We start from the raw sequence: 144,179 nt of genomic DNA on the forward strand, positions 1-144,179 counted from the left end.
TTACCTCTAGGAGACTCCCTCTCTGTCTCTTGCTTGATTCTCCACTTCTTCCCAACTCCTAAATGTTGGAGTGCCCCAGGACTGGCTCCTCAGACCTCTTCTATCTTCATTTAACTCATACTTTAAGGTGTTCTCATCTGGTCCCATGGCTTTAAACACCACCTTTCATAAATATTCTCAAATTCGCATTTCCAATCTTGATCTCTTTCCTAAACTCCACCTGCCAGTTTGATATCAACACTTGGATGTACAAAGGTATCTCGAACTTTGGTCCAAAACCAAACTCTTAATTCTCTTCTCAGACTTGGTCTTCTGCTGGCATTCTCCATCTCTGTGAATGGTACCCTGTTAACCTGGATACTCAGGTCAAAAACTTTAGATTCAAACTTCAATCTTCTCATACACCTCAAATTCAACCAATAGTAAATTCCATTGGTTCCATCTTCAGAGTAAATCTGCAGTTCCTCTACTAGTATCACCTTGGTCCAAAGCAATGCCATGTTTCTTCTGAATTATCTCAAAAAGTCCTTTAACTGTCTGATTCTTTCCCTCTTGCCTCCCTACAATCTTGTCACCAAACCAAGGATCCTTTCTCTTGTTTCCTATCACACTGGAATAGAATCCAAAGACCTCCCCATGGGCTCCAGACCTTAGGTGTTCTGGTTCCTGGCCGCCTCTCCTCTCCACCTCCCACCATTTTCCTTGCATTTGTTTGACTCCAGCCACACTCACCTCCTTACTGTTTCTTGAGTTGTCCAAGGCCACCTTCTTTGTGCTTGGAGCACCTGGGGCAAGCATCCGCATGACAGCCTCTCTCATTGCATTTGGCTCTTTGCTCCGGTGTCTCCTCAAAGAGGCCCTCTCTGACCACCCCCATCTATAACAGCAGCTCCTCCCACTCACTCTGTCTTTACCCTACATTGTTTTTCTTCATAGAATATATGTTTGTTGATTTGGTGCTCACAAGTGTGCAGATGTGATAAGGATAGGTACTGTGTTTTATTTACCCCTGTATCCTCCGTGCCTAGAATAGTGGAATAGATGTTCTTCAGAGTAAAGAGATGGGTTAGGACACTGGCTATGTAGTCAGTCTCCTGGGTCCAAGTACCAACTCTTGGGTCCAAGTATACAACCCTGTTGGCTGTATAGCTTTGAATAGATTATTACCATGTCTCTTATTCTACATCCAAGTTGTGGGGATAATAGTTCATACCCATGGTGATATTGGGAAAATTAAATGAGGTTTTTTATGTAAAGTTGTTTAGAAAAGAACTTGAATTAGTGTAAACTTTCGATAAATGTCATTATTATTATTGGTCTTACATACTAAACTTTTCTTCTTGATGTCTTTATTCTGATTCTTCTTTATGATTTGTTTAGAGTATGTTCTTAAGCAATTTTCTCAGAAAGAATAGGGAATACGAATGCTCTATTTTTCTGCATTTCAATAGTTTCTTCCTTTGATGATCATGTCAGACCCACAGTTAGTGCTCCATAAATGTTACCTGTTTAGTATATAAAAATCTTCCCCTTCTTACCATCCTTATTCTGATCCATTTTGACTGGATTAGAAAATTTCTTCAAGTAACTTCTTCAGAAAGAATATGTAATTTGAATCTTTGTATGTTCAGACCTGTCTTCCTTTTATGATCACACATGAATCATAGTTTGGCTAGGAATAGAGTCCTAGAATTCCCTCACAATTCTGTCAACACTGGTTCACTATTCTACCAATTGAAAACTGCACATGGGAATTTCAGCGTTAGTCCTCAGTACATAATCTTTTGTTTTGTTTGGAAGTGTGTATGATTTTCTCTTCATCTTTGTGACAGCAGGGACATTTACTAAGTGAAATAAACCAGACACAGAAGACATATATGTGGAATAAAAAAAAAGTTGAATTCCAGAAACAGAGTAGAATGGTGGCTGACAGGAGCAGGAAAGTGGGGAAATGGGATATGTTGGTCAAAGGACATAAACTTCCAGTTAGAAGATGAGTGAGTTCTGGAGATCTAATGTATGGCATAGTGACTATACAGTTAATAACAGTTGATACAGGTAATAATACTGTATTAGATGCTTAAAATTTGCTAAAAGAATAAATCTTCAGTGTTCTAAAAAAAGCACACTTAAAAACTAGACAAACAAGAAAAGGTACTATGAGACATGATGGATGTATTAATTCACTTGATTATGGTAATCATTTCACAATGTATACATGTATCAAGCCATCACATTATGTTCCTTAAATATGTATAAGTTTCATTTGTTAATCTAACTTCAATAAATTTGGGGGAAACAGAACTTCCACCATGGCAGGTTGAGTTGACTGTCTTCTTCAATAGTCCTGCATACTGTTTGGTGGATCCTTTTGACATAAACATCCAAGTCCTTTTTAGCATAGGAAAATTGTTTTTTATTTTTTATTGGTTGTGGCTTCACTTCCAAGTCGACTATTGTCTATTGCAACTCATTTAAGTGGCTGACTCTCTTAGATGTCTTCCCATATTTCATACTTCTTAAAATGTCCATTTCTTTGGTTTTTATTTTTGGAGTTTTTTAAAGCTATCATACATTGAGTTTCAGAGTGTCCTTTTTGTTATTCAGCATCCCTATTGAAGTTATTTTGATATGCTTTTATTTTTAACTTCCAAGGTATCCTCTCCATTTTCATAGTAGCTTGGTTTATAGAAGTAAAATTTTCACAAATATCATTGAGGATAGCTATAGACTGAATGTTTGGGTTCCCCCCCAATTCAAATGTTGAAGCCTAATCCTCAATTTGATGGTATTTGGAGGTGAGGCCTTGGAGACAATTAGGTCATGAGAGTAGAGTCCTTATGAATGGGGTTAGTGTTCTTTGAAAAGAGACCTTAGTATATTAACTCAACAAGAATGATGTATGTCATCTTTATTTAGTTCATTTACCAAATGCTGTTATGTACCACACATTGTTGGACACAGGTGACAAAAATTACTCTTATTTTGAGGAGCTTATAAGTGTGTGTGTGTGTGTGTGTGTGTGTGTGCAGGGTATAGGTGGGAAAAAAGAATACAGGCAAGTAAACGATGTCACCACACTGTGTAGCAAATACAATTAGAGGTAAACACAGGTGCTGGTGACACAGAAGAAGGAGGGGCAGGTAAATCTGAAGGGAGTGGGGGCAGGGTGTTAGCGTTAGCGAAAGCTTTCAAGAGGAGCTGAGAGCACAGCTGAGTTAAGAAGAACATAATTATCTAAAGAAACAGGAAGCTTATCCAAGGCTGGAAACAACTTGTCAAAGGCATGGAAGTGTGGTGCGTTGGGGGAACTGCAAAGTCCTGGTATGACTGTATGGTACAGGCAGGGATTAAGCTGGATACGTAAGGAAGAGCCATTCACAAACAACACTGAATTTCACTGAACATTATCACCATGTCTGCTCTATTTCCCAGTACACACCCGCTGCTAGCACAGTGTGTGGGAGACGGCAGGACCTCAGTACACATTTGCTGAATAAGTGAATGGATGAATGGATTTGGAGTGTTACCCCACAACATCTCTTGTGCCAGAAGGCTGTTAGAGTTTTAAATAGGGAAGAGACCTGATCAGGTTGACATTGAGAAGCACCGCTTTGGAGCCACAGAATGGAAGAAGGATGACTCAGATTAGGGAGGGGTTATTGTTGGAGTGAATTTAAAGACCCGGAGTGAGGTGGGTCAGATGGGATAGTTTTGAGAGCTGCTTGGTACCTGACAGGAAGGGAGATAAGAAGTAAGGTTCAGTCTCGGAGGGCTGCAAATTTCAGGCGTAGGACCTTCTGTTTGGTGGTGCCACTCACAGGACCTTGGACCAGAGGAGTGTGAACCAAAGGGGAAATATTGTGTCAGTTGGACTCCTGAATCTGTGTTGCATTTGGAACAAACTGGTAGAGATGTCTAATAGTCAGCTGAAATTTGGGCCTGGAGCCCAGCAGAGAGGTCTGGGCTGGAAAAACATACGGATGCCAGCAGGGTCTAGGTAGTGGATGGAACCCAGCAGCATGAGAGAGGGCTCAGGGAGGGAGCCATTTAGGGTGGGGGCTGTGGTGGTCCTGTGGTGTTCCTTTCATGTGGAAGGAAAAAGCAGAGAGGTGGCCCAAAGCTGGCTAGCAGGTGGTGGATGAGAATTATGGTTTGAAGGAACCAGTCTCAGATACAAAAGGATATTGCTGTTGAGCATGACTGAAGCATGAAAGGATGTCCAATAAGCCTGAGTGCTAAAAGCATAAAATCTGGAATGGAAGGAATGGGCTGAGGCAGGCAGCCTGGGGCCAAGCGGGAGCAGGTGCTGGAAGTCCCTCTTTATGTCATGCCCTGGGTGAGGGGCAGGGTGGCTTCCAGGAACCACTGGGGCAGGGCAGGCTCTGTCTTTTAGTAACTTTCCACGCCACCTCCGAGGTGATTAGAGCTTCCCTTTTAATATTATGCCCCTGGGCTCCTGGCCTTCATCTGTACTTCTCCTGTAATTCTCCCCAGCCCAGCCTCTGCTGTTTAGCATGAGAGCAGTTAGCTGTTTGGGGTGTCCAGCTGGAAGAGGTCTGGGTATCCCCATCTGCACATGGGTAATGACACATCTATCTAGACTCATTGCTCACATTCTTTGGCAGATTTTCACATAAATCAGGCATTTCCAATCATCCCCAGTTACACTTCTTTGATCCTCTGACCTGTGACCGTAGCCCTGGGAAGTTTTGTTGCAGTTTCTTAAGTACTGAGAACATAGGATCCTCGCTGTTTGGGCCTTAGTTTCCCATTCTAATCTGAGGTCTGCTCCACACTACTGGTGTCCCCTTTGGAAAAACAGTGTGGCAATAGGTCAAAGGAGCCAGGAACTAGTCCAGAAAGTCTACTTCGGGCAGCCAACCAAAGGAAGCATTTACCAGTGCAGAAAAATCCCATGCACAAAGAAGTTCATCTTGGAATTAGTTATAAGAATGAAGAGTAAAAAGTGTGAGCTGAAATGTTCACAAGCAGGGGCATGATCAAGTCAACATGGCATTTCTTTGGGTGGAATATAAAGCAATCATCTTTTAAAATATACAAAAGTTAAGAATATGGAAATGCTCCTGATCATCAAGGGAAAAATAGAATACAAAATACTATGTATAGTATGATTAAAACTATGTAAATAAAAACACACATAGAAAGTCTAGACAAAAACCTCTGAAGTGTCAACAGCGGCTGTGTTTGGATTGTGGGATTATGGGCATTTTTTTCTGTTCCCCAAATGAGGTTATGTCGATCTTAAAATGGAATAATGTATACACGAAAAATAACCATTTAAAACCCTGAAACCTAATTTGACAGCTACCTTCTCTTCCCAGGCTTTTCAAGAACCAGTCTCTTCTGACCCTCCCTCTGCCTCCTTCTGGCCTCTGTGGCCTGGGATTTATCTGCTGGTCTGTGGAAGTTCACAGAAGCAGCTCAGAGCCTTCTGGCTTGGCTTCCTCTGGAAACCAGACCCCCTCCTTGGGGTGGGGCAGGCAGGGCTCTATCCTGCGGTGTTGACATTTAAAATGGGCAACAGCTATTAAAAACAGGTTTTAAAGCTTAGCACACAGTGAGCAGGAGAAGCTACCAGAATGTTCTTGAGGCCCACTCCCACAGCCTGCCCCTAAGACTGGTCACTAAGGCCTCAGGGTAGGCTCATGAGGGTGAGGCACTCAGCCTCGTGGGGCCACTTTAGCACAGCAAGCAGACTTCCAGGCCGTAGGGAAATAACACCGTCAAAGACAGGGATGCTGTACCCTTGGGGAGATGCAGGAGTGGAAGCCGCAGGCGGTTGGCCCAGGGAGGCACACCAGCGGCGGTGTGCTGACCTTCCTGGCAGTTCTGGGGCCCATCTCTGGTATCTAAGAGGTGTGCCAACAAGAGCAGAGGGAGGACAGGGAGGGGATGTTTATGCCTCAGGTCCCCTGAAAGGAATGATGCTGAAGGGACCCTTGTGGGAGGGGGTGTGACGGCTGAAGGGGCAAAGACCTAGGTCCCAAATGGAGCGATGGCCCCAACTTTGGGTTGTTTCAAGCCTCCAATGCCAGCCCCTTCTCCCTCTATTCTCCCTTCCTAGGGACACAACTGAACCAAAGGCTTGAGGGACCACCTGTACAGCGACTCATAGGTTGGTATCCCTGAGACAAAATCACTGCCTTTTCCTTCCAACAAATATTTCTCGAGCACCCTCCATGTGTCAGGCATTGTATCAGGTGCCAGAATCCAAAGTCACTTAGATCAAGCCCCTGCTCTGGAGAGTTTGCATTCCAATGCCTAAAAGACACCTCAAAGCTATCATGTGCTGAAGGCTGACACTTCTGAGACTGGTGCTGTTTTAGACATTTCACGTGAACAAATGTGTTTCATCTTCCCAGCAGCTCTGAGACTGAGCGCTGTTACTTTCCTCATTTTCACATGAGAACACTAATAATGAGGTTAAGGGACTGGTCTGACGTTGCACAGCTTTTGATCTCAGAGCTGGGCTGGACCCGGGCAGCCTGACTCTAAATGCCACACTCTCACTCAGGATGCTACCAAACATTCTGCTTATTGCCCCAACAAAACTTGTGAATTCCCTCTCACATTGTCTCCCTAAACGTCACCAGTGTCCATCCAAAGGCATTGAACAAGAACCCAGAAGTCACTACTGACACCTTCCTGTCCCTCACCCTCCATGCCCTTTCAATCACCAAGCCTTGCTGATTTTATCTTTACATTTGTTTCAAGAGGCAGAAAGGTATATGATTCTGGTCACTATTGCATCCCCAGTCCCCAGCACACATAGTGACCGCTTCACAGTGAGTGAGTCAGTGAGCTCCGTACTCACGCTCGGCCTGGAGGGACGGAATCCCTGCCTGGGGATGCATCAATGTGGTCTGGATGGAGAATGAGCACCCCAGGGGAAAATCATGATGACTGAGATGGCATCACTTGTTATGTGCAGTTGGTGGGAGCCAAACAGATGATCTGAGTTAGGTGAATACATTCATACACATAAATGCTATGATTCCAGCACCTGAGATGGGGAGCAAATTCATGCAACCTTCTTCTCCTTACTCATCTGTCTACAGCCTGAGTACGCAGCAGACAGCTGTGGAACGCTTTCCACATGGCAGGTTTCCTCATTCTTTCCATATACAATCCTGTAATCCTTGCCACAACCCCATGCCTCAGGTATGATTATGTGACAGATGGGGAAACCGAGGCCCTGAGCATTCAGTGGTCAAGGTCACAGTCATTAAGCAGCAGGACCTGGTTTTGGACCCAGGCAGTCTGGCTTGGGGTCCATGTTTGAAACCACTACTTTAGCTCTACTGCTCCCCAAAGCCATTTTTGTGAGACCTGCCCTGCCCGCAGCTGCCAGGACAGCCAAGCATTTATACTTCACAGCCACACTTTCTTGGGTTCAGGGTGGGTACTCTTCCCACAGTGGATCTCAAGTGAGATTCCTCCTCCTGACCAGAGATAATGGTCAGTACCAGTGGTAACTGATGTCCACCTTCCTCAGTGGACATGGAGAACCAGAGAGCGCTTGTCTCCAAAGAGACAAGATGGAGTGGGCATAAGGGGAGGCAGGCAGACATTTCACAAGCATAGCAAAGGCAGATACACACAGGCCCAGAAAAAAGCAAACGTGTCACACCTATTTCTTCAGCAGCTCCAGTTGCACATCCTGTTCCTGGGCTCTAGGATATGCTCTCGAATCCTTTGATCCCTGTTTTCACTTTTGCATTGTAATAATTACAAAATGATGGTCAGTAAGATAAGCAAAAAATGTAACTATATAGAGTGTTGCAGACGGCATTCACTTAACCTTAGTCTTACAGCAAAGAGATTAGTTGCAATCTGCTGTATGTAAGGATGTGAACCTATATGTACTTATAGGGTATGCCTACCCAAATCAGATAATAAAAAGTTGACAGAGGCTTCAATTAAAATAGGCTGAAGGAGAAACTTGAAAGCCACCCAGAAAACACGTGATAAGAGTGTTATGAGACCAAACTACAGGTGAAACTTGTGGGCACAGAGCTCCCCTTGACCCAGTATTATATAATATCCAATATCCCAATCCCAGTATTCACAGCTGCTAAAGCAGAGTCATTCTGGAAGTACCAAGCATCCAAGTCCAGGTCCAGTCTTTTCTACCAAGAACTTGAATCTTTTAACTACTCCAAGGTCCTGAATCTTTCCCCACTAGAGTCAGTTGGTCTAAGATAGCAAATCTCCTTTCCTTGCTTGGATACATGACTTGATAATCCCAGGAAAATGTACAGATCAGTATAGACAGTGAGCTGAATCAGAAGCAGAGTATTGCCATATTTTATCAATTTTAACATCTTTGAAATTGGAACGCATTCTACTCAATGGCATCATACATTTATAAATGGTGGTGATATTAAATAATGTTGAATCTTCTAGTTGAAGACCTTAGATCTCATGAAATGTAGCATTCCTTTTGTGGTAAGGTTAGGAATAAGTTTTTAATCATCATTACAATCTCTGTGTTATTTAAAGAACTTGAAATATGTATTGAATAAAATCTAACATGTTAAAGAACCCAGCATATTAGATTTATGATTTTATTTTGAAACATTTTAGAGGATATAATTGTGTTTGTAGATAGTCTTTCAAAGTTGTATGATTGGGGCATAGTCTAACTCCAAAATACAATAGCTCAAAGATTATAGAAGTTTATTTCACTATCATACAGAAGTCAAATGGTGAGCAGTTCAGAGCCGAGGCCAAGAAGCTATTCTAGGTGTGGTCTTCTTAGCCACTGGTTCATTCTCTCTTCTGGCTCTACCAAGGCTGCAAGCATTATCTTCTCCAGAATGCTTGATGTTGGCTCACCACCACATCCAAGAAAAGTGGGAAAGAAGTGAGTCCAGGGCTAGTGCCTTAAAGGTGAGATCTGGTTGTAGCACACATCATATGTATTCACACCGCATTGGCCCATACTCAGTCACATGGCCACAGCTAACTGCAAAATGTAGTCTACTGTTGAGTGGACATGTGTCCAGCTAAAAGTCAAGGGTTTTAGCTAATGGGAAAAAGGGGAGAATTATTGCTGGAAAACATTTGACAGTCATCTACCATGAATCTTAGGAACTTCATTCACTGGATTTATTAAATTTCAATAATTGCTAAAGGCTTAGAAAGATTTCACTTGTCAGTTTTTAAAAGTTTGCCATGTCAGGTGCTTGAATTGTTTTAGAGGAACAGATATGTTTTAATTTTAAATGCACTTAAAGTGTTTTAGGAAATTAAATAATAAGTTTATAAATAGGTTAATTATTTAGGAGGGCTTACTATGTTAAAATTAAGAGTCAATTCAACATTAATCAGAGAAAAACAAATGAATGTGATTAATATTAATTTTATCTAAAAATTACTAGACATAAATAAGAATAAGACTTGTGAGTTAAACATAAGGGCTTATAAAAAACCTAGGTTTCAAAATATAATAACTTTTCAGACTGGCTTCTTTCACTTAGTAATATGTATTTAAATTTCCTCCATGTCTTTTTATGGCTTCATAGCTCATTTCTTTTTATTGCTGAATAATATTCCATTGTTTGGACATACCATTGTTTATTTATTGATCTGCTGAAGGACATCTAAATTTTGACAATCATGAATAAAGCTGCTATAAAATAAATATCCACAGGCAGGCTTTTGTGTGGAGATAAGTTTTCAACTCTTTTGAGTAAATACCTAGGAAGAGTGTGTTTAGTTTAATAAGAAATTGCCAAACTGCCTTTCAAAGTGGCTGAACCATTTTGCATTCCCACCAGCAATGGATGAGGTTTCCTATTGCTCTACATCTTCGCCAGCATTTGGTGTTTTCAGTGTTCTGGATTTTGGCCATTTTAATAGAAGTATAGTGATATCTCTGTTGTTTTAATTTGCATTTCCCTGATGATATATGATGTGGAGCATCTTTTTCATATGCTTATTAGCCATGTGTATATCTTTTTTGGTGAAGTGTCTGTTAAATCTTTGGCCCATTTTAAATCAGGTTGTTTTTTTCTTTTATGGATTGTGTCTTTGTTGTTGTATCTAAAAAGGCTATATATTATTCCAATTATATGACAATGACATTTTGGAAAAAAGCACAGTTATAAAGACCATTAAAAGATCAGTGATCTCCAGGGGTTAGGGAGGAAAGGATGAATAAGTGGGAACACAGAGGATTTTTAGGGAAATGAAAATATTCTATATGATACTGTAACAGTGGACACATATTATACATTTGTCCAAACCCACAGAACATACAACACCAGATGCTAATGTAAACTGTGGACTTTGGATGATGATGTGTCAATGACAGGTTCATCAACTGAGATAAATGTGCCACTCTGCTGTGGGATGTTGATAGTGGGGGAGGGCATGCATGTGTGGGGGCAGGGATATATGGGAAATCTCTGTACCTTCTGTTCAGTTTTGCTGGGAACCTAAACCTGCTTTAAAGAATAAAGTCTTTAAAAATATTACAACTTTAACAGCTTGAGTATTAATTAAAACAGGTAACTGTAGGTGACCCTCTGTGCACAAAAGCCTTCTTCAGATATTAAAAGTTTCAAGTGACATGCTTAAGAGTCTTTGGATGGGTTTCTGTTACTTAGAACCAAAAAAAATCACAAGGAAGACACAGTTTCTGCCCCAAGCCCAGTACATCATATTTCTAGTCTGTCTCAGTGTCATAGACCTCACAGCTACACTTCTAAATTTCATTTTGCTTATGACAACCCTCTACACACACATGGGTGGAGGAGGAGAAGTCCTTTGGGTTGCCTATCTAGTCCCCCCTTTGCTACAAACTATTTCTCTGCACAAATAAACAGCCAAGTCTAGGAGGTAGCTGCTGGCTGTCCAAATGATATGGTCTGACCTATCCTTTAGACTTGGCTGATGGGCCCAAGGTAAGTCACTAACCCAAGCAAGGCTAATAGGAGCGCCAGATGAAGGAGACCGTCAGGCTATCTCTGGGTGGCTAGTGGGATTACAGGTAGACCAAGGAGCTGGCAATAGCCATTGTCCACTGTGAAAACTAGAGAGCCAAGAAAAGGATTCTTTCAGAGAGAGAAGAATTAAACTGATGGGCAGAGAAACAACAACAAAAGAGAGAGCATTTGGGTTCTAATCTGTTCCTGAGGCTCAGTCAGCTGCACATTGTCTTGAGTCTTGGACACATCTGGCACATTAATATAATAATTCATCCCTCCCTTCTAAACCAACTACAGTTTCTATTATTTGTAACCAAAAGAATACTATCTAATATGCATGCAAATATATTAAACTGATTGTGTTTAATATATTCAAGTGAATTTGTGGGTTTTGTTTTCAAAAGAAATAGCTGCTTGGTTGTCTCAATTAGAGGAACTTCCCAGTGTAGATTTGAGATTTGGGTTATAAGTACAGGGATTGGAGCAAGGTATGTGCCCTGGTAAGTCCATGAAATTAAATTTACCTAAAACTCAACTCTTAGAGTAACTCTGACATGATAATCACTCACGAAATACCGAACATGAGTATAAGAAAGTTATAGTCAGTTAACGATTTGTGACTTGTGTAGCATTTCATTATACTTAAAGCATTGATTCAAAAATATCCAAGTAGCATTATATGATCTATGGTAGAAAAGGCTAGCTCACCATCCTCTCACAGCTAAACTTATATTTCCCAGCCCCTCTTGAAGGCACAGCAAGGCCTTAGGACTAAGTTCTGACCTATGGAAATTGAGTGGAGGTGATGGGTGCAACTTCTGGAACACTTCTTAAAGGGAATGTCCCAGGACTCGTCTTCTCTTTTCCTCTCCTGCTCCTGGAATGTGAACAGCCATGCTAGACCAGAATATAGAAGCCATGTGTTGTACACAGAGAACTACACGCTGGGAAGAGCCTGGGTCCCCAACCCTACCTTGCATTTAGACCTTTCCATGTGAAAGGAATAAAAAATTTAATTTAAGTCACTGTTATTTGACTTTTGTTTCAGTAGCTGTACCAGTACCCTAACCATAACATGGTCTTTGCTTGGAAAAACAAAAATGAATCACTGTTACAACAGGTATTACAGCCTAAATCATATATTTAAATTGGAGAGATTCACTCATTCAACACTATTTAATAAGTCACAAAGGTTTGAATGTGAACAGCTGAGCACCCATGGAAAAAGCATCCAGGCTGGGGAGGCAATCCAGCCCTTGTGAGATGAGCAGTGCCCCAAGGAACATAGGGGGCATTTAGCCTAGGGAAAGAAAGGGTTAGGATAGGCTGGAGAACTGTCTTCAGACATAGGAAGAGCTCATGTGGAAGAGGGGATAGACTTGCTCCATATGGTCCCAGGGGGCTGAACTAAGGTCAAAAAGTTTATGCAGAGAACTGAAACACTGAGATCCAAAGAATTCTATGTCAGTCAGGGTTCTTGGCTTCAAGCAATACAAAGAGACTCTAAAATGTCTTAGGCAAAAGTGAAATTTATTGGAATGATATTTGGGGGAATCACAGAATTGACCAGAGACCAGAGTACTAGCTGAGAACCAAGAGCTGTCTGGAGGGTGGATTGGGAGGAAGTATAACCACAGCCATGGAGCCAGAAGGGTCTGGTGCATGATAAATGACCTCTAACTGTTACTCACGTCCCTGAGTCATTCACCCAGGATTCAAAATCATGGGAGAGAGTCTGATGGTTGCACCTAGATTGTCTTCTATTCCTTGGCTAAATGTGGGGTGGAGTAGGGGAAAATCTGTCCCAGTTGACTCTGGCATGGGAGTCAGGCACCATCTCCAAGAAGAACCAAGACACTACCAGACAAATATCCAGTGCTACCTCTAAAAGTTCTCTCAAAGCCCGTAGATCTGTGACCAGTGTCTCAGGATTGGGAAGGATTTGCCCATTTCTCCTTTCCACATTCCTCAAACATGCTTATACCCTCTTTGCTGAATGATTCAATGATAAAAGCCTCACTACCTCACAAATTCTTCTTCATGTTGAGATGAAATAAAGGCTGGAAATTTAGATTCTTTACCTGGTACTCAAGACCCTCCAACTGTGCTCCTACTTTTAAGTCCCATGATTCTTCTACAGAAACCTTCCTTCCTGTCCAACTTATTCACTCACTGTCACCATCCTCTGACCCCACCTAAACATCATGTTTATTTTTTCCCCCACCCATTTATCTAAATGTTATCCATTCTTCACATTCCAGTGCAAATCCCACATCATACACAAAACATTCCAAAACCATCCCAGCCCAGAGTAATCTCTCCTTGGAAATTTTTGCCTGTATTCTTTTTTAGGCAGTTAAGCACTCTCTTTTTATATGTTTTCTATTTTTTAGAATTGATACTTAAGCCTCGTTAGACAATTTAAACATACTTACATCTTTTCTCTACCTAGATTATAACTTCTTGAAGACAAGGACTATTTCTTATCCATCTTTGCATCTCCTCCTTAGAACTTAAGAAAATTTTTTCCACATGGACTTTAATTTTCTTAATTCATATAAATACCAGAGTTGGTTGTGGTCTTGATCTCTTATCCAGGAATTTGGGGAAGGGGAAATAGGGAAAAATGGGGAGAGAGGTATATCAGAACAATGACCTAAAATGACTTTCCTCAGAGCATAATAATGTGAATGATTTATATTTTTTACAGCTTTTTTGAGATATAATCAATACACAATAAATTGTACATATTTATGTGGTTTGATAAGTTTTGACACATATACATATCTATGAAACAATTGCCCTAATCAAGATAATAAATATACAATAAATGTATCTTGATTATCATTCCCCAAAAGTTTCCTCATGCTCTTTGTAGTCTCACTGCTTCACTTCCATCTCAAAAAACCACTGATTTGTTTTCTGTCTCTACAGTTTGAATTTTCTATAATTTTATATAAAAGTAATCATAATGTAATTCAGTATGTACTTTTTTTGGTCTGGCTTCTTTCACTCAGCATAATTGAGATTTGTCCATGTTGTTGAATATATTGGTAGTTCACTCCTTTTTATTTCTGAGTAGCATCCCAATTTATGGGCATATCACAATTCATTTATCTGTTGATGGTCATCTGAGCTATTCCCAGTTTTTGACTATTACAAATAAATTGCTATGAACACTTGTGTACAAGTCTTTGTATGAACACATGTTCTCATTTATCTTAGGTAAATACCTAGGAGTGGAATGACTGGGTTGTATGTTAGGTCTATCTATAACATTTTAAGAAATTGTCAAAATGATTGCATCATTTTACATTCCTATCAGCACTGTATGGGAGTTCCAGTTGCTCCATCTCCTTATCAACGTTTGGTCTTGTCTTTTTTATTTTAGCCATTCTGATTAGTATGTAATGGTATGTTAGGGGGGTTTTAATGTGCATTTTCCTAATAACTAGTGATGTTTAGCATCTTTTCATGTGCTCATTTGTCATTTTTGATGAAGCATCTGATCATACCTTTTCCCATTTAAAAAATTGGATTATTTTTTATTATTGAGTTATTGACTTTTGAGTTGCAAGTTTGTCTATACATTATGGATATAAATGATCCTTTATCAGATAGGTGATTTGTAAATATTTTCTCATGGTCTCTGACTTGTTTCTTAACTATGTGTTATCAAGCATAGAAGTTCTTAATTTTGAAGAAGTCCAATTTATTAATATTTTATTTTATGAATTGTGCTTTTGGTATTGCAACTAAGTAATCTTTGTATAACTTAGAGTCACAAAGATTTTATTCCTTTATGTTTTATAGCTTTGCATTTTACATTTAGGTCTATGATTGGTTTTGAGTTAATTTTTGCTTATAGTGTGAGATATTGATCAAAGTTCATTTTTTTGGCATATACATATTTATATCTTCCAGAATCATTTATTGAAAAGAGTATTTTTCTCCTCTACTGGATTGCCTTTGCAACTTTGTTGAAAATCAGTTGAGCATATGTGTATGGCTCTATTCTGTTCTAATGATTGTTGTGCCCATCTTTATACCAATACACCAATATATACCACAAGATTTATATTTCTGTAACATTTTAGAGAAAATGCTTTTAACCATAGTTATAGAGTTGTGTTCCTGATGTACTCTTTGGGACCAGATTGTTTGGTGCAAATCTTGGCTCCATCACTTATTAGTTGCATTACTTTGGGCAAGTTCTTTGATATCTCTCTGCCTCAGTTTACTTATCTATAAAACGAGGATGATAACAGTATTAACCCATTAGTTTGCTATGAGAATTAAATGGATTGATACAAAACTTAAAAGCTGGCTCTTATATAATTTCCTGCATAAAACAATCATGGGAATTAGGTGTTACCACTCCTGTTTAATGGATAAAGAACCTTAGACACAAAGAGATTAAATGACTTGAGCAGTGCCACAAAAAAAGGGGTTACACTTAGGTCTTCTTACTCTAAACCCGGTGTCTTCTCTACTCTTCCACTGAGACTATGAAATGGAAACCTCAGTCATTTTATAACTAATCTCAGAAGGTATAGCCTATCACTTTGGCTGTATTCAGTTCCTTAGAAGTCTTTAAATTTGGCTCACATCAAAGATGAGGAATTACATAAAGTATGATACTAGTAGGTGGGGATCATAGAAGACAAACTTAGAGGCTACTTGCCACAGGTCACTTCTCTTTGCCACCTGGCAGTGACTAGGATTCTCAGAAGTCTGGTAGGCAGGGCTGTGCTCAGAGGCTTCTGAACTATGTCATGTAGAACCAGTGAGGGTATTCCTAAGCCAGTGTCCCAATGGGACACTCTGCTTTCCCTCATGGAAAGAAAGTGAAATCTTAGCTTCTTTGTTTACCATTGCACACTGGCTTACCTTTCGATTAGGAAGTACAGCCTATGGCTAGGCCCATGGAAAGAAGGATGTTACTAGTTGGGCCATGCAGTTTTCTTCTACCTTTTAGGATGACACCAGAAACATGTTCCTACAGTGTGGGTATCTCACTTATTAATTCATTCACTCACTGTCCAATATTTACTCAGTACCTACCATGCACCAGTCTCTTTGTTTGGCACTCGGGGCACCAGAATTTCCTTTCTCAGAATTTATGTATTAATTGTGAAGGCCACAAAGTAAAGGGGAAATTACATTGTGTTAGTTCAGGTACTCTAAGAAGCAGAAACTAACATAGAATTAGACATGGAAGAGATTTCTTGGAGGAAATGCCTATGCAGGACAAAGGGAGGGAACCAGAGAAGGTGGGGAGAGCCTTCTGACTGCATTGCAGGTCTGATATCTGTGCAGGAGAAGGGGACGAAGGAGTGGTGGGTAGAGAGTCTCGCACTGTAGTTCAGTTCCAGGAAAGGTTTGGCCAGGTCACTGGGAAGCCCTGGGGCCCAAGTCATCTGTCAGAGAAGTCCTGTGTGTAATAGAAGTGAGCCTGGATCTGTACCTCCACTGTGCTCATTCCTTGATTGGCAGCAGCCTGAGGGACATGTGGCCTCAGCACTAATGGAGCAGTGGACCCAGAGGGACAGCAACTAGGGATCTGAGCAGTATCTTTTCACTTCTGTTATATACAGGTATGATTGGTGTGATGGTGGAGAAAGTGCAGGTGCGAAAGCAATACAAATGAGGGGCACCTGATCTAGACTTCTGCGGTTATAGTTGGTTTTCTGCAGGGTGGTGGTCAAAACAGACCTCAGCAGAGAAGAGGAATTAGCAAATTCACACATACTGGTTTTGGAAATGCCAACTGGTATACTACCACTTTGGAAAACTGGTATGATGTAGAAAAGTTGTAAGTATTGCACCAAAAAAGTTTAGGTTTTTTTCTTAGAGAAACTCTTTGAATATATACATATATGCACTGGTCTATGTGTACAGGAATGTTACTAGCAGTATTATATGTAATAGTCACCCAAAAAGGGAACAACCCATGTCCATCAGCAGAATAGACAAATAGTAGGTTAGTTGTACAGTGGAATAGTATTGGCAATGAAAATAAGTGAACTACAGCTCTTGGATGCAATGTTGAGGGAGAAAAAGTCAAGACACTCATACAACATTCAAAAAGCAGGCAGAAATAGGCTGTCACTCAGGAAACGCATACATAGATGGTAAAACCATGAAGTAAGCTAGGAAAATGTGGGGAGGGTCGTGTTTCTAGAGAGGCACAAAAGAAGGTTCTGGGATGTAGGTTTCTGTGACATTTGTTAAGAATTGTTCTTTATATTCTCCATATGTTTCATGCAATCTCTGTATATATCACAATTTTTTTAAAAGTGAGGGGGCATAGGAGTAGGCTACATGAAGGGAATGCAATGTGTTCCAGGCAGAGGCAAAGGGCAGGAAGGAAAGTACATGCAGAGCTCAGGGACCTGCAAACACAACCGATGACATGGTGAGGAGTGGCAAGAGGGATGGAGGCGGGAAGGTGACCCCTACAGAAGGAAGAGCCTCATAAACCCCTGTTGAGGAATTTGGATTTTTCCCTGAGGGCAATGGGGAGCTACTGAAGTACTTAAGCCATAGAGAAACTGAATCAGATTTGTGTTTCCAGAATGATCCATTGGCTATAGTGTAAGCATGTGTCTGACAGTACTCGGGTGTTCGTGGCAGTGAGGTGGGGAAAGAAAGGGTCCCTGGTCCTAGCGTATCACCTGTGGCACTTACCCAGGGCTGGCAGCTGGAGTCAAGTTTAACAATGCTGCTCTCAAGGCCTGAAGCTGGTCTTCCTCACCATCAAACCAAATGCCCTGTTGTGTTGCTTCTAGAGACTTGTCAATTCTTAATTACTGAATCATTAATAACAAGAGGAAATTCTCCTATCTGGTTGCTCTCTAATATCAACCAGGCATATTACTGATTGAGGAGAAAGTGTCATTCTTGGTCCCAAAGGCCATTTCATTTAGATTCTGAACATTTTGGAGCAGAGGAGAAAAGAAAAGGCAAAAGGATTTATAAACAACTGATCATTGTAAAAGTTAACCCTTTGTAGGAATCATTTAATAATAATACTGCAGGTAATGATGCTTTATCACTAAAACGACTTGTTCTATTTGCAATCATGTTATAGAGGAGCATTTGGTTAACATGGTTATTTAAAATTTTCTTAGTGACTATGTTTTTACTATTAAGACCAGTTTGTGGGCTTCTTTATTCAAGTTAGGAACTAAATTCCCAAGATATTTCCTGCATATTCTCCTAAGGTCTCAGTAAACCTAGGCTAAAAGTTAAAGATGATTTATTTTCAGCTATCACCTGAGAGCTGCCAATTATTTTGTAACTTTAATTTCAGGTAAGGAATTTTTTTTTCTTTTTGACAGCATAGATAGCTGCTGTTATTATTGCCACTATGGTTATTTTAAAAAAATATGGACAATTTGAAACAATATACTATCTAATGCTCAAATATTATATTCTGGCTTGATAAATTCTAAAGTGAAATATTTAACTCATAGCTGCTTTTGAGGGATTTGGCTTCCTACCAGATACTTTCCATTGCAAACATTTACTTCCTGAATATGTTCTCTGCTGTAATCCCCTCTGCCTCCTACATGCTTTTACCTACCTGTCATCTTCCTTAGTAAAAAGAAAGTCCAACAAAGTTCAGATCAAGAGTACAATTCTGTTTATCAAGGCAAACTTGGGGCTACATAACTATTGGGCATAATGTAGAGCCTATGGGCTTTGTTCCTTTTACTAAATCTCTAGTTGACCCTGTCTGATTATAATAAGGGCATTCTCCCTGAGATCAACAGAGTCCCAGCAACACAGGGAGCGACGGTCCTTACAGAGGGCTGGACTTTGAGTTGACACTTGTATTTTGACCTTCTTACCAGGAAGTGTTGACTTGTGGTGTCATGACACCCACCTTTCAACATTCCTTGCGCAGCCAGATCCTGTAGGTGGTAGATACTATGCAGGCTTCAGGACTACCACCTTCCTTCTTTTGGTTAAAGCCCTGAGAGGGAGACGATTCAGAACAATAAAGATATGGCTTCAGTTCTTCAGAAAATTATGACTTTGCTATGAAAATTTATGACCATATCCAGAGAAAAAAAATACTAATACACTGAATTGTAGTATAAGCTTTATGAATTAGGAGCTGAGGAAATACCACCAGTGTGCTTGACCAAAACAAAGTCAGTCCAGAATGTTTCTTGAAAAGAATCCCAGGAGCCATTGCTGTCATTTGCCTTACTAGCTGCTCCTCAAATATCCAGTCACCAAATACTACAGATTCTATCCCCTATTACTCTCTCCTTCAACCTCCACCAGCCCCACCCTCTCTTTGGCCTGCACAATGCCCTCCGAGCTTCTCCCTGCTGGTATACTTGCTCCCTGTGAACCCATGGGCCCTGAGCCCATTCTGCCCTTCCACCTGGAGCCTTAAAACTTCCTGTGTGCTGAGCAGGCCAGCCTCTCCCACCATTCAGGCCTTCCCTTGAGTGCCTGCCCACCTAATTTATTTTTCCTGGTGCTCCCACTCGCCTTTGTTTAGCAACTTGCCCTGGAAGCTTCACCCCCTGAGGGCCCCTGAAGATGCTGTTTCATCCATCTGCAACCCCCTCTAGCTGCTCATGGCCTTTGTTCTTGTTACTAAATCTAAAATCCTTCCACATGTGTTCTTCTGGATTTTGCACTTGCGTAGAAAGAACAAAAATGTTGAATGCCTCCAACGTTATTGACATTTACCATTAAGAACACTGTGGGCTTTTGGGGACACATTAAAATAATGTTAGAAGAAAAACTAGCTCTTTCATTGAATGGAGATGCAGGAAGTTGTTTTGTCTTTTTAAAGTCATAAAGTTAGAAAATACATTAATTATTTTTTTCCTGAAAAAGATGTTGCAGCAAGAACATCTCTCACAAACATTTCATAATTTTTCTCAGGGGAGGGTAGGCAGGGGTGAAAGTAAGAGAACATCCCATTTAGGCAGACTTTGCTTTACCTTTTTTTTCTCATAAGTGGAGCCCAAATTTTAGGCCCCTCGCCCCCCAAAAATCTTAATCAAAGTAGAAAAATAACTTGGAAGTTGGTGGATTGAAAGAGAGGAAAATGTTTAAAACACTCTCCAATGTTTTAATAATATGATATGTTGCACCTAGTATTTCAGTCTGCCAGGCACACAACCAATAGCACAGGCAAGCTGAGTGAGTGAGCTAGGTAAGAATGAGTTTAGGTATTTCCTAGAGGCTTACTGAGAAGACAGAAAGAATCAAAAGCATATCAGCACAGCCAAAGGGTCTTGAAGGGTGGGCAAGGGTGTGTGTAGGGGGTTTAGGAAATACTGGTGGGTTCACTGGTAAAATATTTAAAAAAGAAGTAAGTTTGAAATGTGACTTGGGTCTGGGCCATCAGCTAAGGAACAAAGATAGAAACTGAACAGCCAGGCAGAGAAACAGGATTTTACAGGCCCTGGTCCTGGGAGCAGTTAACTCTGAACAACCCCAGGTCTTAGTGAAGTTAAGAATCAGGAGGAAGAGTGTACACTTGTTGGAAATGGGGACTCACTTTCATCAGGGAGAGTATGTTAGGCTGATGAAAGTGATGATTGACAGCTTAAAATATGACTTGGCCCACTGTGGGATTATTTTCAATGTTAATTGAAAACATTCACATTTCTTCACTTTCTGAGGGTTGTATTAGGAGACACCAGGTATATTTTAGAGGTATCTTTGGAAATTTAACTATCTTGTGTGAGCTTAAGGTCAAGTCTCATTATACACTAATATAAAATAAGAAGGTAAAGGCAAACATTGAGGTGATTTTTTTAACATAGGACAAGATTTTGACTTATTTTTTTCTTTCCAATTCCCTCTCATAAAAACTTTTTTGAATATGAATCAAAATTTCTGGTTAATCAAATCTTAAATATGTATCATATTAAATGTTTCAGAGACCCTAAGTTATAGAATGATTTTTTTCTTCTGTAACTGAAACTTTGTATTCTTTGACATACCTCTCCCTTTCTCTCTTCTTCCAACTCCTGCCAGCTACCATTCTATTCTCTGCTTCTATGAGTCTGGCTATTTTAGCTGCCTCACCTAACTGGTATTATATTTGTCCTTCCATGTGTGGATATACGATCTTATAAAGGTTTCACATGAGCACATTGTAGTTACTGCATTCACCCATATCACCGAGTCCCTGCCCACACACCCTGCCACAGTCACTGTCCATCAGCATAGTAAGATGCCACAGAGTCACTACTTGTCTTCTCTGTGCTACACTGTCTTCCCCGTGACCCCCCACCCCATGTGCCAATCATAATGCCCCTTAATTCCCTTCTCCCTCCCTAACAGCTAGTCCCTTCTTGGAGTCTGTGAGTCTGCTGCTGTTTTGTTTCTTCAGTTTTGCTTTGTTGTTATACTCCACAAATGAGGGAAATAATTTGGCACTTGGCTTTCTCTGCCTGGTTTATTTCACTGAGCATAATACCCTCTAGCTCCATCCATGCTGTTGCAAATGGTAGGATTCCTTTTCTTCTTATGGCTGAATAATATCCCATTGGGTATACATACCACCTCTTCTTTATCCATTCATCTACTGATGGACACTTAAGTTGCTTCCATATCTTGGTTAGTGTAAATAGTGCTGTGATAAACACAGGAGTGCATGTGTTTTTTTGAATCTGAAATCTTGTTTTCTTTGGATAAATTCCTAGGAGTGGAATTCCTGGGTCAAGAGGTATTTCTATTTTTAGTGTTTTGAGGAACCTTCATATTGCTTTTCATAATGGTTGAACTAATTTACATTCCCACTAACAGTGCAGGAGGTATGCCCTTTCTCTGCATCCTTGCCAGCATTTCTTGTTTCTTGTCATTTGGATGTTGGCCATGCTAACTGGTGTGAGGTGATATCCCATTATTTGCATTTCCCTGATAATTAATGATGTGGAACATCTTTTCATGTGCCTGTTGGCCATCTGAATTTCTTCTTTGGAGAAGTATCTGTTCAGACACTCTGCCCATTTTTTAATTAGGTTATTTGTTTTTTTGGTGTTAAGGTGTGTGAGCTCTTTATATATTTTGGATGTTAAGCCCTTATCAGATAAGTAATTTATGAACATATTCTCCCATAGTGTAGGATGCCTTTTTGTTCTACTGATGGTGTCCTTTGCTGTACAGAAGCTTTTTAGTTGGATGTAGTCCCATTTGTTCATTTTTGCTTTTGTTTCCCTTGCCAGAGGAGATGTGTTCAGGAAAAAGTTGCTCATGTTTATATTCAAGAGATTTTTGCCTATGTTTTCTTCTAAGAGTTTTATGGTTTCATGACTTACATTCAAGTTTTTGACACATTTTGAGTCTTCTTTTGTGTATGGAGTTAAGACAAAAATCCAGTTTCAGTTTCTTATATGTAGCTGTCCAGTTTTGCCAATACCAGATGTTGAAGAGGCTGTCATTTCCCCATTGTACATACACGACTCTTTACCATATATTATTTGGCTATATATGTGTGGATTTATATCTGGGCTCTCTATTCTAATCCATTGATCTATGGGTCTGTTCTTGTGTCAGTACCAAATTGTCCTGATTACTGTGGCTTAGTAGTAGAGCTTGGAAGTCAGGGAGTGTAATCCTCCCAGCTTTATTCTTCCTTCTCAGGATTGCTTTGGCTATTCGGGGTCTTTTGTGGTTCCATATGAATTTTAGAACTATTTGTTCTTAGTTCATTGAAGAATGCTGTTTGTATTTTGATAGGGATTATAATTTCCTTCTTTTTTAAGGCTGAATAATATTCTTTTGTACCACATTTTCTTTATCTGCCCATGGACATTTAGATTGCTTTCATGTCTTGCTATTGTGAATAATGCTGCAATAAACATGGAGGTGCACATACCTCTTTGAGATCTTGATTTCGATTCCTTTATGAATCCAGAAGAAGGATTGCTGGATCATATGGTAGCTCTATTTCAAATTGTTTGAGGAGCCTCCATGCTGTTTTCCATAGTGACTGCATCAATTTACCTTCCCACCAACAGAGTACAGGGGTTCCCTTTTCTCCACATTGTCTCCAACACTTGTTATCTCTTGACTTTTTGATGATAACCATTGATAGACATTTGATGATAGGGGTGAAATGGTATCTCACTGTGGTTTTGATTTGCATTTTCCAGATGATTAGTCATGTTGAGCATCTTTTTGTATACCTGCTCGTCGTTTGTATGCCTTCTTTGGAGAAATGTCTATTCATTTCCTTTGCCCATTTTTTAATCAGGTTGGGTTTTTTTTTTGTTTTTTTTTCCTATTGAGTTCTATGAATTACTTATATTTTGAATATTAACCCCTTAACAGATACAAAGTTTGCAAATATTTGCTCCCAATCTGTAGGTTGCTTTTTCATTTTATTTCATTTGCCATGCAGAAATTTTTAGTTTGATACAATTCCACTTGTCTATTTTTGCCTTTGTTTCCTGTGCTCTTCATGTCATATCCAAGAAATCATTACCAAGGCCAATGTTAAGAAGATTGTTCCTTATATTTTCTTCTAGAAGTTTTATGGTTTCAGACCTTATGTTTAAGCCTTTAATCCATATTGAATTGATTTTTGTGTGTGGTGTAAGGGTCCAATTTTATTATTTTAATGTGTCTATTCAGTTTTCTCAACACCATATATTTAAGAGATTATCCTTTCCCCATTGTGCATTCTTGGACCCTTGTCAAAGATCAGTTGACTATTGGTTGACCACATATGAGTGGGTTTATTTCTGTGCTCTCTATTCTGTTCCATTGGTCTGTCTCTTTTTATGTCAGTACTATACTGTCTTGATTACTATAACTTTGAATTACAGTTTGACCTCAGGAAGTATGCCTCCAACTTTGTTCTTACTCAAAGTTGCTTTGGCTTTTCAGGATCTCTTGTCATTCCATAGGAATTTTAGGATTGTTTTCTCTATTTGCCTAAAAAATGTCATTGGGATTTTGATAGGGATTACACTGAATCTGTAGATTGCTTTGGGGGGTATAATAATTAGAAATATTAATTCTCCTGATCCATGAACCCAGATATCTTTCCATCTATTTGTGTCTTTATTTTCTTTCAGCAGTGTTTTATACTTTTCATTGTACAGATATTTCACCAACTTGGTTAAACTTATCCCTCAATATCAGAGTAAAGTTTTTTATTAACACATTATATAATGCAGTAATGTTTTATAATTCTAAACGTTGGCTATAAATAGTACAAAATTCAAAAAAAACTTCTTGGTAAATTTAAACTTGTTGTTATAGTAGGAAGACACTAAATTTCCAGCAGCATTCCTTGTGATTTTATTATTGGTTTTTAATGAATCCACCAGCATTCTGGTGTTGTGCTTAAAAAAAAAAGTTGAAGGTGGAAAATCAGGGTAGCTGCCCTTTCTGTCCCTTTGAGAAGAAGTGGAGTGAACCTGTGAGCAGCCACCAGATTGGGAGAGGTGGAGATGCTGTGCTGAGGAATTATGAATCAGGCTAATTTCCTTATAACACTTGCCAGGTTAGGGGCAGTAGAGGAAAAGCTAGATCCTCACTCATCCCTGGGCATTAAGGGAAAACTGTGGAGCTTCCAAGAGGAAGTATCGAAAGGAGAAGTCATCTCATGGTATTGCCCTGGTCTTTAGCTTGGCATATTACTTCAGGGTCCATATTTTTTCATTCCCAAAGGGGGACAATGTGGCTGCCAACAGGAGGGAAAGTTGAAGTAGCAAACATCCTTCAAAACCTGTAACTCACTTCTGAAAGTCCAGAAATTCCTTGCTTCTTTCTGTTATTTATTTGTAATATTCTACTCTTTTTAACCAAAGGGTAAATTAGTCTACACTAACCAGGTAATTTGCATTAATACCTGTGTGGTTTCTTTTTAGAAGAATTTGGGTTGTGGAAAAGCCCAAGAATGCAAAATGTTAAAACCCAGATTATCACAGAAAAGGTTGTGTTCAAACCATCCTTATCTTTGGTGGAGAATGGGAGGCGGTAGGAGATGAGAAATAGCAAGGTCTCTGGATAAGGTGACAAAGGGACTCTTTATTTTAGTTTATACGGAGTACATGGTAAATCTACTGAACAGTATAAGCGCCTTAATCTGTATGGTAGGAGGACCCGAGGCCATATGAAGAGTATGGACTCAGCCTTCATAGAGTTTGGGTCCAAACTTTGTCTAAGCTTGACCTGGGGTTAGTTACATAACCTTTGCGTACCTACATACCTACGTTTCTGAATCCCTGAAGGGGATAAGTACTTGCCCCATAGCGCTATTGTGAGAATTATACAGACACAAATAAAACCCTTAGCAAGGTGCCTGATAGAGAGTAAGTGCTCAATAACTCTAACCTATTATCATTAAAGCACTTTAAAGTTGACAAAACATTTCACCTTCAGGCCCTCTTAATGGGCAAGTGTGGGCAGAAGGGACAGTTGCTTGGGGGCTTGGTCTCTAAGGAGTGGAACTGGAGGAAAATGCGTTTAGTACCAGGGAGAGAACAGCCAATGGCTGGATAGTGTGTGTGTTTAGGAGATAAAGGGAATGCACAGCGAGGCCCCTTTCCCTTCGGGGCACGCTCTTGATCCCAGACGGTTAGTAAATGGATTTCCAAGTACTCGGCTGGTCCTCAAAATAAACGTCCAGCAAACACTTAAAAAGAATATTGGTTTGAGCCAAAGTATTAGCTTGCCCTTGGCAGCAACACATGGATCAGGCCAGGCTCACATAACACCAAATGGCCCTGTGGCGCCTCACTAGGTCTGTGCAGCATCGTTCTCAGCGGTTTACATGCATCAACTTACTTAAAGGCATCACAGCCCTGGGAAGTAGGTGCCCTTCACATCCACTTTCCGCAGAAGCCAGCCCAAGGTCAGGCAGCCGGCGACCGATGCGACCCGACCCGAACATGCGCGCAGCGGCCCACATCCTGCGCCTTGTGCCCACCCCGTCAAGGAAGGGGCCCCGGGAAGCCGCGCCGGCAGCTGCGCGAGGACAGGGGGCTCTGAGAAGGCGCGGAAAGCTCGGGGTATGCCCCCGCGCGGGAGCGCTCCGGAACCCCTGTGCGCAGCAGCAGGCTGGGGGAAGTCCCCGATCCGGCCGCGACCCCGCCTGGGAGCAGCAACAGCCACCGAGGTCCCCACCGCTAAGGAGCGGCGGCCGAGCGGCGCGCTCACGGACCAGACCGCACTGCAGCGCACGCGCACACGAGGGCGCACGCTCGCCCGCTGCCCAGGATGAAACGGAAGGCATGGAAAGTTCCAGCTGGTTCGAGAGCCGTAGGTAGTAGGCGCGGCCGCGGCCGCAGGGTAAGAGGGGGCCTGCAGCTCCGCTGCCCTTCTCAGCTGAGCACTCGGCGCCGCCCCGCGCAGCAGCTCCCAGGCCCGGGGCCCCAGCAGGGGCAGCTAGCCGCGGGGAGCAGGGCTGTGGAGGGGGCGCGGCGCGGCCGCCTTAAGGAGGGGGCGTGGCGTGCCGAGGGGCGTGGCGACCCGTCTGCGCAGCTGCCAGAGCCTTTAAGCCCGGGCTCGCGCCGCCGGAGTGTGCTTTCGCCGCCCGGGAGCTTTTCGGCCCAGGAACCCGTGAGGTCCTCGCGTTCCCCGCCCCTCCTGCGTCCCGGTGGCTGGCTCGGTCCGGAGTCGCGCGCTGTGCGTTCGGGCATGCCCCGCTACGAGCTGGCTTTGATCCTGAAAGCCATGCAGCGGGTAAGTGACCTTCCCCTCAGAGTCCGCCTTCCCGCGCGGGGCCCCACAGCCGTTAGGCCGTCGTGCCCCGCTCTCCCCGCGCGGCCGGGGCGGCGGGCGTCCGCGCTGAGGGGGCGCGTGTGGGTTGGCCGGCTCGGCGAGGCCGCGTGCGCGCGGGAGGCGGGGGTGTGCCCGCGCGGGAGCGCGGCCGCGGGAGGGTGTGCCTTGCACGCGGCCGGCCGGCCGGGGACGGGGGGCGGGGCAGCCCGCGGGAGTCAAGTGTAAGGTCTGCGGGAGGACACGCGCGAGCACCCGGCCCCGCGCCTACCGTCCCGAAGCCACCTCGTCGCCGGCCCCGCCGCCGCCGGTTGGCCCGGAACCGTCCTCGCTCCAGAAAACGTTCTCCCAAGCGTGTTTGCGCAGTTATCCGGACCACGGTCGCTTATAACCGCTCTCACGTTAAAAAATCTTTGACTTCTCTTTTTCTGACTTCAGCGAAAATCCTGCTCCGGGTGCTCTTAGCCCAGTTTCATTCATCCAAGTTGTGGCCTTTTAGCGCCTCCGGAAGAAACTTTTCTACCCCTGCTTTTGATTAATCTTAAGGTGGGGGATTTCAGGTGGAGGGATGATAAGCGAACCTGCAGCCCATTCACAGGGGCCGGCGGCCCGGACTTCGTCCGCTGTTCTGGGTCAGGTACTACTTCTCAAGCCGTCGCTGAAATCCCCATTCTTTCCAGAATTCGGTAACGTAGAGTGTGGTCTATGCTTTTTTTTTCCAGGTATAGTTAAAATAAGAACTGTGTCATATCTGAACTTTGGAAGCATAGCTTCCTACAGCTCTGGAGGCCTGAGCACATTTTTTTGAATCATGCATTGGGCCAATTTGAGGAGTAGTTATTAGGAAGTTGGGTTGAATTTAAGACTGGGATCATGTACCTGGGTTGAACTTAAGACTGGGATCATGTTCCAGGCTCTATAGAAAAATTAGCAATCACAGAGCGTTAGGAAGTTACATTCTTCACACATTATAAAGTGGGAAAGGACACCAGTGCCTCCTGCTCAGGCTTACAATTGTGTACCCAAGGTGGTTCTCCCAGAATTTGGGAGAAGGTAAGATTGTATTGTTTAGCCTCTGGAGTGTCTCCCCCAACCTCCCGCCCCCAAGTTCTTCCAAACTAAGATGGTAATTGCTTAAAGAACATAGGAACAGTGAAAAACAAAACACTTCATTAAAAAGGAAGCATTTTTAAGTACACGGAAAATTGTTTAATCCCTTTAACCTATGCTTTTTCAGGAGATAACCATAGAACCTAAGAAGTGTGATTACTGACATGTCTTTTGTTTTACTTTGTTTTAGGGAGGAAACAGGTGATCGCTTAAGAGTCAGTGCATAGGCATATTTGTTTAGTCCCTAATAAGCCTCTGAGATGAAAACTGAACTCTTTGTCTTTAGCATAGCTACCAAGTACATTGATTAACATGGCTGCAGAGTGTATTAAACGTATTTCCTTTGTCGTGTTACTTGTATTTTTTGTATCCCGTTTTTTTGTATGCTTCTGCATGTGGAACATTACATTTTTTACTCTAAGATAAGCCACATAGTGAAGTTTGTTTAAAAAAATATTTCAATACTTTCCTTGAAATCTTCGCAGGAGGGAGGGGGGAAGGTTAGTAGATAAGCAGAGTGAATATCTCCTTGAAGGGGGAGACCCCCATGGGTACAGATAAGGCATTGTAACAGTGGAGAAGTGTTGAAGAGTTCTTTGACCTAAATAAAATAAATATTCAACAAAACTTTTTTTTTTGTAAATAAAACCTCTTTGAGCAGGTTGTAAATGTGTAACACACTTGGTTTTGAACAATTTTCCTTGCTTTCAGTTTAGGAAAACTGAATCTAAAATAGGATCAATATTTGGGGGAAAATGAATGAAAAAGTTAACACTAGGTTTATTTAATGCAAAATGCCACTATGAGATGTATACTTTTTGACAGTTGGAGAAACCTCAGTTCCAATCTACAATAATTTGTGGTTCTGCTTCAGGAAGCCTATTTTAACTCGTCAATTCTAAGATGCATTTTTTTTCATATTTTTATATTCTGAACTGGAAGCCTCAAACATTGTGTACCTCATTAATGGGGTTTATGATCACTCCCCCTTCCCTAAATCATTTATGTGTCTTGGAATTGAGGAAATATGCTATGTTAGACAACTTCTATCGCAGACATGAAGTTGAGAGACTAGTTTTTTTCCACCCTTTTCTTGGATTCCCAGAGGTGTTTTCCTGTTTCTTTTCTGTGCTACTCTGTAAGCTTAAAGAGCATTTTCTAGTCTCTTTGGAGTCTCTTTTTTAAAAATATACTCCCTCATCTCCCATTGTTTTATTTCCTTTGACCCCCTAGCTGGATTCCATAAAACTGAGCATAGAAGAGTTTTTAAATTAAAAATGCAGGTACTGTGTTGAGGCTCTCATAGCCTCTTACATTGGAGACCCACTGCATTGTAGCAAAGTCACTTGGGAGTCCCCATGGAAAGATTTCAGGGTATAGTATATAGAGTTTATTGAACTACAGAGTTGTGTGTTTATCAGTCACTTATAAGTTTGCAATTGGGTTAATTATAGTGAGTCTCTGCTTTTGTTGCATTTGCAAGTTTGTGCACTTCCGAATGTAGATAGAGTCCTTCCAAGAAGAAATTTATTTCAGGTGCCCTTTAGCTTGAATTTTATTTTAATTGTGTAATATAAAAAAGTTGTCTTCTGTTTTCCCTCCAAGTTTTAGTTTAGCATGAAAAGTAGGTGAATGTGTGGTGACATTCTAAAATTGGACACAATAAAGTAATGGATGTTGTGAAACCAGGCCTTTAAATTAAGGTAATGACTAAAACCATTTGAAAAGGTGGTTGCATAGGCCAGTCTTGACCGTGTATATAGAAGAGTCTTCAAAAAAAAAAAAAATTGATTATCTTATCTGACCTGCATCAGATAGCATTGGAAGAGTTCTTTTCACTTCTGGAAACATAGTATTCAAGACCATAGTTTAGAAGGACATAGCTACAGAGGAAGGACCACAAGCTGCAGATTGCCAGGCAGTCTCAATTCAGCATGTGAAACTTTCTAACAACTGGAAAAGAAATTAATTGTGAGATGGTGAGTTCTCTTTCTCCACCTTCACCCTGTCCTCTTGCAATGGAAAGTTCAGGTAGATAGAGGAGGAGGGGTAATAACATTTGATGCATGGGGTCTGACACTGATTTCTGAGGCCCTTTCTTTTTAGAGTCTGAGGAAATGGCTGATGTCCTTTGATTTCAGTTTGAAATTAGGTTTTAAATATTGGTATGTATTTCAGTTAGATAAAAAATGAATTGCCAATACATGAATGATGAAGCCACATACTGTGTAGAGAAGCCTAGGAAAAGCTGTGTAAACTAGAAAATTTTTATGCTTGGGATGGGTTCAGGAAGAGGATTTTTGAGGTGAAAAAAAGATAAATGCAGAACATTTATATTCTTTGGTTACTTAGTTTAGGAACACTTTAATTATCATGTCTTAGTACATTTGCCCAGATTTGGCATATTTAGAGTTCTGAAAGCCTTGGGAAAATACTTTTTTCATGAAGTCTTTTCATTGCTACTCAGAAATTTTTACATGAAGAATTAAAGGTTAATGGTTTACTAACTAGCTTAATTAAATGTGTGTACAATAAAGTACCATTTATTGTCTCTTGTATATCTAATAGGAATAAAAGCAGATAGCTACTTTGGAAATCTTAAGTTCTTTTTCATTAAAACATTTCACAACTTATTTTATGTTTAATAGCCTTCATTTATTTTAAATTTCATTGAAAAGATTATATTTTAAAATTTAAGATAACTCCTTGATACAGTTCTTGAGAGTTGTTTTATGATGTAATCTGAGTTTAACTTATAACCTGAGTTTTTTTCTAAATTTAAAAATAGAAGTATAGTGGTATTCCATACAAAATATTTTCATTTTAGATAACTTTTGGAGGCATAGGGTGCTAATGAATTCAAGTATGGGACTGGCCACCCTCAGGTCATTGTAGTTTGGCTTGCTTGGCAACATTTGATAAGTAGGAAATAGTGACAGTTCTGCTCTCAGATTCTGGCAGACAAGTTCAAAAAGGAACATCTTTGTTCTAGCTGTCAGATGGCTAAGTTAGTCTTTTTTTTCTCATGGGCCTTCCCTGAACAGCTTAGCTTGTATCTTTAATAATCACCCTTTGTGTTTTGTCTGCCTGAAACCAGACAACTTAAAATACTTATCTAGTAATGAAAGACTTGAGCCTTAATGGGCAATGTTGTAATTTCATTTGGTATTAAAGTTTTCTTGGGTTACAGCTTATTGCCGCAGCATGTGATTGAAGAAGGAGTCCTGTTCCTGCCCCTGAGCTACAGCTAAGGTACAAGGAGTGGCTTGGGGGTACGGAGTCCTTCCTCACCAGATATGGTTTGTATTTATGAAGACTGCTTGTCAGAAGTTGACGTTCTGCATTAATTTTTTTCTTGTTATTCATGAATTACATTCAATACTTAATATGTTTTTAAATTTTTAAAATCTAGGAATTTATATGCAGACTGCTATTGAATCTTCTCACCTTAAGTTTATAAAATCAAAGAAAATTTAAGAGTTTGAAAGCAATGTGGGACAAAGTCTAAAGTACTATTTTTCATCTAGTGCCTTTGCTATATTTGTAGTGCAGGTATAATTTTTCTGTTCAAGCTAAGGAATACCTCTTTAGTAGAAAGCAACATTCTTAACACAAGTAGTTTTCTCTAAGGGGAATCAAATTTAAGGAATTAGTCAAATTTAAGAAAATCCTTCATATTTAATGAATATCTGGTAAGTCATTAATTTAGATAAAGGACAATCCAGTTCTCTTATCCTTGTTGCTCTAAGAGTAGGAGTTGGCAAACTGTGGCTAACAGGCCTAGTCTAACCTGCCACCTGTATGTGTTTGGCCTGTAAGCTAAGAAGGGATTTTTACATTTTTAAATAGTAGGGAGAAAAAATTGAGTAGTATTTTATGACATGAAAATTATATGAAATTCAAATTTCAGAGTCCATAAACCCAAGTGTATTGGAGCATAACCCTATTCATTTGCTTGTATTGACTGGTCCTTTACAGAACAAATTTGTTAGCCCCCTGATTTACAGTATACAGACATGTAATTTCCTAGGTTCAGCATTTCTCTTAGCTTCTTCTGGTGCTATTTTCTGACATTCCTGCTTTGATTGCCTCTTCTCCCTTCCCTTCATATATTATATCTTTGACCTTCATATGGATGATTTATTTACCTTTTATTGGTAACATGCTGAGAACTTTGGCATTTCGTACTCTTCTCTTGAATGTCCCCTTGGCACTGCAAACTTAAGTGGTTCAAACTTAATGAGTTGCCTACCCTAAAACTTGTCTAACTTATTTCTCTTATGGCTTCTCTGTTTTCTGTCACCTCATATTTCTATCTTGATTCTTTCAATTTCTTAGCTTGTCTCTCTAACATAATGCTGAGGGGAGGATAGTTAATTCCAGGCACTTACCTGCCAGGGAGTACAAAAATACATGTTCTTGAGATACTTTAAAAGAATTGATGCATTTTTAATAAGGAAGGAATACAAAGCATTGTATAGTGATGCTGTTCTGATTATTTCATTGCCGTCCCATATTAGTTGATTACATCAGCACTTGTCAAATTACAACACAACTCTGATTATTCAAAGACTTTCTAGAATGAAGTCTGGCCTCCCAGGCCATTTCTTATAGGACTCCAGTTTTTTTTTTTAACCTCATCTCTCATTTCTCTCATTCTCTATACTGAATAAACAAGGCTGCTGTAGATCCCCGTAAATATTATTCCTTTTATTTTCTTTGGTGCGTGTGTTACACTGCTTTTCTTGGAATGCCCTCCCTTTGTACGTTATCCCCTTATCTCCATGAAAAAGTGCCTCAAGTTCATTTTAACTCATTTGATACATTAAACAAGTATTGAGGACCTGCACTATTAGGAGTACAGACTATAATCTTCCCTTTGGACTTGTGTTTTTCTGTGTTTTATCAGATGGATCACTTTCTACTTCATATTATAATTAAGTGGTGAATGTTTCTTACCTCCTTTGCTAGATTACAAATTCTTGAGGGTCAAGTCTGTTTCATTGCTGTCCTCTGTTCTTCTTTGTACATAAGATTGTGCTCACTTAGTTGCCTTACAGTATTACTTCTTTCCTCTCACTCAAACAGTTCTAAGACATTAGATAGCATGCCTACCTCTTGTGCTAGTAAGTTGCTTTCAAGTCATTGCATTTTGCTTGCACTGGTGAATTGCATGCTTGCCAGAAGTTATGTTGGTTTTCAAGACTATTTCATGGCAGGTAATCTTGTTTTTATAGTAATAATTAAAAAAAAAACATGTAAACTGATAAAATACGTGCAAACTTTTTTTTTCCCTGAAAACCAAGTTGGATTCTTTGAAAAGACTTGATAAAGGTGAGTCACTGAAATAATGGCTGTAGAATCAGATGTGGTTGCAATAGCTGTAAGTTTGGAAGGAAGAGTAACATTATAGGAGTCTAGGAAGATTCTGTGTGTAGACTGCTTTACAGAGATTTCTTAAAACTTTCCGCTTTAAAGAAGCTGAAAATGGAAATTGTAGATGTTACATTTATAGATGTGGTTTAGATCAAGCAGAAGGAACTTCAGTCGTCAAGGAATTCCACATCATTGATCCCATTCTCCAAGTACTTTGTCCCTATATTAAGATTGGCAAATGAATATACATTTATGTGTTAAGTAAATGTTTAAGGTATGTATGTATGATTTTTTGATTTCCAGCTTTAGCTTTAATCTCCTTTTTTACCTATTTAGGATGTGATTTGGATACTAAAGCTTCTGCTTTCCTAGGTGCTCTGATTTTTGTTTTTTAAATGAAATAGAAGAACCTAAGATCCTGAATGAAGATATTTACTGTGTTATATTGGAATAAATGAAGAGCTGGCATTGGGAGACTAGAAAGCTTTAGAGACAGAGATCAACCTGGTTTTGTTTCCAGGCACTTACCTGCCAGGGATCTTAACATTTCTGGATCCTCATTTCTTCAGCTGTAAAATGGAAATGATAATCTAAGTTGAAGAGTCTTTGAAGATAAAGTGGTAATATGACCTTTGAAGTGGTAGGTGTTCAGTATGTCATTAAAGTACCTCTGTGACCTCATGCAAATTACTGAACCTCATGCTTAGTTGTCCTTAAGTCCTGCTTTAATTATGAAAAGCCTACAAAAGATAAATTTCTTACATGTAAATTATTTTATCAGAATCAGAGACTGAGTCAAACCTGGAGTGTAGTATTTGCTCAGTAAATATTGAATTAGTGAATACAAGCCATGCTACATAATATCTTAACATGCTAATTAAGGAGCAGCAAGCTTTTGCATCTAAGAGATGTGGAGTATATGCGGGAGGGATCCCATGAACTCCAATAGCCTACAGTACTGTCTTTGTCAGACAGATGTATATCATTGAACAGCGACTAGCTTTTGCCAGGCACTTTGTACACTAGGACTCCTCATTAAGAAATAAACTATTTGCATCTGGGCTTTGTGTTGATCTCTACCATCAGGGATGGTATTATATAACTAGTACTTAGTAAAAATGTGTTTTTTAGGTGAGAAGTTGACAAAAAGTGAAGAATAGGGGAGATCTAAAGAACTTCTTTAGCTAGGTTAAGTGTTAATGGTGATTTGAGGCAGGTGTGTATGGGGAACTCAGTATTTTGGTTCAGTAAATGTTTGATTGCTAATTGCCAAATCGCTAAAGCTATAAAGATGACCTCTTTTCAGTACAATAAACAGCAGATGATAACCCAATCGGTTCTTCTGCTACGAGGTATTTTCAGTTAGTATTATATTTCTCATTTTTGATGTGGCAAGGCATTATAAGACTACATTTTTCCTTTGGTGATTTTTAAGAGGTTTGTTCCATACCTATTGGTATAGATTTTGTTCTTATTAAGAAATTAAAATATTAAAAATATTATTTGACATTAATAACATGTTGCTGGAATGTATATATTTCATTAGCACACTTAACTGATTTTTTTAGTAATTGTCTTGTAAACCAGGAGTACCTGAATTCCAACAAGTCCAAAATAAGACCTTTAAGAAGAGAATATGCATTTTTTTTTTATGTGTACTTAACTCAGTCTTTTTTTAAAAAAAAAATCGGACTTTATTTCAGACTTAATTTGTGACTTTTTGTACCTGATTATGTTATTTTACTCTGAAGCTGCATAATGGGATATTTGATGGTATAGGGTATTGGGCACCATATGAAGCAGACTTGAAAAGTGTCTGTGTATGAGTGTGTAACAGATGAAGAAACCAGAATGTGACCAAGAATAATAATAATGGTGGTGACTTGTAAATCATTTTTACTCTCTTTGAGCGATGACAGTTTTAAGTGTGAATGTATTCATGAGTTAATAAAAGCTATTTAACAAAGTTGCCTAAAGAATACACATGATGTGTTTTGAATTCTCTAAACTATTGGGTCTTAAAACTGGTAAGTATGAATGGTTGTCCTCAGCCTTAGATTACTTTGTTATAGTTGGGACTGTTGGGTGGGCCTGTGGCAAAGTGAATGGGCTGTCATTGGGGAGGGAGGGAAGGAGGGAGAGAGGGAGGGAGTGTGTGTTTGTGTGTGTGTGTGTGTGTGCGCGTGCATGTGCATGCAGCTGCTGCTGCTTACTACTACAGTTTATCATTAACATGGGGCCTGGTTTTGCCAGCTTGTCCTTTTCTATTCTATTCTTAGCCAGAAATACAGATTTTACAGAAAATCTGATTTTTAGGATGTTAACAACTTAACTCAAAAATACTTAAGCACTGTGGACCAAGCACCATGGACCTTGTTGGTCAGATATGTCTTCCATCTTGTAATTTTTGTGATTAGCTTTAGACTTTTTTAGCATTTATGTTTCAGAAATTGCTCACATGTGGGCAAAACCCACCTTGTTAATTGGTCATTGGTTTACAACAGTAGGATTAATAATAAATGGCAAACATGTTCAGTTCTTAAAAGTATCAGTTTCTTAATTTTGGACTACTGGATTATGTATGCCCATTTAAGCTGAAGTGTAGGTACAGACCTCAGTGTGTTGCACAAGGACTGAAGTGTGACTTAGTGTAAACTGTCAGAAATTGGTATTCACAGTCCACCTTTATTAGATGTCTGGGTGATTGCTATTTTAAGCATGCATTAATACAGTTTGGTTTATAGCCATCATATTAACCTCTTAAGAGTTTGAAATACTGCTTCTGGGCAAAGACTGCTTCTTTAGAGAATGATTTTTTTTGCTTAGGGAATATCTGTGAAGTTAATACTATCTTATATGACCCATGATACTTGGAATATAGTATTACCATGAAAAAAACTTAGGTGTTCTAGTCAGAGTACAGAACAAGGGGCTGATAAATTTTTTTTTTTTTTATCACATTTCATGTTTACATAGAATGGAAGCCAGGTTATATACCTTGACTATTTATTCTGTCTTTTCTTACTAAGGCCACCCTCACTCCAGATACACAACAGCAAAACAAAACAAAACAAAAATATCAGGTCGTTTGTTTTTCCCTACCTTTCATGTCTACGGTACAAATGAATTTTTTCTGTCTCCTGGCCCTCCCCATCATTTTTACTATGATTATAATGCTCTGTTTAAGGAAATTCCCCCCATTTTGGAATACTTCAGTAGAGGTTGGTGTGGATGAGAGCTTAAAAATGGAATAGCAAGTGAAAGCATGTACTTAAAACCTCTACTGGGAACCCTCAGTGCTCATAGACTGGCATTTATTTGCCTGCTTCTGCCCCAGAATCAAGAATTCCTGGTTTTGTCTTTGTTTAGACTTAAGTTTTTAAAATGTTCTCTTGGATACCTGTTCTGGTTGTTAAAATGCTTTAATTTCATCAGGTGAAGAAACCCGAGTCAGCTATAATAGCCAGATGCTGTGGATGTAGTCCAGTGTGAGAAAATCTTACTTTCAGTCCTTTGCTGCACTTCAATTTCAGGTGCTGGGAAGAGCCTTGGGTAATATGGTACCAGTGTGCAGTCTTTGCTTCTGTTAGAAGGTTGAAGAACCAGTGTAAGTCCCAGATAGCTGGCCTATTTCCAGTTTGTGTTCACATGTCCTGTGGGAGATTTTTTAATATAAAACATTCAATACTGGTTTGGGTTCACATGTAAGGTGTTGCTGAATGAAAAGCTAAATTTGGGGGTAGGATCTTTGCCAGACATGTGTTAGAGGGCAGGTGTACCTAAATGTCTTTTTTGTTTTAATTGCTTGAACCATAAATATATGACCCAGTAGTAAGTTGTTTGGATGGTCATTGTTTTGCTGGTATACTCCTTACCTTCTGTTATGTTAGCAGTTCTTGAGAAATCAATTGTATGAAGTGTACTAGCTTGAAAAACTTTAGACACCAATTCTCCATCCAGGGGTGATGTTAAGTCTGGCAGACTGGTAGTACAGTTGGTCTCAGGAATGCCATTCTATGTGTGGACCTGAAGGCCAGGAGTTTTTGCAAATTCAGTTTAAGAAGATTAAAATGAAAAAAAATTCCTCCTAATATTTTCTTTATTAAATACTATATCTGATTAGGATGTATCTGACTGAGAGCTGCAATTTCAAGATCTCTCCTAACATCTAAGAAAAACATTTCTGATCCTACTTCTCCAGATTTATATACCAGTCTACTTGTCCTGTCTTGGAAATAACAGGAGAAGAGTTCATAATCTGTTACACCAGGCCTCAATTTTATGTTCACTTCATAGGTTTAGTTCAGACCATAATGTCTCTACCAGTACTTCCAAATACTGTTAAAGTTATCCTGGTTGTGGTCTTACTTTTTACCTCTTGAAAATTTCATATTTCCCAAATCTTGGGGAAAATTAGAAGGTTTAAAAATTTTCCAACCCAAAATATCTGCCTGAGGAAACATCCCAATTTCAAGGTCTTCTATTTATGAGTTGGCCTCCTGGAAGAATTAGAATCTGATCTACCAGGAAGACTCTTTGTGTTTACATTTTCTGGCCAATCACATAGAAAAATGAAAAACTTTTTGGAATACATTCTTCTAGGAATGGTTTTTCTAGGAACAAAATTGGAACCAAGTAGGATGAGAACAGAAAACATGGAGGTGAAGCACAAAGTTTGACCTGGTTGTATGTCTTATGTCTGTAGATCTTATTGTTTAAAATACCGGTATTTAGTGGCTATTTTAAGCAGGGTATGTATGTATGTGTGTGTGTATGCATACATGTAATTTTTTTCCCCTTGAAGGCTCAGCCACTTAGGGAGGGGTTAGACAGTGTGATCTTCATTTTACAAATGAAAAAACTGAAACAAAAAGGTGCCCAGGTCACACAAAGTAAGTGACTGAGGCAGCCTCAGACAAGAAGCTACACTTTTTTTTTTGACACCACGTCTGTAAAAAGAGTCTACACTGTAGCGGTAGTATAGCTGAAGGCCCTTTAGATTGAAGGAAATGTTTCACATCTATTTTGATTGCCTACTAAATGCCAGCATTACCATGTGCTTGGAGACTATAACAGTAAACTAAGAGTTCTAGCCATGGTAGAACTTACATTCGAGTAAGGGAGACAAACTAGCAAATGCCATGAAGAGAAACCAAGCAGGAATGGGGGACATGAATTGGCAGATTGCATTTTGTTCATTTTGTTAGAGCACTCAGGCAAGGCAAAGACTTAAATGAAGTGAGGTCATGACCGTTGACTAGCTGCAGGAGAGCAGGAACAAGTACAGAGTTCTTGGAGTAGTCACATCAGCTTGAATTCAACTCAGCAGGCTTTCATTTACTTTCTAGGTGGTCTTCATGCCTTTCCTGAAAGAACTGACAATTGTTTAATGCGTATTTTTTTCCCACAGGACTTTATTTAGTAGTCTATATTGGTGTTGCCCTCAGGTACATGTTTTCTGCATTTTATAGAAGTGAAGACACAGACTGAGGCATACATACATGAAAGTAAATAGTTTAATGAATCTCTATATTGTACCCATTACTCAGCTTCAAAAATTAATCAGTGCTTACCAATCTTGCTTCATCAAACCCCCTTTTTTTCTAAAGTGTTTTGCATTTCATTTATCTTAAAATTCTAAAGCTTTAGAAGAGCTTTAAGAACATTTCAATTAAAACCTGTATACTTTTAGTCTAACCAACTGTTAGAATTTGCCGTATTTGTTGTTTTTATTATTCATGCTATTTGAGGGTTGCAGGCATCTTGACGTGCTTTTCTTAGGAATAAAGGCCTTATTAACCATAACATAACCTTTACCCACAAATTTGACACTGATATTCACAGTGTTAAGGTAGGCCATGGGGAAGGCAATACTGCACAGAGAAGACAATTAATGACTATAACATCTTACTATGCTGATAGTGACCACAGTAGAGGGGGTGAGGTCTTGATAATGTGGGTGAATGTTGAAACCACTGTTGTTTATGTGAAACCATCATAAGATTGTATATCAATGATACTTTAATAAAAAAAATTTGACATTGATAAAACGCTATTGCAAAATGTTCGTTTCCTGTTCACATTTACCCTGTTGCTCCAGTAATAGTGTTTAGTTCTTTAATCTGATAGGGATTCATGCATTTAGTTGTTGTTAGTACCCTTGATTTAGAACAGTTCTCAATCATTTGTCATTGATGACAGTGGCACTGTGAAGAGTTCAAGCCTGCTGGACAGCAGAGTCCCTCAGTTTGGATTTGTCTAGTTGCTTCCTCATGATGAGAGAGGTTAGACTTTGTTGGCAGGCATGTTACTGAGGGATGTCAGCATAGCATATGAGGAGACACATCAGTTTGCTGCATAGTAAGTGTACCTTTTTCCTTTTGTTATTGGTAAGTGATTTGTGGAGTGACAAACTTGAGATTGAATATTCTTTTCTCTAAGTCTTCCACTGGTTTCAGCATCTATTGATGACTCCGAGTCAGTTATTGCTGGAGTACTTTATAGCAAATGCAGATATAAAATACCTCCTATAGATACTTAGTATTTATCTTGAAACATAAGGGTTTAAAAAACAAACACTATGGTTCCTTTATGACACTGCACTAAAATTCCTTAACATGTGATATCCATGTTCAGATTACCTGAATTGCCTCAAATGTTACTCCACAGTTAGTTTTGCTTGAATCTAAATCCAGACAAGGTTTGCAGGTTACATGTACTTGCTGGCCTCTTAAGTCTTTTACTCTAATAGCTTCCCCACGCATCCGCCCTTTCTTTGGTTGGTCTGTTTTCCTGGTGTTTTATGTGTTCTTCTAGTCTGGGTATTTTCTGTGAACTGGTAGGTAGAAACTTGACTAGGTTCAAGTTTTGGTTTGTGAGATTATATAGTGTCCTGGGTGTAGCATCACACCAGGAGGCACCTGTGTCTGCCTTTAGACATAAGATTACTTCTTAGTGGGTGTGGATATTGTCAGCCTCATCCATCCATTCTAAAGTCCCCATCAGCCTTTTACCTGAGGGTGCTAACATCCAGTGTAATCATTACCTAGAATTTGTCTAGTTGCCTTCTCATGATTAGAGGTAACGTTAAACATTGATGATGATTCATTAAGGATTACAAAAGGTGATTTTCTAATTGTAACATTCCTTCTGTATTGATTTAACTAGATTTTTTCTGATGTGTTTATTCCTATTTTTTTATGTACATCTTCCTAGGATGTGTTGTAAAGGTATATATTATTCATCTTTATTTCAGAGAGGATGTTTCTGTACTCCCTTAATGATTTTCTGATATGTCCTCAATTTTGTCATCTGTAAATCGGAGGTAATCATCATTCCTGTCTTGGAGTATTGTGAGGATTAAGATGAGCTGGTACATGTAGTATAAAAATGGTGCCTGGCACTAGTGTTGGTGCATGGTAGTTATTCAGGTAACTTTTTCAGTTTGGGGGTAACATTTAACTCTTCAAATGTAATGGAGAGGTGGAGAAGGAAGAGTTTCTTCCTAAGTTGACATCAGCAGGATGCTAGGACTTTGTGTAGAGTCAGGTGAAGGGAACTGCAGCTTGCCCACACTGACCTGTCTTGATTCTGTGGAACCAAACCATAATATTTGCATAGAGAAGATCTGTGCATATCACTGCACACTGTGAAGTAGATACAGGGGTAAAATCTGGAGCACATCCTGAAATGGAGTTAGTACAATGAAGGGAAGTGTGCCACTCTTATGGTGGGTAGGTAGAATCAGATGGTGGCTTCAGATACAGACTTGTACTGCGTCATGGCTTCATTGAGATTTTTATCTGAACAAAGGGCATTCTTGCCTAATGTAATTTGCCTTGTTATTCCACACTCCCTCAGTTAGAGCTGTTTGAGTTTGCTGACTTTGGTGGGGGAGGAAGTGCTCTACTGCTTCATGTTTTAATCTGCCATCTCTTGTTATAAAAAAAAACTTTATTTTTAATGTTTTTATTGATGATTGTGTAGGATATTTAAATTTAAACACTCAGGTACTAGTCTTTAATATTTGATTCTTTTATTTAACAAGCATTTGAGCATCTATAGTATGCAGGACAGTGTTGTAGACAGACCACATCATGAACAGAACAGACAAGAATCTCTGCCTTCACGGAGTTTATATTCTGGTAGTGAGAAGACAATAAACATAAGTAAGTTTAATAGTATGTCAGAAGGTAATTAGTACTTGGGAAAAAAAAAAAAAAGGAAAGATAAGGGACTGAGATGGCTAGGGAAGTTACTTTTGAGCAAAGATGTAAATGAAAGGAAAGCAAGTCGTGAAAATCTAGGAGTGCAGTGTACCCTGCATAAGGAACAGCCAATGTCAAGGCATGTTTGGTACATTGTGCATTGTCAATAAGTGGGTGACAGCTTGCTGTTTGTGGGCCAAGGGCCAGAGCCTGGAGACAGTGTAAGAGGCTAGGGCAGTTTGTTAAGTGAAATGGGATGGTGATTTGGACCATGGTGCTAGCAGTTGAGATGATAAGTGGTCTGATTTTGGATATATTTTTGATGCAGAGCCAACAGGCTAATGGATTGATTTTTGTGTGGGTTGAGAGGGAGTGACCAAGTCATCAAGGATGACTGATAATTTTGCTTGAACAGTATGAAGATGGAATTGCCATTCTCTGAAATGGGAAGACGGAGGGTAGGAAAGGTTTAAGGTGTATGGGCCAAATTATTATTACTCCCAAACTAAAGGATAGGTGGTCACAAACACTCAATAAGAAAACTGGTCCATAGATTTTACTATGAGAACTCTTTAGCTCTGTAAACCATATTTAGCTGATTCTTTTAACCTAATGTCTTAAAGATGGAGTTAGCAAATAAAGGGGATTGGCTTGGATAGATTGATATAACCCATGGTAACAGAGTCAGGTGTATGAAGAAAAGCTTGGGGACTTAATTTTTTGTTCTCTGGTGAAAGGGATTATTAACCTGAGACAGAGAATGAAGGCAAAAGCTTTGGGCTTGGATGATGAGAACTTGGATGAATCCTGGTCTTTCAGCGGACTTGTCAAGGTTTTTTTGCTCTTTGTGTTTAAACTAAGAAGCGCGTGCCTGGGACTTTTTGTTTTGTGGAGCTCTTCCTTTTCTCCTTTAAAATGTTGTCTTTAGTTCTACTAGTAGTTGTATTAGGAGCACTTGTTTTCAGATTTTTTTTAATTTTTAAAAATTGAAATGTTAGTTTCAGGTGTAAAACAGTTCTTTTGCTTTTAAGTGTCATTGATAAACAGCTTCTGTATCTATGCTCTACATTAAAATTTTTTTAATTGACATATAGTTGATATATAATAATACAGTGGTTTTAAGTGTACAAAAGGTGATTCAGTGGTTATCTACATTATTAAATGTTCACCTTAACTAGTGTAGTTAATATCTGTCAACACAGAAAAATACTGTAGTATTATTGAGTATGCTCTACATTTTTAAAGCATGCAAAGGTTGAGGAAGTATGTATGAGTATGTGTATACTCTAAGCACCATTAATCTATTCTACTGGTAGAATTTGCTTTACTTGAGATGATGAAAGTGAAAACGTATATGAAAAGTTCTAAGTAGAATTTTGTATATATTGAGGTTTTCTATTTTGTATTTTATTTGAATGAATAAGACCTAAAAGTTGGTGGGGTGGTTAGGAACCTCTTTTTAAAATATTTGTGAGAGAACTGATTATTTAATAATGTGATTTTATATAGTTCTCGTTATCTAATTTTGTGAGGAACCTAGTGTGCCTAGCATATAGTTGACAGTACAATTTGAAAGCCAATGTCATCACTTCCAGCCTCTGCAACTTGTAGAAGGTAAAATAAAATTTAGTAAGCACTGCTGTTGCACAGGGTATTATGAACTTTCTATATGTTACTTGTTCCTTATTAATACATTAGGAGCTAGATGACAGTTTCATTTTACAAATGAGACAGTTGAGGCTTATAGAGAGAGTGCTATTTGTGTAAGATCATGCAGTTAGGAAGTGACAACTTGGACCCTAGCCCTTCTAAGCTCGTCTTGCTTTCTTGAACAGACCACCTACACATGTAACTTTTTAGTGATGTCCCTGTGTTCTATTAATTAAATTACTAGCTGTTAAAGTATTTTTTACTGGATCAGAATATGAGCAAGACTTGGCAAGCCTGCTGTTGACAGTTGCTGGACTAGGCCTTTTCAGATTGTCCTTTGAGTGTGTTGTTTTTAAGTTGCTTCCAAAGCTAAAAAGAGTGTTATTTGGTTACTTTTTAGGGTCAGTGTAGTCTATCAGTGTATTCTATCCTTTGTTAGTCCACATGCCTCATTGAATTTATTATTACTTGGGGCCCTGAGGGATTATTTTTCTTGTTCTTTAGTTTTTATGACAGGTGACTTTGTTTTTGGAATGACCATATATCCTGGATTTTACAGATTGTCCAGAATAACTTTCTAGTTTAAAAGATGTGCTATATTAAATGATCACCCTAGATAGTAGAAGAGAGATAGAGATGTTGAATTTGGTCATTGTAACTAATTATATTTCAATTACATTACCTGAAGGAATTTAATAGCTAGCTGATTGAAATTTGGTCTTAACTTTTGTAATTCAAACACAGCAAGTATTTATGTATACTTCTCTATTTAGATTAATTCTTCAGTTGTGATTTAATTCATCAAGTCCATGAAACAGTACCAAAACTGTATTCTAGTTTGTGCAAACCTGTCAACAAAACATTACCTTTTGAGAAGGAAGCCCCCTCCCTCCTTTGGGGAGGGAGTGTGCTCTGTTTCACAACACTTGTGTTTTTAGATTTGGGTAAATTTATTATACTCCACTTCACCATGAGGAGACCATTTCTTTATACATACTTCGAATATTACTCTCATAGAAATAATTTACTTAAAAATGCACTACTAAGGAACCAACCCACATACTTATCCTAATTATACCTATTTTATTGTCCCACATTTCTTAAGGGGTTTACCCAAACTGTGAATCAGGTATAAAAACATAAAAAGCTTCATTTTATCTGAAGAAAATTTTTAAAAATTTATATTCTTTCTAGAAGGAACCCTGGATAGTAGTCAAATGTGTTTGTGTTGTAGAAATGTTTGCTTCTTTAAAAGAAAGAGAAAAAATACGCAAACCTTTATTGTATATTTTATTCAGAACCATTTTTAAGGAGTGCACAGTATATTTGCTAAAGGACTAAAGTTGAAGGTTTTAACAATACCTATTCATGACTAGAATGAAAAAATTAGGTACATTGTATTACCATATTTTATGTATTTCTACAAACTGAATTGTTCTATTCTTGTTTTTTTTCATCCTTTTCTAGTCTTTACTGGGTACTGGTCACTGGATGTATTTTTTTGTTGTTGTTTAAATTGGAAAAATCTTAAACCTGCTCACAGACAAGTAGGGTGTCCAGTGAGACTGAGACTGTTGGCAATGGCTTTTGAAGGGTCTGAGGAAGAAGCACAGGCAGAAGAGTTGAAAACTCAGCCTTGAGCGAGTGTTTGGCCACTCCCTGCTGCTGCTTGTGGGCAGAACATCTTTTCTAACTTACCTGCTGTTCTACAGAAGTCGGGTTGGATCAGTCTGAGCATTCATCAGAGAGCACAATATGGCTTAGATATTTGGCTTGCATATATCATATTTGACAGTGGAAAACAATGTTAATATTAGGAGTGCTTCTTAATCAACGAAGGAAGTGCCTGTTTTGTTTCTGAGCACTTTGTTTCCTGAACAAACAAGCCGCTGCAACATATACCCCATCCCAGCACCCCTCCAAACAAAACCAGAAACATTCTGTGTTCGTCCTTTCTTGGGGAAACACATGGTCAGCTTCTGCCATTGAGGAGAGTAGGTGAGCCAAGCATAGCTGTATAAGTTGAAACAGGTGGTAGGGGTATGGCTTAGATGTTGGATGACAGGGATAGATAGCTCTGTTGAAGGCAGGATTTCATAACTAGCAACAATTTTCTTTGTAATTAAGGACCTGACTCGTATACTTAAAACAGTAAAGTTACCCTTTGAAATAATGTTTATTAGTTATCTCATAAGGTTTTATTAAAAATTTGGATGATTTTTCCTAAATGTCCAATTATTTATAAACTTGAAAGTTTTTAGGGTGGGGAAAGTGGTCACAGAAATATGAATAGCTTTAGGGTTTGGCAAGTATGAAGTGTTATAAGCCCCAACTTTTAGTATATTTTATGTTTTTGCATATGGTAGTTTTATTTATGCCAGTCATTATTGACCCTGGCTTTTTAGAAGGAAGGATTTTAATCACTTTTCTTACTGTAATTATTGTAGTGCTTTATGCTTACAAAAGGCATAAGATGGGTCTAAGATATTTCTATACAGGCAGCATTATGAATTAGACCTAATAACCTAATTCAGTAGAGCATTTATCTTTAGGCATTTCCAGGTCCTTTCCTTACCAGTTAGAGGTACACTTTTGAGTTTTGTAATATGGTCTATTTACAGTTTTGAAAATAGGTGGCTTTAGTATCATTTATAGCACTTAAGCTTGCTACTGATACTTAAAGGAAAATGCCGAGATTCATCAGAAAGCATCTGTTCTGTCAAGCATAGAAAAACATTTCACTCTGAGGTTGCCTTTATCACAAAAAGAGAAATCACTTTAGAAATTAATGTGTGGAAGGCATTAGGCTGAATAACAATGTTTTTCACATTGATCTTTCAGCTACAATTACAATTGACTTCAAAGACTGAGAATTTGTCTCTTCCAGGAGAAAAACCATGAAATTCATAAATTCGATTTTAGTAAAATTTAAGTGTCTGTTGTGCAGTGATTTTCTTAATTCAGGACTGAAAAATATCTCATTGACTTATTGAAGATAATTTATTTAATGGTTGACAAATGACTGTTTTGATGAGGCTTAGAAGATAACAATAATAAATTATTTTTCAGTCTTCCAGAAAATTTTTCTCTTCCTCTCCTTGATTTCTATAACCTCAACAAGAAAGCATTAGTAAAAAATATTCAACAAAATCAAACCTGAGTCAGTGCCTTTATTCTCTCAGAAATACTGCCTGATGAAAAGGAAGAAAGAAATTACCTTTTTGAATCTTAAAAATCTTACAATGTCTGTCTTCTAGCTAACATAATAAAATTATAGGGTTTTATAAGTTGTGTGTTCCAAATATATTTTTGTGTGGACTCTTGTTTCCCTTTAGGGCGAGAGTCTTCTCAAAATTTTTGTGTTGCTGTATAATTCCCACAGATGGACATTTGTAGTAGAAAGTTAGGAAAATTTTATAATGATAGATTTGCACAGTCTAAGGGATACATGGTTTTTGTTTGGGGGTAGATGATAACACCTAGTAAATACCACCTGCTTCTTCCATCCAGGACCCAAACTGGCTATGAAGTGTGTTACTTTTAGGATTCATAGTATTTGAAGATTGAATTTGGTGCACTTATTATGAATAATTAGTGTTTTTTTCCCTCTCTTTTAAGGTGCTTTAGGATCTTGGTGCCTGTTCCAATCTGAGACTACCACAATAAGACAAGAAAGGGCAATGTCATGGTAGGCCGTTCTTAGTTGCTAGAGAAGTTAGGCCACTTAGTTATGAGGCTGATGAATTTTTGTTCTTAGTTCAAAACCATAAATACTCTCACTGACTTTAAGTATCAGCTGTGCTAGTATAGATTGCTCTTTCCTATGGAACTGAAGTATATTTTAAAAGATTTTTTTCTTTTTATAAAGAATGTCTTGTTGCGTCGTTTTGCTACACTGAAAGTTTCCTCATCGCTTGGTGAGACCCTCCTCTAATTCAATCTTTGTCTTTTGTCTTTGCTGCCTTGCAGGGTTGGTACAGTAGGCTTCACTAGACTTAGCTGCAACTCAGAATTTCTCCTCCAGCACCTGAGTAAATGCTGATGGTCTTGTGGAGAGTGGATTAAGAGTACGAGCTAAGTTCTCAATCCCAATTAAGAAGCGGAGGAAAATTTAAACTGTCTCCTTCAAAGTTTATCACAACCACCACCATCAAGACAGCAAACCAAAGGACAAAGACTTTGACCTGCTGTATTGCTCTGTGTAGTCCAGTTCACGTATGGTTTACAGACTTGACTGGGGTTACTAATGAGTAAATAAAAAGTCGGACACTTCTGTCATTGGACACTTTTATTCACAAAGTTACCAAAATGAGGGCTGTACTGGAGACAGCAGACATTGCCATAGTGGCCCTGTATTTTATCCTGGTCATGTGCATTGGTTTTTTTGCCATGTGGAAATCTAATAGAAGCACCGTGAGTGGATACTTCCTGGCGGGGCGCTCTATGACCTGGGTAGCGATTGGTGCCTCTCTGTTTGTGAGCAATATTGGGAGTGAGCACTTCATTGGGCTGGCAGGATCTGGAGCTGCAAGTGGATTTGCAGTGGGCGCATGGGAATTCAATGCCTTACTGCTTTTGCAACTTCTGGGATGGGTTTTCATCCCGATTTACATCCGGTCAGGGGTATATACCATGCCTGAATACTTGTCCAAGCGATTTGGTGGCCATAGGATTCAGGTCTATTTTGCAGCCCTGTCTCTGATTCTCTATATCTTCACCAAGCTCTCAGTGGATCTGTATTCGGGTGCCCTCTTTATCCAGGAGTCTTTGGGTTGGAACCTTTATGTGTCTGTCATCCTGCTCATTGGCATGACTGCTTTGCTGACTGTCACCGGAGGCCTTGTTGCAGTGATCTACACAGACACTCTACAGGCTCTGCTCATGATCGTTGGGGCACTCACACTTATGATTATTAGCATGATGGAGATTGGTGGGTTTGAGGAAGTTAAGAGAAGGTACATGTTGGCCTCACCCAATGTCACTTCCATCTTGTTGACATACAACCTTTCCAACACAAATTCTTGTAATGTCCACCCTAAGAAAGATGCACTGAAAATGTTGCGGAATCCAACAGATGAAGATGTTCCTTGGCCTGGATTCATTCTTGGGCAGACCCCAGCTTCAGTATGGTACTGGTGTGCTGACCAAGTCATCGTGCAGAGGGTCCTAGCGGCTAAAAACATTGCTCATGCCAGAGGCTCTACTCTTATGGCTGGCTTCTTGAAGCTTCTGCCAATGTTTATCATAGTTGTCCCAGGAATGATTTCCAGGATACTGTTCGCTGATGATATAGCTTGCATCAACCCAGAGCACTGCATGCAAGTATGTGGAAGCAGAGCTGGGTGCTCTAATATTGCTTACCCACGTCTGGTGATGAAGCTGGTTCCTGTGGGCCTCCGGGGATTAATGATGGCGGTGATGATTGCAGCTCTGATGAGTGACTTGGACTCTATCTTTAACAGCGCCAGTACCATATTCACCCTCGATGTGTACAAACTCATCCGTAAGAGTGCAAGCTCCCGGGAACTAATGATTGTGGGGAGGATATTTGTGGCTTTTATGGTGGTGATCAGCATTGCATGGGTGCCAATCATCGTGGAGATGCAAGGAGGCCAGATGTACCTTTACATTCAGGAGGTAGCAGATTACCTGACTCCCCCAGTTGCTGCCCTGTTCCTTCTGGCAATTTTCTGGAAGCGCTGCAATGAACAAGGGGCTTTCTATGGTGGAATGGCTGGCTTTGTTCTTGGAGCAGTCCGTTTGACACTGGCCTTTGCCTACCGTGCCCCAGAATGTGACCAACCTGATAACAGGCCAGGCTTCATCAAAGACATCCATTACATGTATGTGGCCACAGCATTGTTTTGGGTCACAGGACTCATTACTGTAATTGTTAGCCTTCTCACGCCACCTCCCACAAAGGAGCAGATTCGTACCACTACCTTTTGGTCTAAGAAGAGCCTGGTGGTGAAAGAGAGCTGCTCCCTGAAAGATGAACCATACAAAATGCAAGAAAAGAGCATTCTGAGATGCAATGAGAATAGTGAGGCCATCAACCACATCATTCCCAATGGGAAATCTGAAGATAGCATCAAGGGCCTTCAGCCTGAAGATGTTAATCTGTTGGTGACCTGCAGAGAGGAGGGTAACCCAGTGGCTTCTTTAGGTCATTCAGAGGCCGAAACACCAGTAGATGCTTATTCCAATGGGCAAGCGGCTCTCATGGGTGAGAAAGAGAGAAAGAAAGAAACAGAGGATGGAGGCCGGTACTGGAAGTTCATAGATTGGTTCTGTGGCTTTAAAAGTAAGAGCCTCAGCAAGAGAAGTCTCAGAGACCTGATGGAGGAGGAGGCTGTTTGTTTACAAATGTTGGAAGAACCTCCAAAAGTTAAACTAATACTAAATATTGGACTTTTTGCTGTGTGTTCACTTGGAATTTTCATGTTTGTTTATTTCTCCTTATGAACTTTTAAGGATATGATGAGACACTAACTTAAAAAAATACTGGTCTTTGAAAAAAAACTTAATGTAACTGTCGCATCTCTCAGGCATTGTTTACGCTGTAGGTTTTAGCTGAATTTTACTTAGCAGAAAATCATCTATTTGCAAGACTTTATTTTCCCAGAGATGGATGAAAGTAAAATTTTCAACCTAAATGAAGTAAAACTTGTTTGTCAGACTGAATTGTGCAAATGTGGTGTAAAAATTTCCATACCAAAGTAAGGAGAGACCAATTATTCTCATAGAATACCCAGAGCAGAATATATGCTGATATCATAAATAGGGTATACTGTCTGCACTGCCAAATCTTGGTAAACTTTCTTATTCTGAAGTAGAATCCTTGCTCATGTCAAAGTTTTTTCTCTGTCTCTGAAATCCCTCCAACTATTTTAAAAAACTGAATTTGTAGACATTGTAATCAGTTATGTACTGAAAATCTAATGTGCTTGTGGGGTACTTGCTTCAGGGCAAGTTAGTTTGCCAAGTTTGTTAGCATGAGCCTATGGATTCTGATTGTCAAAGAAAGGAAGAATGTTTATCTGTAGCTATTCTTGTACCACCAATATATGCAATGTTGGGAAAAAATTTCGGTTCCTTTTTTCTTCCTCTTTTGACTGAAGTTTAGATGAACCATAGTTAAATGACCACCAAGTCTGTCTTTTTAAAGTTATGTCATGATTGTATCGTTAAGTGATTATGGGGGAGAAAATGAAGTAAACATTGCTGATGATCCCCAAATGCATTGACCAAATTAAAGTGTTCATATAATTTGGGAATTAGCAGTCCTGAAACAGTGTTTGATTGACTTATGCCAAACAGGTGATTACTCATACTCCTCTAATTATCTAGCTTTGTTCTTGTCATTTGATAGTATTATTATCCAGATGCCTTCCCAAGTGGATCCAGTTGGAAGATAGGTCTAGAAATTTGAAGAAAAATTGACACTGCTTTTGTGCTGGGTTGCCCTACTTCATTTGGTCATATATTGAGGTCGACTTTTTAGAGGGAAATTTTAATTCTGAGATCATGTTCTATCCTTGATAAGTCTTTTTTCTGATTTACTATTTCAAAAAATTTGCCATCTGTACACAGCCTCTACATTTTTGTTTAAAGAGTTACAATAACTTAGAGCATGTGGATGTTTCAATGCACACTGGCCATCAGTAACAGAAGACTTGGTGTATGCTTTGCCATTGGAATAATCTTGCTGAGAATGGATAGCATGTTCAGGAGGTGCTATGAACAAGAACTTTCAGGTTTAGTAGTGTGTCTTGTGGAGGATATTATATGATTTGTGTAATTATAGGACCCTTTATCTTGACAGGGCTTGGCACCCAGTTGCAGCCTTAATAGATGGGAATCTATTTTTCACATTCTGATCACCCTTCATGAGGACAGGGTACAAAAGATGTTAGAGAAAACGTCTACAAATTATGTAGTTCTGTGTCTATACACTCAACACTGTCCTTTATCCTCCATGATAGATGAAGGAGACTAGTTGTGTATCTACTTTCTTTGATTTTTCTGTAGTATCTGATACTTTTTAAATTGCATGATTTTATTAAGCTTGTATTCGTTAGGGAAAAGTATTACTTTTTTAGATACTTTTGTAGATTTTGAATCAAAACTCAGTCCTGATGACTTTAAATTTTTTTGTAGTCTGTAAACTAGTTTCATTGTGATGGACTTGATTAGTCCAAAGTTGATTTTTAGAAATTATTGTGTAGTATAATGTCTTCCCATCTCCAGACTGCTTTCTGATGGACTGGGTCTGTAGATAAAAAAATAATTCATGTATGAATAGCATGATTTCTGAAAGTTAAGAGTGCCTTGTAGATTTTTTGTTTCTCAATTTCATTCTTAAGATTTATAAGCTAGGGGCCAAATAAATTGGGACCATCCTCTTCTTGTATGGAGGTTGAGGCTGTATCATGTGCAAGGTTAGAAAATCACTTGGAAGAATAGAAACCAAGTGTCCAAATCTGGACTCATGGTTGTCCTTTTCTCAAAGGAACTGTTCTTCCTTTGAGACAACTTTTTGGCATTTAGGGAAATAATAGGATCTTAGATCTTTCAAATTGGCATTTAATTGTAGAAATTAAGATTTTTTTTGACTCTGAACACATTGCTGTGTAAGTCAGCAGTGAGGATTGACGTATTGGTTGGGCAGCCTTCCTACCCTTTCCATTTACAGCACAAATGACTAGGTGGTGTTTATGTGGATTTCTCCTCCCTTTATTTAATGTTGAGTCCTAATAGTTTAGAGTATTAGGGTCTCTCTACCCTCTCTCTGCTGTTGTCTTAGTGTGCGCCATACATAAAATACATCATTTTGTATCTACTTGTGTGTATACAGATCAGGTCAAGTTTAGAGTACAAATGTATGTAAATAAGGAATGACTATTAGCATATCCATTAGGACTGTTTATTCTTGCCCGTATAAACATCACTTTATTTAGACTGAAGTCCCTGAAGCTTGCCCTTTTTATTGCTTCCCAGTAATAGATAATGTGCTTGAATAAGTATGTAAATTGCTGATTGCAACTTCATTTCAAGGACTGTTCTTCAGTCTGTATTTCATTAGAATGATTGTTCATGGAATGATACTTGGTTCGTCTTAAGCTAGCAAAATGTTTGTACTTTACACTAAATGGGTCCTAAATGATGCTGATCTCTGTTATTCACATGTATATATTTTTATATTGGCTCAAGCCAAGGCTCAGAATTGACCAAGAGTGATACTGACTAAAACAGCTAACGGTCAAAATAAAGTGAGGACACTGTCCTTTCAAAGGTGGGAAAAAATACTGTCTTACCTTCTGTTAATGGTATCCCCAATTCTTAAGAGTTTTGTCCTCTCAAGTATTCTTAGTCTCAAGATCTGATGAGAAGAGCTTATTCCTCTGGTATGTGGAATGACTATTGGCTCTTTTGTAGGACCTCTAATTTCCCAAGAATATTTTGTCCTGCCACCCCAAGATAGTAGAAATGGCTTTTGAAACAGCTGAGCCAGTCTTTTCCCCAACCATTCTTTCCTGGTGAGGTTATCACACTTTTCTTTAGTTTAAAGAAGATCAAGCAATGGCATAGGTACTGTGTCCTTTGGCCTAAATTCAGCAGATCTGGTCTACCAAGGCTTCTTTTTCACTTGGCTCAAAGGATCCACGGTCTCATTTTCATGAAGAGACTGGCCAGGGTCACATAGCTTAGTATTAAGGGATGATATCTCAGGTAATTAGCAGGGCCCCATCTATCTGTGAAACTTCATGTTTAAAGAACTGAGTTAGGAAGGTTGTTTACTCAGTTACCTAACCTGAGGCTAAGGGTAGGGTAGGAGGGCTGAAAAGTTTTGTCCAAGGTGATTGGTCTTTAAGTCTTCATATTTCTCAGTCCCTTTCTTCCCAAATACTGGGTTATGGTTCTTCCCTCTTCTCTTTGACTATCATTTAATATATAGCCTATGGCTTTGTCTTATTCTTTATCACCCTAGCTGGCTATATCTTATTAGCTATTTAAATGTTAGACCTGTCAGTGTTCCCACTTGTCAGTATTGAGCTTACTTGCTTTCCCTTATACTTTACTTCCTTGTATCATTTTCATCTGTGATATGATGGCTGGAAGGACCACATGGGTATCTAGTAGTGATATCTCACCATTCCCCAGGTTTCAGTTGAGAGACATATAAAGACTATTCCTGTTGAATTACATGATTGCAGAGACTTGCCAGGACAAAATTTTCCTAAGAGGTCAGAAAAACTATTAAGTGAGATGCTGGTAAGTACCTGGATGATAGAGACTTGACAAGTTGGTAAAGAACAAACATTAGCTTAAAGGACATAGACTTACTCATTGAATGCTAGAACTTGAAGCACCTTGACTACCAGTTTAAACCTCTCCCCATATAGAATAGGTACCAGTGAATAAGATTCAGCCTGTGAAACCTGGTTTGATGTTAAATATTATGAAGTATGAGTTTATTAACATATTTGAGGTTAAAATGATGTTTGATAGTGGTACTTTGGTAGAAAAAAAATGCTTTTAGGCTTCAGTATTCATAAGGTTTCTCATTAGCCAGGTGTTAAATTGCTTAAGTCATTTCAATTTTGACATTAGCCTGAGCAGACTTTACAAATAGGGTATGTTCCTATTTGTATGTGTACATACCCACCATTCAGAGAGACTGGTCTTTCTCTTCTACCTCCCTCATATTTCTTTAATTTTTCACCTATTCTTTCTTTCAACACTTAACAAATTATTGTTTTGATCTTTTGTCAGCTTAATTCACTTTCAGGCTTACTGCCATCGTGTGCAAGAGTGCAACTTTGCCCCAGTTTTGAAGACTTGGATCCAAATAATGATTCATTAAATATAGTTTTGTTCAAATATACTAAATTTCTGTTAGCTTAAACTGTACTCAAGAATGGTTTTCTCAGACTTTGTGATCACTAATAATAAAAGTTCTAATAATTCAGTATTTTATTCTCAAAACATTTTTCAAGAATTAAGCAGCAATAGTTAAAATTCATCCCAATCCCTTTGAAATGATGGCATGACAATGCAGAGAGGAATGGTGTTTGTTTTGATGCCAAAAACCCTTGTTTTTGCAGTAATTTAGGGTAAAAAGCTGGAACTAGTCAGGTGGCATATAGAGAAACCCCTTTTGTACTAGACAGGTGTGAAGCTGGATTATATAAAAAGTAATGTTTTGATTATCAGACTTGGTTAGACTCAGTTGACTTAACTGAGAGCTGCACATCCCTTTTCCTCCACTAAGGACACTTCTCTTAATTTGGTATGCTTTTCGTCAGTTCTCCGCTCTTTTGGAAGATTAGGTATTCATCTGACTCCTGGAACAGAATTCAGCTAAGGTTCAAAATAATTAATAGGCTTTGCCAGCACTGAGTCTCATACCATTATTCACATAGTCATATAAATGTTTTTATTTATAAAGAAAAACTTCTTTCTCCAGTGCTGGGAATAAGGCTTTAACCTACTGATTCGCCTTTAAAGGAATGTTATGAGAATTGATAAAATGTATGTTTCTGTTTCCATCTCAAGTCCTTTATAAAAGATAGGAGTTAGTTTTTTTGTTTTGAGTTAAACACCCCATTTATCTGGTAACTAACAGCATTAGCTATTGGCATACAATCTTTTATTCAGAAATAAAAAAGATTCGATGTATCTGTATCCTTACTAATCTCATGTGCTTTACTTAATCTGAGGCTGTTGACTTAAACCAATAACCTTACTTTACTTAACAACTTTTAAGTTTGGTTTGGTTACCTGAACTCATATCACCTTCAAAGAGGGATGTTAGAATAAATAAGCAACTGAGAGTAAGTCAAGACAAAGCACAGTGGTCTCTGATTCTCCTTAGTGTAGGAGCAGTGGTTTTGCTCCCCTCAGGAAAGCACTATACAGTAATTATTGCCCATTATAATGAAGCCCCCCACCCAACCAAACCCTTCTTACCCCACCCCAGTTCAAGACAGTTTATAGTCAGTGAACTCTATCAGTGAGGGAAATAACATATTTCATTGATTTCAGCAACAGCACAAGTTGACAGTAGATAACCACAACCTCATTGGAGACACACGTATCTTGGTAAATTCACTTTGTACCTAGAGTTGCTGGATAAAGGAATGTTTACATTCTTTTTATTGCCTCTGGACAAACCAGTCTAGAAAAGTTTTCAGTATATCATTGTAGTCTCAACTTCTGTAAGTGGAATGTTCCTTAATAACTCAATTTCTTGTTAATAATTGTTGGAAATTGAAATTAAGCTCATTGCTATTACTGAAATCCCAAATTGGCAAAGACCAATATATAGGGTATTTAATAATACAGTCAGTTTCTGAAATTTATGTGTTTTGATTAGTGCCTTCTGGTTACCAGTATTGACTCTGCTAGTTAATATGTTTCCCTTTCTAGATAGAAAATTCTTGTTACAATTCCTCTTTTTAAATTTTGTTATAACTAATGAAAATAAAAAAATAGATTTATATTTGCATACTTTATATGCAGTATTTATTTAGGTTCAAGGAAACCAGGTAGCTCCAATTTATGTAGATGAAATATTAATTCATCTGTATTTCTTTTATATCCTTAATTAAAAAATATAAGATTACTTATTAATTCTGTGAGTATATTTTAACATTTTCCAGTGTAGGTTTGATAGGCATATTTGAGAACATATAGGTAACATGAGTTTCACATTCCATGATAGGGAAAAAGCTTAAAGGTCCATAGAAAGCACAAAATTATGTTCACACATGTCTGTATTTCCACATGTAGAAAGCACAAGAGTATCAGTATTCTCATTATCCCACAAGTGCCAGTCATAAAACCCACCAGGTGTTTTGTCTTGGGAGTTGTTAGGATGATGTCCACAGTATTGAAAGCCCAAGACAATGAGGTATCTAAGTTATGGGTCCTAAATGATGTGTGATTCAATGGAATCTGAGTAAGTTTGTTCTACTTTGGTGTAGGGAGAGAATACACATGTCAAGAATGCAGTTTTATTTGGTGTTTACTAGCGCAAAGGAGGTCTGTGAGCTCTGTCCTTCAGTCTGGAACTAAGGAAACAAGGACAGACTTGGAAGGTTTTAGTGAATGAACAGTTGGACAAACATAAGCTGTAGAGCCATTGGAGTACTTGGTTTTTTATCTTAAATCTTAGGAAATTTTACCTTCCAACAAAAGTACCTGAAAATATGGAAGCATTTCACATTTAACAGGGCAAATAATACTTGACTCTCATCTTTGTGCAGTTTTGTATGTAAGAGATGAGGTCATCTTTACTTTTTCGTATGCCTGACTGCACTTCATTTTAATAGAGCAGAATTTGATCCAAGCGTTCTGAGCATCAAACTAATTCTGAGACAGATCTGCCAAATGAACAGCTTTGCTTTTTGTAATACTTGTGAAGAGTCTAAACGATTCTTTTCCCTGTCCTGTTACCTGCTTCAAGACTAGATGAGATGAAATCTGTGAATGTGCAAAAGTAGAAAATAATGTATTTGGCATTGCCCTTGTCTTACCCCCTCACTTTCTTCACTTGAATAGACCTTGTTTGTCAAGAATGAATATATTTTTGTCTTGGATTTTGCCTATATGTCAAAGGATATTAATGCAGAATGGGAGAGAAGTACTACCTTTATTCCCATCTCCTCATTTTTTTATTTATCTTAGGGAAAGACTTTGTCAACTCTTGAGTGAAGAATAAAGGCTGGTGTTCAAGAAAAGTTAACCTGAACACTTGGAGGGAGAGATTGCCTCCTCCAGCAAAAAGTAGCCAGGTGTGTACCTACAGCATTATTTAGATGTAAAACCTCAGGCTTAGGAGTAATAAGCAGATGGGGTACCAGAAATGCAGGAAAAAGGAGAGATTTGAGGAACATCTTTGGCTTAGCCATAGTGATAAGGCGAGGCAGTTATAACCTGTTAGTCCTATGTAGTAAGTGTTCTGTACCTTTAAATGTTGTTTTTAAATTTTAATAGTTTGTAAGAACTTAATACTTTTGAAGATTCCTTTGGCAGAATATCTTTAATTTTTAATTCCATGGAAAATTGCTTTAATTAGTCTAGGTGAAAGTAGTCCTAGCGCTGTAAATATGTATAATTAGAATTTTCTGATTTCACTTTGAGATCTCTAACTTTTGAGTGGCAAACAGATCAACAAGCCCTTTGCTCATGGACTTTTCTGTGGGGTTGTTAAAATGTAAAAGCTGTATTTTTTTTAATAATAATGACTTATTACATTAGTGTCAGGTGATGGTATGGAATCTGTTACCCTGCTTTCCCCCACCAATATTGCTTAGTTTTTTATAGATTGCCAACAGAGTTCAGAAATAGAGCAGGGATTTATTCATTCTTTGCTTCCACATTTCATTCTGTTGCCCAGACCTGTATTGGCAATCATATATGAACTATGTTAACACTTCTCAGTTCTTTTCTTTCTTTCTTTCTCTTTTTTTTTTGATAAGGTGGATATCAAAACTAGTTGCTGTGCAAAAGTTAGTAGTCTTCTTCAAGAAGAAAACCAATTCCTTTTCTAATATCCTGTGAAATTGCTTCATTCATTTTATTTTTAAGCCAAATGTCAGCAGAGTACTGCTGCTTTTATCTAGTAATTTTGATATGTAAGTATTAATGCATTTTTAAAAGATGTCTACGTTGAAAAATATTTTTCCCAGTATCCTGCCTATTATGCTTTGTTCAGATTTTCTGTAAAAGACCAGTTTGTGTACTGGGGGTGTGTATTGTGCACATGTATCATATTGTCAGTTATGCATTATAGACCAAATGTAATGATAAATGGAGTTGTTGAGTTACTGGTGAGTTTTAAGAATTGTAAACTGATTTCCAGTGTACCCTTCATTGTCCACAGCTTTTTTTTTTTAAGGTTTGACTAATCTGATTCATCTCATTGTATAATGTTTTAGTTGCAAGTAGGGAGTAGAATTTGGTATAAACCAGGTTACTCCATATTGAAAGGAATACAGTTGAAATTGTAGATTTAGAATTGTTAACCACACATTGACAATTCTAACTATTCTAGCCTACTGTATACAATCTGATTTTTTAAATTGTAGACATGTATAATCTTGGTATAATGTGTTTTTAAAAGTTACTGTTTAAAAAATGAGAAAGTGAAGCAAATCTGCTTAAGACTTGTCAGTTTTCATTACTGACTTTGTAAGATACACTGTTCTTTGTGTCCTGTGTGTTACTTTGCCAGCTGCTGCATTAGCCTTCAAAGTATTTGGAAACTTAAGATGAACTACATTTCTTGCAAAGTATATTCCTTTCTGTGGTATTTTGTCCTGTAACTGAAGTAAAGTAATTATTTTATGGAAATGTTAGCACTTCTGTACCAACTTTGAATAAAATGAAAAATTTACATTTCTTTGACTGAGTATTTTCAGTATGACCACATGTGTACCCATAAAAATATACTGTGTTCCATGTCTCAGTTGAAGAAGCTGTGCCTCAGTTCCCTCTCTTTTGGCTCATGTATGGTTCCATTGAGTTCCCCCTACCAGTTATTGCTATTCTTTCCCTCAGTAAACATGGACTCATAGGTATTGCCTAAGAATTGAGCTATATATAAATCATTGAGTAAGTGATTAAAATGCAAGTTTTTTCACCTTGAATTTTGAAATAATTTCAAGTTACAGGAAGATTGTAAGAATAGCATCAGAAGTCATCTTCATTGAGGTTGGCCAGTAGTTAATGTTTTGCCACATTTGCTCCATTATTCTCTATAATTGTACACACTTTTCTGAACCTCGTGAACATTAAGTTGCAGACATCATTCCCCTCTACCTCCTAAATTCTTGCTTAAGGTTGTATTAAGTATGATCACTTGTAATCATGATACAGTTATTAAAATCTGAAAAGTAATAGCGATAAAGTATTTTAATGTGTAGTCCTTATTTAAATATTGCTGTTCTAATAATGTCTTTTTATAGGAACTTCTTAAGTTCAGAAGTCAGTCTGCTGCATTAGCTTTTCTGTCCGTCTCCTTTAATCTGGAATGGTTCCTCAGTCTTTCGTGTATTTCATGGTATTCACATTTTTGAAGTTTAAAGGCCAGTCATTTTGTGAATGGCCCTCGATTTGGGTTTATCTGTTTTCCTGATTAGATTCACCCTCTGCGTTTTTGGCAGGAATTCAACATAGCAGTATGTCCTCAGCCTCACATTGGGAGGCGTACGATGACGTCCTGTTATTGTTGACATTAACTTTGAAATTTGGTTAAGGTGGTGTCCACCAGGTTTCTCCACTGTCAAGTTACAGTTTCTCCTTTTAGTAATAGGTAATTTGTGGGGATATTATTAGAGACTGTGTAAATAACTTATTTAATTCATCAGACCTGAACCCTTCATTTTAGCATCCACTGAAATTCTTGCCTGAGTTATTATCATGATAGTACAAAACTGATCTCTAAATTTTTAAAAATACTGAAGTGAAGAGCTCCCCCTTTTCCTTATTTATCAGCATGAACTCATGAATTATTTCATTTGGTGGGTTATAATATATTATTATCATCATTTTGCTCACTTTTCCAGATTTAGCTGCTGGGACTCCCTTCCAGCTAGTATCTGTGTCCTTTGTGACACATTTTCATTTTTTGAGTATTTCCTTATTTTCTGGCACAACAAGGTGTTCTAGGTTCATCTTGTACTTTCCCTGCCCAGTCAGCATCAGCATTTAGTAGGCAATGGTATTTAGAAACCAAGGTTTGGGAGTGCTTGTTAGGAAATTCATATACATATCTACTGATGCCTCCACTTCTAAACCAGCACCACAGGTTTCTTTTTAGCTTTCCCCCATCATTATGTTTGAATTTTTCTCCTCCCACTGCAAGAAATCTGCTGATATCACTGACAAATTTATTCCTTTTTTTTCAGTCCTACATTCCTTAACATTAATGTTTTTGCACGTCTATAGATGTCTTTATTCACATTTGTTTGAAAGTTTGGCTGAGTATAGAATTCTAGATTGGAAAGTATTTTCCTTCAGAAATTTGTAAGCATAAGACTATTACTATTTTTTACTTTTTTAAGCCCCTGTGTTCTTAAATTTCATGTGCTTTGATGGAAAGTTTTCCTTCCATTGTGCTGGCCCTCAGTGGGCTCTCAGTTTCGCACCCAGGGTCCTTAAGTTCTGGAATAATGATTCTCCTCTGTTTTCCCCTTTTGGGAACCCCTTTTATTCAGCTCTTGGGCCTTAACGGACTGGGCCAGTTAGTTTCATGCAGTCTTTTGTTCTTTAATTTTCTTAATTTTCTTTGTCTTTTGGCTCTTCCTAGGGGTGTTTCTAAACTGTATCTTCCAACCCTTTTGTTGAAAAATAATTTGCTTTTTAAAATTTCTATCAGATATTTAATTTTTAAGTGCTCCTTTGTTCCCTGAGTCTTTTTTTGTAGTCTTGTTTCATGAATGTCCTATCTTCTTATCCCTAGAGGTAATGAAGTTTTTTCCTCCTGCATTGTTTTTTCCTCCAATTTTTTCTTTTGTTGGTCTCTTCATGTTACAGGCTTTTCTCAAATGTGTGTTGATTGTTGGTGGTTTGCTTATATTTGATACAGTAGACTAAAAGTGCTCTGAGTATGTGCATGATCTTCTCAGCTTCATGTCCAGCCCTTGGAGCCTGGCTGTAATTAAAAATTTTTTTTTTAAATACTGAAATGAAGAGCTCCTCCTTTTCCTCATTTATTGATCGGTGTGAACTCATGAATTACTTCATTTAATACAGTTATTTACTATCCACTACTATCATTATTTTGCTCAAATATTTCCAGATTTAGCTGCTGGGACCCCTTTCCAGCTAGTATCTGTGTCCTTTGTGACATATTTTCCTTTTTTGAGTATTTCCTTTCTGGCACAGCAAGGTGTTCCAGGTTCATTTTTGTACTTTCCCTGCCCCAGTCAGGATCACGTTTGTAGGGTGGCTCCTGTAGGATCTTTTGAACAGGTCAGATTATTCAAAGAAGATAAGAGTTTTGACTGAAGGATAGAAAGCCTTGTGGGACGGTTAGTCTGGGAGCTTAGTGGGGAAAGAGCACAGGGGTCTCAGCATTCAGTATGCATTTTTTCTCTTAATCCCTTTTTGGTATGATAACCCCACCTACAGATGTGACTGTGTCTTCTAGTCCAGAGACGTCCCTTGTTTTAGCCACTCTAAAGAATGAACCTCAAAACATGCATTTAGGGACCTAGCTATGTAAAATTTCAACCAACTTTATTTTAGTTTCCCACTTCACTGTCACTTTCAGAGGTGTATCCTGTGTTGCCAGTTCACAGATCTTCTGAGGAATTCTGCAGGGTAGATGTGATTGACTCTTAGTTTTCCCCTTTGCTGCTTTTTCCATGTACTTTCTCTCTTTCAAAATTGTATTGCTGTTTTCCCCTGTTTTCTCCCTCATTCTTGCAGAGTTGTATCTTCAAAAAAAAAAAATCCTTTTACAGTAGTTCCATTAGGTTTTCAGGAGGGAGCATAATTAGATGCTTATGTTGAAGTCTCCAACTTTGCTGGGAAGCCCTGGTATCCATTCTTCACTTAACATTTGAAGGTTGAAATTTAAGAGCCTTTTTCCCATCTCTTCCCTTCCCAAAAGAACATGTTGATGGCCAGAAGCACAGTTGGAGTTTAAAAATTCTGCTTATCTCTCTAAATACAATAGCTTACATTTTGAAGGGGGCTTAGATACTGTATGTTTGATTCTTCTGTACAATGCATGAATCTTACCTATCAAAATGTTTTCATGGTGGAATATAACATACTCAGTCTATGAAACATGAACAGATGTACTATGTAGTGAATATGGTTGGTTATTGTTATTTGTGGTAGTTACATCGTATAAAGTTTCCTCTTAACACTGAATTAGTGATTACTGTGTCATTGCCCCTTGGGGAAAAACGTGTAGGTTCCTGTGAGCTGGCTGATGTATCTGGCTGATAAATACCACATATTTATCAACTGATCAGTACATAACCTGTTTTATATGCCTTTCTGTTTAAAGATACCATATTTTATATATATATATATATATATATATATATATATATATATATATGCATATATTGATTCATAAACATGGAGCTCAAGGCCAGTAGCACCTAACTCATGCCTGAACAAGCTTATCTAATACACAAATTTTCTCCATAAGGGACATCACAGTCTTTTGTGCTTAGGAACTCTAGACAGCACTTAATTATGCTTGGGGGTCATTTTAAATAGCATCACCAAAAAGAAAAATGAGAAAAATATGGCACTGCATACATAGACCACAAAAAGGACACTTGTTTGTAGTGGGAGAGCTGAAATAAGGCAAAGCCTTGTGTTGTTGGACCTCAGCTGAGAATGTGTGAATCGGGTGACTCAAATTTTCTACCAGTCTCTGCATGCGTAAGTCTGCAAATAACTGGAGAAGTTGTGGGCATGTTATTTTGAGGCTACAAACAAATTTTAACAGTAAGTAAACTGGCATATATGGATTCTACAAATAATGAGAATGAACTGTAATTGTGAAGTGCACATCTATGTAACCACAACCCACAAGAACTAGAACTTTACACAAGTCCCCCTTCCTGGAATTCTGTTCGTTTCACTTTAGAAAGTCTGCTTTTAAAAGGTTTTCTTACCTCAAGTCTGCCTCTGACTTTAATTCAGTACTTGAGTTCTGACTCTGAAGTGTTATCTTTTCTTCCCTTTGAGTATTTGAAGATAAATAGTCAAGATAAGTATACACTTAAGTCTCAAAATCGGGTTTAATTTTCTCCATTCTCAAGTGTGTAGCACAGGTCATGGATTTCAGATCCTTTATCTTCTCTGTCTTTTGTGTTTCTCTGGATAACTTTGAGGCAATTGATGTCCATTTTCATATGTGGCCTCCATATTGAATACGTTACCCCCAGGTACAGTAGTACAGGGTAGATTCTGCTGATGCTGGACTCTAGGAATGAGGATCAGACAACAAAATGACAACTACCATTCCCTTGGTTTTACTTTCCTTACAATTCTAATTTGAAATTTCTTTTGTCATACCCTATGACAGATTTTCTATAAAATCCTATTGTCTGCATAGGCAGTATGTACAGACAGTGTGACTTGCTGACTCAGTTACCTGAAGTTTTTGTAGTATTTCAGAGTCTGGGTTTTGCTGTAATAGTCCCTGCTTACTCTAGGAATAGAATGTCCATCAATGTTTTAGTTACACCCCAAGAATTAGAAGGTTGAGGTCAAGAATCTTGAGAAGTTATGAGTCTACAACTTTATCTTTGTTTTTTGTTTTTTTGTATCATTAATCTACAATTACATGAGGAACATTAAGTTTACTAGACTCCTCCCATCACCATGTTCCCCCCACATACCCCATTGCAGTCACTGTCCATCAGGGTAGTAAGATGCTGTAGAATCACTACCTGTCCTTTCCATGCTGTACAGCCTTCCCCGTGCCCCCCACCCCCACATTATGCATGCTAATCATAATGCCCCCCTTTTTTTTCCCCTACCTTATCCCTCCCTTCCCACCCATCCTCCCCGGTCCCTTTCCCTTTCCCTTTGGTAACTATTAGTCCATTCTTGGGTTCTGTGAGTCTGCTGATGTTTTGCTCCTTCAGTTTTTTCTTTGTTCTTATGCTCCACAGATGAGTGAAATCATTTGGTACTTGTCTTTCTCTGCCTGGCTTATTTCACTGAGCATAATACCCTCTAGCTCCATCCATGCTGTTGCAAATGGTAGGGTTTGTTTTCTTCTTGTGGCTGAATAATATTCCATTGTGTATATGTACCACATCTTCTTTATCCATTCATCTACTGATGGACACTTAGGTTGCTTTCATTTCTTGGCTATTGTAAATAGTGCTGCGTTAAACATAGGGGTGCATATGTCTTTTTGAAACTGGGCTGCTGCATTCTTAGGGTAAATTCCTAGGAGTGGAATTCCTGGGTCAAATGGTATTTCTATTTTGAGTTTTTTGAGGAATCTCCTTACTACTTTGCACAATGGTTGAACTAATTTACATTCCCACCAGCAGTGTTAGGAGGGTTCCCCTTTCTCCACATCCTTGCCAACATTTGTTGTTGTTTGTCTTTTGGATGGTGGCGATCCTTACTGGTGTGAGGTGATATCTCATTGTGGTTTTAATTCACATTTCTCTGATGACTAGTGATGTGGAGCATCTTTTCATATGTCTGTTGGCCATCTGAATTTCTTCTTTGGAGAACTGTCTGTTCAGTTCCTCTGACCATTTTTTGATTGGATTATTTGCTTTTTGTTTGATGAGGTGCATGAGCTGTTTATATATTTTGGATGTCAACCTTTATCAGATCTGTCATTTATGAATATATTCTCCCATACTGTAGGATGCCTTTTTATTCTATTGGTGGTGTCCTTTGCTGTACAGAAGCTTTTCAGCTTGATGTAGTCCCAGTTGTTCATTTTCGCTTTTGTTTCCCTTGCCTGGGAAGATATGTTCATGAAGAAGTTGCTCATGTTTATGTCCAAGAGATTTTTGCCTATGTTTTTTCAAAGAGTTTTATGGTTTCATGGCTTACATTCAGGTCTTTGATCCACTTTGAATTTACTTTTGTGTATGGGGTTAGACAGTGATCCAGTTTCATTCTCTTACATGTAGCTGTCCAGTTTTGCCAACACCAGTTGTTTGAGACTGTCATTTCCCCATTGCATGTCCATGGCTCCTTTATCATGTATTAATTGTGACTGTATATGTTTGGGTTAGTATCATGGACTCTATTCTGTTCCACTGGTCTGTGGGTCTGTTCTTGTGCCAGTACCAAATTTTCTTGATTACTGTGGCTTTGTAGTAGAGCTTTAAGTTGGGAAGCGAGATACCCCCTGCTTTATTCTTCCTTCTCAGGATTGCTTTGGCTATTTGGGGTCTTTGGTGGTTCCATATGAATTTTAAAACTATTTGTTTCAGTTTGTTGACGGATGTTGTTGGTATTTTGATAGGCATTGCATTGAATCTGTATATTGCTTTAGGCAGGATGGCCATTTTGACAATATTAATTCTTCCTAGCCAAGAGCATGGGATGAGTTTCCGTTTGTTAGTGTCCTCTTTAATCTCTCTTAAGAGTGTCTTGTAGTTTTCAGGGTATAGGTCTTTCACTTCCTTAGTTGGGTTTATTCCTAGGTATTTTATTCTTTTTGATGCAATTGTGAATGGAATTGTTTTCCTGATTTCTCTTTCTGTTAGTTCATCATTAGTGTATAGGAAAGCCTCAGATTTCTGTGTATTAATTTTGTATCCTGCAACTTTGCTGAATTCAGATATTAGTTCTAGTAGTTTTGGAATGGAGTCTTTTATCTTTGTTTTTATTCCCATCTTTTACCTTTTTATTTCTAGTTCATTGATTGTGCATTTCTGTTTTTGATGAGAGAATGTGCTTTAGCTTGACTGTATCTCTACTTTTCAGAAATAAAGTGGTGCTGCTTTATTCTTTGCAATGAAGATTGTATTTCTTAAATTTTATGAGTTGATTTAATTTTTTCTTTCTAGTTGAATTAAGTACAATTAGCAGCTTTCATCTCTGATTTTTCATTTATTCTTTTACTTAATGTCTTCATCAAACATTTATTGAGCATGTCTTATATACCAGGTTCTTTGCGTCTACAGCATCCAGTAAAGATGAGTTAGACACAACCTTAAAAGAGGCTTAGGGAAGAGGGTGTACTCCTATGAAATTACACTGACAAGATGTATGTGGAATGAGAAGGATACACATGGGATTACAGAGGAAAGGCACACTGCTAGGAGGTAGCTGAACCTTGAAGGATGGATTTGTTCCTTTAATTCCTCTGTACTCACATCCTTTCTCCTCCCTGCTCTTCAGAGCAGTGCAGTCCCTTAAGTGCCTTCTTCCCATTGCTTGAATTAGGCACCACTGCAGTGCCCTGGTTGGTTGGCACACTTTTTATCTTTCAGTAAGATGTGCAAATCTTACTTTCTTGCCAGAGCCCAAGTTTCTATCAAATGCATATTTTTAAAAATTTCTCTTAATCCAGTCAACTGATATTTTTCCTAAATCTGTACACTGGTGTTTGGAAGATAGCCTAGGCTATCTTTACAAGATCTAACAGGATTTTCTTTTAATGCTGTTGTGTTTACTGGCAAAATCCTTTGCTGATTCTCACCTCCTCTGGTCACCGTGTCATTTCAGAGCTGTCCCCCTTCTCTCTAAACAGGTTGTACAATAAGGTGAAGGCAGGAAACTGAATTGTACATGAAGAAGAGCAATCAATAAGACAGGTAGTTTGATGTCTACCTGATTCGTACTCAATATCAGTTTCATGAGCTTTGCCATTTCATTTACTTGCTGCCATAGTAACCAGAACTCTTGCCAATCTCCCTGTTTCCCATCTTCTTTTATTCATCTGTAAATGCATCTGGAGGGAGGAGGGGAGAGTGGAAATGGAAATATCCCAGAAAAAGAAATTTGAAAATTTCTCTTAATCCAGTCAACTGATATTTTTCCTATTTGAGATGTCCTCAAAATAGCAAGTATGGGTATGTTAATTTTGGCATTGTTTCTAACTGTTGAAGTAATATTAACCAGTAGTAGTCACCTATTGGGATTATCATCTATAGGGGAAAGGGAAGTTCCAATGGCTAGGATCCTTACCTGACCCTAAACTACTTGATGTAATTGGCCTACTGCTAGCTAATTCTTCCACACCCATAGGCAGTGAGCTCTTACTGACTGAGACACTATGTAAAGAGCTCTGACCAATGCTCTGGGTGGAGGCAGAGACGAAGATAGATTATGGACCTGCAGACTGCTGGATGCAAATGTGATCCTAGTGCTTGACCTGCCACCCTGAGAATAAAGAAAGCCAAGTATAAATCCTTTTACCCTAAGAACTTCAGTTGTCATTTCTCTGTCTCACTGAATCCATAGTGAACTTGCCCAGAGCTGAAACCCTCAGACAAGACATTATGTCTCCATTTCTCATCCAGGGAGGGCTTCATTACTATGAGAAAAGTGGAGCTTTTTATATTCCCTTATAGAGTTGTAGGAGATCATTGCTGAAAATCCTTTATAAACTGAAGTTCAGCCAGAATCATTCACCTTTGGGCTAATGAGAAGCCAGCCAACTTGCTAGGAAAATATTCTCACCTTTGTCTGAACCTGGGGAGCTTTGAGAAATCCTACTGCCCAGGATGTTTGAATCCTCTGGCCAGTTGAATTCAAATATCTGAGGGTGAGACAGGAACTCAATATTAAAGCTCCCCAGATACTTCCAGTGTGCTCTAGAGGGATGCCTTGGTGTTTCTGCCTTCTTCCTTTGATTTACCCAAATCATGAATGATTGATTATATGCAAATGAGCCCCCAAATTTGTCCTTAGATGACATCTGGTTGATACTCTTGATACTCTGACTTGAGATCTTGGAAACAAATGGATTGATTAAGGAACAAAACTGCATTATGGTTAACTACACAGATTTTCTATTAATCTAGGTACATAAGTAGTTAACAGCTAGTAAATTCATACAAAATTGAATTTCTTGTAATCATGACTAGGGGCCCCTTGGATGCCCACTGCATTTAAGGTAGTCCTATTTATGATTTAAAGGCATTCTGTCTACCTTGCAACTGAAATTACTTCACCGGGTATTCTGTTGCCTTTACATTTACAAATTCAGCCATGTTATGAACTATGACTCTCTGCTTTATTATTTGCATTTTGGTATTGCTTTAATATGTGCTGAACTCAGCAGTCTTTGGACTCTTGCTCTTCTGAATTTTTTTTTCCATCCTTCCCTGGGTTCTTTTTATTTAAGTCACACACCTGAAAGAGTCCATTTTCATGTTAGATTTCCTAGGTCTCAAGAATCTCAATCCTGGTCACATGGCAATAGAACGGCCACGTTCCTTTTACTTTTCTCATCACCATGATTTGATTTCATTGCCCTCTGTGTTCTTGGGGCCAGATTTGGCCTTGTCCCATCATATCTCTTTGGTCTACTTTGATTCTAGGACCAGTGATCTCTGGGCTCTTGACTTTTAAATTCCAGTTTTTTCTCTGACAGAAATGGGGCAGCAGGTGTTAACAGCTCATGATGCTGGAGTGCAGCTTGCAAAGCTCTTTCAGTAATCACTGAACTCTGTCCACCTATACCTCTCTGAGTATTACATCATTAAAACCCTATGTGGATGTGGAGTCAGTGAATGAGTTCTAAATTTGATGCATAGATTCAGGACTTTAACGTAGAATTCACAACTTATGACATCTATAGAAAGACAGCAATTGGCATAGACTCAGGGGAACAAATTCTTCTTAAAACAGAACTGAATATGCCCCAAAAGAAGTTTGTTTCTAAAATACCTTTTTGTTGTTCATTATAAAAGAAATCAGACAGTAGAGCCAAGTGTTAAAATAAGAAAACAGAATATTCCTCTTATCTTACTACCTAGAGAATATTAGTATCTTGCTATATATTCATCTAGACATTTTTTCCATTTGTGTACATACATACATTTTTCTTTTAAAAAAATGTGGATTGACTCTATATCCTGTTTTTTTATTTTATTAAAGTATCTTCATGAGAATCAACATCTTGTTTTTAAATGGCTGCATAGTACTTGTTCAGTGAAAATAATTTATTATACTAGTTTCCTGATAATGGACAACTGTGTTTCCTTTATTCACTATACTAATTTTATGGTATTTTTAATAGCTAACTCCTTGTGGATGGGTATGATGGTTTTCTTAAGAGTAAATTCTAGAAGTGTCTGTGGGATTGAAGCATATACATTTTTAACTAACATATATTGCCAGACTGCCCTCCAGAAAGTTTACATTTTTCCTTGAGTGGAAAAAAGCTATGGTTTCTACCTATACCAAACACAGTGCTCACATTGATTCTACTTCAACTATAAATTCCATCAGAATCTTCTTCCCGCCCTTCTGTCCTACTTTTAGTGCAGACCTGCTCTGAGAGCACACTCCCTGACCCTCTTCCCACCTCTTGAAGAGGTGCTCAGCCGTCAGGTTCTGGCTGAAATCTGCCCTCTCTAACTGACCAGTCCGAAGTAGTTGCTCTCTTTGAGTTCCTTTCACACAGTTGGCTTTTGGCTTCAATCTTGCCTGTGTTTCAACCTTCCTGTTCTTAGTTTACACTAATAAACTTACAAACTTAACATGTGTCCTGTCTTCATATAACAGACTTTTAAAGGACAGGGACTTGTGTTTCACATCCTGGTAGCTACCCTTTGTTAGGTGAATTTACTTGGAAATACTTGTCTTGAGAGGAAGGTTTCCAGATAAATGTTAGGTTAAAGCCTTAAGAAATGGTCAATATTTTAACTGTTTGTGTTCCCCCCAAAGGCAGTTTCATAAGGTTCAATCTATGTTTCAGATACCCACAGAACTTCATATGCCCATAGGAATGATTCAGTTTGCTGTTTCCAGATGTCAGGATGTATGTACCTCTTCTTTTTAACAATTGGCTTGTGCCATTAAAACTATTCTAAAATCATACTCCAATGAAGATTTATAGGTGTCCTGCTTCATAATTGTTTCTTGTAAAGATGATTGTGTAAATTAAATATCATACTTACAAGTGCTTTTTACTTAATACACACTTTAGCAACTCTTAGGCCTCTGTAGCTTTAACAGTTAATTGAGCACTTGGTATGTCTGAGCTGTGAATCTGTAGTATTCATTAACATTTTAAAATTTAGAGATATTTTTGTTTTTGCAATAGCTTATAAAATGAAGTTTTTCACTGCATTACAGTATTTGTTACTTTCCTAGTATACTTTACATATATTTGTTCACTTCTGTTCTTCTATCTTGTCCCCTACTTTGTTAAGTCTGTTAAATTTTTGTTCAGTTGTTATTCCAGATTTGTTATAAATGGTCTATGAAATATGATTCATGGGCAAAGTAGTAGAGCAGTTAAGTTCCCAGTGCATTTCCTGCCTTTGACCTTTCAAAAAAGCCTATAAAAGTTACTTTTCTAGTCACTTACCTGTAAGTTATACAGTGTGAATAGTCTGTATAGAAATGTAGTCATGCTCCAACATACATGTGTATATCTAGACTTGCCCTTACTGAATTTTATTCTACTTTTTAAAATAGCTTCTGTACTTAATAATTTTTAATCCTTAATTACCTGAAAGACTGCAATTCTTGATTCAAAAAGTTGTGGGGCCAAATAAATTCTCTCAAGTCAAAAAATATTTGATAGAACAGTTCCCGTGGAACTGTTTTCAGAATTGGGCTTTTTTGCAGATGTCATTAGGCAGGGCTGACACTTCACACATTTTGAGGTAGATGGTTGTCCATTCTGTTCTTCCAGGGTCTGCTAGGGACAGAACATCCCTTGAAACCTGTCCTGCCATTGAGAAGCTTCTGACAGATTTTCTTTTTCAAATTGCTGTACGAATCTCTGCAGAATTTCCAGGACATTCACTTTATTTGAAAATGTAGATTTCAGGGAAATTTTTTAAAGAAGGTGAACCTCAATATTAAGATGCATCAAAGAATGGGAGAGGCTTTTTACATTTACTTTTTTACAGGTTTTTACATTTTTCTGACCTGGCTCTGCCTTTCCTAAATCCTACTTACTCCTAGGAATTCATAGTTCTTTATAAAGTAAGAAAGGCAAGGTGTAGCCAGATGCTATATGCCATTTAATGTAGTGGATACTGTGTGATTTTTATTGCCTGGTGTACTGTGAGAGTGTTGTACTGATAGCTGAATATACTGGAGGGCTGCTAGCTCAAACTCTCTTTGCCAGAGAGCCTAATTTTCAAGATGATCTTGTTGACAAGCTCAACTTCTCTTCTGGTGTGAAAATGTTTCATAATTAGATTAAACACTGGTCATTGACCAATGGTGGTGTTTATAGTACTTCCATGAGTTCTTAGCTTAAATAACCTTACTGAATGTGGATTTTATTTGGGGGCAGATAAAGATGTTCTTTTTTTTTTTTTTCTCAGTGTTTGCTCTCATCTTCATTTTAGAAACTTGCCCTATTAGAATCTCTAGAACTGCAGTTTTCAAAATATGGTTATCTAAGGAGCCTGGTTTCCCAGGACCTCTCAGAGATCGGTGTAAAAGCAATAGTGGGTGAAACATCTGGTGCCTTCTTTGTATGTATCCAGGCAACATCACCAAACTTTATTAGTAATCTGTATATTCCTCATCACCATTGCGGGTGTCATTTTTTTGAAAAGCTAGCTTCACTTCAGGATGTCCTTCTGAATGATGAGTGGTACCAGAATAGTACTGGAATTTCGTCTTGGTCAGAACTTTAGAAGTTAACAAGTCCATCCTCCCACCAGTGCAAAGACAGACCCAACAGCCGTCCTCTGGGCGCTTGTGGGGATGGGGAAGTCAGTGCTTCACAAGCAGCCCATTGCACTTCCCTGTTGCTGTCATTTACAGAAATGGGTTCTTGTTTATACATGCACATCTTGTTTACTCAGTACATTTGTTTCTCTGTAATTTTTACCCTTTGATTCCAGGCTAACCCCCAAGGTCCAATCAAAATAAAACATAACTGTCTTTTTTTCATGTAGCCCTGCAAGTATTTGAAATTAGCTATGGAGTTTTCCCTAAGTTGTCTTTTGTAGCCCAAACCAGTATTTTCAGTTATTAATAATAATAATATCAAAAATTGGTTTTAATTTTGTCTAGTGTGAATTTTTTAAAAGGATAATTTAGTGTAAATTTTTTGGCTGGTACTTCATCTTATCAGCAAATAATTAGAACAATGTAAATTTAACATTTTTGTTTGTATATGTATTTTTGAACTACATGAAATACTTAGTTTTACTTGCAAGAGATGAATTCTGGATTCTTTTAAACTACGATACTGGTATTAACAATAGCATTTTGGCACTACAGGAAAGAAAGAGAAAAACAGTATTGTAATTTTGCTTTAGTGTTACAGCTTACAGTGAAAGCTTAGCTATATTGTTAATGAAAAGTGGCTTTAGTTTCCTAAAGATAGGAAGGAAACTTAGGGTTTCTTGAGAAAAAATGGGAGTAAGAAAGCAGGAGACCTTCCTTAGGGAGGTACAATTGATACATTAATTTATTTAACAGCTCTTTCTTGTGCCTGCTTCATGATACAAACTGTGGTAGACTTTGTAAATATAGTTGTGTTCCAGATAGAGTCCTTGCTCTCCTTGCATTTTGCTAGTGAAAGAATATTTGTAGCTTACCACAGATCGTGTGTAGAAGGAGATGGGAATGACAGGAAGAGCACCAGGGTGGCAGGGGTACTTTTATGTGATGAGGCAATCATAATGGGGAACACAGAAAGAAGAGAGGAACACTTTTTCTAACTTTGTGTGGTCCTTCAGATTTTGAGAGTTGCGATATGAATGTTGTTTGTGTGAAGCTTAGAGAAAATTTGTTGAGAACCACTAATTTAGCACATGAGGAAATTTAAGGCACAAGTTTAAAGATCATTTGTAACAATTTATCCAGGGTTGTCTAAGTCATTAGTGAACAAGCTGAGACTGGAATCCAGGTTTCCTAGTTCCCATTCATATTCATCCACTGTTTTTTTCACTTTTTTCAAGTGAATGTTTTCAGCACCACCCAGTCTGTGCCTTGACAAAGTTGTGTTTCATTGGTGGTCAATCAAAGGAAAGTCTTAGGGAACTGCTTTCAGGTAGGATGGGAAGAGCCCGTAAGAAGTACACACAGCATCTTAGAATAGTTAGAAAATAATGGTGCTGAGACTTTGTAAATGAGAATTACAGCAGCAAGATAATTTGCTTCCTGTAGACCATATGTTTTTAAAAATTGAACATTAAACATTTTGCTGGATTGAGCAGAGCATTTTTAATTTTTTTTAAGCCCAAGAATTTTAATAGCTCTATAGGTTTCATCAAATGGAAGGTTGAAGTTGGCAGCCTGGGTTGATTAGGAGATTAGGAGGTTGGTGGATGGAATGGTGAATTTGTAGAATCACTTTGAATCCTAAAATGACTTGAACAGCCAAGTTGATGTTGTTCAGTAGGTTGGTGCCCTGTGTGTCTGCCTGATGACCCATTCTGTGGAGGATTCACTGTATCTCAGTGGCCCAGGCTCATGGTTTTATTTGTGGCACATTTTAAGGTTTGTGGGTAATGGCCTTGCCACCTTCCCTCAACCTATTACAATACTGAAGAGAGGTTGACCACATAATAAATAGTTTGGAGTTTCTTGGCCATACAGTTTCTGCTGTAAGTACAGATCTGCCTTCAGAAAAGCAGCCACAGACACAATGTAAGTGCATGAATTGGCTGTGTTTGAATAAACCTTTATTTGCAAAAACAAATATTGAGCCAGATTTAGCCCAGGGGCCCTGCTTTGGTGTGACCTCTGACTTACAGTGATGACATAAGGTATATGGGTCAGGTTGAACTTCCCTAAGAAACCAATATTTTTGCCACTCCTTCATTTTTTTAAAACTTTTGGGTTTTGTGAAATTACAGTGACGTGAATGTAGGCATTCAAGTAGTCTACAATTTGACCTTGACATGCCAGAGTTAAACAAAATGGGTTTTGATATTTTCAAAGAGTTACATTCTAGTTAGGTAGCTTTCCCCTTTTTTGGACAGAAGAAAATTTTTATTTTAGAAGCCTCTTACTTCAGAGGAGGATGCTCCATGTTTCGTACTGTAAACACTTCAGTTGGAATTTAAACAGGACAAGTTATTGAGACACATTCCTTTTTAATTGGGCAAAACTGAATTTAATATTTATGATTTGGGTATCTAATCAGAGGATATGGTAATTAATCAAAAATTTTTATTTTTTTTAAACCTTACCTATTCTTTATTTGGATAGACTTCATCCACCTTATCATAAGTTAATTGATACAATAGCAGGTCAATAAATGGCATTTTTAATGAAATGAAATATTACCTTGCTGTTAGTAATGAGGTTTCTTCAAGAATATGGAAATGACTGTGAAGTTATGAAACGAGATAAGAATTTAGTCTCCATGTTGATTAGAACTCTATAAAAATGTTTGTATGCAATCACAAGGAGATTGCCATAGTCTTTTTAACCTAGTTAGTATTAATAGGAAGAGATTTTGGCCCCTATCTTGTTTTCAGGAAATTTGTTTTATTATAAGGTTGGTTAAATATATTAAAAAAACAATTCCAGGAGGAATTTTTAAAGTCCCTAGTGGGCTACAATATGAAATGAAAGTAAAATTGTTATTTCTAAGCCTTAAACTAATACTTCATGTATTTATAGCATTTTAGCAGTATTCATCAGAAAAATAATTTACAGGAATGGTGGATTTTGGTTACTGAAATACACATTTAAATTATTCTGCAGTTTTCATTTGATCCAGAATGAGCCACTGGAAGGTGGCTTTTTCTTAAGTTCTCTCCTGCCCTTCCAGAGCTCTTTGCCTACATCCCTTCACTTCCGTCTTTGAGGAAAAGTGCCCCTTTTTCTCGCCAAGGTGTCTTCTTGTCTTTCCCTTCCCTTCAACTGCTCTTCCTTGAGTCAGGCTCTTCCACTGACTGACATATAATCACCAAGTCATGGTATCTGTCAGAGGCCCAATTTCCAAATCTGTAAACCTTTGCACTTTTGGGTGGTGAAGATAAAATATGTAACAGCAAAACTAGACCAATGTGGTCCATATAGCAATTATACAATAAATCATAGCTGCCATTATTATTTGAAACATATTATATTTTATCCTCTTAACTAGTTAATTCCCTTTTAACTACTAATTTGCTCATGTTTTCTGTGTCTCAGAACACTTGGCTCAGTCTTGTTTGCCTCTCATGCTCTGGCATTTTTTCTTTCCTATACAAGATGTTTCAAACACAAACATTTTTGCTTGTATATGTATTTTTGAAATACATGAAATACTTAGTTTTACTTGCAAGAGATGAATTCTGGATTCTTTATTGCTGTTACACCTCTACCATGGAAACTTTGGCAGTGTATCTTCTCACCACGTCTTGCTAAGTGACCATGCAGCACCATACCATGACTTTCTTCATCTCTGTCCTTTACCCTGTCATTCTGGAGTCTGCCTCTTTCCTTAGCTTCTGTGACAAGACAGGCCTGCTTTTCCTTGTGCTGTTCGGCTTTACCTTTTCTATTTGCTTCTCTGACTGTGAGTTCCTTTGTCTGCCCCACATGTTTGTGCTCCCCAAGGCTCTGTTGTTGGTCTTTCTTGCCACCCTACCACCTCCCTCAGTGATCTCACCTACTCCTGGGGCTTTGGATAGCCCGTCTCTGTAGATGACTTCAAAATGTGTAATTCTAACCCGCCCTGTTGTTTTGAGCTTAAGGTTACATCTTGTGAGGTCAGCCTAGAGAAGCTGTGGGTATTCAGACTCAGCATGTCCTAAACCAAATTCTTCTTTTACTATCCTCAACCAGCTGTTCCAGATTTCCTGTTAGCTGTTAGCAACAATACCATTCTCCCAACCACCGTTTTTTGGTGCCTTTTGTCTGCCACATCTCTGCCTCAGTCTCCCTATTACATTAGCTGTATCTTTTCTTCCAAAAAAATGTATTGTGTTTACATATGCATAGAAAGATATCTGGAAAGAAATTCACTAAAATGTATAAATTCTTTTATCTCTGGAAGATGGGATTTTTGTACTGTTTGAATTTTGTTTTTTTAACAGGTATGTATTATTTATATACTTGTATCCAATTTGTGTTCTTACCCCTTATCCTGCATGACATCCCATGGAACTCCGAATGTTCCATCAGTGTGCTCCCACTTTCTTACCTTTACTCCTTTGCTATGTGCCTGGGTCCTTCATTCTTTGCACCTTCCATTATCATTTTTTCAGGATTCCTCTCAAATAAGTTTTCCTGAAGGAAACGCTTCACCCAGTTGAATGTGCTTTCTCTTTGATGAGCTCTCTGGTCCCTGTGTCACTTCCTGTGTTCTCCTCCTGGTCTTCTTACATAGGTTTTTGGGGTTAGTCCCTTTATTAGATTGTAAGCTCCATGAGAGCAGAGATTGGGTCTTAATCATCCTTTTCCCCTTTTGGTTATAACCTCCCAAATCTTTTTTGGGAGACAACACCTTTTCTCACTGGCTGTGGTTTTGGTGGGCTGGTCAATCAAAATGTCCTGTCAAGAGGATGCCCTCCCCCTGGAATTTGGATTTTGAGTCTTGGGATACAAGGACTGACAAGATTGGTGCTGATTTATCTTGGCCAAGGTGGTCTGAAGAAGCCACTCGTTGGTTCCTGCCTCTTAGATCCCTGGAGCTGCTCTGGTCCCTGAACTCTCTGAGGCCTGGGTCTTCAGAGTTTCCTTCGTATCTGTGAGCTATCTCATATCCTTACAATAAATGTCTCTCTCTCTCTCTCTTTAAATTTTGTGTTAGCCAATGACAGTTTCTGTTGCTTTCATCCAAAGATCCCTACCAATAGAGCTGTTCTGATTAGAACTGAGCAGACATAATCATTCTGGTTCCTTTTTTGATTCTGATATGCTTTTTCTTCTTTTTAAAAATGAAAACAAAAACAGCCAGAGACTGCTGCTGCTTTGAAACGTACAATAGAAGCCTTGATGGACAGAGGGGCGATAGTGAGGAACTTGGAAAACCTGGGTGAGCGAGCCCTTCCTTATAAGATCTCCACCCACAGTCAACAGCACAGCAGAGGAGGGTAAGTTTTTCATGAGTCACTTGAAAAATGTCCTTGATAGGCTCAAAAGTATACTATTTAATTCATCTTAGTAATAATAATAATTTTACAGTAAGATCCCCATTGTGCCAAGTGGTGTCCAGGTACGTACCCTAGCAGTGTTGTGTTGCAGATGGGATAGAGTTATGCTAGCACATAATAAACTATAATCAGAGTACAAAAACAGGTCATGTTAGGAGCAACAGGTTTAAAAACTTTTGATTATCAGCCTAAGCACTCTTTTCCCTTGGCATTTCTCTAACTTTGCCTTTAAAGCACCTCAGTGAGCAGTGTGTCGTTTGCATACTCATTGCTTCCTTTGTAAACACAGAGTGTGCAGAAAGAGCAAAATGTATTTTTCATGACTAATGTACATAACCAGAGTCTAGCCCACAAAAGAGAAGTGGTTTTGCTACTCCAAGTAATCTCAGTTTACTGTTACATAATTTTTTTCCCTCACATGGTAGGTAGCAACTTCATAAAACATATGTCAAGAATTCGATTCTGTAGTAATAATTATCCTTGTAGAATTCTTTGAGACAAGTTTGATAAATTCGTTTGAAGCCTCGCTAAGGCCTAGTTATGTCATTTTTACACCCATGGCTTCTGGTTTGGAGGAAGTATCTTCTCATATTGTTGAGTTTCCTAGACGTAAGGGTAGAGAAGATGGCAGTCAGTTTTTAACATAGTGGAAAAGTCCAGGAGTAGAAGACTCAGTTGTCCCTCTGGGACTTGCCAGCTGTGTGGCCTTGAGCAAGTCATTTAGCTTCCCTGATTCCTGCTTCCTTGGATACTGAACCTAGGTCATTGTCCTCCTACCCATACTGTCACAGGGACCCAGTGAGATAAACTGTGAAGCTGTCTTCTCTGGACAGCACTGGGTGTTGTGTGGTGCTGCTTTTAGTCCTATTGAGCAGGTGGTCTCTTGCTTGTGTGGTTCATGAGGTAGGTCTGAGTGGAGTCATGGCTCATGCTGAGGCTTTCTAATCTCATCTGAACCTTCTACTGCGATGTGGCACATACTGCAAATTTCATCTTTTTGATTGCTTCACCTTGTTTTGTGCTAGTGTTCAGCTTCTTGAAAACATCTCTAAAGAGAGTGCCTGAGGCGTTGCTAGGTAACATGAAATTCACTGTGGCTAGTCCTCTTCCACAATTGCAGTAACAGGGATAGAGATTGTGTGTGTATAACATTTTTTTAAACTTAACTACAAAAAGGTTTGGATTTAACAGCAAGGCTGTGAATCCTTTTGCCTTTCTGTTTAAAGAGGAGCATATAAAATCTGGCCAGAATTGTTAGGCAGGGTTCTCTGATGGAAGGCACTGAATAGAGAGAGAAAAGTCAGTTTCCTCATTCATGTGCTTACAGGGATGTACAGTAGGAGTGCTTTCTTCTGCCTTTTTTCCAAGTAGAAGATTTGACTTTGTTGAGGGTTACTTTGACCAACATTCTAGAATTTGCACTTCTCACACGTGCCTGGTGGTGTTGATGACTGCTGTCCGAGGACCACGCTTTGAGAACTGCTTGCTGTGTTAACTCACTTAGTTTTCAGGTTTGTGTGTGCAGTGCTGGGCTTAGGTGGTGCTGTGTCTCTTTCGTGGATGGAATAATTTCAGGTCCTGGAGGAACTCGCCTGGAGCGTAGCCAGAACTGCTGACAACATTAGCCCTACATTCCAGATTCCTGACAAGGTGCATGTGCCCCACCATGGACTGGTTGCAGTCACTTAGTTCATACACATTTAAGGATTTCATTTCTTTTACTTTCAGACTTCTCAGCAAAAGAGGGAACAACATTCTATATGTGTATTATATATAGACCCAGAATTACCTGGTCAGGGAGATTGTTTTTCCAAGGTAAAACAGAGTCTGGCATTTATTTGCTTAAGGTAATGTTTTGCAGTGTCCTCTCTGAAATACTAGTAATACAGATATGCTCCACCGAAAAGTGGAGTGTGTATGTGTGTGTGTGTGTGTGTGTGTGTGTGTGTGTGGTGTGATCACTTACATGTGGGAAGATTTGCACATTCTAACCCCTTCTAGAAATTCAGAACACATATTAGTATATAAATGGTGAGAAGCCTTTCAGTAAGATGACTTCATTATCAATTTTATTTGACAATGTTACCTTGTATTTTTATGAAATTCGATATCCTTCCCAGTGACTTTTGGTAAATGAGCAGGTGAGGGACTAGTGTCATGTAGAGTCACCTGGATGAAGATTTATTAAAATTGAATGGTAATTCAGATGGACGAGTGTCGTTTGGAGTCACCTAGGTGAAGACTTAGAGCTGAGTGGTAGGTCAGATGTGTGCAGTGTGGAGCTGCACAGTATTCTGACACTTCTGGCTTCAGCCAGTCCCCCCATAGTCACTTAATCCCAACGACGTTTGTACTGGCATTTTGTTTGTTTGGCAAATTCTTTAAGTGAGTTGCATAGTCAAAGAAGGTGTTATGAGCATGTACTAAGTGGATTATGTGCAGAGTGTGCTAGATGCTTGCTAGATATTGGGAAGCCTTACTTTTTTGAAGCAGTTAAGAAGAAACAGAGCAGAGTTGTCTATTACACATTTAGCATTCAAAGTTGTTAGCTTTTTGAATAAGTGCCTGGAGGCGATGGCACATACCTGTAGTTCTGATGAGGCACTGATTTGAATGCTGAGGTTGGGTGCAGGAACCAATTTTGAGCTGGCTAATGAGTGAGCCTAAATGCTCTCCAAGAATCCACATTGCACTGTGGTGCTGTTGGTGGTGTGTGTTTGTTGCTTTTACATTTTGTGGGAGGAAGTGGTATGTCCTAGAGGTATTCCTAGTCTCCAAGTGGTTCTTGGGATTGTTGTGCTTCCTATTCTCAAGGAGTTTTTGATCAAATTGGGTCTTGCCTGAATATTGCCAAATGAAGCACCAGCCAAGGTGGTATAAGGGCACAGGCCTGGGCTGACTATCAGGTGCAACAACTTACCATTATGTTGGGTGATTATCTTTATCATTCTCCCATCCTCTGCTCCTTCTCCCAGATCCATACCCCTGCCACACACATGCCATCTAGGCCCAAAAGAAAGATGTGCGGGTAGAAAAGTGCTTAGGTGGGAGCAGTACCACTACTTCAGGATTATCCAGGAAGCCTTACCAGAGGAGGCAGTCATACCTGGTATTTATTATATCAAGCCTATTACCAGTTTATGCCAGAAATGAAATACAATTGTTATATTCCAAGTGTTAATTTGGTCAGTCTCCACTTTAGAAATAGGTTATATTCCTGAAATTTGTCTGTAAGTCTGTTATTTATAACTGGGAACCTGTTTTCCCACTGGAACAACTTGATAGTTAAGTTCCCAGGTGTATCCATAGAAATTTACTCAACATTATCCCTGAGGGTCATTAGAATAGGGTGAGCTATTAATGTACAGCTGAGTACCATTTTAAAACTTGTTTTTAAAAATGCTTCTCTGCTTTCCACCTGGCAGCAGAATGGAGCCTGGGTCAGTCCCCCATGTCACAGTTGGGAGCGATACCTCAGGCTCCTCTAATTTAGTAATAGTTTTTCCAGGGGAAGTCACTTCCCATGTCAGTTGTCCCCCAGCTGATATGAACTAGGAAGCGGGAGAAGTTGACCAGATGCCCTGATGCCCCTTGGGCCAAGTCAGGATGGTTTGCAATATTCAGGCAAGAGCTGAGGATGGGAGAATGGTAAAGATAATCACCCAACATGATGGTAAATAATCACAGTGTGTTTTCTGGAGCATCTTCCAGATGGAGGCTTCTATCCTCACTCACCACCTGGGTAGGAGGTTTGGAGGGAGTTGGTTAGAAGGCCTGGAATTCATTCTCAGCTATGCATTTGCTTTGGTCTCTTGGAGGCCCCCTACTTTTTCTCAGCTTTGTATTTCACATGCTCACCTTGAGACCTTCATCAGCTCTGTGGGAAAGGCAAGTTTGGTGTTGTGAAAAATTCTTTCTGTATCCTTAGCATCGAAAAGGGGAAAAATGTCACACGTGCAGAAGGAAACAGCAGGAGTGGATGCTTATCTAGACCCTTGCTAGGAAGGGCCGGCATTGTCCTGAGCTATAGTGTCAGTCACCCTCTGCCAGAACCCCTTCAGTTTCTTCCTCTGGGCTGTATGTGCTAGTTCATGGCTGTCCTTCCACTAGATGGGGCTGAACTGAGACCGAGAGAGATTTCTGGAAATGTGCAGGAGAGAAAACTACAAAGTAAACAGTAGTCCAAATTTCAGTCTTGGGCTTGTGCTTATTTTGTAAAAGGATAGCCCAGATTGGCTTTGACTGATTTTACCAGGTCTGATTTTCTGCAGTGAGGCGGGACTGGCTTCAGAATGAGTGTGTGTAAGAACTCAAAGTAGTGAAGGAGGTTTTTCTTGCTAGTTTTGACCCTTCTTTCTCTGTTCTCATTTACTTTAAAATGTGAATAGGTGCTTGTAGAAGGTATCTGTTGGCCTACATATAAGATGCCCTTCTATTTACGGGTAAGCAGAATGATAAAAATAACTGGCTCTATGGTGAATCAGTGGAATTTTACTGACTCGTTCCCCAAATGTGTCTGCAGCTTACTCCAAGAGAGCTGGCACCCTCTCTAGAAGAGATTGATTCTCCTCTGTAGTTTTCCTGTTAGCTAACATTTCCGTGTTCTCGTGCTTTCCTTCCAGCTAAGTCCAGGCCAGCATCCTGACCCTATTCTGGTGTGTAGGTAGGTACTACACAACCGGTTGTCAAGGCAGGGCTGCTGTGGCCTTGGAGGTTTCTTTTTAGTGGCAGCACCCAAGATTTATAAGGATTCTGCAGCAGGTTTAGTGATTTTTAAAATTTAGGAGACCTAACAGATATAAAAAGAACTGGGGCATTTTCATGCAGAGGATTCCTTGTTCTAAGGTGAATAATTCACTGCTTTAGTGAAGCTTGAATCCAGCAAGGTTTAACTGATACAGTCTAGGAACTTAGATTCAAACGGTCTGTTTCCTATCTTCAAAAAGACTCAGAGATGCTTCATAGTTTCAAATCCTCTCATCTCTCTCTCCTCACCCCCCACCCACTGTGAGCCCGTGAGTGCTTCAGTGGAAATTTCCACTTCTCTGCTGGGAGGAAGGTGAGACTGTGAGTGAGTGTGTGACTGTGTCTGAGAAAAATACATACAGACAAAGGATACAACTCAAATTCAAGCAAGCACTTCTTACGGAAAGCTTGAATACAGGTCAAGACAAATGTGAAATAAAAAACAAATACAACTTTTACATTTAGGAGCATTGCAGAAAGCCACATTATTTCCCTCAGTAACTTGGGGGTCGGTAAGATGGGGGCTGGCAGCCTGGGTCTTCTTCGTGGACAGTAGGAGACTGGTACTGGGGCTGCAACCTTGAAGAGGACAATCAGAAGGACACTGAGAGCTGCTGGCTCCTTCATGATAGTGCAGCTGTGGATGGAGTGTTCTTTGTGGCATTGTTTTCCAGCATCGGGCTCAGTCTCTTCTGGGCTCAGTCTCTTCTGGGAAAGCGATTTTTCTGGCTTGTTTTAGGTCTGTGGGGTTTCAGTCATGGTAGTGGAGAGTTTTGTAGTGTAAGAGTAACTTAAGAAATACAAAGGAGGGTGAATCAGTACCTTGAGTACCACGTGGGCAGTTTCCACCTGTGAAATAGCACACTCTTCCTCCAAATTTTGATTGGATCTGTGATAAGTTCATGAATCTTTCTTTTGCACTTAGTCTGCTTGCCCAGTATCAATCATCTCTTTCCACCTCTGCAGAGTTTGTGCTGTGTAAAAGTTAAGTGCTTTTCTGTAGAAAAGAGAGATGCTTGAGTAAAGCTGCTTTCTTCCTTGTAGATGAAGTGATTCTATGATTAGAATCACACACAGAAAAGCACACCTTTAAATGTAAACATTGCTGGGCTTTGTGTTTAAGGTGATGATAATGCTTACATCATCCCTGTGCAGAACAGTTTCACTGGTGCCTCTGAGCACATTGTTGAAGGTGCTGGGAATGTATAATACAATTAGATTTTAGTTGGTTAAGCTGGATTTTTCCAAAATGATCTCTCCATTTTTCAAATTTAATCATTGATTGGAGTAAAAGTGGAGAATGGAAAATTGGCGATTTGGAAAACTTTTTTTCTTTTTGGAATGTCAGATTTTGGGTATGTTTGGACAGTTGCAGTTGCAGTCATAATTCTGAACTGTTCTAGCTTGAGTTGAAGAGATTATCAAGAGGATGGTGATAAGAAAGTCTACATGTATTGTGACTTAGGTCTTATGATTCTGCCTAGCTTGGTTAGGGGCAGAAGGAAAAATTGCTATCTCGTGGTTATGAATCCTCTTGATCCTCCCATCTCATAGGGTCAGACGAAGGTGGGGCAGAGGGCTCTCAGGTTCCTCTGGAAATATTGAGCCCTTCTTTGGCCCCATTTCCTTCAACAGCAGCTCATCTAAATTTCTGAATGGCTTCTCCATGGCAGTCTTGAGCAGGATGTAGGGAGTGGATATTGAGGGTGTCCAAGGTAATTTTTTCAACCTAACTTGCATTTTTACAGGTCTGTAATGTTCTGTCATGGGAAAGAGGTCCTAACAGGCACTGGAAAGTACCCAGACCTACAGCTCCAGATAGGCTGTTTCTAGGCTGCACTCTCTTAGTGTGTGAAAATGGAAATGCAGGGTGGCACTAGGTGCTGTATTTCATGTCTGTGAAAAGTCTCGTCATTCTGGAGGTCATCTTTGGTTAGGAATCAGGGGTCCTTGGCACCATGTCCTTTCCACATCCCCTGCAGGACCGGGAGGCTCAGGTGAGTAGTGAAGCCAGGGTTTCTGCTAGCATAGAGCCCCTCTGACTTCCCTCCTCAGCTGAGCTAAATGTTCCAGGAGGTAAGGCCATGTGTACATCATCTTTTTAGCCGCCTCCTGAAGTTTGCCCGTAGTAGTTGTTCATTGACCAGTTAAGTCTGCCCAAGATAAGTAGGTGAAAAGAAAGAACACGCAGGAGCCAGGAGCTGGTCATGGTGTTTCTGTGCGGAAGAGCCGTATGGCCTGCTGACCTGTGTACTGAATCACCAAGGCAGATGGTGATGGAGTTCGGTTCCCTCATGGTGGGGAGAGACAGTTTGTGCCTTGGGAAGGAGAGAGCTCATTTAATCTTCACAAAGGGCCTATAAGGTAAGGGCTGTTAGGAAGGGAGGTTTAAAGTTCAGCTTTCATCTGGGAGTGGTGAAGACAGTAAGGTCTACCCATCTCTAAGCCACTTCCCCCTTCTCTGTTTTGGAGGTGTTGCCTTTTTGTGGAAATTTCCATAGTGTAATAAGGAGCATGGGAGTAGAAGCAGTCTTTGCCCATAGGCACAGATCAGCAGGATGATAAGCATGGAATGACTGTCACAGCTTTGGACCTATTTGCATTTTGGCCAGTGCTTTTGTTTGGGTTTGATTGCTAGAGGAGTGTCATTGCTGGTGGAGGAAAGGCAGAGGAGGTAAAAGAAGGTAAAGACTAGAAGGGCGTTGGTAATAATGGAGCCTCCAGAAGCCAAGCACCAGCACAGTTTTAGGATTTCCAGGTATTTTTCTAGGACTTCTCTTTATTATTGATAAGCCTCCCAAATGCTGGTTGCTAAGTAGCAAGAGATGTGTTTGATAGAGTGGGGAACTGTAGGGTCTGGAGTCTGGAACCCGCCTCTCCCCGGTGACCTGGAGCCAATCAGTCCCCTCATTAGCACCATGAAGGGGTTGACCTCCATTGTCTTCATGGTCCTTTCTAGCACTCACGTTCTGTTAATCTGTAACCCATTGGTCCCAAAGCTGTCTGTGGCTTCTTGGGACCTGAAGTCAAAAGACCTGCTCTTTTAGAGTCTGGGCTGAGTGATCTTGAGCTAACGACTTAACCACCATAAAACTCAGAGGAGGCAAAGTGTAGGAAACCACTTTGAAGAAGGCTGCTGGACCCAAACCAGTAACACTTCTTCCATTTCCTGAACTTCCGCATGGAGGGGCGCTTCCCCTTCCCCATCCTCCTCTTCCTCAGAAGCTGTTTAAAAGCTGTGAAAGCACTTTGAAAATTACAAAGTTCTGTGTAGGAGATTTTCCTTTTAATTTCTGAAATAGGAGGTTTCTGATAAATCTAGCCTCTAGTTTCCATCCTTGGGTATCTTTTTTATCCTTGTCACAAAATGGTACCCAAAACCTTGGGTGTATTTCTTAGGATTAGTTGGTGAGTGCAGCGTATGGACAGGACTGTTCAGGAAGACTTGCATGAGAGTTGATTTGTGGGCAGTTAAATTGGTTGTTGGCAACTATAAATACACTTCCTCTTAGAAACATGTTTAGACTCTGAGGCCAGCCCACAAAAATGCCTCTGTGGTGTAGTTCAATGGAAAATGGAAGATGACAATGTTTGCTGAATCCCAGATACAGTATTTGAATTAATTTTAATATTTGACCTAAAGAAGAGCAGGCTTAACTCATGAGAGCAGCAGGCACCTGTGGACTTTCTGAGGATGGGGCTGAGAGCTTGCAGGGCTGGCAGTGGTGATCCTGGGCTGCCGAGTGCCCAGAGCATGTCAGGCCCTTGCTAAACACTTCCTGCCATGCTACCTGACGTTAACACATGGCATTTCACCTGTGCACTGCCTCAGGCTCTCAGCACAGGGCTTCAAGTGTGATAAAGCAAAAGAGGAAGATTCTTCTAGGGACAAAGTAGTCTTGCCTAGTAGACAAAAGGCAAGGAAAGAGGACGGAGCTCAGAGAGAAAGTCTTGTGTTTAAAGAAAAACCTGCTCTAGAATTAAGTATGGTGGGAATGTTGACAGACAGAGAGTAAGGTCATAACTTGTCCATAGTAGTTTGGAAGGACATCTTGATACATACTGAATGAAAGAACAAATGGGTGTAAGAGGGGAAGAAAGAAATGCAGAGTTCCCTGCCCTGGTTATCAGGCAGCTATAAATATTTGGGGCTTTGGGGGAGTTTGGGTAAAGGACTGGGGATTGGCAAGGAGAAGGTAATTTAAGGTTGATCACATTAACTTTTTAGGTTATAGTCCAGAACCTTATTCAAGGTTAAGTAATCAATAATTAAACGTTGAACAAATGAGCAGTTCTAAGTTGGGTGACTGCAACCTTAGTGCCTTTTATGTGGAATAGAAATAAACAAATGGAATGAAACCTTGGAAAATGTGGCCAGGTTGGTGTGTCGTTTTCAGAGTAAACCCCAGCAGTGATCTCATCAGTGAGCAAATGTGAAAGTCACTGCCTCAGGAAGTTTGCCAGATAGTAGGGTTCAGACAATTTTTATTTCATTTTTCCAGAAACCTTGGGAGTCTTCATTAGCTACATATAATTGCTCCCTCATCACTACAACCCCATATCAAGTCATTCACCAAGTTCTGACTGTTCAGATTCCTACATACCATTTTTAAATCAACAGCTTTTTAGAGATATAATTGACAACACAATAAACTGCACATATTAAGTGTACAATATAATAAGATTTGTTGTATGTACATACCTATGAAGTCACCACAGTCAAGTTCCCTCTTGGCTTTGTGATTCTTCTCTCCTCATATCTGCTTTCTCTCAGTATAGATGAGTTTATATTTTGTAGAATCTAATTATTTAAATGAAATCAGATAGTGTGTATTCTTTTTCACTGTAGTTTCTTTCATTCAGCAAAATTATTATGAGAGCCACCAATAATATCAATAATTTATCCTTTTTATTTCTGAGTGGTATGCCGTTGTATGGATATACTACAGTTTACTTAACAGTTTACGTGTTGATGGAAATTTGTATTATTCCCAGTTTTGTGTCATTACAAATAAAACTGCTATGAACATTCATGTACAGATTGTATGGATTCATGCTTTACTCTTCTTGGGTAAATACTGAGGAGTAGAATGGCTTGATCATGATGGAAATGTGTGTTTAACTTTTAAGAAAATGCCAAACTGTTTTCCAAAGTGGTTGTATCATTTTGCATTCCCTCTGGTAGTGTATGAGAATGCCAGTTCCTCTGTATCTTCCCCACAGTTGGTAAGGTCATCAGACTTTTTTAATTTTAGCCATTTCAGTAGGTAGCTCTTTGTGGTTTTAATTTGCATTTCCCTAATTATTTAATGGTGTTAAGCATCTTTTTCATGTGTTATTTTGTCATTGTAAATCTTTCTTTAGTGAAATGCCCATTAAATTTTATGCCTATTTTTTTTAATTGGGGTTTTTTGTTTTTAAATTAGATTTTGAGAGTTCTTTATATTCGAGAAACAAGTCTTTTATCAGACATGTGATTTGTAAATTCCAGTCTGTCTTTTTATTATCTTAACACCATTCTTCAAAAAGAATTTTTAATTTTGTTGAAGTCTCATTTTTCAAACTTTTCTTTTATGGGTTGTGCTTTTGGTGTCATGTGTAAGGAATTTTTGCATAACCCATAGTCACAAAGGTTTCCTCCTGTGTTTTCTTCTAGTTTTATAGCTTTATGTTTTATATTTAGATCCATGTTCCATTTTGAGTTAATTTTTGTATGTGATACAAGTATGGATCAAAGTTCATTTTTTTGTATGGTTATCAAATTGTTCCAGCAACCTTTGTTGAAAATCTATCCTTTCTCTATGGAATTGCCTTTGCACCTTTGTCAAAGATCTTTTGCGCATTTATGTATGGACTATTCCTAGACTCTATTCTATTGATCTATTTGTGTATTTTTGTACAAGTACCATATTGTCTTGATTATCACAACATTGTAATAAATCTTGAAATCGGGTAGTGCTAGTCCTTCTTATTCTTTATCAACATTGTTTTGGCTGTTCTAGGTCCTTTGAATTTCCATATGTACCTTAGAATCAGTTTGTCAATTTCTAACAAAGTTGGCTAGGATTTTGATTGGGATTTTGAATTTATACATCAATTTTAGAGAATTGACATGTAAATAAACTCAAATCTTCCTACACATGTACAAAGTATACATCTCCATTTCTGTGGCTTTTCTTATAATTTCTTTTGTGTTTTGTGGTTTTTAATGTATAGATCTTTAACACATTCGGTCAGATTTATCCCTAAATAAGGATAAATCTGTCAATGTAAATCTGTCATTGTTAAATTTCATATTTAACTTCAAGGTGTGATTACTTGTAGCTAGTATGTAGAAGTACAGTTGATTTTTGTATCTTGAGACCTTGCTAATAACCTCACTTACTCTAGTATCTTTGTTATAAATTTCTTCAGATTTTTCTACATATACAATCATGTCCTCTGCAAATAAAGACAGTTTTACTTCTTCCTTACCAATCTGTATGCCTTCTATTTATTTATTTATTTATTTCTTGCCTGCTGCGCTGTCAAGAACCACCAGTAAAATGTTGAATAGAAATGGTGAGAGCAGACATCCTTGTTTATTCCCAACCCCAGGGGAAAAGCATTTAGGTTTTACAAAGATGTCCTTTATAAAAAGGTTCAGGAAGTTCCCTTCTATTCTTAGTTTGCTGAGAGTTTTTTTAGGAATGGATATGGGATTTTGTTAATGCTTTTTTTTTTGCATCTATTGGAATGATCACATGATTTTTCTTTAGTTTGTTAATATGGTGATTTACATTGATTTTTTTTCAAATGTTAGAACAACTATGTGTTCTTGTGATAAACCCTACCTGGACATGATGTACTGTGCTTTTGATATATTGTAGTCAAATTTGTTTAAAAAAATTTTTTAGAATTTTTTTCCCTTATGTTCATAAGGGATATTGTTTTTTCTTTTTCCTTGTATGTCTTTGTCTATTGATGCTAACTTCATAGAACAAGTTGAGAAGAGTTTTTTCCTATTTTCTGGATGAGTTTGTGTCAGAATTGGTATTTTTTTCTTAAACATTTGTAGAATTCACCAGTGAAGCCACTTGGGCCTGTATTTTTGTTGTTTTATTTTTTTTTTTATGGGAAGGTTTTTTAACTGCAAATTTAATTTCTTTAATAGGATACAGAGCTATTCAGGTATTTATTTCTTATGGAATGTTGTTTTGGTGGTTTGTATTTTTCGAGGAATTTCATGTAAGTTGTCAAATTTGTTGCAAAAATTGATTGTAATCCCTTACCATCCTTTTAACATCTGTAAGATTTGTAGTCATTTTACCTCTCATTCCTGAATATTACTAGTCTCTTATTTCTTTCTACTGATCATTCTGCCTAGAGGGTTATCACTTTATTGATCTCAGTGCACTAGTATTTGGGTTCAGTAATGTTCTCTGTTGTTTCACTGTCTTCTGTTTCAGGGATTTCTGCTCTGATCTTTATTGTAGTCTTTTACTTTGCATTTAATTTGCTCTTTTTCCAGTTTCTTATGGTGAAAGCTGAGATCATTAATTTGATGTCTTTCTTCTTTCTTATATAATTTTTATCTTACATATTTCCTGCTAAGTACTGCATTAATGGTATCCCCCAAATTTTGATATGTTGTTTTCATTTTCATTCATTACACAGTATTTTGCAATGTCCTTTTTGACTTCTTGATCTATACATTGTTTGGATGTATGCTTACTTTCCAAGTATTTGGGGATTTTCCAAGGCTTTTTTATATGACTTGAATACCTGTAGATTTATTGAGACTTGTTTTATGGTCCAGAATATGGTCAACCTTGGTAAGTGTTCTGTGTGCACTTGAGAACAACATGTATCCTGCTTTTGTTGGGTGAACGTTCTATAAATGTCAGTTCCGGTTGGTTGATATTGGTGTTCACTTTTTCTATATCCTTGCTGATTTTCTGTATACTAGTTTTGTCCATTACTAGGAGAATGTTAGAAGTCTTCAACTATAATTGTGGACTTGTCTATTTCTCTTTTCAGTTTTGTTTGTTTTTCTTCTTACATGTTGAAACTGTTATCTGGCACATGTACTTTTAGTATTGTTGTGTTACCTTGGTGAACCCATTTTTATATATTGTCTTTTTTTATGCCTGGTAATTTTCTCTGCTCTGAAATTCACTTTGTCTGATATAGCTATAGCCAGCTGAGCTTTCTTTTGATTGGTGTTTTTGCATGGTATGTGCTTTTCTGTCCTTGAATGACTTTCCCCCTAAGCTTAATTAAGAGTGAATGATCACCGGGAAGTTGTTTTATGAGTTTTGAACCCACTTTATATGGAATTACCCAAATGCCATCCTTTTTCTCATAACTTCCCTCCTTGCTGAATTTGTCCATTTTCTAGTCTGTCTCTCCTGCTTTTTGTGAGAATTCCACCTTTCACGTTAACACTACCACTGTCAAATATTTACTGTGGACAAGCTGCATGTTAGCCTCAGTTCAGGTGTTGGGGATATAGCAACAAAGTTGCTAGGGCAATTATGTTAGTGGAGTGAGACAGACAGTAAATGTATATGTACTCTATCAGTGATGATAAAGTGCTATGGGAAAAAATAATGTGTAAAGTAATGAGACTTGGTGGATGGGGCAAGGAGGATGTTGCTTTAGAAGTGGTCAAAGAAGGACCCTCCGACAAGGTGACACTTGGACAGGGACATAATGGAAGGGAGGGATGAGCTATGTGGAACTTGGGCAAAAAACATTTCCCACAGAAAGAACAGTGAGTGCAAAAGACCTAGGATGGGAATATGCTTGGGGGAGGAGTGTGGCTGGAACAAAATCAGTGATGTCATAAGGTCATCCTAAGCAGCTGGAACACTGCAGAATTCTGACATCCTGCACTGAAAACTGTCCCTTCACAACACAGGTCCAAACCAGACGGCATAAGGGAGGCTTAAACTTTCAGAACTGAGAGGAGGGGTGGGCAGGGAGTAAGGATGCTTCTTCCTTTGTGTAGTATCCAGCTGATGTTGCTGATCTTTTAAGACTAGTGAGCTATAGGAGAGGCCCATCTATATTAATCTGGTCTGAGTGGAGGAATGTTAAATTCTTCCCTTACTCATGATTCAGTTAATTTTATTTTCATTCCTTGTCAGTTCTTAAACATGCAGAATAGTCTTAGACAAGTCCCAGGCTGTTTTTATTCCTTTTCCTTGTTTGTGAGATATGGCTGATGGTATTTACTGTATCTCTTAGGTATATTGAGTTACTGGCCAAGTCCTTTGGAAAATTAGAAGATGACCTAATAGATGTTTTCACAGAAAAATACCTACTAATGGTTTGAATAATTATTCAGTCTTGTTGCACAGCAGATTGTGTGCTTGCACCCATAATTTTACCATCATTTCCATATTGCCCACCATATGTAATGTCACAGTACTTTTTTACTACCCTTCAAAATTGGTTTGTATTTGGATTTTCACAAGAGTGTAACGGGAAAGTCATAGGAAAAGGGAGATGGGACTTGCTACTATACTTCTGCTTAGCTGGTCAGCTAAGAGTTCTGTTTTGATAAAGGTATGTGTCTGTTTGTGTGTAGTTGATGTCTTTTTTTGAGGAGGAGTGAAATGAAAACATAGACCAATATGGTGGAAGTGTTATTTCAGAAAGCAGGAATTCACAGGTTTTTATTTTATTGCAGGTATTTCTTGTTGGATTTTTATGCACCAACAACAACTGTTGAAAGCATAATGGACCATTTGTCTCGAGACATTGATGTGATTAGACCGAATATTGTAAAACACCCTCTGACCCAGGAAGTAAAAGAGTGTGAAGGGATTGTCCCAATCCCACTTGAAGAAAAACTGTATTCCACGAAGAAGAGGAAGTGAGAAGATCCACCAGATTTTAGCTTTATACTTCACTCTCTTTTGAGTACCCTGGAATATAATTTACAAGCTTGAACTTTGTATGAGAGTGGGTTACAGGTACCATTTGATTTTCCTAAGGTATTTTTAGCTCTTGATCCCTTTGCAGTGAGAGGTGGGGGAATGGCTTGCTTAGAGCCACTTTGTAATCTGTGGTACCAGCACATCATTCTTGATTCTTCATTAGTGTAATGTCTTCGTCAGTTAGGACTTTTTGCCCAAGACAACACTCACATCGTTTTGAAGTGCAACCTTAGAAAAAAACTGTCTTGGATTTGTGAGCTGGTCATTCAGACTGTATGACCATGCAAAATAAAATTTTAAGACCTCTGTATTATATGAATAACTCTGAGTCAGAGTAATAAACGCAAATTTCAGAAACCTTGAGAAGGTGTTTGTCTCTTCACCTACTGGAGCATGGGGCGCTCCCCTTGGCTTCGCTGCTCCAGCTGCCCAGGACACTAGCCACTGGGGGAAGGGTTGCATGTGTAGGGGGGTGTCTGGTACCTATAAAATCAGTAACTTTTCTTTTATCTCACAGTTCACTTGTCTTTGTGGTGGATGTTGCTCTTTGTAGAGGGATTTGTGTGTGCTGTGGCTTGAGCTCCAGTACTGCTTCCTGGCAGCCTCTTTGAGGAAGTAGCCACCTCTGAATTCTGCTCTTTCTCCCCACCCCCACCCCACCTCACTACCCTGATGAGTCAGAAGCCAGTTGCTTCTGAGTTGGAGTTGCCCAAGAAGCTAGCTGGCACTAATGCCTGTGGCCATTGACCAGCTGAGCTCTTAATATAGGGGGACTTTAAGAAGATACATAGAAGATACATCTTTTTTTTTGTTTGTTGGATACTCATATTTTTTAAAAACATGTCCTGGAAATAAAAATACAGGTTTTGTTTAAAAAATTTTTTTGTTTGGGCAGAGGAGAAGTTGAGTTTGGGATGTTGTTATACTTTTGAGACTAAGAACCAACTAGTCTTTGCTTGAAATGGATGTAATTAGGGTTATCACATTTAGCAAATAGAAATGCAGGGTGCTCAGTTAAGTTTGAATTTTATATAAACAATACATCACTTTTCCCATATATATGCTCCAAATACTGCAGGGAACATACTATAGCAAAAAAAAAAAAAAAAAAATGATGTGCCATTAGTTTGAAATTCAGATTTACCTGGGTATCCTGTATTTTATGTGGTAACTTTAGTAACTCATAAAGGAATAAGCAGTACTTAGCCAGAGACAGGGTCTGCTCTGCTCAGCAAAACTCTTAAGAAGGAGATGAAGCCAATATCTGCCATCCTGGCTTTTCAACTGACTACATCAGCAACTTGGTGAGCTGGAAGAGTATCAGGAGTTAATAGAAGAGAATTCATCTGGTGTGCTCCAGTTTACCTCAAACTCTTACTCCCTCACCCACCAGAAAACTGATCTAGAAACAGATTTCGTTCCTGGTCAGTTCCAGATAATCTGTTCTATGAGCCTTAATTTATACCACAGTTTTAGAATCAGTAAATGCTGCCTGTCCTTTAAAAAGATTCTGTAAAAAGTTCTATATGTGGTCTCTGCCCCAGGCTTCAGAAGCTGAGGACCCAGTGTCCCTGGCAGCAGCATGGCTTCTGTGGTAGGTGAGGATGAAACTTCTTCCTGAGAACAGTCCTGGCATCCCTTCCTCAGTCTCCTCAGAGCTGGTGAATGGAAGGAATTGACCAGCCTTCCCACCTTCCCACAGGGGTGGCTTGCACCAGGCATCTGTTGGCAGCCCAGATGACAAAGCTTCTATATGCATACTGTTGGAGCAAGTGCCATGGACTAAGGAGAATCTCTGGTTATCTTATTTTATACAATCAGATCATGTTAAAGCAGGAAGGGGCCCAGAGATCTGACCTCTGCCTCTATATACCCATGATGAGACAGAAGCTCAGAGAGACATGAGCTAGACAGGTGCCCCAAGAGCCAGGAGGGGCCTGCCTCCTGGCTGGCCCAGGGCTTCCTCCTCTGTAATGTCGCCTGTCTCTGTCCTGGGAGGTTGGAGTCATCACTTTGCTTATTCTTTTTTTTCCCTTTTTATTGAAGTAGAATTGACATACAATATTAGATTAGTTTACAGTTGTACAACATAGTGGTTATTTTTATATATTTATGAAATGATCACCTCAATATGTCTAGTTACCCTCTGTCAGTGTACAATCATTACAATATTACTGATGATACTCCCTGTGCTGTACCTCACATCCCTATATCTTATTTATAATTGGAAGTTTTTACCTCTTCACCCCCTTCACCTGTTTTGCCCATCTGCCCACCTCCTTCCATCTGACAGCCACCAGTTTGTTCTCTGTGTCTATGAGTCTGTTGCTGTTTTGTACATTTGTTTAGATTCCCTGTGTAAGCGAGATCATGTGGTATTTGTCTTTCTCTGTCTCATTTTACTTAGCATAATACTCTGTAGGTCCTACCCTCTAGGTCCAGCTGTGTTGTTGCAAATGGCAAGATTCCATTCTTCTCTTTAAGAGCCCAGACAGCATCCAGCTGCAACTTCCACCAGAGGTAAAAGTGATAAAGTCATCTCTGAAGAGCAGTAGTTCAGTAAAGAGGGTCATGAAGAACTGTAGACTGGAAATAAAAGGGATGAAGTGGAAATTATTTGGGAAAATATGCTGCTTCCTGTTTCATTAGGAATTTCCTGAAAGCGCCGGCTTTTAGCCATGGCTTGAGAGCACAAATTCTTTTACCAAACAGTTTGTATCTCAATGTACTGTCACTCAGGTGCTGTCTGAGGTCTGTTTTCCATTTTCCTTATAATTCTTACATGCACACTGCACGCCATGTGCTGGGCTACACATGTCCCGTCACCTCAGGCCTTTCAGCAGCTGTTGGAGGCTGTGTTGGTATCCCTGTTTTTGGATGAAGAAACAGACTCAAAAGTGGTTTGACTTTGACCCCACAACTACCAAGAGGCAGCTGGGATCTTGAACTGGGGACCCTGATGCCATGTGGTCTTTTTCATTCAGTAACAGTGGGCTTCTGTTTGTCCTGTCAGGTTAAACAAGGCCCTTGGTTGTCTGGGGTGAATTCTTGTCCTCATGGCCTGAGTGTGGTGCTGGCACTTTCTTTTCCTGCACTTGCTAGTCCCTGGGAAGATAATTGACGCCATTGAGCATTCCGGGTCATGCAAGTGTACGGAATCCAGTGACACAGTTTAGGGAGTATCAGGAAGGAGGCTGGCTAAGTAGGACAGCCATGCAGTGTGCCAGTTCCCCTCCTTGGAGCCTCCACAGTGAAACCACTGCCCCTTCCCTCTAAGATGCTGATTTGTAGCTGGACCCTCAGCCACTGAGGGGCCCATGCCCCCATGCAGCCCGTGAGAATACCAGTGGTAGAGCAGGGTGTGTGTGCAGGTCCTTTCCAGGCTGCACATCTGTTGTCAGGGCAGAGTACCAGGCCCTGCGCGGGCCGCTGGTGGCCTGGGTGCTCTCAGTGGTCTGCTCTCCATGGGCCATGATGAGCCAAGTGCTGCGAGTGGAGCAGCGAACAAAGACAGCGCCTGTCCCCAGGGGCTGAGAGCTGGGGAGGGCAGGAGAGTGTGTGTGGTGTCACATGGGGGTGCTTAGTGGGGGAGGGCAGAGGACACAGTGGGTGCAAGGAGCCATCTGTGGAGTGGGCAGAGGGCCTGAGCTTCAGAACAGGGAATGGAAGGGAAGAGGACATGACAAGGAACTCAAGGGCCAGATCTGGGAGACTGGAGACCCCTGGGAAATGAACACAGAGGGACAGGCATCTGCAGAAGGGAAGTGTGCTGTGGTGCATCGGAGGCCCGGCCCCAAGCGAAGTACCAGCTCCAGAGCCTCTCCTTCAGGCTCACGTCCTCACAAAAGGTTGTCTTCCTCAGATTCGTTACTTCGCCTGTTTGTGGTCCGCTTGGGCAGGATCGAGCCTACAGAGTGCTGTGTTATTTTCATGAGGTAGGCTCAGAAGTGGGGAACAAGATAAAGGTCTGGGCCCAAAGCTAGTCTTGGGTTCCTCGGCAGCTGCTTCCTGGAGACATTTCAGGTTGAGGAGGTATTCAGCAAGCATCTGAATGGGAGCTGATCCAGTCCGGAATCACAGAATGTCCAGGAGGGACTGTTAAGGCTCAGGCATGCCATTTAGGTTTTTGCTGAAAGACCAAATTTGTGTTGATAGGGAAGTACAAGCTGTTCCCACATCCTTCTGTTTGAGTCTAGGAGAGTAGGTGTCTACCCAGCCCATCTGTGGAATACAGCACAGTACACCTGAGGGGGGCTTTCAGCAGGAGCTCTTAGGGTCCTCAGTCCTTTACCCTTCTCACTACTCCATGAGGCACGTATTCTACCCATTTTACAGATGGAACACCTGAGGTTCACAGAACATAAGTGACTCATCCACAGCTACAAGGAAGGGAGTTGGGAAGTACACTTTTGGGGCCTCTAGTCTTTCGGAGGCAGACACTGCCCATCCTGCAGATCAGGCCATGTTCAGAGGGGCTGGCTCAGCAACCCAGTTCCCTGGCCCTCCTACCCCACACCTAGGCGGAAGCCCCAGGCTTCATGGCTGCAGGAGGGGAGAGTGGACAGCACTCCTTGGAGGTGTGTTTAATCTCAGGTCTTCAATGGGAAGTTGAGAACAACAGAAGAAAAAATGTCTGTGGACCCTGGAGGGCAGGCCTCCTTTTTGTAAGTTTTCCCTGTTCTGTGGTTTCCCACAGAGCTTTTTCTCTCCACATTGCTCCAGGAGTGTGTTTATAAAGCACCACATGGCAGGTGGTGTCCTGGGCAAGATGCAAAGACAAAAGGGCAGGGTCCCTGACGTCCAAGCTCAAACAGATAGGGGAGGAGGAAATAGCTATCGGAAAACAAGCCATTGTGAAAATAATAGTTGAGATACAACCAAGTGCTAATGGAGAACTGGATTCATTACAACCTGGAACTGGGTGAGAGAGTTTTCCAGCAGAGATGGTGTTTCAGCAGGCATGGGAACACAGTGTGGAGCATGGGAGGTGGCAGAGCTGTGTGGTGTGTTTGGGGAACCCCTGGGGATGTGATGGTGGGAAAGGGCTTGGAGTATAGGAAAGATTGGGAATTCAGGAAGGTCCAAGTTGCAGTCGGCTGGTGAGAGATTTGATGCCTGTGGGTTTCTTCCACTGAAGAAATGAGTGCAAGAACGAGTACCGTGCATAGCAACTTGTTATAAAGTATGCCTCCTTATTGGCACCACACCCCCTCCCCCACATGCTGCTCATATATTTGTGAGAAAGAAATAATTGCACATACTCACCATGGAGAAGTACAAACAGGGCTGAGGCTAGGTTTTCAGAAGTCCACCAGCAGGTAGACAGAGTGGGCTGGATGGTGTGACCCTCACAGCACTGGGCTGCTCTGAAACACTGTGTGAGGGACTGTTTTAGAAATACGCATCGTTTTCTACTCACTGTGATCTGGGCTGTTGCCATTTGCAGTAGGAGGGCTCAGTAAGAGACGACTGCCCCAGAAGTCAACCTGGAATGCCACCTGCCAGTCCTTGCCCTGTCTTTTGCACCTGGGAGCAGGCCAGTATGGTGTCCATATGGGATGTTCCCAGGGCAGTCTGTGGGCTGCTTGGTCACCTTGTAAAGAGTGTGACAGCAGAATGTGTGTCCAACTTTGGATCCAAGACCGCCTCAATGGCCCTGCTTTGTCACCTCCCAGCTACATGATCTTGGACCATTTCTTATCTCCCCTTGACCTCAGTGTCTTCATATTGGAAAATGTGGCCAGTGAACCAGCTGGTCTCAAAGAGCCTACCAAGTCCATAGCACCCTGGGCCCAGCCCCACTGACTTGTTCCACCAATGGTTTGGAACCTGCTAGCTGGCAGGGTTAAGGACACGGGAAAGGGTTAAGAGTTTCTCAGAGCCTTACTCTTTGCACACCTTTTTCATCTTCTGATAAGCCTAGCTGTTGTCTTCATAGCCTGCTGGTGGCTTGTGTAGGCCCAACTATTTATTACTCTAAACAGAGTAGGTGCTATACTTGATCACAAGAAAACAGCAAAGGGAACAGAAGAGGCTGGCTGGGGGCGAACTGCCAGCATTCTTTTTGCTCTGAGAATAAAGCTTAAGGAACATGGACTCAGAGCCAAACCCAGGCTCGAGGCACTTTGAGGGCACAGGAGGAAAGCAGAGTGGCAACCAAATCCCTGCAGGTGGTGGTGTCTGGTCTTTGGAAAGGTGCACCGTGATCCCCAAAACCAGCCCCTAAGTTTGTAGTAACAGCAGCAGTATCTAGATAACCCTATATACTCCCAGCTCCCTGCAGCCCAAAGGAGAGGTTAGCTAAAGTCAGACTCCCAAAACCATATCAAGTCTCTAAAGTGCTCAAGCCCTTTGTTGGGAGGGGGCAGAATGCTGTCTGCCTGTTGCATCTGAGTTCTTTTCCCCAGAACACCAGTGCTAAACTGTGGCTTCTCGGGGGAAGGAGATGTGTTCATCCCTTTTCCCAGAGAACTGCCCTGAGATGATTCCACTGTGAGTGGAAAAGACAAGTATGTATTGTTAAGTGGACAATGCTGGAGTGTGGATTATGCAAAATGGACTCCACCTCTCCATTCCAATTAAGTGGGAGACTCCATTGTTTCCATAAAGCTTTTATTGAACTAAATTATAAGACTTAAATGTAGCATCCTTTGTCCAAATGAATCCCAAAATGTAAGCCCCTCTTTGTAGAAGACTAAATATTGCCTTTTTGACAAAGCCGTCAAACTCTGTTGCTGATAACATTCAATTCTCATTATTTGAGGATTATTCGCATTATTGAGGATTCTGTATTTGCAGATTTGCCTACTCACAGATTTATTTGTAACCCCCAAGTCAGTAACAAATCAGTGTTTATGTGGTCATTCATGGACAGAGTGGCAAAAATTTGAGTCTCCTGATGAATCCATCCCCAGCTGGAACAAAGCAAGACTCTGCCTTCTTGTTTCAGCTCATACCGTCCTTTTTGCTATTTGGGGTCATGTTTTTTGCATTTACGTGCTTTTTGATGGGAATTTTGCTGTTGAAAATGGCTCCAAGTTCAGTGCTGAAGTGCTAGTGTACCTAACTACAAGAAGGCTCTGATGTGCTTTTTGGAGAAAATGTGTGTGTTAGAGAAGCTTCATTCAAGCCTGGATTACAGTGCTGTTGACCTTGTTCAGTGTTAATGAATCAGCAATATATATTAAATAAGGTGTCTTTAAAAGAAACACACATAAAGCAAGATATGTATTGATGGTTTGGTGTAAAGGTTGTGCTCAGAGGCTCACAGGAACCTAGCCTTGTATTTCCCTTAGGAGCAATGGTTTGGTGTTCTCAAAATCAGTGTTTGCAGCAATTTTATACAGCATAACTATCTCAAATAATGAGAATCAACCATATTTGACTCTGGAGATTTGTATTTTGTTTTTTGCAGAGGACCTCTTGACATCTTTCTACAGTTCTTCAGTTTTTATGTGCAATAAGGGGGATTTTTATTCCCACCAGTATTCCTTTCTGCTTGTCTGGTTTGTCCCCTACTATCCTGCCTCCCCTTCTCATCCACATGTACTTCTGTTCTCCTGCCCCAGCTCCCGTCCACTTGGGAGCTATACATCTACACAAGCCAGAGCCCTTCTCTTTGAAAGGAACACTTAGGAAAATACCGCAGCAGAAGAGTTTGGTGATGTGGCCAGAAAGAGCCAGACTAAGAGAAGAGCTGTACATAGTGCTCCATTTATCTCCCAGCCTCAGCAGCAGGCAGATCTCTGAATGGCAGGCCATCTAGAATGCTGTGTGTAACTACATCACACTTCGGTCACTTGCCTCTTACAGGGCATGCCCAAGTATACAGTGTTCAAGCAAGGCTGTAGTGGACGTTCTACCCCAGATACTTCCTGAGGCAGAAGTGTTTTTTACTACACACTGAATTGCTGCCTCCTGGGTATTTTCATTTATATCTTTACTAGTTATTGACAGATTTCTGTCCAAAGTCATTGTTCCAATTTACACACTTAACAGCAAGATTTGAAAGTCCTTGTTTTGAAACACCTCCCAATACATGGCACTATCATGTTTTCTTTTTTTAACTTTGCCAACCTCAGTGTCAAGAGTTATCTTTAAACTTACATATTCTCTATTATTAAGCATGAGTTTATTTTCTTGGTAATTGTCATTCTGGTTCTTCCTCTTGTGAATTGCCTTTTTATATACTAATTAATAACTAATCTGCTGATTTCCTTCCTGGATCGTTTGTCACTGTTCTAACCTAAGACAGCAGAAGGGCAATGTTTTTTGTACACATGCAGTTCAAGAGGGTGTAAGACCACTACCCTGTCCTCACCCTGCCACCGACAGGAGTGAAGTGGGTTCCCCACATTCTACATGCTTCTGGCAACACTGCCTTTACTTTTGCTCCTCCTCCTCCCTCCACCACTTGTGACCTCCCCCCAACTACACAGCCCTGCCCTGCTATTTAGCTTGAGAACTTTGGGACTAACAGGACAATGCTCTTTATTCTTGTTTTTGAGTCATCGCGAGGAGGCCAGGATTTCCAGATCATCCCTCATGCTCACAACACAATACCCACTTAGCTCAGTCTGTTGTTCCATTTTTGGCCATCTCCCTTGGCAATCCCAAATCCTGTTCTCTGTGCCCCTGCATCTCATGATTGTCAGCCAACCCTCTGATCTCAAACCCTTCTAAGACATCTTCTTCCTCTTGTTGCCCTGACTGAAACTGGGCTTGTCTCTGGCATCCCAGCTTCCCCTGGGGCCCTGTTAGTGGTGGCTGTTTTCTCGCCCATGACCTTTTGTTTGAGTCTCTGCCCCCCATCCAGACCATTGTCCCTCCTGTTCTTCTAAAGCCCCTAGATTTGGATCTCATGCCATCAGACCCTCATGTAAGAACCCCAGGCCACCTTCTCCCGTTCTTTGAAGACTTCAGTTCCTGGCTCACTGCTGCTCTTTCCAACCCCATCTCATATGGTTCTGGGTAGTTTCAATAGCTACTTAAACGATCCTTTCCAACACCCTGGCCTCTCAGCTCATCTCCTCACCTCCAGTGACCTTGCCATCCATCCTCTCTTGGTCACCTGCTCCCTGGTTGTACCTTAGACCTTGTCGTTAGCAATAGCTACACCATTCCATAGCTCAGTTTCAAGCATCCCACTCTTATCTTTCCATCTCACTCTCTCATGCACCCCAGTTCCAACAATCCATCCTGTCAGCCCCACTGGGACCTGCTGATCCTACCATCTTTTCTTTGTTTCACCTCCCTCACACCATCACTTCCTTTCCTAACCTAGCTTAAATACCATCACTATGATCACTCTTCAACTCCGTAGATCCCCTCTTACTGATCACATTCAAATGCTTTGCCTATTCCATGCCTGCAGCTGTGTGGCTGAAATGTGGCTGGAGAAAAACACATTTCTTTTTATTTTAATCGAATAAATTTGATATGTTTCATTGTGTGAGTTTAAGGTGTACAGTGTGTTACTTTAATATATTTATATATTGTAATATGATTGCCAATGTAATATTCACACATTTACAATTATATTGCCTCTGTTTATATACTGTTCATTAGATCTCTATAGGTTAACTACTCATTTCAAGTTTCTATCCTTAAACACCATCACTTTTACCCTCACTCCCCTCACCCCATCCCCTGGTAACCACCATTTTATTCTTTGTTTTTGTTACAGGTTTAACTTTTTTCGATTCCACATGTAAGTGATGTCATACAGTTCTTGTCTTTCTTTGACTTATCTTGTTTAGCATAATGTGCTTGGGGTCCATCCGTATTGTTGCATATGGGAGGATAGCTTCCTTTTTCATGGCTGTATAATATTCTATCATGACTTTGTACCATGTCTCTTTATCTGATCATCCATTGATGGTCATTTAACTTGTTTCCATATCTTGGCTATTGTGAATAATGCTGCATTAAACAGAGGAATGCATATATCTCATTGAAATCTTGTTTTCATTTACTTTGTGTATATACCCAGAAGTGGAATTGCTGGATTATATGGTAGATCTAATTTTGATCTTTTGAGGAATCTTCATATTGTTTTCCATTGTGGTTGGACCAATTTACATTCCCACCAACAATGTATAGGGGTCCCTTTTCACCACATCCTCACCAGCACCTGTTGGTTCTTGTCTTCTTGATGATGGCCATTCTGAGAGGTGGGGGTGATAGCTCACTGTGGTTTTGATTTGCATTTCCCTGCTGATTAGTAATGTTGAGCATCTTTTCATGTGTCTTGTTCATTTTGATTGCCTCTTTGGAGAAATGTCTATTTAGTTCCATCTATTTTTAAGTAAAATTGTTTTGTTACTGAGCTGACTGAGTTCTTTATATATGTTGGATATCAAATGCTTATCTGATGATTTGCAAAATTTTCTAACACTGTGGGTTATACATTCATTTTGTTAATTGTTTCTTTTGCTGTTTAGAAGCTTTTGAGTTTGATGTAATCCCATTGGTTGATTTTTCTTTAGTCATTTGTTCTTCTGGCATCAAGCTCAAAAAATTATTGCCAAGACCAATATTGATGAGATTCTTCTCTATGCTTTCTTCTAGCAATTTGGGGGTATCGGGTCTTATGTTTAAATCTCTGGTCCATTTCCAGTTAATTTTTGTGAGTGGTGTGGGGTAGGCATCCAGTTTCATTGTTCTGCATATGTTCCTCCAAGAAAAAACACAGGTCTGCTGACTGGTCTGTGTAAGAGATGTCACATGACCATGGTGCACCCTGGCACAGCAATACTTCCCTAGTCCGTTGACTCCCAACCTTCCCAGGTAAATATTTCCTTCCTTCCCTTCTCCTCAATCTTTCAGTCCCTTTTTGCCTCCATTTCACTCTCAGCTAATGACCTTGCTTCTTATTTTACTGAAAAAATTAAGACAAGCAGAAGAAATGTTCCCCAAATGCTCAAGTCACACGTACCACCCTGGAGTCTGTAACCACAACTTTCATGTCCCTCCTGCATCATCAAATGTCCCCTGTTTTCTGGTCATCCCACAGCAAAAACATCCTGGAAAAAACTTCTCAAAAGAGTCATCCATGCTCATTATTTCCTCACAATGGAAAGAGTGGAGAAAGAAGTGAAAAGAAGCCCAACCTTGTGTCCTGAATTCGTTCCCCACACCCCTTGGACTTTCTCGTATCAGGCCTCTCTCCCCACCCACCAGGGTCCAGGTCTCTAATCCCAGAGCTCTGCTCAGCCCTCCTGTCCGTCTCCCATCAGCTGCGCTGCAGGCCGCTGCCCATACCGCCCCCCTTGCAGTGCCTTCCCCCCTGGGTTTCTAGGACATCACAGACTCTGCCTCTCCTGACTAGTCCCTTCTGTGGGCTCCTTTGCTGGGGCCTCCTCGTTCCTCTGAGTCCTAGTGTTGGGGTGTTCCAGGCTCAGCTCTAGACCTCTGTCAACTCTCACTCCTTAGGTGAGCTCATCACTCTATTGGTTTGAAATAGATGGACAGATAGCTATACATATACATTAAGATACTCCAATTGTTGTTTCCAGTTTGGATTTCTCTCCTGGGTCCCACACTGGTATCTTCAATGGCCTACATCACATGTTCCCTTGCAGGCCTAACAGGCATCTCAGATTTCACACATCTGAAACAGCTCCTGCTTCCCTCCCAAGCCCACTCTTCTGAGAATCATCCTTGCTTGCCACAGGCTTAAGCCAAAAATCTTGGGATCATCTTGTATGCCTCACTTCCCTTCACACACCATCCAGTCCCCTTAACAAATCCTGTTTTCTCACTTTCAACATGTTTCTGGGATCCAGTCAGCTCTCACCTCCACCACCAGGGTCCAGATCACATTGTCTCTCTACTACAAAACAAGAACATCCCATATGAGTTTCCTGGGGTTGCCATAACAAAGTACCACAAACCAGGAGGCTTACAAAAGAAATTCATTCTGTCACAGTTCAGGAGGCTGGAAGTGTGACACGCTGGCGTCGGCAGGGTGGTGCTCCCTCCCAACGCTCTGGAGGCGTCCTGCTTCTTCCAGCTTTGAGGGACTCCTGACACCCCTTGGGGTTGTGGCTGCATCCTGCCAGTCCCTACCACCACCCCTCACTTGGCTTCTTCCCTGTGTCCTCTGGGTCTCCTCTCCTCATCTTAGGACACCAGATACTGATTTAGACCCCATCTTATGTCCACAGTGATTTCACCTTGAGATCCTGAACTATAATGCATCTGCGAAGACTCTACTTCCAAATAAGGTAATGTTCTGAGATTCCAGGTGGACATGCACTTGGGAGACGCTGTTCAACCCACTCCACCTCCTCCCCGGGCGGCCTGCTTCCCCACTGGGCCCTCTCTGGTCTGACTTCAAGGCAGCGGCCTGCGGACATCACTCCTCTGCCTAAGTCCTCCGAAGGCTCCTATTTCACCCAGAGGAAAGGGCAAAGTCCTAAAACCTGACTCAACCTGGGTGCCCCACCACCTCCCCTTTTACCTCCCAGCCTCCCCCCTCCCCTCTCTGCTCTGGTTACACTGGCCCCCACACCTTCCGTGCTGGCAGTGCCCTCTGCCAGAACACTTCCTTGATTCTATATTTAACAGACACACATAAAATGTTTATTATACACCAGGCCCAGTTCTAAGTATTTTATGACCATTAACTTACCTAATTCATTAAGCTATCTTAACAACCCTATGTCATGGGTATGAACACCCCTCACATTACAATGGAGGAAGCCAGGTACAGCAGAGTTAAGCAACTAATCAAGGCCAAGGCCACATAGCTAGTCAACAAATCAAATGCAGAGTCTGGGGAATGCAGGATCTTAACAGGGCATGGCACTGCCTCACCTTCAGGGCTTGATGAGGATCACCTTCCTGGGGAACTTTGCTGACCATCCAGTGTAGAAATGAAGCCCACACCCCTCTTGCCCCACTTCCTCACCCTGCTGTATTTTTTGCCCCTGCACTTTGCCATCTGATACAGGTTTTATTTACTTCTATCTATATTGTATGTCTCCCCCTAGGTGGTGGCTAAGCTCTGTTGGGCTATGAATTCTATCTGGCTGGTTTATTGGTGCATTCTCAGCCTAGAGTGGTGCCTGGCACATTGCATTTCAATGAATGAAGGTGAATTTTCCAAGAGAGAATGATAGATGTAAAGTCAAAGTGCCCTGGGCTGTGAAACCTCTTGTTCTAAGAGTACCAGCTCCAAAGGCCCTGTCTTCCCAGGTGGAGAATAGATTGGTCAAAAACTGGATAAAGATTAGTAAGGAAAATACTGGTAGACAAACAACCAAGGGTGAGTTGGCTGTAGGTAGCAAAACCCATAAAAAATGCATGCCCTGTGGCCCAGCAGTTCCACTCATGGGCATTTACATTGAATCATGATGGCAAAAAGAGTTAAGGTACAGGATGTTCACCAAATTATTCTTTTAATAAAATCAAAAAGTTGGAAATCACCTACATGTACTACAGTAGGAGACTACTGAAATAAATTGTGTATGGATTTACTATGCCACCATTAAAAATCAACATATAATAGCATGAGAAAATATATATGGCTTTATCAATGGGAGGAGAATGAAATTTAAACAATGCCTAATGGTATTTTAGATACATGAACTTAATATGAAAATAAATCAGATTTGCACAAAAAAAAGAGAACCAGGTTTACAAGGATAGTGAAAAATGTAGATGGATCACTATAATATCAGTGGGAGTTCATATGCTACTTTAGAAAATCAGTGACGAGATCTTGGCAATTATTCTGAGCACAGAAACATCATTAGGTTGGCACCATTTGGAAGAAAACCAACCAGCATGAGGATCGTCTGCACAGAAGGACTGGGTATGCACTAAGCAGGCTGTTCCAGGACACACTTGTCCTTCAGCTACAGTGATATGCCCGTGCTCATGTTAGGGTCCTCACACGCACAGCCTGGGGGCCCTGGAGAAGGACCTGGTATGAACCCTGCAGACTGAGAAGATGGCACAAAGGAGAGGTTTTGGTTTGAATGAATCTCAGCATAGCCTCAGTTGCTTGCTGGTGCATTCTCCCACTTGGCTGGTTCTCGTAGGTTAATAAGTCAATGTTGGTAGATTCCTTTTATTCCACTTCCTAAGCCAGTCTGAATAGCTGCTAGGACTGCATCTGAGATTAGGAGCCGCTCTTGTGTTGAAATGGGTCGTAGTGATGATGACAGTCTGATGCTGTAACCCAATGTTGGGAGAAGGGCAAGATACTTCTGAGCAGGGGCAGAGTGTGGGATTCGGGTTATTACTGGGTGAAAAAAAAACACCTAAAGAGCAGCAGTACAGTACCTTCTGATTTCTTCTAAATAAAAATCAGGAAAACCTCCTGAAATGCTGAACACCAACATATGAACAGGAGTTGTCTCTGAGAAGTGAGTGATAGGTATCACTTCTTTTGTTCATTTTGTTAACTATAATTGCTAATTTTTAAAAACAATGACCACGTGCTGAAGAACATGGCAGAAATATCTACAAAAACAAGAAAGACTGAGCAAGCAAAACAATATGAGAAGCAACCTCATGGGGCATCACAGCAAATGCATGAGTGAGGCTGGGATTTTGTTCAGAAGAAGTTCATATAGAGGAAGAGGTGTGGGAGATCGTAGCCCTGGTTTGTGAAATCATCATTGAAATCATCCTGGGAGCTCAACTGTGCTCTTCCTGGTCTTAGGAGAGACCCAAGAGGGCTCAGCAAAGCACGATAATAATGGAATTAAGAATATTGTAACAGTGTGGATTATTTAGCCTAAAAGAAATCATGGCCTTAAAAACTATCTTAAGTAAGTAAAGAGGTTTTAGATGGAGACAATGATCAACTGAGAACCATTTCACAGAGGATAAAGGAAGGAAAATGGATTTAAACTGATTCAGTGAAAGCGTGAGGAAGAGAGCCTTACCAGGGAGGCTGGTGAGAGCCTGGCGTGGGCCGACAGCGGGTTTGTTCAGTTCTGGGAAGACTGAATGTAGGAAACACCATCTGTCCTAGAAGATCTAGGGAGACTTTCCAGAAGGTTCCTTGAAGTTCCAGTCCTATGATGTCTCAATGAAGGTCCTGAATCCATTCCTGAATGACCTATCCTGGAACTCGAAGTGTCTGTATTCTTGGCCAGGACTGGCATCGGGAGAGCTGGTGGCCATCTGTGTGGAGGGAGGGCTGCCAGAATACCATCCCTACTGCCAAGTCACGCTGTCTGAAATCCTACCAGGTGACAACTGTCCTTTGGTCATCAAGAGCCCACTGGAGTGTGAGTGATGCCCTTATGGTTTTCTTTTTAAGTTCAGTAAGGAATAAGTGTGGAGATTTTGAGATAGCCAGTTTAAAATCTTCTCTCTTTAGGGATTGTTAAGAAATATGCCTTAGAAATAAGGTGAAGGGACATGTCCTCTCAATGTCATACTGAGGCATTGTTTGGCAGGCTCAGCCAAGGATTACTTAAAACCTGAGGAGACTGCACCAGTGTTTGACTTTACTATTTACTAGCTGATAAGCCCAGACACAGTAAAGTTACATGTTAACTTGTCAATTTCTGTCTCTTAGAAAAGATGCCCGTAAAGGTTATGGTTTTATCCCTTTGCAGGCCATTAACCAGTTTTGTGCCTAATCTAGCAGTCATTCTGTTTGTTCTTAAATGCCAGTAAATTCTGCAAATGCTCTTTGAACCATCTTTCCTATTGTACTGGTTTACTCATTAATGAGTTAAATAAATTTAAACATGTGCATTTTATTTTTGAATGAGAATCATGAGCTGAACTTTGAAAATTAATACTTGGACAGGAAGGAGGAGAGGAAACATTAGGATCGCCCCAAGAGTGTGACATTGATTGTCATCTGTATAGATTTTTATGGTCATTCTTTGAAGGAGAAGGATTCGTCAGTTCTCATGTAATCCATGATCAGCCAACCGCTCGGTGAGCAAGACGTGATTGCAGTCTTTCCAACTTGACCAGCGAGCTGAGGGCAAGGTCTGCAGGACTGTGCGGGAGTGAAGCCAGTGCTGCCGAAATGGGAAGGAAAGGATTCTGAGTGATCGAATGATTAAGATTCTGAAATAAGAACCCTGATGGATGCCAGTGTCACACTAAACAGGAAGATTGCAGAGGCCGGGGCATTCAGGGGAACCCGTCCTGATGGCAGAACGTAGCTAAGGCTCACTGGAGTAGAGGGGCTGCGGCAGAGTGGCCAGGAGCCAAAGGACTCAGCTGTGGGGCTGCTGACCCTTCCCTGATGGTGACACAGTCCAGCTGTGGCAGCAGGACCACTGGCCCGGTGAGGCCTGCTGGCCACGAGAGCCAGCATTTTCGACCATGCCCAGCATGTCCCGGGAGGAGGGCACAAATTAGGAAGTCCTCCGTGGGGACCCAACCATCGTAAAAATTATTTAGGTGACATGTGGGCAGAATGTCTGCTTGAGGTCACTGCTTGCCTCAGAATGCTAACCTATACGGTGTTGGCATCTCATTGTAGGCCCTTCTCAGAAGAAGCCTCATTTGTCTCACAAGGCCCACAGATCCGTGAAAGCCAGGAAGGTGCTGACCCACCTTTCCAAGCCGTAGAATGCAGTGTCTGCCCCTGGGGCCTTCTGGCCGCAAGCCGGTCTTGCCCTGTTGGAAGGCAATCTGCAGATTCTTGAGCTCCACTCCCTACCTTCCCGCCTGGGGCTGCTCTTCTGGCTGCCCGCCAACGCTCAGATGCCACCTCCCACGCTAGGCCCCTGGCTGCCAGTCCCAACTGCGGAGTGTTCCGGGCCTCCACTCAACGGTCTGAGTCCCTCCTGGGCACCTTCCGCATGACACTAAACCACACTTCTACGCACACATTGTAGGCGGCTGCCTTACTCCAGGGGCATCTGTCACAGCTGCAAATCCCAGTTTTATCTCTGTTGTGTTTTTGAACCGGTTTGCTTTGGATTATGGTTTGGTTTTAAAAGGGAAGAGGCGCACACTCTCCAGCTCCCTGTTTTCTTTCTAGGATGGAGCAATAAAGCCTATTTATAATGGAATTGGTTTTTTCCCATTATCGCACGTTTAATATCATGACTGTAACACCTTGCATTCTAAAGTGCATAGTGGAAGCTATGCATAAAAGAATATTCCATTGTTTTTTCCTCTTGTAGTTGATTGTGGAAAAAAAGATGTAACATACTATTAGTCACTCTGTCCCATGATGGGTTTTTTTGCCTGTGACCAACAGAATTACATTTTACACTTGAAGGAACTCATATGAACCTTTTCAGTTCAATGTAAGTGTACATAAAATCCCAAACGGCCCACTCCTTGCATCACATCCAAAGCCTGTTTCATCCATTGCTGATGATTCTCTTCAAGAATCTGGAATATGCTGCAGAGCAAGCCCCGTGGTTTGGCTTCTGAAGAGAAGTCTGTGTATGCTATTTGCTATTCATTTTGCTTTTCTGTCTTTCTATTCAACCCAGTTGAAAACATTACTGAACCCTAAGAGTTTTGGTACAGCCTTTGGTTATAACCATCTTGGTCCTCCAGGTTGCTCCTCTATCACTGTGGTCTTTGCTTTGTTAGGCCGGGGAAGAGGACAAGGGAAATTTCTCTCTTTGGAGCCAAGGAGGTCCCTTAAGTTCTCAAACAGGCTTGCAAAGGACATGATTGTATTTCACATGAAGCTTTTTCACATGTTCTAAATTCTTAGGTTTGAACCCACATTTCTTACCACTTTTGACCATGTTTTCTACTGCTATCTTACTGCATTTTCTATTGTACTGGATCAATTGGTACTTTAATGAAATTCTCCCTCTGTCTTCATTTCTAGGAGAGAAAAATGGAATCACACAGGAGGGCAGCAAGTGCCAGAAACACCCAAATATAGGAGAAGGACTTTGATCAAATCCTGTTACTTCTGTTTCAGTTTGTACAAATAAAAGGGAAACAGATCTTTGCCAACTGGTGATGCTCTCCAGGAAAGAGGTGGGGATGCTACATATCACCCCCTACTTTTTTTTTTTTGTAGTTTAATTGCTCATCAGTTGTTTTAAAAAAACATCCTACTTATGTAGATAAATCAGACCACTTATGCACTGCTGGTGGGAATGTAAAAGGGTGCAGCTGCTTTAGAAACAGTCTCAAAATGTTAGACCCAGAGTTACCATTTTACCCAGTCACCCACTCCATAAAAATGTGGACACAAATGTTCACCTGCAGCATTATTCATGACGGCCAAGAGTAGCAAGAACCCAAATATCCAGTAACTGGTGGTGTGTATCATTATATGCCCATAAATATATCCATACAGTGGAATATTGTTTGGCAATAAAAAAGAATTCTAATGAGATATTTAAACCAAAAATAACTGGTTTAAAAAATCATGGGGCAAATTTTTGCTTCAAATCAAGGTGCAAACACATAGTAATAATAATACTCATTTGTTTATTATAGTTACTATTCTATATATCTCTTTTGATTCTCATGCTGACCTTCAAAAATAGTCATTATTATTCCCATTCAGATGAAACTGAGGCTCAGAGAAGTGCAACATTTTCTGAAGTCCTCCAGCTCATTTGTCTCCAAAGCTCAGCCTTACAGTTTCTGAAATGTGTGATGCCCACCACAGAGCTGGCACCATGGTGGCATTTTCCAAGGGATGCTGTGCCATCTCCTGTAGAATGCACTTGACCTTGGGCTGGCAGAGCAGGTAATGGTGAAAAGAACCAGCTGCAGTGTAGTTTTGTGTTTTCCCACAAGTATTTCTTCCAGTGAACGAAGCAGAGCGCACACAGACCCATGCTGTTGTTTGTCATTCTTATTGGTACAGTTCTAGTTGGCAACAAGGTAAAAGATTCAGGTGCCAGGAAGTAGTTTTGCACCTGCACCCAAATGATGAATGTGGGGGCAGTTCTGAGTTCACGGACAGGAAGAATCTTTGTGATATATTAATTCATTCATCCGTTCCAATTATTCACAGGTAATTCTTTTCCCAAGCGTGGCCTGGTCTGCGTCTGAGGCCAGCTTCCTGGGTCCACAGGTCGCGCTTCTAGTCTGGTTTCATTCTTGGTCATTCCTGGCTTCACGCTGGTGGCTCCTTCCGGCTCGCAGCCTCTCTCCTGGCCCAGCAGCCCGGGCTCCTCTTCCCTACAGTCCCCTAATCTCATTTTATTGGTCCAGGTCTATGTGTGACTCTATGAGGTCTTGGACTGCTCTTGATATTTTAGCTACTATTTGCTGCTTTGTGTCACCCCGTTTTTCCTGGTCTCTCTCTGGTTTTGAGCTCAGCTATGTCACACAATTCTGTTGTGTTCTACTCAGTATTTCCATTCATTTGGAGCAGGACATCCTTTCTCATCATCTGTCTTGCACACTGACCAGAATGCCTGTATTTTTACTGTTTCCTCTGTGGCCTATTCGTTTTGGACTGAATGTGTTGTCCCACCCCCACACCAATTCGTATGCTGATGTCCTAATTTCTAGTGTGATGGTATTAGGCCTTTGGGAGGTAATTAGAGTTCCGGCCTCAGGATGGGATTAATGGCTTTATAGGGAGAAACACCAGAGCTTGCTTCCTCTCTGCCAACTGAGGATACAAGGAGAAGAGACCCGCCTTCACCAGGACAAAGGCCCTCACCAAGAGCCCGACCATTCCCACTCTGGTGCTCTCTTAAGCAGCCTGAACAAAGACATCAATCATGGTCAATCTTTGTAAAATCATTTATGAGTGTATGAAGGAATTTGTTTTCTAGGTTCAGTGCAAAGATCTGCACAGATCTATGACATCCGCTTGTTATTCAGTTTCTCCAGATGTTCACTTAGTCAGCTTGATCTGTCAGTTTCAAAGCTGGTTAAGTATCCTTTATGACTGTGGATTCATCTGCTTCTTTTATTTTTGAAAAGTTTTGTCCTATCTATGTGGGAACAATGTCATTAAGGAATACATCATGGCTTGTAACTCATTTTCTCTTTGGAGTTGTACCTGTCATCCTTATAAAATATTCCTTTTTGTTCTGTTTGATAAAGCTATTGGTCTTAAATTCCTCTTTATCTGATTTTCATATTGCCTCTGCTCACAGTTTCTCATCTCTTTCTTTCCCAGCTTTCTTTATAATTTTGTCTAGCTGTTTTTCATAAATAGCATATAACAAATAGTGCTTTAAAACTCTATTTCATAATATTTGTCATTCAATGGAGGAACTTAATCTAGTAACATTTATTGAGATAGCTGATATCTTTGGTTTTATTTTTTCATATTCTCTTTTTTTTGTTATTTATTAAAGTTTCTTTTTGCCTCTTTTTTTTTTTTTTTAACTTCCCTTATTGTTCCTGGATTGATCAGGTTTGCATTTGTTTGTTTTTTTTGAAAGTTCTTCCTACCCATGTTGTCCTCATCCTCATTGATATTGAGAAGTTCGCCTGCATATCTGTTTTCTGATTCGGTTTTCCTTAATCCTGAGTAGTCCTCAGGCTTTGTGCCAAAATGGAATGTGGGTAGTATACTTATTTTAACTCTTTGTTAATCCTGAAGTGTCTTTCCCTGGTTGTCCATATGTATCATATTGGCTATCCAAAGGGATTTGGATCAGAGCTTTTTCTTTCAGAAGCCTTAAGCCTAGCCCCACTGCCTCAGTGTACCAGGTTTTTCCAGTGAGGAATCTGGTGCCATTTGAGTTCTCTTCCCTGTGTAAACAACTTGTTTTTACTCTCTGGTACCTAGAGTTTGTGAACTCAGATTATGTCCAGGTGTGATTCTCTTTTGGCTTCTCAAATTATTATTATTAATCTTGTTTGGTACTTAGAGTTCACATTCTGGTCCAAAAATTGGTCTTTATTCAGTTAAGAAGTGTTTTCTTCTATTTGTTTTCCAAGTGTGCTTCCCCAAATTGTTTCTCTTTTTCCAGATCTCCTAATATTCAACATTCAATAGCCAATATTCTCCCAGTATGCAATATTCTTGAATCTGTATTCCCTTGCACTTACATTTTATTCAAGATTTTCTTTTTGTTGAAGTTTTGCTCTGTGCTCCGAGATCAGCCAGGTCATTGATCATTCAGATAAGCCTGGTTATTGGTACCATCTTGAGAAAGTTGAAGACTGAGGGACGGCTATACTGTTAGCACCCTGTGCCTTTTATGCTAATTGCTTGGGGATGCTTCACATCTGGAAGGCAACAGGATTCAAAACCATATATAGGGAGACTACCTGGATAAGGGGGCAGTTTCAGGGTCCAAGGCTGACCTCTTGGAAGATGGCATTTCAGTCTCACAGATCCCAGGATGAACCCAGTTTCTGGAAGTAGCAGTGCTGACAGTTTTGAAGTTGAGTTGATCCTTTGACCCTGTTCATTATTTCCTGGAACCACTTTTCTTTTCCTTTTGTGCTCTCTGTGTAGGCCTGAACACTTGCTCATCCCCCTGCTACATGTTCTGCATATTGTTATCATTTGTCCCTGGGGCAGCTTCATCGTGAGCCTGTGAGCTCCGTTTGCCTCCCCTCCTCTCCCAGTCAGCTCAGGCTGCCGTCACAGGGTGCCGCAGACCAGGCAGCTTAAGCCACAGACATTTACTTCTCCCAGTTCTGGAGGCTGGAAGTCCAAGATCGGGGTGTCAGCAGGGTTGGTTTCTCCTGAGGCCTGTCTCCTTGGCTTGCACATGGCTGTCTTCTTGCTGGGTCCTCATGGGGCCTCTCCTCTGTGTGCACACATTCCTGGCATCTCTTTGTGGGTCTCAATTTCCCCTTCAAAGGGTGCCTGTCAGATTGGATTAGGGCCCAGCCTGGTGACCTCATTTAACCCTAATTAACTTCTTTAAAGGCCCTATTTCTAAACACAGTCACATTCTGTACAGTACTGAAAGTTAAGGCTTCCACATATGAATTAGGGGGCCACAATCCAGTCCATAACACACCCCTAGAGCTTCATATATAGTAGCTGCTCAATAAAGGTTAGTTGAGTGCCTGAATGAGAGTCCTCTGCTTGTTCTCTTTCCCCATTTTGGTTTTCAAGCCAGTTGTGTTGCATGGGATGCCACCAAATGCTTTCTTAAGTTAAATTAAATAAGCTGTTTATTATCTGTTTTATCCTTAGCCAGTCGTATGTTGTGCAAATAACTATAGTAGTGTGATTACATGACCTTTTTTTCCTCAAAAAATGTCCTAGGAGTTCTATGCCTGAGATCACATTCAGCCTGTAATCTCTGAGGCAGAGCCACCAGGCTTCTCACAGTATGTGCCTATGTGTGTTTGCCTTTGGGGATTTTAATCTGTGTTATTGCATGCTGGATTTACTTGCCTTGGGAATTTAATTCCTTTTTAATTTTTTTAGAATACCTTCTCTCTTTTATCATATTTATTTTCATGCCCTGCCCCAAGCTCTGACAAAAGCAAATTTTTCAAAAAGCACAGAGAAATGCATTATACTGGTGATGTCAGTTATTTGTGATTGTTCTTCTCATATACAATAATCAAAAGATGGAATGAAATTTTTTCCTTTGGCTATTTTATTTTTTTGTATTCTTCATTTTTTTGTTTTGCTTTCCGTCTCCTCATTGAATTTTCGATCTTAGAAACAGCCATCTAAAATAGCTATCCCAGAGTATATGTATCCATCACAGAGTTTGCTGCCCAGCATACAAAATGAAAGGGCTCCTTATTCAAATGTTCAATGCCTACATAACAGAGTCTGTGTACAGAACTGAGATGGAGATCTGGGATTGAATTCTACCATGGGTATCCTCAGGGCTACAGCTTCCAGCAGACTTAGTCTTTCATTGGACTTAACAGTCCATGGATGCTATCTGATAAAACTACATGATGTGCATGTGCTGGCCATTCTGAACTACTCATTGTGACCCACACTTTCCATGCTCTGGTTCTTTTTTGGCTTATGAGCATAACCTTCTGTCTTCTGAGAATACTCTTCCCTGCTCCCTGGAAAGTCTTTCCTGATCCCAAACTAGCCTTGGTGCTCTCCAAGGGCTTCCAAAGATCCTAGCTGTTCCTCTTGAGCATGTATAATGCTGATTTGCAAGTAACTGTTGATATATCTTTCTTTCCCTTGGCTAAGGGTCCTTTCTGTGCCATGGATATCTTTGGAAGCTGTGAGGCTATGACTCTCAACTTAGAATCATGTTTTTAAATGCATGAAATAAAACAGATTGGGTTCTGGTTCAGGGAGAGATGGAGTAAGCACATTCCACCCTGCCTCTCAGTAAGTACTGCTGTAAAACCTGGACAGAATGCGCGGAATAGCTACTACAAGACTCCACAAAGCAAATGGTAGCTGGCAGACTTGTGAGGAAGACAGAATCTGAAGTACCCCTAAATTGGTGGTTAGTTACCATTTCTTCCCCTCCAGAACCCCAGCATGAATTCAATACAGCCTAAAATCCAGATGTGGGTACTGGTGCCAATAAAGAATGCCCCAGGAGAAACCCTATAGAGAGCAAGAGGAAGGTCTCCTAATACTTAGAAGAAGTGGAGAAATCCCATTTTGCTTTGAGTTTCCTTTCTCCTATTCTTGTGCCTCAGCCCCCAAGCAATCCTATGGTGTCAGGGGCTTGAGGGCTCTCAGGAGCTAAAAGTGAGTGAGGAGAGTCTTCCTCTGACCAGAGAAGCTGTGGTCCCAAGACTGTGGGGCAAACCCTTAATGCTTTTTTCCTTTCTCTGTTCTCCCACCATTTGTCCCTGGATGCAGATGCAGTTAGGGGACATGCCTAGAAGAGCAGGCTAAGTAAAGCCCCAGCTTTCTGGCTAGAAGACTAAAATGTTGAGCCCCTGGGAACTGAGAGAGAGAGAGAGGAGCTAAGGAAAGCACGGCTCACCCCTGAGACACACAAGAACAGACCTGATCCTAAATAGTATCCCATAGACTTTGAGAGCGAGCTACAAAATAGACCATTGCCCAGGTTTCAGAGTGGTCACTGGATAGTGTACACAGGACAAATCTGAAGTCTTGGCAAACAGAGCTTATTGAGAACCACAAACCGTGACAGACTGCTTGGAACTTCTGACCTAAATCCAACCTGGTAGATTCTCAGTTAAAAAAAAAAAAATCAACATTCTCCATAGGATTCTGAAAAAATCTAGAGTGTTGTAACATAACCATCAAAAGTCCAGGATAGTTAAGAATTACTCAGCACATATGAAGAACTGAGGAAAATCTAAATTTGTGTGAGAAAAGACAATCAACAAAAGCCAATGCTTAGATGACACAGAATTTAAAGCAGCTATTATAAAAATACTCCCACATGTAAGTGCAAGCATTCTTAAAATGAATTAAAGGATAAAAAGTCTCAGAAAAGAAATATAAGATATAAAGGAGAACCAAAAGGAAAGTTTAGAATGGAAAAATACTATAACTAAAATAAAAATCTCACTGAATGGGCTCAGTAGCAGGATGGAGATGACAGAGCAAAGAGTTAGTGAACATCAGTGTGGATAACAGAAACCACGACATCTGAATAATACAGAGAAAAAATGTTAAAACTAAAAAAAAAGCTTCATCAGCTTGTGGGAAAATACCAAAAAAAATCTAACAATCTTGTTCATAGGAGTCCCAGAAAGAAAGGATATGGTGCACAGAAAATGTTTGAAGAAACAATGTCTGAAAACTTGTCAACTTCTTTTCTCCATTTTCTTGTGCGTTGGCCCCCAAGCAATCCTATGGTGTCAGGGGCATGAGAGCTCTCAGGAGCTAAAATTGAGTGAGGAGAGTCTTCACTGGAGAAAGACAGAAACCTACAGACTCAACAAATCTAGGAAATCCCAAACAAAGTAAGGCCAAAGAAACCCAGGCATGCCCAGACACATCGTTATCAAACTGTTTGAAACTAAAGAAAAATAAATTTAAAGCAGCCAGAGCAAAACAACATATTACTTACAAGGGAATATGATTTAAATAGCCACAGATTTCTCTAGAAGCAAACTGAATGTTTTTAAAGAACATTTAGAAAGAACTGTCAACCCGTAATTCTATATCCAGTAAAAACTCCCTTCAGGAATGATGAAATAAGGACATTCTCAGGTAAAGGAAAAACTAAGAGAGTTCATATCACCAGCTCTACTGCTAAAGGAAGAGACAGATAGGAAAAGACACCAGAAAAGTTGGAACATCAAGAATGAATGAAGAACAACAGAAATGCTAATACCTGGGAAATACAGTAGACTGTTCTTCTCCTCTTGAGTTGTTTAAATTATGTTTGATGGATAAAAACAAAAATTATAATGCTGTCTAGCAGGATTTTCCATGTCTGTTGAGGTAGCAAATTGAACAATTGAACACAATGGAGAGAAGGTAATGAAACCTGTATGGTGGTAATATATCACTTGAAGTGGTAATTATTGATTCTACATAGGCATGCAGTTAAGTGTGTATAGATTAATCTTTAGAACAACCACTAATTTATTCAAAGAGATAAGTAGAAAAGTGCAATAGATAAAGTAAAATAGAAAAGTAAAAAATGTTTAAGTAAACTAAAAGAAAGCAAAAGGGAAAACATAGATATTAAAAGTAGACAAACAAAAAGCAAATAATAAAATGGTAGACCTAAATCCAAAATTATCAGTAATTACATTAAGTGTAAATGGACTAAACATAATAGTTAAAAGACAGGTTTTCAGAATAGATTTTTTTTAAATGACTCAATTATATACTGTCTATGAGAAGGTCATTTCAAATACAATGACTTAGGTAGTCTAAAAGTAAATCTTGGAAAACATATATCACTAATCAGGAGAAATCTGGAGTGACTAGAGTAATGTTAGACAAAGCAGACTTCAGGGCAAAGAATATTACCAGCGATAACAAGGGACAATACATAACTATAAAAGGATCAATTTATCAATAAGACACATAATCCTAATGCATATATACCAAATAAAAGAGCTTAGAAATAAGTGAAGCAAGAACTACCAGAATTGAAATAAGAAATAGACAAATCCATGATAATAGCTGGAGACTTCAACATTCTTCTCTCAGTAATCAGTAGAAACTAGCAGACAGAAAACCAGTAAGTATATAGTATAGAAAACTGAACAATACTCTAACTGGTTTTAACTGACATTTATAGAACACTCAACCTAAAAATAGCAGGATACACATTCTTCACAAGTATACATGGAAACTTCACCAAAACCATATCCTGAGTCATAATACAAATTATTAACAAATTTAGAGAATTGAGATCATATAAAATATGTTCTCTGACTATAATGGAATTAGATTAGAAATCAGTAACAGAATGATAACAGGAAAAATTCTAAACCCTTGGCAATTTAAGAGCAGATTCTAAATAATCCATGGGTCAAAGAGGAAGTCTCAGAGACCATAGAAAATATTTTGAGCAGAATGAATATGAAAATATATCAAAATCTGTAGGATGTAGGTAAAGCAGTGTTTTGGAGAGAAGTTGATACAATTAAAATGCCTGTATCAGAAATAAGAAAGTTATCAAACCAATAATCTAAGTTACTATCTTAAGAAATCAGAAAGAAGAGCAAAATAAACCCAAATAAGCAAAAGAAAGGGAATAACAGAGCATACATCAAATTGAAAACAATTTCAAAAACAACAGAGAAAATCAATGAAACCAAAATTTGGTTCTTTGAGAAGTTCAATAAAATTGATAAATCTCTAAGGAGACTAGCAGAGAGAGAAAGAGAGAAAGAGACAGAGAGAGAACACAAATGACCAATATGAGGAATGAAAGAGGGCTTATGACTACAGACACTTTTCATATATTGACAATTTAGTTAAAATGGACAAATTCTGCAAAAAACACAAACCACCAAAACTCACCCAAGATGAGATATTGATAAGTTTGAGTACCTGTGTAACTGTTTTAAAAATTGAATTTGTAGTTAAAAATCTTCTGTGAAAGAAACCTGTATGGTGGTAATATATCACTTGAAGTGGTAATTATTGATTCTATATAGGCCTGCAGTTAAGTGTGTATATATTAATCTTTAGAACAACCACTAATTTATTCACTAGCAGATGGTTTCACTAGCAAATTCCACCAAATATTTAAGGAACTATAAGAACTACACAGTCTCTTTGAGAAAATGATAAGTGGTAATACTTCCTAATCATTTTTTGAGGCCAGCATTACCCTGATACCCAAACCAGACAAAGATGGTACAATAAAAGAAAAATACAGAACAATATCCCTCATGAACACAGATGTAAAAATCCTCAATAAAATGCCAGCAGATGTCCAGCATACATAATCACATGAAGAGAAACTCAATATCATTGATCATTAGAAAAATGCAAATTAAGCCCTGATGAGATATAACTACCTATCTAGAATGGTGAAAATAAAAAACAAAATACCAATTGCTCATGCAAATGAAGAGCATTCAGAGCTCTCATACATTGCCAGTGAGAATGCCAAATTGCACAGCCCCTCTAGAAAACCACTTGGTGGTTTCTTATAAAGCCAAAAATACACTTAGCTATGACCCATCAATCCCACACACAGGTATTTACCCAAGCGAACTGAAAACTTATATTCACACAAAAGCTTGTATATGAATGTTTACAGCAGCTCTATTTACAGTCATCAATAACTGGATGTAGTCCACATGTCCTTCAATGGGTGAATAGGTAGATGAACTGATACATCCCTACAGTGGAATACTACTCAATTTAGCAAGAAAAAAAAATGAACTATTGATACACACAACTTGGGTGAATCTCAGGGTTGTTATGCTGAATGAAAGAAGCTAATCTAAAATGTTCTGTATACTGTATGACTCTATTAATATGAAATTCTTGAAAAAATAAGACTATAGTGACAGAGACAAATCAATGATTTACAGGGCTCAGAAGTTCATGAGGTTTCTGTTGTAGTTTTTTTCCCACTCAAGTTCATGAACTACTCGGGGAGAGGGTCTTTGGGCCCCCTGTTAAAAGCCCATTCTGTGCTACACACCACGTAGAAATTGCATCTTTTTTTTTAATCCTTCTATGCCCTGTGCCATGTAGAATGGATTGGCATATAGTAGGAACTCAGTTATTTGGTGAATAAATGAATGAACAAACTATGAAATGACTTAAACATATAACAATATTCATGTAGAGAGACTCTAAAGACTAAGAAAAATGGACACATTTTGTTTAAACCAACACATGATCAGGGTTGATAATTATGAACTGGACTCTCTCTAATGACTCTCCGAACTGTACTTTTCTGATTGGGCCACTGACCAAGTTTTGTCTTGTGTTGTAAGACCTGCACTGGTTCTGAGCATCTCTTCCTTTGGTCCTATAGAGAGAACACATTAAATATTCAAATTTGTCCTCCAAAAATTACACATTGAAATTAGCGTTTGAGATTTCTCAGGTCCTGTGGGACAGGACTTGATAGGTGCAGTGGTGAGACAGTAACAAGATTCTGGAAACAGGCACCATTTGGGCTTAGCCAGGTGTCTGGGGAGAGGGGCAGACCTGGGCAAGCACAGCAAGGCCCTTCGCAGAAGGCACCCGTGGGAAGTTTATGGGGACCTGAACACTAAAGTTGGCATTGGAACCATTGAGCCCCCTCATCCTCAGCCAGGAGTAGGGGCCAGTAGAGAGGGCAATCCCCAGAGGGAAAAGTTGCACGGACCAAATGGATTGCTACACTTTTCTGAGCCTGTCATGTTCCAGTAATCCCTTTGGTTGGTCCCTGGGAGGGCTGCCCTGTAGACATGAATTAAAGATCACAAAAGGCTAATAATACCTTATTTCATTAAGTTAATTCTAAGATGCTCTTGAATGTAAGATCCACCATTATTTTATATGCCAATACTAAAGGAAGAGTGCTGCCAACAGACTGTCGCAGGTGCTGTTAGCCACAGTCCTGAGTGACATGAACCAATCACATCAGATTTCTTGGAAATTAATCTTCATCTCTTCCGAAGGATTTAGCAGTGAAACTATCTGGGTAACACAAAGTAATACAGCTTGCCCAGCTCTGTGGGTATCTTTGTGGGTATCTGAGGTCTCCAAGGTACTTGGTTGTTCTTTTGCAAGAAAACGTGGACTTACAATCATTCCTCTGAGACAAATATTCTTCACTAATATCACATTTACATCGTTGGCTTCCATGCCTTTCCAAGTACAAAATTGCTTGTCATTTCAATGCTGAATCATAGTGAAAATTTTAAAAGACTTTTCTAAGTGTAGTTAAGCTCTCAGGTTAAACTAACAGATGCACACACCTCAGCTGAAGTGAGGACAACATGAACAGCTACAACTGAGTGGATGTACATGCAAAGACAAATGCCAAGTCATGGCCATTGGCTTCTGGAAGGCACCATTAATTGGAATGCATCTGGAGATGCTGAAGTGTGAAAAACTGTGTAACTTAGAATCAACAGAATACAGTAATTCTGTCAGATTCTGTTCTTTCAGAGAGAGGTCTGCTTCTAAGACATGTTTCTCGTGTATCTTCTTTGCCAGAGAATATTCTAGGGCTACAGCAGGAAACAAGCTGGACGACTCCCTTGACCACATGGAGCTCACACTAAGTAAGAAGAACAGACAATAAATGAACCAGAAAAACAATCACATTATTTTAAGTGCAATGAAGAAAATAAATGGGGCTGTGTGCTCTGGTGGGGTGGGTGCAGTGTGTATGGGGCTTTTGTGATGAGGCCTCTCAAATCTTGCTGATTTCCAACTAAGTCAACATTTAAATTTTGGTTGGAGTCATCGATAGCCTGCAGGATAACTGTCCCAAGGTTTTCCCAGGAATGGGGCTCTCCCAGGATGTGGGAATTTCAGTCCTAAAACGGGCAACCCGGGCATACTGGCACAGCTGGTCACCCTGTAGGGGTTCTAACTCAAGTTTCCTTTTACTTTAATATTTGTATTACTATTTCCATGCCTAATGAAGTTGCATACTAAACCTACAACTGTGGCTTTTATTTTCGTTCACTCCCATCTCTTCTATTTTCATAAAAAGAGTTTGATAGATATGACTAAAATCTTATAATTACTAAATGTATTTGTCATTCAACAACACTGACTAAGCTTCTGCCTAAAGACGCGTGGGGGCTACAGTGACAGGTCGAGGCAGCTGTTAGGGGTAAGAAGACCAGCCTACACCCAGTTAGAGGAAGGCGACGGGTTGGTAGGGGGTCATCCAGCAAAGACCCCAGGAGTTGAGAGGAGGTGGGCGGCTGACAAAGCAGAGGGCAGCAGGGCCGGAGAGCAGGGAGAGCTGCTCACTTCTTGTAATTGTATTTACTTTAGATGAACAATGCTCATCAAAGGCTCCAAAGAAGGGTAATTTTCTCTGCCTTTGAAATGAGTTAAGGGGGAAAAGGACTGCATTCTTTCACCTTAGGGATCACGTTAGTAAAACGGTATGTCGCTCTGTTTTTTAACTAAAAGACTAGCTGAACTCTGGATTGCAGATGTTTTCTGCAATTAGAAATACAGACTATTAGAAATACATGTTTTCTCTCTTTGAAACGGTGAAATGCATATTCTTGGCTTTCCCTTCAAGGAAGGGGTCCCCATGTCTGAATTCATTTTCCTGTCCGTATGCAAATGTGGCGATTAGGTTGTCAGTGACATTACACTTCTTACATGCCTTAATTTTCACAAGCCCTTAGTGAATTTCATGTTTGATTTCTGTCTTCCGTTCAGGGTTGATGTGTAATGACTCATACACATGTTGGAATATTCCAAAACTACTGTGTGATTCCTTTCCTCTCCCTTTTCCCCTTCCCATTTCATTTCCCCCTCATAGCTAATGAGCTCCTTCTTTAATGATTAATTGTTTTGAATGCCATGGTCAGTCTTAGAAACGCTGTAATCTGATTGAGGCACTCAAACCCTCCACTTGATCACTCCCCTTTACTATTTTTTTCTTTTGAAAGATGGAAGTTGTCCTATGGAAATGGGGCATTAACTTCTTAACCTATTCCAAAACTTTAACGCTTGTGCCAAGGAAATAGAGCGTGAGTGTGTGTGTGAAGTGGTAGAATAGAAGGAGACCAAAAAGCCTTAAAATTAAGTGAAATTTGTAATCAACATTTAAATTAGGCATGCTTTACCAGTTGATGTTATTTGAAAGATGAATAGCTGATGTCAAAAATAGACTTCTCTTTCTTTCCAAAGTGTGGCAAAAATAACCACATGCCTTTCTTGGACTCCTGACTCTGACCCCAAAGGGTTTTCTTGTATAGGAACCAACAATTCCTTGGATGGAAACGCTGGACAGGCGAGTCATTATTTTGAGATTTAGGAGATTTCAGATTCTTGGCAGACCTTGGTTGTTTTTCTAGAGTAGTAGGCAAGTAGTTGGAGAGAAAGCAAGAAGCTGATCCATGTCGCTGGCTTTGGGTTCTTTGTGTAAGAATGAGACAAGGTGAGGAGCTGGCCTGCACCGCCTCCCGCTCCCCCAACTTTTTCCCTGAGAAAGGGTTCTGGGAGCTGCACGCCTGGTGTGGGATCTTGGTCTCCTGGAGAACAACGGGTCCTTTCCCCCTTGCCTTTGGGGTTGCTGGCCACTTGAGGAAAACCTAAGCCATGTCTGCTTGTTGCCAGCACAGCCCATCGAGGGGTTAGAAATAGTAGGATGGCTTGTGGCGGGAGAACAATCACTCCATTGTCAGATTTTTTTTTCTTTCACTTTTTCTCCAAATGCCGGGCTGCCTCGTAGCACAGTGGGTGATACTGTGTGGAGGAACCTTTGCCCATGGCAACGTTTTCTCTGTTCGCTTTCTGTCGCTTCTTGCATTGGAAAATTCCATCCTTGAACACTGGGATTATATGTCACCGTTGCTGAAATCATAGACAGGAGTCCACTTAATTTGCTGTAAGCATGAGAGATAGCCAGAGAGAATGGGAGAAGCATAGCATTCCCTTGTATAAAGAGAAGATTGAACAAGGTCAGTGAACCAAAGAACCAGCAGGTCACAAACCCTCAGGGGGTCGTGCAAATCTTCCCGGGTTTCCTGTCTTTAGGAGCAAAAAGACGCCTGTTTAAATGAAAACATATTTAAGATTGACCAAGAGGATTGAGCTGGGTGATGTTTTTGAGGTCTCATTAATCTAGTCTCGGTGCTTTTGCATAATTTTGGAAATTTCAACGACAACAAGTTAAAGCATTTAAGTACCTCTCAACGACTGCGCAGCGCCCGGAATGCGTATCACGTGTGCTTGCGCGGCAGGGAGCGCCGCTCCACTGAGCATGCTCCAGAGCCGGCCTCGGTTAATTTAACTGTGAGCCGAACGCCATTGCACGGTTTCAAGTGATCTTTATTCTTAGCCATACGTTCTTTGGTCCATATCCTGAATGGATCATTTGCTGAAGATTGGAAGCATTAGCAATACACGTGCTGAAATTCATGTTAATAATTCAGTAAATTGCCCTATAATAATCTTCATTTCACTTTCTCTCATCAAAGTCCATCCCTCTGAAGATGTCCCTGAATCTCAGAAACTTAGTGTTACAAGAAAAGATAGTGACAATTGTGCCTGATTTTGATTTTCATTTATAAAATACAAATGATTGTACAGAAGTGATTATAAATAGGTGATTGATTTGTTAGCACAAAATAGAAGAATTTCAGATACGAGCTCATGAAGGCAATTTTTGATGCCCCAACTCCTAATTAATTTCAACCTATATTTTAATGTGAGCATGAAACAGCTAACGTGGATTAACTTTTATTAAGACTTCCTCCCTGTATCTGTTGATCTTGAAACGGTTATCATGAACTTTATTGTTTGGTCACTGTTTTCTAGTGACATTTGGGCACAGAAATGGTAGAAGTTTCTAGAAATAAGGCATGTAGGTCCATTGTAAGTTTCATGGGCTTTGGGAACACCTGAAATTTGATGCTAATCTTCACATTCAATTAAATTTTTAAATATATTAAATATTAGACTAATAAGAGATTTATAATATATGTGAATAGAATAGAAAATATTTTTACTCCCAGTTTCTTGTTTTTCATAGTATACCATGTGAACACCTTCTGTGTGTGTCCCTCATCTTCTGGCTCACCTTTGGTGCCAGCCATTGAGGGGGCAACCAGCTTTGTGCAGGTGTAACCACACAGTACTCCATTCCAGCTACACGATATTTCTCCCTCTCAGCCCAGGCCTTCCCTGAGACAGTATCCTGATGTACACGTGTGTACAACCTGGAAGTTGGGAGAGAATCAATTCCCCATGGGACAACCCTCCAAAAGGGAATGGGAGTCTATAGGTTAATGCTTTCCTTTTTTTTCCCTCAGGATGAAAATTCCAATGCACATGCTACACAGCTTGGATCATGTGGCCACCTTCTCTCCCTCCTTCCCTGCTTCATTCCCTCCTGCCTGCTGTCTGCTGAGATGAAATCTCCAAAATAACCTTCCTTTATAAAAGCCCTTGTCACACACTCTGCTTTCTCTGAGGAACCCAGGCTAAGACACTAAAATGATGCACTGGCAGACAAATTGCCAAGAGATTCTTGGGTTGTATATATATCCTTGAATGGAGTTCAAAGAGATGTTTGGGAAACACTGGGCCAGATTGATGCTGGGGTTCTTGTTTGCGGAGCCGAAGAATGAGCTTCACGAACAGTCAAGGTAGGAGAGCAAGGTACAGGCTTTTATTTAGAGATACAGTGAAAGGAGAGAGCTCCCGGCTCACGCCAGGAGGGGACAAGACAGTCCGTAGTGGTGCGTTGTCTAGGGGGTTTTATAGGCAGTTGAGGATTTTTCGAGAACATGAAAAAACTTAGGGGTGAGGACTTGTTAAGTGGTCCCTGAATATTAAAAACTAACTTAACTGTAAGGAATTTCCTGCCTTGATTTCTCTCTGGGACACTGGCGCCTTGGTCTGGGAGCACATCAAAAGGCTGCCTGTCCAGCCCCCAAGGTGGGCTGAGGTATTGTCTACTTGCTAAAGAATCCTGCCTCTTGAACATCCTGTGTGTTAAAATGCAATCTTATCTTTAAGATGGAATTCTTCTTGCCTTTTACCATGCCATCTACAGCTGGGTCTGCATGTTAAGTTAGTTGCTCAGTTTGCAGAATTACCTCTTCAGATCTGAAGGAGGAAAGACAGCATATAGGCCTGGGCCTTTTAGTATGCTAAAGTGAATCTTCCACATGGTTACAAATGTTTAGCATAATAAAACATGTGCTACTCTTCTTTATCTGGGGAACATTAACTGATTTCACTGAAGAATGATTCTAGAGCTCAATGTTTAACATAGAGTTTTAGCAGGGGGGTGGTTTCCTTGCATGTAGTTACATTGCTCTGACTGCAAATATCCCGCCCTCCCCCTCCGGAGACCTTCACTCTATTCTGACTACGTCCATGGTCCCTGTCTCAAGATGAGCCCTGGGATCACAGCATGTAGAATTTAGATGGTCAGATCTCTATCCAGTTCTAACAGACGTAGGAGTATCTGAGTCTTTCATGAAGAACAGTGGGAGAAGATCCTCAGGCCTCGTCAAGCCTGTTGAACATCTGTGAGTATGTGTGACATCCAGGAGAAGCAGGGAGCAAAGCAAAACAGAACATTTTCACAAACATTTGGAAATTCCACAATCTCAGGAGTCTTCTACAGTATTTCTAGATCTAAGTATAGAACTGCAGGTGGTGTTGGATTGTTCTAAGGGAATTTTTTATCTCACTCTAGGACATGGTCTCTGCCTACAGGTAAAGGTGGAGACCCTTTGTTATGACCCAGGGAAGGGTGGTCTTTGCATCAGCCAGGTTGTAAGATGGACACTCAGGATTCTGAAACTCCAGCCACCTCCCTGAAACCTCTCTGCACCCATACGACCTAAGTGAGTGATTCTCAAAGTGTAGTCCCTGGGCAAGACCATTGTTTTCTGAGGTCAAATTTTCCCTTAGGAGGGGTGTTAGAAATGCCACTTCTTGGGTCCCTCCCCAGATCCTCAGCAATCTGTTCTAATGAGCCTTCCAGATGGTTCTGTTGCTGGTCCAAGCTTGAGACCCACTGTCCTGGACCCTGTCCTTCCCACCCTGGCTTGTGCACTCCGGGAGACCATATGTCTTACCCCGGGCCCAGGGAATGGGCTCAGGAAACAAAAGGTGACTTGATGAGTCCAGAGGTGAGAAAAGGGGCTGGAACTGTGTAGGTAGCTACCCAGCTTACTAACAGCTTATGCTCTGGACTTTGGAAGTCAGCTGTTGGAATGTGAGTTGTTTTCCTAGGAATCGTAGATAGGGTCGCAGGCCAGCACACGGGGCATGTTTAATCCTGAATCTAGCTGAAATACTGCTGGTCATAATGAAGAAGAGCAGATCTCAATGCTCCTGCAGTATTAGTACCCACTCAAAGTGGAATAAAGCAATAAATGACACAGAGATAGTGTGTCGTTTACACCAACATTCGTGGTCGGGGGAAAGGCTGATTCAGAGGCTGGTGAGGAGGTAGTGAGGGGTTGTTGAGATAACATAGGAGTTGCGGGCCTTGCTCCTTAGGATGTCATGGTATTAATTCCTTTAGATTTTTCCTAAATATGGTTCTGGACTGTTACCTTCTCTCTTTCTGAAGGGAAACTTCTCACTAGGAGGGAGGTAAAGATCTCTGAGACAAGTTGGCAAGAGTTGAAAAAGAGAGTGGAAAGAGTAGGGGAATTGAGAATGTGGGTTTGCTTTGTATTAATGTGAGAATCAATGGAGGCAGAATTAACTTGAGCTGTGAGCCAGGAGAGATGGATGGGCGTAGAGGGTGGCCCTAGATTCTTTTCTGACAAAAGATGGGCAAGAAAGCAGACAAAAACTGAATGCAGTTGGTAAACCTATTTTCATCTTGGAAAATATTTATGAATTAATAGTTTTATATGAAAAAAAAAACACCTGACCACATGGTTTGGGGGCTGCTGTTCTGGAACCTTCTGTCTCATTGCATTGCCTTTAGAGACTCACATTTGTGTCACTTATCCTTTCTTTGGCCACAGAAGGGCTACTGACCAGAGACCTTGACAATGACCACTGATAGGGTGTAAGAAGGTGAGCTGGATTAATCCAATGTCTTTTTTTCCTCCTAGGCATTTGAACTAAGGAATACCCAGAGCATCTATTGTGCGGCAAGAGGTACGTGGCTGATGGTGATCAATTTACATGTTCTCAAATCAAATACTTCCAGCTAGGTTTCCTGTGGTGGTTAACATACCTTCTTTTTGGGTTCACTGTGCATTTATTAATCGTTCTGTTTTTGAACCATACAAATGTTTGTTGCTGACGATTGAATGGCTGGATTGGGGGAAATGTGGTATCCCGAATGGAATTAATTAATTGAATAATATTGCCTGACAAATGGCTCTGTCTACCAAGGGGGCTTGAAACTGAATTACTGATGGCGTTTATCTCTCTATTTGTACCCCAACAGTAGTGACTAATTTTTATTAATATAGGGTCATCTTCCAAAAGGAAGAAAAGAGGCCAAAATATCAGGAAGGAAAAAAAAAATCGATGTCTTTGTTCCTCACCTCATTATTCTGATAAATCATAACAGACTCTGTTAATTAGATGGGCAGCCTTAACTGGCTGACTCCTGTCCAACAATTACCTCAGAAAGTAGCCCCATTGGGAACACTGCCTTCCCTGGGGAGGAGATGAAAGGAAGAGAAAAAAAAAGGGAGCGTTTCCCCTGCCAGGCTGAGGGGCTCACAGTTGTCAGGGCAAATTTCTAGACTGAAAGGCCTGAGCTGTGCATTGCACGGGGTGTCTGAAGCTGCCTCCTAATCTAAGTCTTAGGTAATGGTCCTCAGTGCCTCCAGCTCCCCCAGGGAGATTAGAGCCTAATTAAACAGGAGAACAGGTGTAAGAGGGCCTGATTTGATCCGGCCAAATTAATTGCTGATATTGGGCTGGCATTTGGTAACTGGAAACAGTGAATTAACTACAGCTGGAATACAGCTAATCTCTTGGTCTTGCTGCGACTGTATGTAAAACAGACCAGACTCACTGGGAACACAAACAAAGAGGGATTTGAAGTGGAGTACAACGCATCCTTGCACGGGAGAGCCTGGGCAATGAGCCTGCACACAGAGGGTAGCCATACATCCCAGACTTCTGCCTGGGACAGTCCAGGTTTGTACCTGTTGTCCCTGCAAAATTATTAATAGTGCCTCCTTTCATTCTCAAAAACCATCCAGGCTAGGCAATAAATTAAATGGTTACAGTATTTCAATGTCAATTTTTAAGCCATTTTTTTCCCTTTACTGTGAGAGTGATGTTAGAGGTTGAACTGTTTTCCCAAAAGACACTGAAGTCCTAACCCCCAGTACCTGTAAAAGCAGCCATATATGGTAATTAGGGTCTTTGTAGATGATCAAGTTAGGCTGAGACCATCAGGGTGGGCCCTGATCCAACATGACCAGTGTCCTTATGAAAAAGGAAAAATTAGGCACAGAAACAGACATGCATACAGCAAGGATGCCATGTGACAATGGAGGCAGGGATCAAGGTGATGCTTCTACAAGCCAAAGGGTGCTAGAGAATGCCAGCAGCTAAGGGTGAGCTTGGAGCAGATCCTTCCTCATGGCCTCAGAAGGAAACAACCCTGCAGACACCTTGATCTTGGACTTCCAGCCTCCAGAACTGTGAGCCAAATCCATTTCTATCACTTGAAGCCATCCATTTGTGGTATTTCAATTCAAGTGGGTCCCGGTCTCAAAGTGTCTGAAAGCACTGTTGTTGGTCTGCATGTGTACAGTTCATGGAAATGAGCCATCCTGGTGGCAAAGGCAGATGCAGGGGTAGAGTGAGAAGTGGGTCAGTGAGCCAACACTGTTTTCTCAGTGCCAGGCGCTAGGAAAGGAGGAAGGAGACAGAAGTGGGTTCTGGCCTCCAGACCAGCACTCAGCAAAGGTCTAAAGCACACTCACCATGTGCCAGCCCCTAGGCTGGGGGCAGGGGGCATCCAGTGGTGGAGACCAATATGTCGACTGTCAATCAAGCAGTCGATGGCTGGGGCTGGGAAAAGAGGTGGGGGCAGTGGGGAGGGGACAGAGCAGCTTCTTCTGTCAGGGGAACTCAGAGCAGTGGAGGAGGCCGCCTCTGAGGTGAATCTTGAGGAAAAGCTGTATGCAGTGACTGTGAGCAGGATGGGAGAGATTAGAAATGTTAATCGCTGGTTCAGAAGAGGGGTACCCTGTAGTCCCTGATCTCTCTGGGCTTGGAGAGGTCACATATCATGTCCAGAGCACTAATTCTTTCTAAGTATATTCTATGACTGTTTCCCCAAAGCGGAAGTGGGGCTGCCACTTGTCTGGGTTTCAGTCAGGGACATGATAGAACATTTCAGAACATTCTACAGAGTACCTTTGTAGTGGCTTCTTGCTGTTGAAGCTCCACACCCCATGCCCTTGGACCTGGGTTCCCTGGACCTGATGTGGATGCCATCTTGATTCTAGGTTTTCAGCCCCTTGGCCAAAGACTGAGGAAATAATGAAATCAACAGACTCAACCCATACTGTGCATATATATGTTTGAACTCTAACTTTGGGAGTTCTTAGGTGCAGCCCAGTCAGAATGGGCTGTCGACAGTGCCACTTGCAAGATGGACTTTTAGGTTGGATGTTAAAGTTGCTGTTTGTCTTCTCTAGTTGATTTCAATTATCTGTCTCTGGTGGGCCCAGGACAAAAAGTTTTGGTCAGGCAAACTGGGCTCTGATTCAGTAGGCATGGCATTTATTATGTAAGGGTACAGGTCTGTATTTCAAAACGAAAAATAACAATAATAATTAAAGTTTCTCTAGGCTTCTCGTGTCCAAACCACTCTTGCAAAACCACCTCTGGATGAGCTTTAAGTGTCAGCAAGTCAGAAACATGTGGATTTAATTTCCATTGAAATACACCAGGGGAACAAGGGGGCAGCAGGGCTTGGCAGTCAGCATTTTAGGATTTGCCAAGCCCCAAATATCTCACACTCCTTAGGAGCCGTCACGCTGGCCCCCACCGTCTCCTCTGGCCAGTCCAGCCACTGCCTCTCTTGCTGTACCATCTAGGTTTTCTCTGACCATAAGGCTGTTCTCTTGGTCCATTTTAGCTGCCAGAAGGGTGCTGTTAACACCACCCACAGGCTTACAGGACTTTGGAAGGGGGACCAACACAGAAATGAGGTGTCAGGTTGGCTCCAGTCTTACCTGGATGAACAGGCATTCTTTGCAGCCATTACTGTGCTTTTAAAACCCAAACCAACTATGAGAGAGGTTTTCCAACTTGACTTCTAGATGGAAAAATATTTTGCTTTTATGGTGGATGATGGTATCAGGTCCCAAATATATTAGGTTTCACAGTCATCCAACAACTCAGGCATATAATGTAAAACATGCCCATAGTCTGCAAAGACCATCCCACCCCACCAATTTCAAGGTAAATATGGGCCCACGAATCTCCTGGGAAAACACAGGAGCCGTTTCCCTAGAGGAGAGGACCCGCGAGTCCATTGCAGTGGTCCTCCCTTGGGCCCCGGCCCCTGGCCTGCTCACTGAAGAGTAAGGATGTGCCAGCAAGGTCTGTCATGTTCTTTCTTGATATCAGGGCCTCTCTTTTCCCTCCTGTATTTGCTCTGGACAGCAGTCTCTTTTCCCTAAAATAATAGTGTACATTAAATGCAAAGGGCAAACTGAACCTTAAAAGAGGGCTTTTTGCCTTGAAGACTAGTGCTTTGGAGGCTGCTGTGTGTCATAGTGTGACATGTGACCACGCATCTGTTACTCTCATCTTACCGAAGGGGCAGTTGAGGCAGCCTCAGTAGATAGAATAATTTGTGAATCATGTACCTGGTAAAATAACAGCAGGAACTTGACCTTGGTCTTCTGGGCTCCAGAAACAGTGTTCTTTCCTCTACTCAGTGCCTCCTCTTACTCCACTGCGATGATTCCTATTATGTGTTGATTCGACTGGCTGGCCAATGGGGATACCCAGATATTTGGTTCAACATTATTCTGTATGTTTCTGTAAGGGTGTTTTGGGATGAGATTAATGTTTAAATTGGTAGACTGAGTAAAGCCAATTGTATGCGTTAGTGTGGGTGGGCCTTGTCTAATCACACCCACGTGCACACCACACTCTGGATTGAGGGCAGAGCCAGGTCCGCTCATTCCTATTTGTTGCTTCTTCTGCAAGGTACCCACGGAGCAGCCATGGATGGCAATGCTAAGTTACTTTTAAAGACTGTTTATCTCTTTAAATGTGCCTCTGTGTATCATCAACAGGGGGGCCACAGTGATTTGTTTGTTCTTCAAATTCCAGATTGTAAATTCCAGCTACGGAAAACAATGCAGCAAGGAAAGACTCAAACCTCTCAAGTTCCCACCTGGAGGTCCTTTCAAGTACAATTACCCTCTGAACAATTGGGCGCCAAGCTGGACAAGGATATCTGGCTAGAAGAATTTTTGTGGAAGTGAGGGGAAAAATTCCTGTTATCTTTGTTAGCCATGTTAACTCCAAAGCCATTCAATGTGACTATTGACACTTATCCTGGGTGTTAACATTCAAGGCTTTCTGTTTTATAAAGCCACCCTTGCCACAGGGTTAAGAACAAACCACGCTCTTGCTTTCGCGATATTCATTTTGGCAGTCCAGGGCAATGCCTCAGCTGTTAACATTGAAGATGTGTCCTGACTGGTCATTGCAAATCGAAGGAAGCATGGTGAAGGAATGCTCAGACATCGTCAGCTGCCCTTATCTAGTGGCCAGAAGGTCAGGAGTTGGCCACTGTGGCCTTCTGCTGCTGTTTCTGAGTAGCAGAGGGAATTGTATTCTGGGCTTTGGCAGCCACAGGATCCTTGCACCATCCTCTGAACCTCCCTGCTCCTCCAACCTCCCACCACAAGCTTTTCGGTGTTGAAACATCTGCAGAAAATGGATGGAGGATGGTGCACTCACTTGAGGCACGTACCGTCCATGCTTACCTCCCTCTGCTTCTGCATGAGCCCAGAAGCTGGTGGTGGAGAAGGACAGCTAGGGAGGGACGCCTGGGACTGAGTCTGCAAAGATGGGGCAGCAGGCGGGCCCTGATGCTCACAGGCAGGCAGCTTTGTTTTTAATGAATGAAATCTAGCAAGTTCCCACCTGGGGTCAGGGAATACAGGGATAGGATCCTCGGACTGGATAAGTCAATGGGATTCAGTTTGGCCAGGGGGACAGAAAAACATTCTCATCCTTTGACTGAAAGCCTTTTCTGTCTCTCCCAACCTCCTCGTCCTAGAACAATATCATTTTCAAAAGGTTTGGTTTGGGCTTCACACCGCAAACTAGTTGCTGTGAGCAGCAAAGAAGAAAAGAGCATTTTCCATTTAAAAAATTAGCCTCAAACTCACTAGTCCTGCCTGGAGCCAAAAGCTCCTGACTTCACCGGCTTCTCTCTAATGGACAGTGGGTAGTTTTTCATACTTTGAAAAGTACTAGTTTTTTTCTCTGCCAGTTGAGTAAGCTTTCCCAAGCGGGGCTGCACAAGCAATGCTGTTTCTCATGGAAATGGCTTTATTTCCATGATACCCACAAAGAGGCTTGTTTTCATCACGGTTCAAATGTGCTGGACAACGTACTCTGAATCGAGGAGGAAAATGGAGATAATTGAAACATTTGCTCTGAGGGAAGAAACCAAGCAAAGAGGTCTATTCATTCACATTGACGCTGGAGGTGGATATCAGGGAATGTTGCAGTGTAGGCCTGATTATTAGCTGAGGGGCAAGCAGGGCTCCTGTGCCATGTGGTGTGGCCATGATCCTTTCCCTCATGGAGCTTCAGTATTAGGTGGTTTTCCCCAGTGGACTGGGTACCTGTGATGGGTTCTGGCATCCCCTGGTCCTGTTCCATCTCAGCAGAGCTGCCTTAGCAGCCAGCCAACCCGGGGTCATTGGTAATGCCACAGAACCACCCACACCTGGCCTTACAATCCTGGTGGTTTTCTCCCTGGGTCCTTTTTGGAATGTTTCAGGCTTAGGTAGCCTTTAAAAATATTGATTCAAATTGAAATCTCCTAAAGAAAACGGATGCCTAGCCTCGATCCAGATTAATGAAAGACTCACCTGGGGGTGGGGCCTAGTGTTAGCGTTTAAAACATCTCAGGTGGGTGCTTCTGAGGTGCAGCCAGGCCTGGAACTTCTGAACCAGATATGTGAAAACTGTCTCTTGGCTGCATTTTTGAGAATTTCTGGGTCTCCATCTCTCTCTGCAGTTGATGCTGCGACATTTATAGGTGTGGCCTAAGGGTCACGAGTGAGTGTTCATGCCCTGGGAGGTGGCTTCACTGTTGCAGCCCAGCTAGTTAAGTAAACAGGAGTTGTCTGTAAGCCCACCCAATGGGTGGATGTGCATGCACACTCGCAAACCGTCTTCCCAGGCTGCAAGGCCCTCACACCCATCACCTGGCTATGCAGGTATCAGGACCTGTGGGAGTTGCAGTCCCGAGACCTCAACATCTACTCTGTGGAATGTCTAGTATTCATCTTCTGGTTTCCACTGAGTAAAGAGGTACTTAACTTTTGTCAGTACTGTTAAAAACTCTTTCATCATATGACCCTTGGGGACTTTGTAAGCCCTATATATGCCATGCCCCTAATTGTAGGCCATGGCCCAGTCCAGTTAAGACAAAAAGGTTTACAAGAGACACATTTTAATATAAGGACACAGGCTAAAAGCACAAGGCTGGAAGAAGATGTGCTCCGCAAACTGAAAGCACAGAAAATGGGTGTGGTGATCTTAAGATCAGACCAAGTCAGCTTCAAGATAAGGGGTATAAACAGGTTAAACCCTCAAACCCTCTTCCCATCCCTTTCCTCACTACCTGCCCTGCCTTGCAGCCTGCCTTCAGACCCTGAGGTTCAACTGCCTCCACAGGGACAGGAATCTGGGGTCTTGGGGGCCCACCTCTCTGGGCTTTCTGCAGACCATCTGGGTGCTTAGAGTACCAGGTCCCCAGGGCTCCTCCTAACACTGCCCCGCTTGGGAGCTCATCCCTTCTCCTTGCTTCTCTCCCTTCTCTCATCTTCCAGGCCATGGCATCGTCCCATCCAGGGATTTAGCTTTTACAAAGCAGGGAAAAATCTTTTCAGCTGGTCCCAAACCCCCAAGGCAAGGAAGTGGGAAGCTTGGCTACCAGCTGGAATTGGTGTAGCGGGGGAGTGAGGAAGCCCAGCCCCATTTATGTCCTAACAGCTGACCCTGCCATAACACCCCGCCACTTTGCCCAGGTGCTCCCAAGCAGCCTTCTTGTTTCTGTCCTGGGCTGCTCCAGGCCCTTGGTCTCTGTTTGGAGCATAGCTGCAGAGGTATGTTATTCTCTTATCCCTGCCGCGGCATACACACTTTCACTTCTTTAAGGCAGCCCTCACTTTTTGCAGGGCCTCCCGGGTCACTCAGAAATCCTGTTGAATTGGGTAGAACTTAGTTATTCCCTCTGTGGCCGCATATGGGTAGAGATTTGGCTTTGAGAACAAATCCCCATGGAGGATCTTTGCTACTCTGAGCCTCCTTTGTTCAGAGGTTCTCTTCAGAGGGGAAAGAGCTGTTCTCACTTAGCAATACAGACCCAGTATGTGTTACAATGGAATTGCATTGCTACAGCACCCAGGAACTCACTAGTCAGAGCAGGTCTGTGGACCAGCAGCACCAGTGCCATCTGGAAGAATCAGTGATGCAGATTCTCAGGCCCCCACCTCTGTTGCTTCAGAATCTGAATTCTAGAACTGTCCCAGGTTATTTAGGCACATATTAAAATTTAAGGAGCACTGCTCTAGAGCATTCACATCACGCTGATATGCATCAAAGCGATTTTACATACTTTAAAAATGTTTTTAAACAAGAAAGCATGAAGCATTTTGCTTATTAAAGTAGCAAAGGGTAAAATAAGAAGACATTCTACTATTGTTTTTGTTAAAGAGATACGTTTTGTATTTGACACTGCTGGTGGGAGAAGTAAATTAGTACAGTGTTTCTAAACAGCATGTTGTTGGGGAAGTCTTAGAACAATCCACAGCTCTTTAAAGGAGCAATTTCATTTCTCTGGTTTTATCTCAAGTTAAAATTGCGGTCGTGATACAGCTTCGGGGATATGCTGAAAAGAATTTTCAGACAATGGTTCAGTTGTTTTTCTGATTTTCCTGCTTACTCAGAACCCTGGTTTTGTGGTGGAGGAGGGACCTGTGCTTTGCTAGAAAATGTTTTCTACCCCAGATTCCTGTAATAGGGAAGAACAATGAGATATTCCCAACTTCTATGCAACCTTGATGTCCAAAAATAGATGTTTCATTAATACATTCTCATCTTTCTGCACAATGAGATGCTATAAGACATTAAAAAATCACGGAGAACTGTGGTTTCAAGTGATTTCTGGTGGGCTCTTCCCCTTATTAATACTCAGTTCACGGAATCCAGTATCTAGAACTATTAAGAGTAGACTGTTCTGGGTGAGCTGAGGACGGGAACTCATAATCTTCTCCTTCCTCCTGAAAATTCTACTCTCCCCTCTGTGGGGGTCCTGAAACACCTTCAGTGGCTTCTAGAATTTGGTAGAACTATAGAGCATAGTTTGAAAACCAGTGTTTTATGATACAGTTATCTCTTTGTCTACATGAAAAAATATTCACAGGATCTTGTTAAGCAAAGAAAATAGTTTACTAATCAAATTATGCTGTGATCCAATTTTATATGTAAAAATATAGAAACATTAATTTTCCCAGGCTTCACCAATTTTTGGAAAAAATGAAGTCACGGGAATCATAATTACACAGATGCCCTGGGTTGATGGTTCTCATTTGTAAAATAGTGGCTTCCTCCTCAGTCTTCACCCCACCCACCTGTTATCTCTGAGGGCCTGGGAGGAATTTCCCACCTGTTAGGACCATGATACCTCAAATTTTCTCTCTGCCTTCTTGTTTTCCATCACCTGCAAAGGGGTGTGAGGACAGTAGAGGTGAGGCTCTGGCTGCCGGTGCCTCTGAGAGGCCTGCCCAGATGCTGGCCTAGTTCACGCTCTACTGCAAACCCTGGCCTTGGTCCTGTGCTGGTGGTGCATGCTACTTGCTGCAGAGAGCCAGGAAACTGAACAGGGGCTGCTCCACAGGGCTGGGCTGGGCTTTGGGGGGTAGCTGGGGACCAGAGGCCATGCCAGCAGCCATGCTGACCTCCTCATTTTCCACAGTCCTACACAAACCCACGCCTCCATGCATCCAGCATCAACCTCCCAGCTCTCTCTGTCCCCAAAGAGCCCCCATGGGCATGAGCCTTAGCCAGGCCCCCATGCGTGCATGTGTGTGTGTGTGTGTGTGTGTGTGTACATGCACATGTGTATATTATTAAACCAATATAAATTGGAATTTAAAATTTTAATAGTTTCTGAATGGCAAGATTGGGGTGCTTAAATGTTCTACTTGTATTAATAAGTTAAGATGTACCTGAAACCAGTTATGACTCTAATCACTGAACACACTTCATAGCTTAGTACATTTAACTGGGAGTTTCCTGTAATTCAAGGCAAAGTATTTTACCTGTGTCAAAAGTAAAGTCAGAGGGGTGGAGAGGTAGGTGTGAGGAGGGTGGTGGGAGGGGAAGATACAGCATAGGCATCAAAAAATCGTGTGGAACTGTGTTTTCAAACTATTTCTAGTAGAAGACACCTCCATTTTTTATATTCAGTCTTTCACAGAATCTCAGTATCTATATGCTGTCAACAGTTAGCAGGATGTGTGTGTGTATATCATTTTCCCAGCTTTATTGAAGTATTATTGATGGCAAGGTGTTATCTGATCACTTGTCATCTCTACCTCTGCCTCTGTCTATAAAGACTGAAGACGGTGTGAAGACAATGCGTTTCAGCAAAGCCCGAACATCGCAGACTGCTGGGGCTTGGGGTCTGCTCTCCTTGAGTGCCAGTTCACGGGGCTCCCTGCCCCGAGGCTGGTGGGAATGGGGCTTGGGGACACTGGCTGGCCACACAGGGAACTGTAGCACAGACACAGGGGCACCCCAGGGTTTTCACACTGGCACATGGCAGGGGAGTTGGCGGGTGTGGGGGGCTCCAGTTATAGTGAGTGAGCATCAGGACAATGACTGATATTACTAAAGCTGAGTCAGGGCCCCAATTCCCATTAAAACCTGTGCTCTGCAGCCTCCCTTTCTCTGCTAAAGGTTGTTGACCTCAGGCTGATTTGCAGAAAGATTCACTCTCATGAAGGGACTTTTCACCTCAGGTGGGAATGAGAGAAGAAGGCGTCAGGGACGTCTGTGCAGTGGGCGTCCACTGAGCTTACTTCCTTCGTGGTTTTCCTTTGAGGAGGTCTGCTTGGCTGTGCTGATCCTGCTTTGAAAGCTAGACTCTAAGTGTTGCAAGGGAGAAAATCTCAGCCCCTCTTTCACTGTTACAACATGAGGAGGCTGTCCCATGCCCTGTGGAGACTCCTGAACTTCTGGGTCAGCCCCACTTAGAGCTACTCCCACTATCTGGCACTTCCTCTGTGCTTTATTCTCAGAATATGCCTTGGTGGTGAGATCTCCCCCTTCCCTGTCCCCCAGCTTCCCTGCCCCTCCACCCTGCAGCACTGCACAATGCTTTGAGCAGCTTCCAAAGCAACCATGAAGCCCCCCCCTCTTTTGCTTTCAGTGCTAGGAAGTGGTCCTTTGTCTTCCTGACTCCCCCTGCCTGGCCTCCCAGCTGAGCACAAACCACCCAGTGTTTATTGCTCACCTTTTTCTTGCAGACACAAGCTAACATTTGTTGAGGGTGCCCTTGGTTTCCAGCACATGCACTAATTAGCTGCCGTATGCGGGAGGTACTTCAATAAATCCCACTGGTTAGATTAGAAAACTGACTCCTGACAAGAGCCTTGGCCTGAGGTCGCACAAAGGGAAGGTGGTGGAGCTGGCAGTCCAGGCCACCTGGCTCCCAGTCTGAGAGGTGAGCCCCAGCGCTGCTTCTGTGCTTGTTTCTTCTGGGAACCTGAGCGAAAATTTTAAATACCCCGATCCTCCCATTCAGTGTTTTTGGTGGTTTTCATGGTCCCTCAAGGCCCTTCTGCCTTCAGGTCAGACCACTGTGGAGCACTCCGGTGCTGGGGCTTAGACCATCCTCCCGAAGGCCTGCGGTCACACAGATCCACAAGGGCACACAGTAGGGAGCATCAAAGAATAGGGTGCTTGACCTGCTTGAACATCTCTACATAGACGTCACATTTAATCTTCAGTCAGGTGCTTGTATTATTAGCCCCATTAAATTTTTTCACTGAGGTGAAATTCATATAACAAAATTAATGTTTGAAAATGAATGTGTCAGTGGTATTTAGTATATTCACAATGTTGTGCAACCACTACCTTTATCTAGTTTCAAAACATTTTCATCTCTGCCCCCCAAAGCCCTTACTCACTAAGCAGTTATTCCTTATCCCTTCCCCCAGCCCCAGGTACCCACCAGTTGCTTTCTGTCTCTGTGGACTGACCTATTCTGGGTATATCATCGAAATGAAATCATACAGTAGGCGGCCTTTCGTGTGTGGCGTCTTTCACACAGCATGTGTCTGAGGTCCATCCATCTTGCAGGCTGTATCAGTACTTCCTTCTTCTGGCAGAGTAATGGTTCCATTGTATGGCCAGTGCACATCTTGTTTATCCATCCCCTGCTGAGGGACACTTGGGTTTCTTCCACCTTTGCTATTGTACATAGTGCTGCTATGAAAATTGTTGTACAAGTATCTGTTTTGCAAAAGAGTACCCGTTCTCAACTCTGTTTGGTATATACCCAGGCATAGAATAGCTGGGTCATATGGTGATTCTCTACCTCACTTTTGAGGAACCTGTTAGTACCATTTTAAAAGCAAGGAATCTGAGACTCACAGAAACTGTGAGGTGTCTGAGGTCACATGACTAGTCAATGACAAAGCAGTGGGACCTAGGAACTCTTAACTGCTGTCATTCTTAGGACCTAGATTGCAGGCCGCAGGGAACATCATTCATTCACCCACCAAACACAGAGGGCCAGATCTAGCCTTTGTGGCAGATTTAACAATAACTCTCAGAAAAGAGCTTCCTAATGCCAGCAACTTCAGGAGAAAAAAACAAAGGGAGTCTTTTTAATCAAAAGTTAACATGACAAGCTCACATAAATTCCATTAAGCCAACAATATATTTGAGCACAGGTAGGTATTCTCATGTCTGGCTGCATATTTTAATATTTTAATGTTCATGCTGATTCTCCAACAGACATAAAAGGTCCACTCCTTATTTCTAATTGTCTTGCACTGTCTGCATTTCTTGATGGACCCCGTGGAGGAAACCGATGTGGTTCTGAGGTTCTGATTGGAGTGGGGAGTCTGTGAAGGTCATTGCCAAAAGAGAATATGTTGATGGCATTGCGCGCTCAAAGGGTTAAATGCCAGGGCCAGGAAGGAGAAGCCAAAGGGGGCGAGGTGGAGAGAGAGGCGGGGCAGTGTGGCTTCAGCGCTGGGAATCTTTTTTTCCAGTGGTTTCTAGGGGAATGTAACTACAAAAAGGCAAATTCTAATGTCTACCCTCGACTGTTCCCAGCTCACTGGAGCATTTTCTGGGTAGAAACGTGACATCCAGAGGCTGGAATGGAGCTGGGTTTGAAAACAGACGTGGGTTCCTCCCGGCTCCCAGCCTCCCTCGACTCCCCTCCCTGACCCCGCTGGCCTGCTTCACCAGCGCCCTGCCAAGCCCACTGAGGAGGGCTCCCTGGCTAATCTAATCTCCGTCCCCACGCGGGGACAGACACCCCCCGCTCCGCCAATGAGACGCGGTTGTGCAGGCTCTGCCGGGCTGTGGAAAATTCCATGCGCCGGCGGCCGCTGCGGCCCCTGGCGGCGAGCACGCCGGGCTCTGCAGCTGCCGAAGCCCAGCGCTCGGGGGCCGCGCACGCCGCTGGGCTTCGCGCCCTCCCGCGGGCTCCATGCAAGGCGCTGCTTGGCCGGAGTGTTCCCCCCACCTCTCTGCGAGAACAGCAAATCAAAGGAAAGCTGGCGACGCTTGTGTCATTGCAGGAGAACGGGGTGGGGTGGGGGGACATATATGATGGCATTTTCCCCTTGTGATGTATGCGCGCGCCACCGTCCCCAGCCCCCGCCTCGCCCACCCAAGCTCTAAGTCCTGTCTGTAATTGTCCCCCAAGTCCCTCCGCCAGGCTTTGCCACTCATAAGTGTGCAGAGAATGAATGAACCGGGAACCTCTCTGGGTCTGCCCACCCGAGGCCTGTGGTGCCCTTTTAGAAATGGCTGGTGGGTCCTAGAGAGCGAGGGATTAGGAGTTAGCAAAGGTATATATAAGGTGTATGTGTGTGTGTGTGTGTGCGCGCGCGCGCGCACACACACACACACACACAGCAGCCAAAGCCTATGCAGTGGGATGGCTGCCAAGATCGAGAGGCGCACAGAAGATTGCAGAGCCACAAAGGGGGGCCCTCCTGCCCGTTTGCCAGGGCAGGGGAGGAGGGCCGTGGATCTGAGATGGCAGCGTAGCCCATAGCCAGGGGGAGAAGCGGGAAGCGCCAGGCAGCCTGCGCTCCAGCCCCTGGTGTGAGACTGCAGGGCGGGGGGAGGCGTTTCCATGAAGCCAGGCGGTGTTGCCAGATCGCTATCTTTCTTAACTCCACGTGAATTATTGCAATAAATCACCACTATTTCAGGGGTTCCAGGCCTGTTTCTGCTCCTCGAAATGTGAAAAAACCTAGCGAACAGAGTCCAACATTTAGAACGCAACCTTGCCGAACAGTGCCAATGTCAAAAGACAACCCAAGGCTTCTTCTGGGACTGGAAGGGGGAGGAGGACAGCGCACCCGACTTGTCTGGGAGGCGGGAAGAGAAGGAAAGGGAAAAAAAATACAGGTTTTTCTTCTTAAAGGGGAGTATGAAGCTTCAGGAAGAACTCAGGAAACAGAAGGGAAGAAGGAGCAGTCTCCAGCCTAAAAGCCTGAGCCACGCTGGGCTTTGGGGAGACAGTACACCGGGTGGGGGTGGGGGGGCCAGTTCTGCCAGTGACCAGCTAAAGATCCAGGAAAACCTAACTTTTCTGAGGCTTCGTTTTGGCCTCTCTAAAATCAGGATAATAACAAGTCCTGGGACTAAAACAGAATAGAATTATGTCTGTGAAACTGTTTGTAAAGAAATATATGGAGGTGTTTTTTTATTCACATGCATAAACAATAATAATCTATGTCTTTTTGGTTGAATTAACTTTGATGAAGAGCCAGGGCTGTATCAGTCAGTCAATCTATATGCTAATATATTTAGTAAATATTTACTGGACACCTGCTGTGTGCCTTGGGATACAATGCTGCACAGAGCACAACAGTCCCTGCTCTTGGGATGCTTATGTTGTCATGGGGAGACCACTGATAAATACGAAAACCACAGTGTTTTAGGTGGAGACAAGTGATATGGAGGAGGAAAGAGGGTAAGTGGAGTGAGGAGGAAAGGCCTCTCTCCAAAGTAATCTTTGATCAGACACCTGACAAGGAGGTGAGAGGTGAGCCCTGTGGGTTTGTGGGGAAAGAACATTCCAGGTGAGAGGTACCAGCAAGTGGAATGGGCCTGAGGGGATTGTAGCCCTCTCTGTTACAGGAACAGGAATGTGGGCACTGTCCCTGCGGTGGGTGAGTGGTGGGGATGAGGTGCGGGGCTGGCGGCAGTAGAGTTGGGGCAGGGTTTGCAGGGCCTTGAAGGGACTTTTACCGTGAGCAGTCTGGCCAGCCATTCCATGACACAGCTGAAGATCCACCCTGGGTTTTAATTGACTGGAGTGCAATTCCATTTCTAGCTTGGAGACTGGCAAACAACCAGCAAGCCTTTACAGAAGGTATTGCTTTGTGTTGGAGAGGGTGCCGGGGCCCTGAGGAACGCAGCGAGGATAACAAGGACCTGCACTTTGAGGGGAACACAGTCTTGTTGGGAATAAAGTCAAGCTGCAAAAAGCAACTAGGGACCACTACAGGACAGTTTCTAACACTTGCTAAATTCTGTGGATCGAAGCAGGAAGAAATTGAGAGCTATGGGAAGCCCAGGGGCTCCCCGGGATTGTGCCAGGATCTTACTAGGTGCCCAGTGACGGCTGTGGGCCCAGGGAGTGCCAGTAGCTGAGAAGCTAAGAGAGCTTTGTGGTTAATCGTCTGCTTTTCTCTGGGTCTGGGTGGCTTGCAGCCCCTGGCAGCCACTCACATGTGGGGCTGTGTTGCCAGCGCACAGCTCAGGCTGCTGTGGACAGTTCTCCAGCCACATGGTGATAAAGGCAGAAGAAAATGACTGCCTTGGTCACTGGATGGAATGTGTCCACCTCCCTCCCCACCCTAACCCCCCAAGGGAAATCACACAATGGAATCAGGTGTCCCGGCCTCAGGCTAACTCCTTTACTGGGCCAGACCAGGGCCCAGGGCCAGGGCCTGGGGGTGGCTGCTTCCTGAGGACAGGCCAGTCTCCTCTCCAGGTCTCTGACCCTCCTTGCTTTTATAATCCTGTCTGAGGCCTCTCGCCAGGGGAAGAGGGTGATCAGAGATAGAGAAGTTTGATGAGGTCTGTTCAGAAAATCCCACAAAGCCTTGCCATTCGCAGCCATTTGCAGATTGGGCCAGCTGCTCAGGGCTCCCAAGCAGTGACCCTAGAATGCAGCAGTTGTGGCCTCTCAGAAGTGGGCCAGAGGCCTGCCTCCTCTCCTGGGGGCCAGGGGCTCCATTCTGAAGTTACTAGGACTTAACCACTTGCAGTCTCCTGCCCTGGGCTTCCCGCTCTACAGTTGCCCTTGACCTCCCCAGACAGGCCTGAGCAAGTCCTATAACCTTCAAGGACTCAGCTACGCCTGCCCCTGCTCCAGGAAACCAAGACAACCACACGCTCATTCCTCAGCTCAGCTCAGCAGGAGCCAGGCTGCTCTGGGGGCACAAGAGGGAGAGGGCGGCATTGTCCTATACTCCCTTCTCATAGCAAGACATTTTACTTATTTAACGTTGTGAATACATACTATATCAAGTGGTTCAAAAAACCAACAATTACAAAACATTACACGGTGGAAAGTGTCCTTTCCGTTCTGCAGGGTTCCTATCCCTGACTGCAAAAATGTAGCCATTGTTACTAATTTGTTGTTTATCTTTTTCACCTTTTTTCTTTTCTTTGTTTTTTTCTTTTTGTTTGCACAGACAAGCAAATTGAATATATATTCTTCCTCCATTCCCAACTCTTTTTCTGCTTGTTTGCTAGCACACGGGCTGTTCCGTACTTTGTTTTCAGTGAATGGTGTACCTTAGCGTCCTTCCCACCATAGTACAGAAGAAGCACGTCATCATTCTTCTCTGCTGATGCTTGCTATACAAAATGTGCCCAAACAATCTCCTCTAGGTGCACATTTAAGTGATTTGTGCTTTTTTGCCTTCAAACAATGCTGCCATGGATAACTTTGCAACTCTTCATGCAGCACCTGACTATGTTTATGCAGAAGGTAAATTCCTAGAAGTGAAATTGCTGAGAAAAAGGGTATATGCATCTCTCTAATGTGGACAGATGTTGCCAAATTACCCCCTACAGGGGGTATGACAATTTATGCTCCCAGTAGCAATGTAGGAGAGAGAGGGCCTATGTTTGTAGAGCTCACCAACAGAGTTTGTTTTCAAAATTTTGGATTTTTGCCGTTTCTGGAAAGTTGAAAAATATCACGTATGGATTAAATTGGTATATTATTATGATTGACATTAAGCCTATTTTCATGTTTCACAACCACATCTATTTCCTATAAACTGTCCATATCCATGTCCGTTTTTTTATTGCTTAGTCTTTTGTCTCATGAATTTGCAGGGGCTCTTTATATATTGAGGAAATGAACTCTTTGTGACAGTTACAGTATTGCTCATTTT

The 144,179-nt window shown here is 40.8% G+C and overlaps 2 protein-coding genes and 1 long non-coding RNA gene across 4 annotated transcripts; all 3 read left to right on the forward strand.

Annotated features, from left to right (window-relative positions):
• The first annotated feature begins 26,174 nt into the window (after positions 1 to 26,174).
• MRPS6 (mitochondrial ribosomal protein S6) lies at positions 26,175 to 91,766 on the forward strand. The gene is made up of 3 exons (XM_036880282.2): positions 26,175 to 26,639; positions 76,529 to 76,668; positions 91,151 to 91,766. The coding sequence occupies exons 1-3, from the start codon at positions 26,175 to 26,177 to the stop codon at positions 91,338 to 91,340; spliced, it is 795 nt and encodes a 264-aa protein (XP_036736177.2). The 3' UTR covers positions 91,341 to 91,766.
• Positions 26,501 to 56,704, forward strand: SLC5A3 (solute carrier family 5 member 3). 2 transcript variants are annotated; one of them, XM_036880232.2, is made up of 2 exons: positions 26,501 to 26,639; positions 46,988 to 56,702. In XM_036880232.2, exon 2 carries the CDS (start codon positions 47,327 to 47,329, stop codon positions 49,481 to 49,483), a length of 2,157 nt encoding a protein of 718 aa, XP_036736127.2. In that variant the 5' UTR covers positions 26,501 to 26,639; positions 46,988 to 47,326; the 3' UTR covers positions 49,484 to 56,702. The 2 variants fall into 2 exon arrangements, with proteins under 2 accessions (XP_036736127.2, XP_036736128.2); XM_036880233.2 differs by lacking the exon at positions 26,501 to 26,639 and adding an exon at positions 46,309 to 46,706 and having other exon boundaries at positions 46,988 to 56,704.
• Positions 91,767 to 109,223: 17,457 nt separating the features above from the next.
• On the forward strand, positions 109,224 to 131,923 carry LOC130684161 (uncharacterized). Its single transcript, XR_008998389.1, has 3 exons — positions 109,224 to 109,340; positions 127,374 to 127,419; positions 131,587 to 131,923. It is a non-coding gene; the product is annotated as an uncharacterized LOC130684161 (long non-coding RNA).
• Positions 131,924 to 144,179: the final 12,256 nt, after the last annotated feature.

Source organism: Manis pentadactyla, chromosome 1 (assembly GCF_030020395.1).
Source record: "Manis pentadactyla isolate mManPen7 chromosome 1, mManPen7.hap1, whole genome shotgun sequence".
Lineage (NCBI taxonomy): Eukaryota > Metazoa > Chordata > Mammalia > Pholidota > Manidae > Manis > Manis pentadactyla.

Excerpts from the sequence above, each read along its gene's own strand:
- MRPS6 (XM_036880282.2), top strand. The coding sequence starts at position 26,175 with ATGAAACGGAAGGCATGGAAAGTTCCAGCTGGTTCGAGAGCCGTAGGT. Across the intron at positions 26,640-76,528 it reads TCCTGAAAGCCATGCAGCGG|CCAGAGACTGCTGCTGCTTT; the intron begins GTAAGTGACCTT and ends AAACAAAAACAG. Across the intron at positions 76,669-91,150 it reads CAACAGCACAGCAGAGGAGG|GTATTTCTTGTTGGATTTTT; the intron begins GTAAGTTTTTCA and ends ATTTTATTGCAG.
- SLC5A3 (XM_036880232.2), top strand. The coding sequence starts at position 47,327 with ATGAGGGCTGTACTGGAGACAGCAGACATTGCCATAGTGGCCCTGTAT.